The following is a 132,945-nucleotide window of genomic DNA, read 5'->3' on the forward strand; positions in this document are numbered from 1 at the left end:
GTTAAAGAATTACAAGCTGATAGTTTTGTCACACATTCCTGCAGTGGCCCATAATAATCACAGTACCTGAGAAGTCCCTGCTTGTAATTTGAGATCCAGCCGTGTGTTTCCTGTAAATCCCGTTTTTCTGGTCTTATTTGAGTGCAGTTCTCACAGATCACGTGATTTCAACTGCACAGCTGTTACAGACCCTACACCAATTCATCGCTCATTGTACTTCAAGGCAGGCAGTTTCTAGTTGTTATCTGTCTTGTTTGGTCTTTTCACAAATACCCTGAGACTTCCATCAAACACGCTGTATGGTCGTAAAGTCAATATCATTTTTTTTTTCTTTTTTACTTAATTTCACTTGTAAACTTATCATTTTAGTTTAAAGAATTTTTGCCAGTTCATTAGTTTCAAAACCCACTTTAGTTATTCCTTGTGACTGATGTGTAGGGAGCCCCCATTCTGAGAGCGAACACAGACAGATTTCATTAGAAGCCATTAAATAAGATGATGTTGATGTAAAGGCCACAAACAGTGCATGACTCAGGACCAGACAAGCTTTCTGACCGTTCAACGTTCTTTTGTATTAACATCAAACCTGAACCAGTCTTAGTTAAAAATAACTTATATAGGACAGGTAATTGTTCTTAAAATAAAAGATCATTTAAATAATAAAACAAGAGGCTGGTAATGAGAACCTTGGTGGCTCAGAGGCTAAGGGTCCACACTGGCATCTGGAAGGTTGCTGGTTCAAATCCCTCTACTTCCAGAAGGAATCCAACTCTGTTGGGCCCTTGAGCAAGACCCTTAACCTGCAATGGCTGACCCTGCACTCTCATACAAAAAGAAAATTTCCCTTGGGGGATTAATACAAGATACCAAATGGGTCAGCAACTGTGTATATAGACACTCTGGTGTGGTGCTCTGTTCCATCTCGCCCACTCAGGTCTGCCAGTGAACAGCGTTTGGTGATGCCACCTCTACATGGCATCAAGTCTCAATCCAGACTCCTTTCCTACTTTCTACTGTATGTAGTTACCAGTTGGTGGAATGAGGTGCAAATCTTCATCCTCCTGCTGAATCCCTCAATGTATTTAAGAAGCAATTGAAGTCCCATCTGTGCTGCGAATATCTGGTTAATGGATTGGGAAAAAAAAACAACTATGCTCTGTCATCTTTTATTTTCATGATTAACTTGTAGTTTAAGTTTAACTACTTTATTGATTATAATCGATAATTGTAAATTATTAGGCATTACATCTTTGCACTTGTGGCAATCATCTTTTGTTTCCTGCCCTACTACACTTGCTGTTCAAAGAGGCCCGAGGCTGATGTTACTTGATTATGTTTACCTCTGTAGTAAATCACTTTGGATAAAAGTGTCTGCCAAGCAAATAAATGTTAATGTAAATACCAAAATAAATTAATAATAAATATATAAAGAAATAAATAAGCTGTTGAACTGGCAAAGCTTTCCTGTAGTCCTGGCATTGATGTTATGGTCACCTCTATTTGAAGTTGTGGATGCCTCTTGTCTGAACTTTAGTTGACTCTTTAGCGTTATTACTTCAGAAGTCTCCAATAACATAGCAAGCAAAAGTTTTACATCCACTGCACATAACAGAAAAACTGTCCAAAAGTGTGATGTGAAGGAAAGTGGATGTAAGTTTTACTAAATAAGATAACAAGCTAACCATTAAAAATTACAAAAAGGCTGATTGTGGAGGAGATTTACATAAACATATTACTCAAATACTGCAGTTATGCATAGTGTGCTACACCCAACCATTTCCTTCCCAAGTACAAAAAAGAAAATATATTACAAAAGAAAAAAAGGCTTGAAATCAAAGATGATAGCTTGGTCAAAGCTAAATTAATTTTCTAAAGAATTGCAGCATCCATGAGGTCAACAACAAATAGTTGTAATAATTTGGCAGTTCTTAAAATGTGTGTGAAAACGCACCCTTTCAATCTGTAAAACCTCTCAATGTCCCTCCATTACAGCCAGTAGAAAACTGAGAGATGAGCACAATGGGACATCCTCAAACAGCACATATAATCGGTGGTCCAGCTATGCCAGGAAATGCCATCACCAGTGACATCCCTCATGTTTCTGGAGTGGTTGAGGTCATTTCCACAGTTTACGTCTTGCCCTAAACTCTCTCTAGCTGCTTTTAAACTCCACATAATAGGTTTTCTCCACTCTTCTAACTCTGCTCCATTGTGCTCCTCTGTCTGCATTCTGTGGGCTGTAAAGGTGTGTAGGGTTGTTGTTTTCATGTTTGAACTTTAAATACTTTGAAGTGTTCAGATTAAATTTACTTAGTCCTCCATTCAGTACTCTGGTACTGTGAACATGAGGTGTGTGACAGATAGGGGGCGCTGTCATCCCCTTGAACCCTCAGACCAGACGCCAGACACCAGGTAAATTTCCAAATATTAAATTTATTTGAACAATAATGTGTACAAAGCACCCTACACTCCACTATACTTATAAATAATAACACAATCCAATCAATAATCAATACAATCCTCCACTCCCAGATGCATTGTTCCCTTCCTCCCAACTCAGCTCGCCCGTCTGGGATTTCCCAGAGTCCTTTATAGTCCATGACCCGGAAGTGCTTCTGACCCCTCATGTCATGTAATTACCCAGCACTTCCGGGTCAGGTGAAAACTTCTTTTCTTCATCAGCCTGGAAGCACTTTATTTCTTCCGTCCTCATGACATGGAAGTACTTCCAGGCTATATGGAAAATAAATGTCTTGGTGCCTCCCTGCAGCGTTCCCTGGTGGCCCCGACATTATCCAGCAGGGTTGTGTACTAAAACTACAGAGTCCATGATGCCCTACTGTAATTCGGGGCCTCTCCATGTCACAGGAAGGGCTCCCTCTGGTGGCCTGGGGGTATTGGCCGGGATGAATGGCCGGCCATAGTCCATAGGTGATATGCCATGAAGTTCACTGAATGAGTCAGCCTGGCCCAAATTGACAAGCCAGGTTTATTTCAGTCAGTTTCGCACAAAGACACACACCCCCGTTTGGCTTCCACACGTGAGGCTGAACCCCACTTCACAAAGTCCCAGTCCTCTGACTTACCTAGAGACAGACCATGTCCAAAACAAAACAAGCCCCCAGCAGAGGTGTTTGTGAATTAAAATAGAGATATCTATTGCCAATACAGTCTAAATACTATAAGCATAACAAAAAAAAGAGAAAATCTTCGACATTCTTGAAATGTTAAGATAGTAAACCCATGGAATGGTGTTAAACAGTCTCCTTTAGAATAGTAAAAAAAGAGAAAGAAAAGGGTTACTAATTTAATTTCTCCCACACATGCATATATGTGTATAAATGTAATTAAATGTGTATAACTGTAATTAAAATAAAAACAGATCGTGACCGAGAAAGGAAAAGGATGTATAATTACGGTACCAGTGTCATTGCAAGCGGATCAGACAGCCGGTGATATCTTTTTTACGATGCCAAGACAGGTTGCGACTAACGGTATTATTTCAAGAAAATGTTGAGATCAGCTTTCTTAACTCTTTATCTGCTTCCTCTCTACTGGTAAATATGTAATGTTTGCCTTGAATCTCCACTTTCAGTTTGACAGGATACAAGAGGTTGTATCTGATATCGGCTTTTCGTAAGCGCTGTTTAATATTTTAAAAATATGCACGCTTAGCAGCTGTTGAGGGTTAGAAGCCAGGGAAAATATGAATTAGGTTATTTTCAAACATAATATCTTGTTTCTGTCTGAGAAGTGACATTACATTTAACTTAGATTGTAACTTCTCGAAGCACACAATAAAAGTCCTATGCTTAGAGTTGTTCGATCCCCGTATGCAATAAGCTGCAGCTATCTCGATGTCTGATTTAAAGTTCTCTGCAATTATTTTGGAGAATAGTTCAGCTACAAATTTCACTGAGTTTGGACTTTCATGATTCTCAGAGAGACCTTCAATTCTAATATTATTCCTTCTGTGTCCATCTTCCAGAGCTGCAAGTCTGTCTCTGAGTTTTTTGCATTCGGAATTTGCGGCTGTTGCTTTTCCATCAGCGGTGGATGCTAGATTCTCAGCTGTTTCAATTCGAGTCATGAATGTCTGCTTAACATTCTCCAGCTGAGCAGCAAATATGCTCAGTTTAGATGTATTTTCCTGAATGTGCTCCTCAGTTTTTTCCAGCATACATTTAATGACCGCCTCAAAGTGATTATATACGAGTTTCTCTGAGTCTTTATTATCCTGCTGCAACTCTTGCAGCTCCTGCCACAGCTTCTCACTTGTCTTCTCGCTTATCCTCTAGTTTGTCTTGAGCATACTATTTATTTCATTTCTTAATATCATTTTTTATCTCTTGCTTGAGCTCAGCGATCATCATCTTCAGTTCGGACAGATCATTTCTGCTTTCGTGCACCATAGGTGAAGCAGCAGGCTCTATTACAGCCGATGCTCCCGGCTCGCGAGGAGTAGGTGAAAGTGCGGACTGCAAGGCCTTTTCCAGTTTCAAGTGTTTTTCTCCAATTGGCGAGCTATCGTGACCTGCATCACTTGCACAATCGCTCCCATTTTTGCTCTCAACTGGAGACGATGCAACGGACCGAGAAGTCTGGGCTTTCACCTGTCTGTTCCAGGTCAGTCTCTTTTAGGCCGTACCTCGAACTTGAACTTGGACTAATTTGTCTGGGCTTGGATGTAACTTTAGGTTTCTTTTCCATTTCTTTCTGACTCCCTTTCTTGCCAACAATGTTTATACATTATACAGTACTTGCATATACTGTAATAGAACCCTCATGTTGGCTAAATACAGGATACCTCGAGAAAATAAGAAATAATAACACCGCTGCTAACGGAGCTCAGCTTCAGACGTCCATCTCCCGCAACGGACGAGACCGAGTCTACGATTAAATCTTGTACAACGCTATTGCTATTTCCGACTATGCCTCTTTGATCATGGAGCTCAAATCACTATGTCCCACATACTGTATTCCTCTCGCAGATGTTGTCTTAACCCACTTTTATTAGCAGATTAGAACTGTAAAGAATTTATATCCAAACAAATCTATTTTTTAGAGACAAATACATTCTCGGAGGTTTCTGCTGGAATACTCTGTGAATCCCTGAAGGCTTTCTTAAGAGGAGATCAAGGACATGCCAGCTGTCCAAGTAAGGCACTTCATAGGAAAAGACAGTCTCTACACTCAGAACTCAGCCTCTTGACAACAAAAGAAACAGAATAACTCATTTTTAAATCAAGACATCACTACTATGAAAATGGAGAGAAAGCTAATAAAATCTTAGCTCAACAAATCCGCAAGCAGGAAGTTTGCAATGCAATCCAAATCCAAACTACTCTAAGTCCTTATATTCTACTGAGTTTAAAGAAGACAAGACACAACCTAATGGATTTGTGGATGCATTACATATGTCACAACTAGATACTCTCAGTGCAGAGGAATTGGATAAACTTCTGGCGCTATCAGAATTACTAGATGCTATAAAGTCACTTCAGACTGGGAAAACAGCCGGCCCTGAAAGCTACCTTGATGAATTTTATAAAAAAAATTCTTAACTCAGCTAGCTCCCCTTTTATTAGCAACATTTACAGAAGCTAGAGACAATGCAATTGTACCTCAACCTTCTTGCCAAGAATTAATTACCATATTTCCTAAACAAAATAAGGACTTATGACAATGTGCATCATACAGACCAATTTCACTTCTGAATAATGATGTTAAGATACTCTCCAAAGTCCTAGCTAGAAGGATCGAGAAGGTGCTTCCTTCAGTAATATCACAAGACCAAACTGGATTTATTAAAGGCAGAACCTTAGCTTCCAATCTTCAATGCCTGTTTAAAGTAATATTTTCACCCACAAAGTCTAACACCCCAGAGATATTATTATCGTTGGAATAAGAAAAAGCATATGATATGGTTAAATGAAACTACCATTTTCACTACATTGGAGAAATTTCAGTTTGGCCCAAACATTTGTACATGGATCAAACTACTGTATACCAATCCAAAAGCTTCAGTTTGTATTAACAACAGTAATTCAGACTACTTCCAACTAGAACGTGGTACCAGACAAGGATGTCCCTTGTCACCGATGCATTTTGCAATCACCATTGCGCCTCTGGCAGTTCACTGTCAAAATGCTTATGAGATAAAGGGGATTGATTATCAGAGAAGGACTTGAACAGAAAATTTCTCTATATGCAGATGATATGGCACTGTATATATCAGATCCACAAAATACTGTGCCTGTAGTCTTAACAGCACTTACAGAATTTCAAAAGATTTCTGGTCTCAGAATTAATTTGACTAAAAGTGTGCTCTTTCCAGTGAATTCTGAAGCACACAGTATTAGACTGAAGACATTCCCTTTTATCATCATAGATCAGTTTAAATACCTTGGGGTAAACATCACAAGTAAACATTAAGTTCTTTATCAACAAAATTTTTCCATCTATATGGAAAAAATTAAGCAAGACTTGCATAGATGGGTCACCCTTCATCTCACTTTACCTGGAAGGATTAACATTGTTAAGATGAATATCTTTCCTAAGCTTCTTTCTTATTTCAAAACATTCCTATATACATCAATAAATCATTTTTTAAGAAATTTGATTCAACCATAACCACATTTATTTGGAATTCTAAATACCCATGTTTTCTAAGGGTGACACTACAAAAACCTAAGGCAGAAGGTGGCATGGCTCTACCTAACCTTCAATTTTATTCCTGGGCAGCAAATATACAAACTATGAAAACCTGGATATGGACACAAGTAGATGAATATACACAGGCTTGGTCTGCATTAGAAATAAAATCCTGCAGCACTTCTTTATATTCTTTGCTTTGTACCCCAATCAGTACAAGTCATCACCAATATACTAACAACCCAATTGTGCTTCACTCACTCAGAATATGGAACCAATGTAGGAACTAATTTAAGATAAAGAAGCTTTAATCTGCGGAATCTGCGGCACCTCCACACGAGAACCACCTTTTTCCACCCTCTCAAACGTACGCAGTTTTTAATGTCTGGAAAACATTCAGGATTAAATCATTTAGTGACCTGTACATAGACAACATATTTGCATCCTACAAACAATTACACTCCAAATGTATCTTTCCAGCAACACATTTCCCCTCCCTTTCAAAGATCCAAGAGGACAATGGGAAACGGATCTCTCACTCAACATCTCAGAAAAGGAGTGGAAGATAACAATGAAGAGAATTTATTCGAGCTCCATATGCGCAAAGCTTATAATTATTAAACTTAAAATTATATATCGAACGGATCTGTCCAAAATGTTTCCAGAGGCAAGATCCAACCTGCAAACGTTTCAATCAAGTTCCAGCCTCACTGGGTCACATGTTTTTGACCTGCACCAAATTAACATAATTTTGGGTCAAAATCTTTATAAAGAAATTCATTAGAACACTCTAGACGAGAACAGGCCATTCAGCCCAACAAAGCTTGCCAGTCGTTTTCACTTAATTGTTCCAAAAAAACATCAAGTCGAGTTTACAAAATCCCTAACGTCTTACTATCTACCACACTACTTGTTATTTTATTCCAATTGTCTATCATTCTTCGTGCAAAGAAAAACTTCCTAATGTTTGTGTGAAATTTACCCTTAACAAGTTTCCAACCATGTGTCCCCGTGTTCTTGATGAACTCATTTTAAAATACAAGTCTCGATCCACTGTACTAATTCCCTTCATAATTTTAAGCACTTCAATCATGTCACCTCTTAATCTTCTTTTGTTTAAACTGTAAAAGCTCAGCTCTTTTAATCTTTCCTCATAATTCAACCCATGTAGCCCTGGAATCAGCCTAGTCGCTCTTCTCTGGACCTTTTCTAGTGCTGCTATGTCCTTTTTGTTGCCTGATGACCAAAACTGCACACAGGACTCCAGATGAGGCCTCACCAGTGCATTATAAAGGTTGAGCAGAACCTCCTTGGACTTGTACTCCACACATCAAGGCGCTATATAACCTGACATTCTGTTAGCCTTCTTAATGGCTTCTGAACACTGTTGGGAAGTTGATAGCTTAGAGTCCACTATGACTCCTAAATCCTTCTCATAAGGTATACTCTCGATTTTCCGACCGCCTATTGTGTATTTAAACCTAACATTTTTACTTCCTATATGTAATACTTTACATTTAGTGACATTAAATTTCATCTGCCACAAATCTGCCCAAGCCTGTATTCTATCGAAGTCCTTCTGTAATGATATAACAGATTCCAAATTATCTGCTAATCCACCTATCTTGGTATCATCTGCAAACTTAACCAGCTTGTTACTTACATTCCTATCTAAATCATTTATATATATTAAAAATAGCAGCGGCCCTAGCACTGACCCCTGTGGAACACCACTCTTAACATTGACCAGTGCTGATGAGGTTCCTCGCACCATCACCCTCTGCTTCCTGTTTCTGAGCCAATTCTGCACCCATCTAAAATCATCACCCTGAACTCCCACTTCTTTTAACTTGATGCCCAACCTCTCATGTGGCACCTTATCAAATGCTTTCTGAAAGTCCAGATAAATAATATCATAAGCTCCACTTTGATTGTGTTCTTTTGTTGCCTCCTCATAGAATTCCAGCATGTTAGTAAAACACGACCTCCTTCTTCTGAACCCACGCTGACTGGTCAGAATAACTCCTGTTCTTGCCATGTGTTGCTCAATCCTATCCTTAATAATTCCTTCCATTAATTTTCCTGTGATGCCTGTTAAGCTTACTGGCCTATAGTTGCTTGGCTCTGCCCTGTCATCCTTTTTATATAATGGGATGATATTTGCCATTTCCAGTCCTTCAGAATCTCTCCAGTGCGCAGTGAATTCCTAAAACTATGTGTCAAGGGTTTATATCTGTATTCACTAGCTTCCTTAAGAACACGAGGATAAATATGATCTGGGCCTGGTGATTTGTTTGATTTAAATGCCTTTCAGACAGCTTTGGTGTCACAATTTCTCCTATTCCACTAACAGCTGTGTTTGGTGGGCTCACAGATGGGCTTTAAGTGGAGAAGGACAAACAAACTCTAATTGTCTTTACTACACTATTGGCACAAAGACTTGTCTTGCTCAACTGGAAGAATCCTAACTCTCCTCTGTTAAGTCAGTGGGTATCTGATGTTTTATACTATTTGAAGCTGGAAAAAATCAAATTCACACTTAGAGGATCTGTACAAAACTTTTCTAAAACCTAGCAGGATCTAATCAATGACATTTTAAAATAAGTATTTAAATTGAGGAAGCAGATTCTTCCCTGTCTTTTTTTCTCTATTTATTTTTACTCATTTATTAATGTATCTATTTACTTATTTTTATTAGCTTAAAGTTTTACTCTGCTGCCCTGGCTCTCTTTCTCATAGGAGTTTGATTTGTTTTGAACCAAGTCTTGTAAAACTTGACTTATTTGTATGAAATGTTATTTGTTTTAAAATAAAAAAAATCAAAAAAAAACAAAAAAACAAAAAACAAAACCTGACTTTGTGGTGATTTAGTCTTTTGCTCTAACTGCCCTGTCACTGGGTGAGTTTCCTTCTGCCTCTCCATTGCACAGTGAATTATCTGCCCTGTGAACTCGGGTTACCAATGGTTAGTCATCTTCTCTTAATGCTGTTGTTACAGTTACACGTCTATATTTCAGATGACGAGATGAATTCAGTGTTCAAGATGGTTATGTGTTCTGTGGTGCTCATATCATTGCTTCTTTCTGTCAGAATCACACGCTGGTTACATTCACTCCTCTAGGGGTCACCAAAGATATGTGTAAAGTAGACAGTGCATGTGTATCATCTCTATTGGTGTTCAGGTATAGACAACATGGTTGAAGTTCATGTTAAAAACTGTCAATTCCCTTTTCTATATCTGTGCATTTCCATCTGAACCCTGGGAGAAACTGGTAATATATGTGGGGGGTCTATCTGAAATAGCTGTCTGGAATTATAGTTATACACTAACCCTGGCTGATTATCATTGCAAGTGGCCAGAAGTTACCTTCACTGTTTCAATTTCCACTCAGATTGTCATACATTTCCTTATCTCACTCTTACCAGATTTAGAAATCTGCACACCCTTGTGTCAGATAACACCTGTCGATTCACATCTGCAGACTCTGCAGCATTTCTGAAAGCAAGTGATATAATATTCATCACATACACATCTTTGTATATCGTCTGCCTGCAAACAGGGCATTGAAAGTTTGCAATGTGATCTCAAAGGCTTTATTCAGTCTGTTATTTTACAGTCAAATCCCTGGAGACCTGCACTCTCTCAAAATGTCTTCCAATGTACCATTCAACACCACATGCTATTACACCACATGTTTTCCCCTTCATCATAGAAAAATACAAATACATCTCAATGTCTTTCCTCATCCTCTTCACTGCAAGGCTGATGATCTTCCTTCAAGGGAAAACAAAAACTTACACTGATGTTAGATGTGGAATGCATAGCCCTCATTTCCAAAAAGGGGACAAGGTCCATCACAAAGAATGATAAAATGGACTTACCACTCAAACCTTCATTGCCACCTACACCTGAGGTTCCTTACAAGATACAAGAGTACAAGTCTGGATGTGGCAAGAGTCTTCAAGAATAAATGAGGTGAAAAGATTCACCAAGGTACAGTAAGTTCAAGTGCAATGAGCAAATTCAACCATGCAAAGCACTTACTATCCCTCAGGAAGCAAAATCTTAGTACGGCTTGTAAGTCAATGGAGGACCAGGGCCAGGAGGCACACAGCCCACTACCTCTTTGCTGAATCTGCTCAGAGCATAAAAAGAGATACTGAATCTGAAGTCATAGAGAATATCGAGAGGAAGCCATGGCCGAATTTACCACCAGCAGCAGGTCGTAAATGGGCACAATTGGATTAAGACATACATATTATATTGAATAGCAGCCTGAAAGGAGATGATACCAAGAAAATTAATGCCATGGTACAGGCTGTGTGTCAGGCATGTGGTGATGCCTTTGGCTTGAATGAAGGTAAGGAAATCAGGCTATCAGCAAGTCCCAGGAGGAGACAGTGAAAGGCTGAATAAGCTAAGGACACTCAAGAAAAAGTGTCAAAAAGCTGATGATGCAAAAAAGGAAGCCCTGAGCCAGCTGAGCTCTAAGGTAGGGCAGAGGAGGAGGACGTGTGGAACATTCAGTGATACAGAAATGATCCTGAAAAAGCAGAGAGAGGAGTAGCGACAGAGGAAAGCCTTTTACAAGAACCCCTTTCAGTTTATAGACAAACTCCTGGAAAAGCTAAGGAGTGGGAAACTGGTGTGCTGTAAAGAAGATACCATACCATACCATATGTATTTGTTGAGCGCTTAAAAACACAGCATTACAACTGACCGAAGCGCTGTACAGTTACAACAAGCAGGACTAAAAGCAAAATATTAAAAACTAACATTAAGAGAGAATTAAAACAGAGATACTAAAAACAGGTCAGGGGACCAAATAAAATAGAGAAAATAGCAAAAGGCAAGTGGAAAATGAAACAGGTTAAGAATTAAAAGCCAATGTGAAGAAGTGCGTTTTAGGCGAGATTTGAATGTGGCGACTGAAGCGGCTTGCCTAACCTCTAAGGGCAGGGAGTTCCAGAGCCTGGGTGCACAGACGGAGAAAGCCCTTTCACCACGAGCTTTAAAACGTGCCTTGGGAACGGTTAGGAGCAGCTGATCTGCAGATCTAAGAACACGAGGGGGATTGTGATGATGGAGCAAGACACTCAAATAGGCGGGGGCTCGACCGGTTAATGCCTTATAGGTGAGGAGGAGAATCTTAAAATCGATTCTGAATCTAACCGGCAGCCAGTGTAGGGTTTTTAAAATCAATGAAATGTGTTGGATTCTGCTACTTCCAGTTAGAAGTCTTGCAGCTGCATTTTGAGCAAGTTGGAGTCTAGAAAGACTGGCTCTACTGATACCAAAAAGGCAGGAATTAGAGTAGTCAAGCCGGGACGTAATGAATGCATGGATTACTGATTCCAGGAGGTGTTTAGACAGAATAGGCTTGAGTTTGGCGATTCGCCTAAGATGGAAAAAGCAGGATTTTACTGTGCTGTTGACTTGAGCATCCATTTTCAGGAACGTATCCATTTTGATTCCAAGATTGGAGATAGACGAAGTTACTGGAATGGGAAGAGAAACGAGGCCAAGAGGTGGAGCCTGTTTGCAGTCGGGACTAAAAACAATGACCTCGGTTTTTGAATCGTTCAGGTGAAGAAAGTTTACAGCCAGCCAGTCCTTAATGTCAGATAGGCAGTCGAGGAGAGGTTTGGTGGAGTCAGTTGGCTTGAGGGAGAAATAAATTTGGCAGTCGTCAGCATATAGGTGATATGAAATTGCATGTTTTCTAAAAATTGCACCTAAAGGCAGAATGTAGATTGAAAAAAGTAGCGGCCCTAAAATGGAACCCTGGGGGACCCCACATGGGAGTGGGACTGATTCAGATGAAAATCGTCTAGCATGACTCTGAGAGTCCTGTTGCAGAAATATGACCTGAACCAGTCGAGGGCTAAGCCAGATACACCAGCCCAGGATTCGAGTCGGGAGATCATGATGTCGTGGTTGATTGTGTCTAAAGCAGCAGATAAGTCGAGAAGAACCATAACCACGTGGAGTCCTGAGTCCAATGCCAAAAGGACGTCATTTAGGACACGTAAATGCGTGGTTTCTGTGCTGTGTTGGGGCCTAAAGCCTGACTGAAAAAGATCCATTACCTGATGGTCCTGTAGGTGATGAGTTAATTGCTCATAAACTACTTTTTCCAGTATTTTTGTAAAGAAAGGTAGTTTGGAGATTGGACGAAGATTGGAAAGAACAGCAGGGTCAAGATCAGGTTTTTTCACAATTGGATGTACAACTGCGTGTTTGAAAGCACGAGGAACTATAACCGAGGATAGACTACTAGTTATGATCTTTAGGACATCGTATCGAATCACAGGAAACACATCTTTCAGCAGTCTTTCAGATGTAGAAGAGAAGGTAACAGGAGCAGATGGGGAACCCAGCATGGTATGCCCTCTTCGATTACCAATTTTAAACCACACACCCCTTATAGCACAGTAGATTTCACCAATGAAGAAGTAAAGGCAGTAGTGGAATAAGCTCAAGCAGGATCTGCACCAGGACTATCGGGCACCACGTATAAGCGGTACAAAAACTGTCCGCAGGCTCTGAGTACGATATCTAAGCTGTTGTAGGCACTCTGCGAGTGTTTAAGGCTGATGTTCCTACTTTTTCTTCCAGAGGGACACTTTGTTCCTAAAGAACTGAATTTGGCAGGACTGACCACTTCAGAGAAATCTTACTGCTAGATGTCAAAGGGAAAATATTCTGGTTCATTATTGCCAAAAGATGAACAACAGTTGGGTCTTCACAGCACATTGAATTGAACATCTATGAATGTCTCAAGGAAGGGACATTTTGGAGGAAGTGAAAAATGAAACCATATTTCTGTTTATGAAGTGAAATTTTCAATAAGATAATGAAATATCAATTAATGAAAAGTTAGAATCTGATTTTATAATGCAGATTCTAACAGAGGTTGTTATTTGTGTAGTTGCAGCAGCTCGGTTTCCACCAAAGGTGTTAAGACTGTCAAACAATGTGAGGAGAACCTCCTGTGACTTCACCCCTGCAGGCTCCCACATCAACTGGAGAACCATAAGGGGCTCCAGACTGATCAGGAGTGGACACGGTCATCGAGCTGACTGGAGTTCAGCTTCTGAGTCTCTTGTTGTTTCTAAAAGCTCAGATGTTTGTGCCCCTTCACATGGAGATCATGTCCTTTAACTGTTAAAATGAGTGACACACCTAAGTCTGCCATCTCCCTACTCAGCTCTTGTCTTTTGTTTAATTTTAATGTCCTCTCTGTTTTGTTTCCACAGTCCTAGCCTGCCGGGAGCTCAACTGAACTTTGGTGAAAGGAGCCTTTAGAAGAGACAAACAGTTATTTAAACCACAAAACCTAAAGATGAGTGAAGATGGCTTGTGTGAGAAGTTTGTGTCAATGATCTCCAAGAAAGGAAGATCTGAGAAAGACATTGCTGCTCTGTCTGGTGAGAAAAACTTGGTTACTTTCTCCTTGAATTTCAAAATCTTCATCACAAAATGTTTGAAAGACACACACTTTATGCACAAAACCAAATTCCTTGTGTGTGTTATTATTATTATTATTATTATTATTATTATTATTATTATTTGCTTTGTGAATTTTGAGTGTGTGGACTGTTTGCTTCTATCACTCACTGTGTTAGATTCTTGCTGTTTGTGCTTTAATATTTGTGACTTCACATCTGATTACCACTGAGCAGTGCTTTTACAACTCCATAGTTGAATGTTGTTTAAATGTTCCATATGTGGTGTTAACAGTAAGTTTATGTCATGTTAGTGTGCTCTTTTATTATCACTCTTTTACTTTTCTGCTCTTGGTGCTTCTGCAGTGCTCCTTAAAAGATACACATGAAGCACCACAGCTTTCAAATGAGAGCGGCCTTTAAAAACACAGCCCTTCACAAAAGCAGGCCTCAGTGTGAGCACAGCGTGACGCCGCCAAAGAGGGTCCACAGTGAGGGGGGCTTTCTGCTGCCTCTTTCTACAGGTAATCCACATAGGAAGAGCACAGCACATCAGGCAGGATTAGTCAGACATTTTAAAGCACTCTCATTTAGTTTTCTTTTCACCTGCTCTGTTTCTTTTTGCTTTACTTGTCCATCTCTCTTTTCTATAAAATAAGGGGCAACTTTTCTTAGTTTACAAATGAAGCAACTGAACTCACTACAAGAAATGCTGCACTGTCATGACTTTAAAGTATTGTTTACTGATCTTTAGGTTATCACAGTTCATTTTGAAGACGTTTATTCAGAGCATCGTATAAAAAATATATAAAGTGAATTGGTGTGTTTATCATGAAACTTCTAAGAGTATGCTACAGTCACCGCCATAGCTAGATGAGAAATAAAATGAAAAATAAACACAAAAACACACCTGCTATGAGCAGTTTGACATCCCCAGTGACTCAGTCAGACTGCTCTGAGATTCACCCAGTTGTAGGCCCGGAGTCTTCTGTGTATTTGCGAGAGATGACAATCAATGATCCCTCATCTACAAGTAAAAGGCATACGATGAGACTGCAAGTAAAGAAGGAAAGAGATGCTTGTGTTGTGCTGATCATACCAGCAGAGAATGCAGAAAAGAAAAAGAAAGGACTGAGATTACTGTAGAACTAGCCATACAAAACACCAGGCATCACATTATTGGCTTTCAGAATGTGGCACATGTCACTCGCAATACTTTGGAAATGAGAAATTGCACTAAATGTATTTGAGCTGTGTATTTTGCCACCCCCTGCAATATCCTGCTCAAAGAGATGAGATCCAACAACTGTAGTCATTAGGTTTGACTTCCTTCCTGACTACTTGTGCAGTGAGCCCCAGTTTAAGACAAGGACTATTTTGGATATAGTATGGGTTTGTCTATGTATATATATATATATATATATATATATATATATATATATATATATATATATATATATATATATAGTGAGGAACATAAGTATTTGAACACCCTGCGATTTTGCAAGTTCTACTACTTAGAAATCATGGAGGGGTCTGAAATTCACATTGTAGGTGCATTCCCACTGTGAAAGACAGAATGTAAAAAAAGAATTCAGGAAATCACATTATATGATTTGTACAGAATTTATTTGTATTGCACTGCTGCACATAAGTATTTGAACACCTGGCAATCAGCAAGAATTCTGGTTCTCAAAGACCTGTTACTCTGCCTTTAAGAAGTCCACCTCTACTCCACTTAGTAATCTTAATTAGTTACACCTGTCTGAGCTCTTTAAAGACACTTGTCCACCCCACAGTCAGTCAGACTCCAACTACTACCATGGGCAAGAATACAGAGCTGTCAAAAGACACAGGAGACAAAATTGTGGACCTCCACAAGGCTGGAAAGGGCTACGGGGCAATTGCCAAGCAGCTTGGTGAAAATAGATCAACTGTTGGAGCAGGCTAAAGACAACTGTCAGTCTCCCTCGGACTGGGGCTCCATGCAAGATCTCACCTCGTGGGGTATCACAGATGATAAGAAACGTGAGGAAGGAGCTGGTCAATGACATGAAGAGAGCTGGGACCACAGTTTCAAAGGTCACTGTCGGTAGAACACTATGCCGTCATGGTTTCAAATCACGCATTACACAGAAGGTTCCCCTGCTCAAGTCATCACATGTCCAGGCCTGTCTGAAGTTTGCCAATGACCATCTGGATGATCCAGAGGAGGCATGGGAGAAAGTCATGTGGTCAGATGAGACCAAAATAGAACTTTTTGGTCTAAACTTCACTCGCCGTGTTTAAAGGAAAAATAAGGAGGAGTTGCATCCCAAGAACACCATCCCTACTGTGAAGCAAGGGGTGGAAACATCATGCTTTGGGGGTGCTTTTCTGCGAAGGGGACAGGACGACTGCACTGTATTAAGGAGAGGATGAATGGGGCCATGTATTGTGAGATTTTGAGCAACAACCTCCTTCCCTCAGTCAGAGCACTGAAGATGGGTCGTGGCTGGGTCTTCCAACATGACAATGACCCGAAGCACACAGCCAGGATAACCAAGGAGTGGCTCCGTAAGAAGCATATCAAGGTTCTGGAGTGGCCAAGCCAGTCTCCAGACCTAAATCCAATCGAAAATCTTTGGAAGGAACTGAAACACCGTGTTGCTCAGCACCAGCCCCGGAACCTGACAGATCTAGAGGAGATCTGTGTGGAGGAGTGGGACAAAATCCCTGTTGCTGTGTGTGCAAACCTGGTCAAGAACTACAGAAAACATTTGACCTCTGTAATTGCAAACAAAGGCTTCTGTACCAAATATTAACACTGATTTTCTCAGGTGTTCAAATACTTATGTGCAGCAGTGCAATACAAGTAAATTCTGTACAAATCATACAATGTGATTTCCTGAATTTTTTTTTTACATTCTGTCTCTCACAGTGGGAATGCACCTACAATGTGAATTTCAGACCCCTCCATGATTTCTAAGTGGGAGAACTTGCAAAATCGCAGGGTGTTCAAATACTTATGTTCTTCACTGTAAGCTGGAGGGGTGATCGCACCCCCAGATGACACAGATGCCCCTGGGAAAACCCCTAAAAACAGAGACTACCTTCACATTGATCCTTACCCTTCTCACTTGTGCTATAACGCGTGATAAACCCCTTGTGCGGTATTCCGCTAACTTAAAAGCCTTGTGCAGCGCCTGTCAGCTTTGGAATTGATTGTTTTGCTTTTCTCTCTCTCTCTCTCTCTGAAATTCTCTGCTCCTAGCGGAATTGTCATCTCTGACTTGCCATGGAGCACGTTTAAACTTTTGAAAAAGAAACAAGTGTTTCTTTGCAGTGTTTGAATAAAATTCCTGTTTTCTACAACCTCCTATGTTTCTGTGCAAATCTGTGACCCAAGCGTGACAATATATATATATATATCTGTCCAAAATATCTGTGTGTATGTGCGAAAAAGGTTTGTGGATCCCGTATACTTGAAACAGTTGTCAGAAAGCTACATGTATAGTATGGGAATGAGTTATAGAGTTATACCAGTGTTGAAGCAGAGAACTGGAGGGACTCACCTGGATGAACCTTCAGAAAGACACTGTGCACAACTAGAGTGGTGATAGAGGAGACTCCAGTCCAGACAGCTAGTGGGTTATGGTCAGATACAAGCACAAGATGAATGCTCAAAACCATATACCATTGTCAACAGAATTATCAATGTTCAGAGCACCTTGTAAAGCTAGATGTCATCTCTGATACCTGACACCCTCAGCAGGACTGCAGACCCCCAGTGGGTCTCCTCTAACTGAACAACAAGAGGGAAGAGAAGAGTAATAACTGACAGACATACAATAACCTGTTCAGCTCTGTTATCATCCCAACACTGAAGCAGGAGACCACCCTGAGCAGATGGGTAAGCTCCTGGCCAAACTGGGAGTGAGTCCAATTGTCATTGTCACAAAAATGTTCAGTGGGTCTTGCATGTACTTCAAAATAAGCAATAAAAGGTTAACAGCAGGTGAACTGTTTGGTTTGGAGGAAATGTTCAGAGTAGGAATAATTGAAATGATCCACCGGTTCAGCTGTCCTGAATCCCCCCATACACTACACTTTTCCATTTCTGAAGAATGATCGTCACAACACCCCACTATAGCACTTTGGGGGTGCCTTGACAAGATGGGTTACCAGACCCACTGTTGTGGGCTATTCTGTCCTTGTGCAATTGGAATGAAACCTTGGTCTGCATTGCCGACAGTAAATCAGACTCAATCCTGGTGTGTTTGACTCCCCCAGGACTGCCATTTGTCACCGAATTTAGTTCATAATTTTAATGGGCAGAATTTCTAGGTTCAGGCAAGGAGACAATGGTGTCCAGTTTGATGACCTCAAGATCACAGCTCTGTTTTTTGAAGATGATGTGGTCCTGCTGGCTTCATCGTGCTGTGACCTCAGGTGTTCACTGGTGTTGATTGCAGTCAAGTGTGAAGTGGTCAGGATGAGGATCAGCACCTCCAAGTCTGAGGTCATGATTTTCCAGCTGGAACAAGGTGGAGTGCCATCTCCAGTTTGGGGATGAGGTGCTGCCTCAAGTGGAGGAGTTTAAGTATCTCGGGGTCTTGTTCACAAGTGAGGAAAGAAAGAATCAGGAGATTGACAGGTGGATCAGAGTGGTGTCTGCAGCTATGTAGATGTTGTACTGGTGAGTCATATTGAAGAGAGAGCTGATGTGAAAAGCAGAGCTCTCAGGAAACTGGTGGATCTACATTCCTGTCTTTACCTCTGGTCACAAGCTTTACATAGTGAATAAAAGAACTAGACTGTGGATACAAATGGCAGAAATGATTTTCTTTTGCAGAGTCTCTGGGCTTACCTATAGAGAGAGGGTGAAGACATTTAGGAGGATCTGATAGCAGAACTGCTGCTCCTCCACATTCAAAAGAGCAGGTTGTGATGGTTTGGGCATCTGATTAGGACACCTCCTAGACACCTCTTTGGGAAGATGTTTCAGGCATGCCAACCACAAGGACACCTCAAGGCAAACCCAGGACATGCTGGACAGATTATATCTCTCAGCTGGCCCAGGAACCTCACAGTGTCCTCCTGGAAGATTTGAACGGAACAGAAAAGGGATGTCTCAGCATTTTTGCCCAGACTACTGTTCCCTTGACCTAAACCCAGATAAGTGGCAGAAAATGGATGGACGAATGGACAACAAAAGCATACTGGAAATAACATTTTTATTATTAGAGATTACTGGTACTGTTCTGTCAAAGCAGGAATGCATTTCTTACTCAGGTAGCAGCGGTAGCTCACCCTTCTGTGTGGAGAGGGTACCGGTGTTCAGGTTTTGGGCATTGAGCTGCAGGATGACCTGACCTGGAGCGCCAACACCAAGGAGCTGCTGAAGAAGTTGCAGCAGATACTGCATTTTCTGAGAATCCTCAGAAAGAGCCATCTCCCCAAAAATCTGCTCCTTGCCTTTTATCACTGTTCCATTGAGACTGTGCTTACGTATGGACTGTGTGTATGGCTTGGCAGCTGCACTTCCTCAGAAGGAAAGCGCTCCACAGGGTGGTCAGGACAGCGGAGAGAACAACTGGCTGTACCCTCCCCACTCCTGATGCCGCAAAAAAGCAATAGACATTTCACAGGATTCATCCCGGTCATTGCCTCTTCCAGCTTTTGCCATCGGGCAAGAGATACAGAGCAATGAAAACCAGGACAAGCCGCCGTAAAAACAGCTTATATCCAAAAGCTATCATGGCCCTTAACTCAGAATAAAACTGCTCTGTATCATTCTCCCAATGTGCAATATAGACCTTAAGCCAACCAGTGCAATTTGAATATATAACAAGTGAAATTTGTATATATTTGTAATGCACTCATTACTTTTCTTTTTGTTGTTCCTTTGTAAAAGTGACAATGACAATAAAGATTTATTTTATCTTACATAAGACTTTCATCATATTTTATATACATAACAATACATTTGAACTGAAGTTATTGAATTGAATTTTGTTTTAAAAAAAACAATATATTCCTGAAAGAGCGAAGCTCCATGCATATTGCATCACTGTGATCTGTTAAGACGTGTTTTCTTTTTGCCTCTGGTTATTTTTGGTGTTATATATATATATTAAAAAAACATCTATAAGAAAATCTAAACAAGGCACACAGCAGGCTTATTGGTTTCAACTTGCAGTTTGTAAAATCATTGAAATGGCAGTGCACGTGTACCTGATGCTTATGCCTGCCTGCTTGTACAAAGAGCGGCATGACACTCTGAGCAAACCTTCATCACACATCACACATATAACTTGTTAAAATATTTAAATGTGATATCTGTCTCTTTCATGAAGCACTAACAGAAAGCGTTCCAACTTTCAAATCAGTTCATTATCAGTTAATCAAATGCTCAGTTGATTACAGACTGACTGAAGAAGGGCCCTGAGTTGCCTTGCAAGCTTGACTTTTGTAATCTGTTCAGGTAGCCAATTAAAGGGGTCATTTTGCTTGACTTCTCATTGAATGTATAATGTCTAACAGGGTACAACACGCTATACGTACTGAAACAAGCACCAAGATGGACAGACCGAGACAAACACTGAATGGGAGTTAAGGCCAGTAATGTGAGTGTTTATTTTACAACAAATCTTAGTCTTCTAACTTCTTAAAATAAGAAAGAGTTAATTTTACCACAGACTTAAAAACACAATATTTTCTGCCATTTAGATATTTTTAATGGTATACGTTTCGTTTTTGTGTGATGATGACTGACTTAATAGATAATTTAGACATCCTGGAGCCGACATTCCAGAGACCATCAAAGATGAATGGCTCGATCCCAGTTCAGTTATGGGTTTAGAAGAGTCGGGTATAGAAAACGGATGGATGGATGAAGAGACTAATTTTCTGTTCACTTCATTACAATTCCTAAAATACCAACACCACAATAGTCTAAGCGTGTTTTACCGATGGTCAAACGCTTCTCTAACTTTAAACCAACTTTCACATCAAGTTTGTGTTTTATAAATCCCAAATTCTTAATAAGAAATGGCTTACGCACGTTTCCAGGCCCAGCAGTTGGTTGGTTTCCTTCTAGGAGTCACAATGAATCCGAAAACACGAGAGAGAGAGACAGAGACCCCATCTGACTCCTGAACACCTTTACCTTTAAATGCTCTTCTGGTTTATTACTAATATAAATGTATAGCTAAGTAAAATTGTACCAGTAAAAGGCAAGAGGGGCAGGCTTGTTAGTGCCCATTAGTCCCTCATATGCAGGATTCATTAAGCCAACTGTTCAGACAACAACAAGACAACTTTAAAAATCACCTAACATACAAAAGAGGCACTGCAGCCAGTTGTCTAAAGAACAGGGGCTTGTTTTTCAAGAAGCCTGAACTTATTATGAAAATTACCACAAAAGCCAACTCTGGCAATTGTGCCTCATCTTCACCACTGCTGTGTGTGCATTTTGATTGGCTGAGATATGATGTGAAAAACAGGAGGCCAAGCGGATTGGATGCATCAACATCACATGACATTGAATTGCCACTTACCGCACTCTTCAAATGTGGAAACAGCCGACCAGCAGAACCTCAGTAATCAGATTTAAACTGACAGGCAGATCCTGTGGAAGTCGCTATTTCAGTTTATTTTGTCTGTCGCTCTTCACGGACTGCAGGCTCAGAGTGCTGTAACGAGTTCACAGGTTAAACACAATTACAAACTTCACAAAAACAATATGTACACACATATACTGATGAAAGAGATGGGATGTTAAAGTTGGAAAAAAAACATTTACTGCTGGAGCACAAGTTGGTTGTGATGTGCGCCAGTAGCTCCACTCCACTGTAGGACAAGTTGGCATTGTCCAATTTGGCTTGGCATTCTATGGCACACAAGTCCTGAAAATTCATCAGGATAAGAAGAGGAGCAGAAAGCCGACTGCACTATCACCACCTGAACAGTAAAATGAGGGGCAAAACTGCGACTCTACTAACATTGTGGTCATGTGAGTCATCTGAGAATGAAGACATAATTCAAGGATCAGCTGACATGTCTGTGGAGATGCCTTCACACAACAAAGGAACCCAAAAGAACATTCATGTTTGAGTCTTGAAACCCCAAATTGAACTCTGGTTAAATCTGATGAACAAATAAAGCACTGCATCTGTAACTGGAAAGGACCTTTGATTCAATTTGATCACCACAGGCGGCTGTTTCCTTTAAAGTCAGGTATGAACATTTCTTTTGGAGCTGGAGGCTAACCATACTATAGTGACCAAGACAGCTGTGGTTTGTGAGCCTTGGAGATCAGAGCTCATTCAGTGTGTCAAAGATCCACTCCTCTAAACCTGAGCTTTTTGGTCAGTGATTGAGTGTCTTGTTAATCATCTTGTTGATTTGGTGGTCCTCTCTTGAAGTGATATTGCTAACCAAGCACACCACACTGGCCATCACAGAGTTTTAGAACATGTAAAGGACATCACTACTCATATTAAAGGATCAGAGTCTCTTCTGAAGAAAGGGGTCTTCTCTGCCCTTTCTTATACACAGCAGCTCCACTGTGTTATGAGACCAGTCCAGCCTGTTACTGATGTTATTCCATCATATTTACTGTGTGAATAGATGAGGCCACTAGTTAGGACTAAGAGAGGTGGTCATGTCAGACTGAATTCTCATCCCTGAGCCTCCATCACACCGCATCTCTGAAATTTCTTCTTTTTTCTTTCCATTTCAGGTTTAACACAGAAGTTTCCTAAAGTAATCCAAAACTTCTCTCATGAGGATCTCCTCAAGATCACTGAGTTCTACAAGCCCCACCTGGCTTATGTGATTGAATATGACATCAGGAGTATCCTGCAGAACCTGGCCACCAAGAACATCCTCACCAATGATGAGGCCAAGGTAGGCAGGTCTCCCTGTCAGTACGAGGCACAGAGAGCTGAGCAGAGATGGTGAGCTCAGGAGAATCATCTGAGACTGCCTGACCCTCCATAGCAGGTCTTTCTGTTATTGTGAGGTCATCAGACCCTACTGACCACTTTGCTCTGCTCCCCTAATGGTCTTTTCTAAACTAGCCCTCTGGTCACCCACTTGTCTTTCAGAGATTCAAAGCCAAAGAAGAAAGAGAGGGGCGAACAGGTGTGGAGTCCTTCATCAGCGACATAATGAAGATGGACTGTGTGGTACTGGTGAGCCTGTGGGAGGCACTGGCTGAAGAACTTGTGAGATTTCCATCACCAAACATGACAAGAATACTGGAGGAGGTGACAGAGGGCGGTGAGTTAATGGAGTTTTGTGTGACAGGGAAACACTGAATGTGTAAAAATCACAAATAGAAACAGAGTGAGAGACACAAAACACAACATTACTGTCTGACGGCCACTGGACACACAACTGTCAGGTTCGTCACTTACACCGAGACATCTGCTTGATGGTCGTCAATGCCAACACTTCCTCCAGTTCCTCTGATTTTCTCTTTTAGGTTTTTATTAAAGTCTTTAAAGGGGTCAGTTGTTCCCACCATATTATTTAGTAATTGGTGTGCTACTGTCACCCAAGTGCCACCTGTCATGACTGCAAATTTGACTTGCATGCCTCCTCTTCTACACTTTATAAGCCTACACCTACAGCCCACCTGGATGATCAGTAATAAATATTTTCTTTTTCTTTACTTTAACAGGAAGTCACAGATTCTGTTGTTTTCTGACACCACCATGTCAGTGTGTGTAAACATCAGCTTTAGATGCCCACAGATGCCCACACTCATGCTCATCATGTTTGTATTTTCAGAAGTTTCCCCAACAAATGTCCATGAAGCTTGTTGTTTCCCTAAGGCCTCAGCAAAGAGTCCCTGCTCTCCACTTTGCCTCCTGGTCTCCTCTGCATGATAAACTCACAATATGTCTGCTGTTCCTAATACTGTCTGGTGTGTCATTTTCTTGGTTTTCTTTCCTGTAAAGTTAATTTTAGACTCCCAATATGGACACACATTGATGGTTTGTCCTTTACTTTTAGACATTAAGTCTTCATTGTGCACCTTTGTTTTTGATATTTTTCTGGTTGTATACCTCACTGTGTACTTCTGTATACTTTTGTTAATCTTCATCTTTACTGTTAGAACTGACTCTTCTTGTTATCTCACCAGAACCAGACCTCTTGATGAACATTCAGGCCAGTCTTCAGCCCACTCCCATTGATGATGGTATTAAAGGTAAGCCACTGGTCTTGTGTCTCCGGTCATCAGCTCCTCCAGGACTCTGCTCCTCAGTTAGAACATCAGAGCAATTGTGACGAGATCAGGCCATTCATCTCAATAAGCTCACAAATCTTATTCTCTTAATATTTTCCGAAATAACATTGTCAGATTTTGAGGGTCCTAAAGTCCTACTCTCCACCTTACTTTTTCCTTGTGTCTGTTGTTCTCTTTCTGGAGAGGGGACTGGGTGGTCTCATGGTCTTGAATCCCTGCAGATTTTACTTTTTTCTCCAGCTGTCTGGAGTTTTTTTTTTTTTTTTCTGTCCTCCCTGGCCATCGGACCTTACTCTTATTCTATGTTAATTAATGTTAACTTATTTTATTTTCTTACTGTGTCTTTTATTTTTCTTTTCTTCATCATGCAAAGCACTTTGAGCTACATTTTTTGTATGAAAATATGCTATATAAATAAATGTTGTTGTTGTTGTTGTTGTTGTTGGAGAAAAATGTTAACATCTGTGTGATATTTACCCTTATCAAGTTTCCATCTAATATAATAAAATGCATCCACCATGAAAATTACTTTCATAACGTTAAAAACTTAATTTATGACATCTTCATCTGCCTCTGTTTAAGGTGAAAAGGTTTAAGTCCTTCAGTCTCTCCTCATAGTGCAGACCTCTCAGTCCTGAATCAGCCTTGTTGATCTTCTCTGGAATTTCTTTATTGTTATAACAGATTTTATGTGCCTGAAGATCAAAACTGCGCACAACACTCCAGATGAGGCCTCACCAGTGTGTCATAAAGCTTTAGTATAACCTAACGTGACTTGTACTCCACATGGGGGCGCTATATGACCTGGTATCCTGCTAGCCTTATTCATGGCCTCTGTCCACTGTCTTGATGTAAGGGATGAGCATTTCACTACAATTCCCAGGCCTTTCTTCTTTAAAGTTTCAGACCTCTGATTGTGTATTTTAATCTAAAATGTTTACTTCCAGGTGACATGGTGGCGCAGTGGTAGTGCTGCTGCCTCACAGTTAGGAGACCTGGGTTCACTTCCCGTGTCCTCCCTGCGTGGAGTTTGCATGTTCTCCCTTTGTCAGTGTGGGTTTCCTCTGGGCGCTCTGGTTTCTTCCCACAGTCCAAAGACATGCAGGTTAGGTGGATTGGCAATTCTAAATTGGCCCTAGTGTGTGTCCTGCGGTGGGTTGGCTCCTGCCCTGAGGTGGCTAGGATTGGCTCCAGCAGACCCCCGTGTTTGGATTCAGTGGGTTGATGGATGGATTTTTACTTCCTACATGTAATACTAAGGTTCCTCACCCCACATCTCTTTGCTTCTTGTGTTTGAGTCAATTCACTGACAGACTGTGCCTTTTATTCACACTTCTTTTTCATCTCTCATCTCTCTAGTCATCTGCTTTTGTTCCTTCCTCATACAACTTCACCTCACTAGTGAGACACAATCTTTTCATCCAAACCTATGCTGACTGGTCAATGGCACTCCAGTTCCTCACATGTACTGTTGTGATTCAGTGATCCCGAGGACTTCAGTTGCTCTTACTACATACATCATGAAGATCTCTGAGAGGCTGGTCCTCAAACAGCTCTAACCTCTGGTTTCAGAACATCTCGATCTTCTGCAGTTTGCTTAATAGACACATGTAGATGTTGAGGATGCTCTGATCTGAGTTTACTCCCACTTGAACAAAGCTGGAATCACATTTAGCATAATGTTTTTTGATTTTTCCAATGTCTTTAACACCATTCTGCCTCATTGACTGGGTAAAAAGCTCATGACTTTGCATCTTGATGCCCCCACAGTTTCCTGGATCATGAACTACCTAGCCAACAGACAGCAGTTTGTGAGGATGAGGGACTGTGTGTCAGAAATGGTGGTGTGAAATACAGGAACACCTCAGGGAGCTGTCCTGTCTCTCTTCCTGTTTATTCTCAGCACAAAGGACTTCCACTACAATACCAGCGTTCGCCATGTACAGAGATTCTCAGATGACTCCTCCATCAGAGGCTGCATTACTAACAGAAACAAGTCAACGTACAGGAGGCTTATGTCATGCTATGTAGGTCATGCTATGTAGGAAGAAACCTCATGAGGCTCAGATGATTTAAGACACTGAGTTATAAATAGTCACTTGTTACATCTATAAACTCCTGTCCTTATCCTCTGCTATTTGTAAGGTTAGCCCAGTTAACGTTCAGGTAATTAAAGATAGATAGACAGATAGATAGATACTTTATTAATCCCAAGGGGAAATTCACATAATCCAGCAGCCCTCCATGACTGTAAAATCCCCCTTTAAACTGGTGTTTTTCATATTATAAAAGAATGTAAATTGAAACTATTGATGTCATTAGGTGGTCTGTAACACACTCCAAATATGAGGCCTTGATCCCTAATGCTGTCTCGTTGTACCAAACATCCTCACTAAGCTGTGGCTCACCGTCTAATTGAAGACGCCTTACATTTAATAGTGTTTTCTATAGAAGGTGACTCCCACACCTTTGTAATCAACATCCTGCTTGAAGAAGGGTCCTGAGTTGCCTCATAAGCTTACATTTTGTAATCTTTCTAGTTAGCCAATAAAAGGGGTAATTTTGCTTAACTTCTCACTGCTGCTATAACATTATACAGTGCATCCGGAAAGTATTCACAGCGCATCACTTTTTACACATTTTGTTATTTTACAGCCTTATTCCAAAATGGATTAAATTAATTTTTTTCCTCAGAATTCTACACACTACACCCCATAATGACAATGTGAAAAAAGTTTATTTTAAGGTTTTTGCAAATTTATTAAAAATAAAAAAATTGAGAAAGCACATGTACATAAGTATTCACAGCCTTTGCTATGAAGCTCCAAATTGAGCTCCGGTCCATCCTGTTTCCCCTGATCATCCTTGAGATGTTTCTGCAGCTTAATTGGAGTCCACCTGTGGTCAATTCAGTTGATTGGACATGATTAGGAAAGGCACACACCTGTCTATAGAAGGTCCCACAGTTGACAGTTCATGTCAGAGCACAAACCAAACATGAAGTCAAAGGAATTGTACGTAGACCTCCGAGACAGAATTGTCTCGAGGCACAAATCTGGGGAAGGTTACAGAAACATTTCTGCTGCTTTGAAGGTCACAATGAGCACAGTGGCCTCCATCATCCGTAAGTGGAAGAAGTTCGAAACCTCCAGGACTCTTCCTAGAACTGGCCAGCCATCTAAACTGAGTGATCGGGGGAGAAGGGGCCGATGGTCACTCTGTCAGAGCTCCAGAGGTCCTCTGTGGAGAGAGGAGAACCTTCCAGAAGGACAACCATCTCTGCAGCAATCCACCAATCAGGCCTTTATGGTAGAGTGGCCAGATAGAAGCCACTCCTTAGTAAAAGGCACATGGCAGCCTGCCTGGAGTTTGCCATTAGGCACCTGAAGGACTCTCAGACCATGAGAAACAAAATTCGCTGGTCTGATGAGACAAAGATTGAACTCTTTGGTGTGAATGCCAGGCGTCACGTTTGGAGGAAACCAGGCATCGCTCATCACCAGGCCAATACCATCCCTACAGTGAAGCATGGTGGTGGCAGCATCATACTATGGGGATGTTTATTCAGTGGCAGGAACTGGGAGACTAGTCAGGATAAAGGGAAAGATGACTGCAGCAATGTACAGAGACATCCTGGATGAAAACCTGCTCCAGAGTGCTCTTGACCTCCATGAAGCGACGGGGCGACGGTTCATCTTTCACCAGGACAACGACCCTAAGCACACAGCCAAGATATCAAAGGAGTGACTTCAGGACATCTCTGTGAATGTCCTTGAGTGGCCCAGCCAGAGCCCAGACTTGAATCCGATTGAACATCTCTGGAGAGATCTTAAAATGGCTGTGCACCGACGCTTCCCATCCAACCTGATGGAGCTTGAGAGGTGCTGCCAAAAGGAATTGGCGAAATTGGCCAAGGATAGGTGTGCCAAGCTTATGGCATCATATTCAAAAGACTTGATGCTGGAATTGCTGCCAAAGGTGCATCGACAAAGTATTGAGCAAAGGCTGTGAATACTTATGCACATGTGATTTCTCAGTTTTTTTATTTTTAATAAATTTGCAAAAACTCAAGTAAACTTTTTTCACATTGTCATTATGGGGTGTTGTGTGTAGAATTCTGAGGAAAAAAATGAATTTAATCCATTTTGGAATAAGGCTGTAACATAACAAAATGTGAAAAAAGTGATGTGCTGTGAATACTTTCCAGATGCACTGTAAATGCCGTGGATTCAGGATGTATTCAGACCCCTTCACTTTCTGCACACTTTACTGTGCTGTAGATTTAATTTGAAATGGAGAAACTGGCCATTTCTGCCCTTCATTTTACATTCAATAAACCTTAACAACAAAGTGACCTCATGTTTTTAAAAAAGGTTTGCAAAAAATATTCAGAATCAAAAAGTGAAACCTTTCATTCCTGGAAGACTTTAGACCCTCAGCTGTAACACTCCAAGTTGTGCTCAGGTGCCTCTTGTTTGCTTTCATTCTCCTTGAGATGTTTCAATAACTTGAGTAGAGTCCAACTGTGGCCCCTTGAATTGATTGGACATCCTTCAGAAAGGCACACATGTCTCTGTGTATAGAAGATTCAACAATTCACACTGCATATCAGGACAAAAACCAACTCATAAATCCAATGAATTGTCTGTAGACCTCCACAATCATTTTGTGCCGAATCATGGAATGAAGCCAAGGGATAATTTGTAAAGCTTTGAGTGTTCACAGGAGCACAGTGACCGCATTTATTATGTATTTGGAAGAATTGCAGAAACACCTGAACTCTTCATGGAGACTTTTCTATCTAGTCGGACTGAGTAACTGAACAGGAATGGCCTCAGTCAAGGAGGTGACCAACAACCCAATGATCACTCTTAGAGATTCAGAAGTCCTCTGCTGAGATGGAAGAATCTGCCAGAAGGATGTCCATTTCAGCAGCACTCCATCAATCAGGCATCTTTTGGAGATTTGCTAGATGGAAGCCCTTATTAAGTAAAAGGCATCTGACAATAAAAAGAACTCTGAGCGCATGAGGAAGAAAGAATCTCTGGTCTGGGGAGACAAAAACTGAACCTCAAGGACTTTGTCTGTCAAAGACCAGGCGCTGCTCATTATCTGTGTAGCACCATTCCTGTACTGAAGGTTGGTGGTGACAGCATCTTGCTATGGTGGTGGAGGGACAGGGAGACTGGCCAGAATTGAGGGAATGCAGACAAATCCAGAGAGATCAATAAATAAAACCTTCTGTAGAGATAACTCCACCTGAGACTGGGTTGACTATTCAATGACCCAAAGCATAAAGTCCACAACACCAGAGTGGCTTCTGTACAAGTCTCTGAGTGTCCTTGAGTGGGCCAACCAAAGCCCAGTCTTACACCCCATGGAACATGTATGGAGAGACCTGAAGATGGCAGTTTACAGACAGTTACCATCTAATCTAATGGAGCTTGAGAGGATCTACCAGGAATAATGGGATAAACTCAACAAATCCAGGTGTGCAAAGCTTATAGACACATAGTAAGAAGATCTGAAGCTGGAAATGCTGCCAAAGGGTCTTCTTCAAAGTATTTAGTTAAGTGGCTAAACATTTGTATTAATGAGAGATTATGGTTTTTGATATTTAATAAATCCTGTTTCACTTTGTCATTATGGGTTATTCAGTGTTGATGGATAGGTGAAAATGTCAAATGTATCTATTTAAAATTAAATCTATACAATAGTAAAATTTGCAGAAAAGGATGTAGTTAGAATACTTTCTCAGTCCACTGTTTGTTCAGTTACACAGAACTACTCATACAGTTTATTATTTTTTTCATTGCATTTAAGGCCAATGATTTAAATGTATTACTGGATTATCTTTGACTCTTTGAGCAGAAACTTCTGAATTGTTTCTGTATTTGTTTTTACACTGTTGTGGGTATCCATTTATGTGCAGGCCTGTCCTAACCTCCCTACTACCCTCTTTCTCCCAGATCTTTGAGTTATCTACTTATATTTCCTACCTAACACCCCCACATTGGTGTTCCTCCTGATCAAATGTATCTTATCAAGTCATCCCAATGCCCCATAAACCTGTGCCCTTCTATCCTACCCCACTTGTTTAAACCTTCTAATCCCCTCAGTCTTATATGGACTGAGAAGTCAGAGCTTCAGAGATGACCACCATGTCAGTTCCACTCCTCAGTTTGGCACTTAACTCCTGTATTGTCAAAGTGTCACTCTGCCCACACATTTGTCTTCTGTTCCAGTATGGCCAGTGAGAACTAAATACCTGACCTTTGCCAGGAGCCTGTTCACTTTTCCAAGAAGGTGTTTCAACTGTCCATCAGGTAGACAGCACACCATACAAAAGTCTGACCCCACAAGAACACAAACCTAAATCTCAGTCCCTCTGATGACTGACTCCTGTACTCTCACTGCGATTGTCTTTCTGGGCTGACTGGTTTTCAATTGATCTGCTTGGGCTCCTCCACCACAGAATTGTCAGAGTCACCGTCAAGCTCCACAAACACCTGAAAATGGTTGTTTACCTTCCGCCTCTGGACTGGAGCCTTTGGCCAGTGCGCACCTGTAGCTTTGTATGTACTGCATGTCCAACAATGACACACCTGTTTCTACCTGTCTGCTTGAAGTCTCTTCTCAGGTTCATGCTATCCCCATAAAAGACACCTGGGCAAGATCTGTAATCTCCTACTGCACCACAGGTTAGCTATCTCCAAACGTCAAAGTAAGCATCCAAAAGTCTTTTTTTTTCACAAGTTCTCTTTATCACTTTCAGGTCTCCATGAGATACACAGAGGTGGTGTGTCTGAATCTACAAGAACTCTAGAGGATCAGGCTTATCCTGGAGATCCACACACCAGAGTTGTGGGCTTTGAGACTCGATACACAGAGCTGATGGTCTTTAAACAATTTAAAAGAACCTACAGTGAGAGACACCATGAACTTGAGAAGATGGGGAGAACTCATGCAGAGCTAATAGAGGAGCAGACAAAAGAAAAATGTGAGCGAATCTGGACTGAGCAGCTTTTTAGGAGTCCAGGAAGTGAGAAAGACCCTCACATTGTAGTGGTCAGTGGGGTGGCTGGAATTGGGAAAACCATCATGGTCCAGAAGATCACGTTTGACTGGGCCAGAGGCACTCAGTACCAGAGGTTTGCTTTTGTGTTCCTGTTTAAATTCAGGGAGCTCAACCTCCTAGACACAGAGACAGAACCACAGATGCCTCTGACCAGGTTGATTGTAAGGCACTATAAATATCTCAATGACCCGAGACTGAGAGAAATCCTGAAGAAACCTGAATCTCTACTCTTTATATTTGATGGGCTGGATGAGTACAAACACAAATTGGACTTCACACCCAGGAAGCTCCCCTCAAACCCAGAGGAGGACTACTTTCCTGTACACACCCTGGTCACCAGCCTGGTCAGAGGGACATTACTGAAGGGCTGCACAGTCCTGATAACAACCAGACCAACAGCCCTAGAAACCCTGGACATGGAGAGAGTTGATCGATTTGCAGAGATCCTGGGGTTCTTCCCTGAACAAAGGCTAATGTACTTTAAGAAGTTCTTTGGTGATGCTGATCTGGGAACTGAGGCTTTTCAGTATGTGGAGGAGAACGAAATCCTGTACACCATGTGCTTCAACCCCTCGTACTGCTGGATTATCTGCTCTGTGCTGAAGAGTCACTTCATGACACCTGAAGAAGAGCGAGGAGCTGCCCCCAGAACTGTCACTGAGCTCTTTGTGATGTTCCTTCACAACATCCTCACCAATCACAAGAGAGAAGCTGAGGACCAGCAGGAGATTCTGGTCAGACTTGGAAAGATGGCTTATTATGGGGTGATGAACAGGACTCTTGTGTTTTATGACAAGATGGAGATGTCCACCTTTGGTCTCCAGCCCATCTTGTCCTCTCCATTCCTCTCAGGGTTCCTCAAAGAAATCCTTCAGAGAGAAAGCACTCTGGAGCACACGACATACACATTCTACCACCTCACCCTTCAGGAGTTCATGGCCGCCTGTTCCTTCTACCTCGATCCATCAGGGGGCATTGAGGAGCTGCTTGAGAAGTTGGACTCATGTGTAGATGGCCGGTTTGAGATTCTCACTCGATTCCTGGCAGGACTGGCCAGATATTCTGTGTTTAAAACACTGGGGGGAGTCATGGGGGAGTTTGAGAGGAAGACAGCAAAGCGGATACTGGAGTGGGTGAAGAAGAAAGCTGAAAAGGCACTATGGGGAGCAGATAAAAGAAAAGCTCTGCAAGTGTATCAGTGGCTCTATGAGACTCAGAATAAAAAATTAATCAGAGACGCCATTGGGAAGGATTTAAAGATGAGATTTAGTAAGATGGCTTTATCTCCTCTGGACTGTGCTGTGCTGGGCTCTGTCATCAGCTGCTGTGGAGAATTTGAGGAGCTCAACCTGTCAGAGACAACCCTCACCTCAGAGTGCATCAGGAGACTGGCGCCCGGGATCATCTGCTGCAGACGAGTCAAGTGAGTAATAAAACCTTCATGAGTTTAGTTTGACTGTCTGTGGACACTGAGGGTGACATTAGTGTGTCCATGAGAGGGTGTCAGGCCTACAAATAGACGAGGGTCCATGTCAGAACATACACTGCTGTGTGTCACAGTGCCACCTAAAAGCCACCAGAGCAGCTCAATAACAACAGAAATCAAATAATAATTTATACAGAAATTCACTATTAGACCCTCTTTGTTGAGAAATGAGAAAAGTACAACTGATTAGAAAGTTCTAGAAAAGTAATTTTTGTGTTATTGTTAGATATTTCTGTGCATTGAATATCTGTTTTGTAATTTTTGGAGTGTGTTATTTTTTAAACAATTTTTATTAATAGCTGCAGGAATCAATAACTTTAATCACAATAAGTCAGTTACAAATCTGTAGAATGTTCAGTTTTGTCTAAAGAAGCTCACAGGTAATAATGAGACTCTCCTTCATCATGGAGAATGTGAAAGATCAAACACACCTCAGTGTCCACAGAACAGTGACAAGTGACGGGGACACAACCTGTGTGGGGTCTTCATTGATAAATAAACTGTGGTGTGTGCCGTGGCAGGAGATAAGCGAACAAAACACTCCTTAGCCCCCCAGTAGACGTCATCAGGCAGGTGACAGGGTCAGACACTGGTCAGAGATGGCACAATTATTAATTAGGACAAATGTAGCAATAGACGCATTGCATTCAAAAAATAAAGAAAACATCACAGAAAAAAAATCAAAATTAAAAAAATAATAACCAATAGCAAAACTCCAAAGGAAAGAATTCACCTGTTGTACTCATTCAAATCAATAACTTGGTAAAAAAACATTAAATAAATGAATAAATAAATAAATAAATAAATAAATAAATAAATAGATAGATAGATAGATAGATAGATAGATAGATAGATAGATAGATAGATAGATAGATAATTAAATAAATAAAGCTCTAAGAGCCCAGCAGCCATCAGCTGGCTAAAGTGGCCCCCAATGGCGAGACAAACCACAGCCGTCTAACCTGAGCGCTCCGTCCACTAAACCTGAGCCACTTCTCCCAAATCAGCTCCCCTCCTGAAATGAAAATCCCCCCTCAGTCGGCTTGCACAGGGTTTGTAAATGAACCAGCTGTCTGCAACACTAAATTAACATACGGCCATCTTGTTATACATTCTGGGAGTCCCCCATTAATAAGAATAACACAGTTAGCACTAATGAACTCCTCTAAGAACAAAAGGGACAACAAACCAACTTCCTCCGGCCGGTCGTCTCTCCCCGATTGCTGAGTTTGTTTTATTTCACCTCCTCACTCGTCAATCACAAATCACCAGCAGCCTCATATGGGCGTCCAACGGCAGCAGCGGGTGTAGTCAGGAATGTGGAGCCCCCAAGCCGTGTAAAGCCAATCAAATCACAGTGACGCCCCACTTACATCATTGTGACTAATTAGGACAACAAAGTAAATACTTTAAAAAATAAGGAAAAGAAAGAACTCGCTACTAACTCAGGGTGGTCTCGTTATTTATGGTTGATAAAACATTTTAAGTACAAGTGGGGCTGCAGCCTCTCACACCTAAACACTGAAACATCTTTGAATAGAAAAAAAGGTTCAAAATGTAATCTTTTTAATGGAAACACAAGTTCCATAATTATTGTACTTTGTTAACAATTTTCTACAAAATAAATCTTTTTAAAAGTCATTATAAAACACACTATGGCTCATCTAATAATAGAAGTGCCAGTCTGAGGGGGCTGCCATTGTGCCAGTGCCCTCCACAGAAGAGTCGTCGTCTGTCGCTGGCATCACGTGTGCTGTAGAATGTCAAGTAATCATACGTGAGTGCTCAGTTATTTCACGTGTGCTGCGGTCGTATTAATACTTTTTTTTAAGTAATTTATATCCTGTGCCCAGTATGTCATAAAAGTGTAAAGTGATATCTTTATAAATTAAAATGCTGATTATAAAGAGCGTAGAGTTGGCGGATAATAAACAGCCTGTAGCAGAATCTTTGTGGTGAGCAGTCGGTGATGAAGGAGTCCGCGCTGAGCATGAAGAGGCGCCATGAAGAGACAGCACTGACCCTCAAACACTTCAGAGACCCTTCTGTGCTGTAAAGTCCGTCAGTCCAAGTGCTCGGCCGCCCGACCGCCCGCCGGTGAGTGGAGGTGAAGGTCCAGCCTTGGAGTGTCGCCCAGAGCTGAGCTGAGTACAATACAATAGCATAGAGTGTGTGTGTGTATAGCGCCTCTACTGAGCGCAGGGACAGACTCTCAGGTGAGTATTGATGATCATAAATATACAATTAGCACAAGTAAAGAAACAGATTTGTAAAACACACAGAAAACAACGGAGAGAGTGAGCTACAGGAATGGAAAACAACAAAATCTGTCCACTAATTGATTGGTGAACTCTGGTCTGGTTATTCAAAGAAATGAAAAAGCAGATTTGTATTTCATTTCAGTTAGTTTTCTATTTGTAATTTTAATTTCAGTGTAGTTTTTATTTCTCACTCTTTTATTTTCACTTTTATTTCGTTTAACATAACACTTTTTCGCGACTTTAGCTGCAGTTTTCATTAACAATCCCAACCTCTGAACTCCGGCTGTCCGCACTCATACTGTAGAAATATGGAATTCACCTCTGGAACTCGTTTTAGTCAAAGTGATCCTTCACGGGGGGCAGCACAGAGGTGAGCACTGCTACCCCACATCTCCAGGCCGCAGGTCAAATCCCACCCTCTTCACTGACTACTTAAGGTCTTTAGGGTGTAAAGCAGTTCAGAAGTAAACCCCCCGATGATCGTCACGTAGCTGACTGGCCTGTCCATACGACAGCAGGACATTAGCAGCAGATTTGTGATGGAGTCACACCTGAGAGTCAACACCATCAGGACTGGCAGCCCTGACACCATGTGGTGTGCCAGCTTTGTGTGGTCAGCAGTGACATGAGAAGGTCATCAGTCTGACCACTTCATGGGCTCACATGTCACATGTCACTTTATATTTACTAACTGACTGAATGTCTTGTCTGAATTCTTGTAATCGACTGACTGCCACCACTAATCTGACAGCCATATTTAAAATGTTTCTAAATTCACAAACCAAATCCTCAATAGATGACCAGTACTGCTGACTTGTCTTGTCTTTGTGAATGTCCATTCAGGTGGCTTCTCATCAAGGAGTGACATCAAATGACCAACATGAGCTGACTTTTAGAATCAGGATTTGGCTGACAATCAAACACGTCCTTTGTTAATTCAAACATCCCCTCCATCTTTAGGGTCTCCAGCCAAACGAATCACATGGTGACTGACTGGTCCTTTACGTGACTCCCACCAGCACCTTGATTTATGTGAGCACTTGAAGTTGAAAGACCAGTTGAGTTTGTCACAAAGTAGTTGTGACTTGTGTTACCGGGGTCTTTAAATCTTTAACCTCTCCCTTGAGGTCCTTCTTCATATCTTTATAAACTCGTCTTCTCTCACTGATTCACTCATTTAAATGATCCGAGTTTAAATCGGGCCGTCAATAAAAACAGCAGAAAGAAAAGGAACTGAGTGAAAGATGGGAATGGAGAGCCAGAAGAGGAGATCAGAACTGGAAGATCAAAAAGCCGAGTGTCAGAAATGAAAGTGAAATCCAAACTCGCAGTGGAAACACAAAGCACCAGTTGTGACGTCTGACTTTTAAACACACGTCTGCTTATTCTTTATGTCACATCCACAAACTCAGATAACGCAGAAGTCTAATGGACTGAACTTTGTACTCCTTGATCTTTGATAAAACGCTTAGTGTGACCCTGATTGTCACTTTGTAGCAACTCCTTTACAAGAAACACACAGAATAGTGACACACAAGAACTGAAGATGGCATCACAGGAAAACAGAAAATATCATCAACTACCTCAAAGTGTAAAGAATTCAGAAGAAGTCATAACAGAAATAACTGAAAAAACACAATAAAAAGAAAACCAGGATCAAATTTGCAATATTAACATAATAAAAAAATAAACGCAAATCATTACAATAACACACTGTGACCAACATGGGGTACAAGACCACTGAGCAGCTCACCTCGGCCTTGGAGCTTTTGAAGGAGTGAAAAGTCTGAAGCTCCCTGAGTCCTGCGGTCTGCGGCCTGACGAAGGCCTGAAATGCGGCGCTGACTTGTCGGCTGACCTCGTCTTTGGCTCATCTTCTCGTCGGCCATTAAGAAGATTTCAGTTGTCAGTCGAGAACAGAAACTCAGCTCAGTGTGTCCTCCTTGTTGAAGATCTCCGGCACTTCAGAGTTTGTTCAATGACATTTGATTTGTGGCCCTTGTCACTTATATGTCACTCTCATTTGTACACATTTTACTTTAGAAGTTTATTGTCACCACATCCTTGAGTACTTGACTTATAAATGTGAAGTCAGCCAACACCCTAAAGTCTTATCAGCATAAAAATAATAAAGAATCAGCACCGAGAGCCGAGAGTTCAGTTGTGTGTTCAGATTTGCACCCTGGTCCCTGATGTGTGTCTAACCGCTGTGCCACTGTCCTGTTCATGTCACACATTTGAGTGTCTGTGTGTCACTTCAGCCCTCCTTAGCCTTCACACTTTGACCAAATGTTTAACAACACAATAATCAAACACTTCAGTCAGTCGACATTTTTAGGTCATCTAAAGACACCAAAGCGTCCCATTTGATCAAAGGCCTGATAAATCAAATTCACTGAGATGGCCGCCTTCTCTTCACACCTTCTCAGGCTGACTGACAGCTCATGTCCCGCCTCCTCTGTCATTCTGGCCAATCCTGATTCCCAGTTCTGTGGCCCAGTGGCTGAGGTGCCACACTTGACATCCCAGTGACGTGGGTTCAGGTCCTGCCTGTCACATGTTGTGTGACCCTGAGTGAGTCACATCACCTGTCTGTGCTCAGAGTAAAAATACAAGGAAAGAGCTGGACATGTAAAGTGACTTTGGATTGAAAGGCGCTATATAAAATAAAGGAGATGGCTTTGTTTCCCTTTCATATTTTTTATCGGGAATGTCTTCATTTATATTTGCACACAAATTCTAATTTATAAACTGTGTCCATTTGTCCACTTTATCACAGAGACACTCAAACACATTTTTATTCTTCATTTGATTTTGATTTTTCTATGTCTTATTATTTTATCCTCTGACTTATTTAGTATTCAGTTATTTAAATTTGGTCCTTAAGTGGCCATGAAGAGCAGAGGCCTGTCCAGGGTCCAAACTCTTTACTGACCACCAAAGCTCTTCAGTCCACCATGTCTGTGACAGCTGGTGTGTGTGGTGACACTGAGAGAGACCCTCACTATGACACAACAAGCCTGTCACCTTGAACCGGTATCACCAGCCGGCTGAGTGGAGTTTGTCCATTGAGCTCAGGTGGCTGATAGGCCTTAGAGAAGATGACTGGACAGAGTGGAGTGTCACTGTGAGAAGCTGGTGACCCTCTGTGTGTCCCTCCTGGACTGGACTGTTATATCCTCCCATGTCTCATCACCTCTCCTGTCACCTCTAACTTGTCACTTATTTATCTTTGGGGTCTTTGTGTTTACTTGTGAAAGTTTGTGACTAGTGTTCTATAAAATAAAGGCTGACTGATTTACAGCTGCTGTCAGTGAACATCTGGAGAGGCTGGCATTTGTAAATGGCCTCCTGTCTATCATTTCAGTTGTGTCCTCAATAATGGACAGAAATCTGAGTTTGTCACTCGGCTGTCACCAACTCAGAGAAGTGCATCTGAACACTCAAGTGGAGGATAAGGTCAGTCCTGCTGTGTGACACTCCTGTCCAGTGTGACAGCTGACGTCCTCTCATCATCAGGGTAACTTGACAGACAGAAGATGCTTCAGGTATATAGCGCCTTGAAGGGCAGAATTGGTGTGGAGTTCAAATTGTGCGTCAGTTCAAATGCTAGCAGCAGCCTGCTGTTCAGTGACACACCTGAGCATCCAGCTCTGCTTGTAGTCATCATGTCACTTATTGAGACCCCCGATGGTCTGTCTGTCCGTCCACATGTCGTCACTTCTCTCTCTTTATCTCCACAGCCTGCCTCGTTGTGGTCTCAACTTCACATGTTGCTCAGCTCTCTCCTACACTCTTTCTTCTCCACACTCACGACTGACTGAACTGGACCTGAACACCAACAACATGGAGAACTCAGGAGTGAATCAGCTGTGTGAGGGGCTGAGGAGTGAAAACTGCAAATTAGAGAAACTGAGGTAAGTCAACAGCAAGTGTTTGTCTGTGTGTGTGTTTGTGTGTTGGATTTTATTTCTTCTGACTTTATGGCTCTTTATGTTCCACACCCACCATATAAAGATTATTTTTAATCCGGACAGACGTTAGTGTCACACGTGGGCAGACAGATGGATGTGACGAGGACTCAGCTGCAGATTTCTTTTTAATTGTTAAATTCTTAAAGACAACATTGAGACCCTGAGACCCTCGTCCACAGTGGTCTCTTTCATCCTCTCGTTGTCCTTTCTTTTCAGCCTGTTTTTTTTTTCCTTGTCCCACAATCCCATGTTGTCCATTCTTTATTTTGGTCTGGACCTTCTCCTCATCCTCTTGTTATGAACTAGAGAGTCCCAAGCACATAAGTCCCAAATAAAACAAATCAAAATACCCACCAGATGGGGGGTACCATCAAACTCTGGGTAGGCACCAAAAAGGGCAACGAAGAATCTTTATAAATACGAAGGATTATTAAAAAAAAAATGCTCTAAGGCTCAAAATAAACTCCAAAGAGCACAAGAGGAGTTGCTGAAACAACAAAGGGAATCCAAGGCCAACAACGTCACAATACACAAAGTCAAAGTATGGTAATAAAATCAAAACTCTGGTAATGATCAAAGCACAAGAATAGTCACAAAGGTAACTAAACTCAGCACAGCAGGAGGAGAATCAAAAGGATTAGAATTTTAAAGAGTGTGGACAGTAAGGTGAGACAGGAGGTGACCACAGGAGGACAGACAGCTCTGCAGGTGTCCATCATTACTGGCGAGTCTTCTGTGAAGTCAAAGTCAAAGCGAACATTATTGTCATCTCAACCATATACAAGTATACAGATAGACGACATTGCGAAGCTCAGGGTCCACAGTGTAACAACATGAAGTGCAAATAATAAATTAAAAATAAATTAAAAATAGAATTAAAATTTAAAATTAAAACACATACAAGACAATACTTTGTGTAAAGACAAGACAAAGACGTAGCAGCAATATTGACGTGTAGTTAGCAATATGAACATTGATGCAATGTATGGTAATTTGCAATCTGGATACATAAATATAGTTAAGAAATATGTAATATAATAAATAAATAATAGATATAGATATCCATCCATCCATTTTAAAACCCGTTGAATCCGAACACAGGGTCACGGGGGTCTGCTGGAGTCAATCCCTAGATATATACAGAAATTATCAGTTGTGACGAACGGGATGCCAGGATTCACCTGCTACTTATGTTCCGGGGGAGCAACCATGGGCAGCCCAATACCTCCCCTAGGACACTTGGTGGCAGCCTCCCTGGCCAACGGTGGTTCCCCAACCTCCCGCAGGGCTCCACGGGAGATGGAGTCCTCCACAGCCTGGTTGGGGCCCGGGGTGGCCGCTAGGAGGGGCTGTCTGGTTTCAACAGCCTGGCTGGACGAATCTTCAGCCCCACCCGGAAGTGCAATTAGGACCAGGTGGTCAAGCTTCCGGGTGGGCTATAAAGAGGGACAGCCACCACCGCTCTGAAGCCAGGGTCGGGAGGAGGAGTGGTGGTAAAAGGGAGAACGGTGTTGTGGGACTGTTGTAAGAGTGCTTATAGACTGTGTATTGCCTGTGGGTCATGGGGAAGACGTGCGCCCATGAGTGAAGAAAATAAAAGTCTGTATTGGTTTTATACGTGCCTCTGCGTCCATCTGTGTCGGGTCAGGCACCTATATAGCTCCTTTTGTTACACAGTGTATGATAATAGTTGTTTAAGACGTGTAAACAATGACAGGTCAGAAGAATATCAAAGAATGTCAAAGTTCAGTGTGCAAAATTCTTAAAGGTCAGTATGAGATTTTCAGTTCTTTTCTCCATCCACACTCATCTTTGCAGGAAAGTGGTTCGCATGTATAAAACTTCTGGTTTTAGAGGTGGTTGAGGCCGTGTGGAAGATCCCAGGGGGCAGCCTGGTGTTAAGGAGTCTGACAGCTTGGGAGTAAAAACTCTCCTTGAGCTGGGAAGATTTGGCTCTGATGCTGCAGTATCTTCTCTTGGATGGCAGAAGTGTGAAAAATCCATGTGAGGGGTGTAAGGGGTCCTGCACAATGCTGCAGGCTTTGCGGACACTGCGTTTGTAAAATATGTCCTGTAGTGAAGGGCGAGGCACCCCAATAATGTTCTCTGCTGTCTTCACTATCCTTTGCAGGCACTTGCGGTCGGATATGTTGCAGTTGCCATACCAGACAGTGATGCAGCTGGTCAGAACACTCTCAATGGTGCCTCTGTAGAACATGGTGAGGATGGAAGGGGAAAGACATGCTCGTTTCAGCCGCCTCAAGAAGTGTAGTCTCTGCTGGGCTTTCTTGATTAGTGATGAGGTGTTATGTGTCCATGTAAGTTTCTCAGTTATGTGCACACCGAGGAACCTGGTACTCCTAACAGTCTCCACATCTAAACCGTTGATGCAGAGTGGGATGTGGGCAGAATGTGATTTTCTGAATTTCATAATTATCTCTTTTGTCTTGTCGACACTGAGAGATAGATTGTTGTCTTCACACTTTACAGACATCCATTCCACAGCATCTCTGTATGTTGTTTCACCATCCCTGCTTATCAGTCCCAGCACCGTTGTTTCATCTGCAAACGTGATGATGTGGTTGGTATTGTGCGTGGCTGTGCAGTCGTGAGTCAGCAGAGTGAAGAGCAGTGGACTAAGCATGCAGCCCTGTGGTGCTCCATTGCTCAGTGTGATGATGCTGGAAGTGTTGTAGCCCATCCAATCTGACTGGGGTCTCTCTGTCAAGAATTCCAGGATCCAATTGCAGAGGGTGGTGTTCAGGCCCAACCTGCTAAGTTTTACAACCAGCTTTTGAGGGATGATTGTGTTGAAGGCAGAGCTAAAGTCTATGAACAGCATCCTGACATATGTGTCTTTTTTATCCAGATGTGTCAGGGAGAGGTGAAGGGCAGAGCATACGGCATCCTCAGTTGACCTGTTTGAGCGGTATGCAAACTGAAGAGGGTCATGGGAGGCTGGGAGATTAGTCTTTATGTGTGACATGACTAACTTTTTGAAGCATTTCATGATGACTGGCGTGAGTGCAACTGGTGGGTAGTCATTCAAGCACTTTGTATCAAAAATAGTCAGTAAAGCAGGACATAAGCCACAGATCTGTGGAGGAGGCGCACTGAAATAGCCAGAGGGCTTACAGACCAACAGGCTGACACACATTATGTGACATGTCCAGAGCCACTGAGAGGAATTCTGGGAAGGTGACGTGTCACTGAGGTACTGCAGAGTGTGAAGTGGCACCCTCTTGTGTTTGTAACTAACACTTGTGTTTCTTGTGGACAGTTTAAAGAAACATCTCCTTGTAAAATAAGTGCAGGCTATCAAGTGACTTTCTAATCAGTCCAGTATATAGCGCCTTTTATGTTTTTATACACATATTCAGCTGTAGCTTGTTGGTGTGATTAGAGGTCCAAACCCCCAGATTCACAAATCCTTCTTTTGTTATTTCATTCCACACATCTCAGGTCAACAATGGGAGCAGATGATCAAATGGCTGACTAGAGATGTGAATATTCTGAGTGTCACTACACGGCCATTAAGGACTTCTGTCACACTCACCCTGTGCCCCCTGTCACTCTGCTCACTCCATCATAATTCTTAATAAAGTATCGGCTTTTCCATTTTTATAAACTGAGTGACATGTGATGCAGAAATCAAACTTGCTGAAGAATATTGTCCATTTAGCTTTTGTGCTGTTTAATCGTTTAGCATTTTTAAATCCTCTAAGTTTTAATGATCAGTGTTTTGTCTTGGTAGAGTGATATTTTACTCTACTTTCCCCCTTTGTATCTATACTAATAAAAGGCAAAGCCCTCACTGACTCACTGACTGACTGACTGACTGACTGACTGACTGACTGACTCATCACTAATTCTCCAACTTCCTGTGTAGGTAGAAGGCTGAAATTTGGCAGGCTCATTCCTTACAGGTTACTTACAAAAGTTAAGCAGGTTTCATTTTGAAATTCTACACGTAATGGTCATAACTGAATCCTACTTACGTATATGTCCATAGCCTGCAGCTTGGTAGCCGTGTGAGGCAGCGTTGCGTCCCCCATCCCCACGCCTCCCATTTAGTTGGCTGCCTGCCTTATATCGATGAAACTGGTTGTATGCTTAAAACGCTTGACAGATGCCGAATGTCACTTCAACACAACTCAAACCAATTATGACAGCAGCAATCCAAGCTGTGAGAAAACAGTAAAAAGGAGGCATGTCAGACGTTGTGGTACATTTCCTGATGCAGCTCGACGGAAACAACTTCATGATGCTGCCGCCAAATACTCGCAGAAAAATCCACAAGTTAATAGAGACGCTGTTGCTAAATACTCGCAGACAAATCCACAACTTAATAGACATGCTGCCGCTAAATACTTGCAGGCAAATCCACAAGTTAATAGGGACGCTGCCGCTAAATACTCGCAGGCAAATCCACAAGTTAATAGAGCTTCTGTTTCTAGATACGATCCCAATAATGAAAAGCGGCTCATACGAAAACAACAGGTTTGCCTCAAAAAAGTCGATTGTGGATTTGCGTATGACCCAAACGTACATTATGAATCTGACAAAACAGTACAAATTGGATCCATGGATGTTCACTGTGAGTATTGTCAAGCTCATAGGTGGAAATGCGAGTCTCCTGGTTTGTGCTGTAACGGTGGTAAAGTCTCTCTCACTCCTTTACGTAAGCTTCCTGACCTTCTTGAGGGCCTGTTAAATGGCGAACATCCTCAAAGTGAGCATTTCTTGAACAACATTCGAAAGTACAACAGCACATTTCAAATGACGTCATTTGGTGCTAGCCAAATCGTTGAGGGAAATTTTATGCCTTCATTTAAAGTCCAGGGACAAGTGTATCACTTGATTGGCAGTCTTTTACCTATGCTGACTGAGGAACACAAATGTTTGAAAATTTATTTTGTCGGGAATGATGAAAAGGAAGCACAAATGCGGTGCGCTGATGTTTCTGGAGTTAACACGGCCCTGGTGCAGCATTCTAAAAAATGCTGCATGATTGTAACACTTACATCCAAGACTTCCACTCCGCAATTGACAGTATTTCAGATGAAGACAAAGACTTCAATGTTGTCATTCATGCCGACAAAAAACCATTAAATGCACACAAAGGCAGGTTTAATAAACCTACAGTACGTCAAGTTGGTGTTGTTATCGTTGGGCAAACGTTCGAGAATAGGGAAATTGTCTTGAAAAGCAGAGACAATAAACTGCAATGCATTAAGGAAACCCACAGATCCTATGATGCACTTCAATATCCCCTCATGTTCTGCTATGGTGAAGATGGCTATTCTGTGTCTATACCTCAAGTTAATGCTGCCAGTAGGTTACCTATGAAGAAAACCGTCTCTGCAGCAAACTTCTATTCATACCAGCTTATGATCAGAGAACATCATGATAATACTATCATTTTCTTGCAAACTTTATTAAATCAGTTTTTAGTTGATATGTACGCAAAAATTGAATCCGAAAGATTAAATTATATCAGACTAAATCAGAAGAAACTACGAGCTGAAAATGACGTCAACTTGAAAGATGCTATTGACAAAAATGACACTAATTTAAGGGAACTTGGTCAAGCTGTGATATTACCATCGCCGTTCACAGGAGGACCTCGCTTTATGCACGAGCGTACACAAGACGCAATGACATACGTACATCATTATGGCCGCCCTGACTTATTCATCACATTTACTTGCAATCCTAAATGGACTGACATCACTGAAGTTCCCCTTCCACATCAAAAACCTCATGATCGCCACGACCTTATCAGTCGTGTATTTCATCTTAAAATTTTCAAAATGATGGACTTGCTCACGAAGAGTAACATTTTCGGCTGTACAAATTGCTACATGTACACCATAGAGTGGCAAAAGCCAGGTATTTCCCATGCACACATTCTGTTGTGGCTAAAGGATAGGATTAAGTCAGCGATCAAGTGATCCGTGCGGAAATTACTGATCCACAGACTGACCCTGCCCTCCACAAAATAGTAAAATCCACCATGATTCACGCCCATGTGGACCTCATAATATCAACTCACCCTGCATGATCAACGGAATATGCAGTAAGAAGTACCTGCATCCCTTCATCTCAGAAACTCAGACCGGAGAAGATGGTTACCCTCAGTACCACTGGCGTGCACCTGCTGATGGAGGTCATACAATTAACATCAATGGAGTAGATATCGACAACAGATGGGTGGACCCTTATAGTCCTGTGCTGTCCCGCTTCTTCAATGCTCACATCAATGTCGAATTTTGCAATTCAGTAAAATCGATCAAATACATCTGCAAGTATGTTAACAAGAGAAGTGACCAGGCAGTATTTACAATACAAAATCAAAATGACAAAGTATCTCGATACGAAGCTGGGTGTTACATTAGTAGCTCTGAAGCAGCCTGGCACATTTTCTGTTTTCCCATTCATGAACGTTACCCTCCAGTCGTTTATCTTGCTGTGCATTTTGAGAACGGACAAAGAATTTATTTCACAGAAGGCAAAGTGGCCGACAAAGTAAACAATCCACCACAGATGACCCTTTTAGCGTTCTTTGACCTTTGCAACCATGATGATTTTGCAAAACAACTTCATTATAATGAAATTCCATTATGTTTTGTGTGGGCAAACAACATGTTTCGTCGAAGGAAACAGGGCAACCCTGTACCAGGACATTCGGGAGTGAAAAAAGATAATGTGCTGGGACGGGTCTACACTGTGCACCCGAATGCTACCATCTTCGACTGTTGCTCAACGAAATCACAGGTCCCACGTCTTTCAAATCTCTCAGAACAGTTGGTGGTGTCCTACATCCGACCTATAAGTCGGCCTGCAGGGCACTTGGTTTTTTACATGACGAAATCAACTGGGACGAGACTCTACAGGAAGCTGCTCTGACTCGGTCACCTCAAAAGATCCGTGAACTCTTTGCTGTCATGCTGGTGTTCTGCCAAACAGAAAACCCCTTAAACCTATGGGAAAAACATAAAGACAGCATAGCAGAAGATGTTAGGAGACACACTGAAAGAGACCGTATACGAACAAAAGTCCACCAGTGGTTACATTTGATCTATAACAAGTGTCTACAGTTGCTTGAAAACTACGTAATTGATATTGGAGGTCAATCTCTTGATCATTACGGTTTGCCTTCACCTTTCAGAGAACTGGCAGAAGTTACATAAATTCTGAGTACTTGAAAGAGACATCTTACAACACCTCACAATTAGCCAATATAACACAAATAACAAGCTGTTGCTAAATAGTGACCAAAAGACAGTTTATGAGCAAGTCATGAGGAATGTTTTCTCGGCCACTGGCTTGGTGTTTTTCCTTGATGCTCCAGGAGGAACTGGTAAGACATTCCTCATAAACCTTCTCCTTGCGAATATCCGAGTGGAAGGTAACATTTCCATAGCTGTGGCTTCTTCTGGAATTGCTGCAACTCTTCTTGAGGGTGGCAGAACTGCTCATTCAGCTTTCAAGCTGCCTCTTAACCTCAGCCATACTGAATCCCCCATGTGTAACATATCAAAGCAGAGCAACATGGCTGAAGTGCTTCGACATTGTCAGCTTATTGTCTGGGATGAATGCACTATGGCACACAGAGGAGGTGTTGAAGCTTTAGACAGGACCCTCAAAGACATCCGAAACACCAACAAACTTATAGGAGTCTTGACAGTGTTGTTGGCTGGCGACGTCCGACAAACCCTACCAGTAGTGCCCAGAGGAACACGTGCTGATGAAGTTAAAGCATGTCTGAAGTCTTCATACCTATACAAAGAGATCCTTAACAAATAATTATTTGTATTTTTTCCCTCAGTTTAAAAATGTTTACTTTTCTTCTTAATAAAAATTTTAAGGCAGTATTTCGCCGCTGCAAAGCGCGGGTATTTTGCTAGTTATTAATATGTAGCCTTTGTCAGAATGCCTCAAATCTCACAGACTGTTTGTAAAGTATTGTACTCTATAACTTATCCCCACCTTCCCTTCTACATCTATAACCTCAGGCAATTAGGTGTAGTAAACGACAAGCAAGAGTTAAGTTACTCTTTAAATAATGGATTATTGATAATATTCATACTGTAAATAATAACAATATGCAAAGTACATTTGAATACTGGCAACCATACAACCTGATAAATGCTGCTGTGTAGTTTCAGGTGGCACACAGACTTGTTAGTTACTTAAAATGTCTCTAGTTAAGCCCTCATTTATGGTCAGCTTTCTTCAGAACAGGCCGCATGCCTGTGCCGAGCCGTGATCTTCATTGTGTTGATCTTTTCAGTTCATGGTGTGTGAGATGTTCCTTCATCAGTTTGGTAAGAGAGAATGAGGGGTAAATCAAGCAAATTTATTAATAGATTCTCTGTCCCAACCCTACAGCCAATAGGGTGTCATGGTACTTAAAGGCATCTGATACAAGCCAATTGCAAACAGCCACACTTCAGACCAATGGGGCACAGAATACCTTCACACCTGCCACCCCCCAAAACCATCTGTTGAGCTGATGTTTGCCAGATAGGCAGTCTGGCTTTCCTGTGGGGATGACTGAGAGGGTCCTGCAGAGAATCACTGGTCAAAGTGGTTTTAGGCATTTCCCCCAACCCTGTCGTAAAATTCACTATCCTGACTTAGTCTTGGGGGTTAAACATGAATGCTTCTCATTAATGAAATACTAATATTACATTTGCTTTGCCTAAGTTACAAGTAAAGACATACAAAATATTTATCATCTTGTATGCAAAATTCACATCACAACAATCAGTGTGTATAATAAAAGGACACACAGCACCTTCAAAACAATGATGACAACCTTTAAACAGTCAAAGACTTCTTGAGCTTCAGGATTTCACACAAATGTCAAGGAATTTATTAGTGAACTGGTAATTGGAGAGATAACAGCACTGAAGAAGTTCATGAAGTGATGATAAGAATTCACTAAGTCGACAAATTGTGGGATTTTTAAACAAAAAAGTAATAAGCAGGCGTGTCTTCAGAAAACTACCATGAGAAAAAGCCATAATTAAATTAAATAAAAAAAAATTAAATGTGTAGTTTTAGACAGTTATATTGAAAAAAATGTTACATTTCACTACAGTCTTATGTTATTAAAAAGAAAAAAATGCACTTGTTAAAATCTGTACACAGTGAGTTTACTGTATATGTAAAAGTCAAAATGGCAGAGGTTCATGCAAAAAAACTAAAATGTTGAAAATAAGTTTTGGTGATGTGAGCTTCGCTTATTTCAAAAGTGTGAAACTAATCCTGACAGCCAGATTTGACAACAACAATAACTCATAGACAGATATAATGAACGAATAAACTCACTTACTTACTTACCCTACACACACCACCCAAGGGAGGAAATTTAGCTTTGTACAGAAGCTCTTAAATAAATAAATGAATACATAAATAGATAAATGAATATATGTGCACAAACACACTGTGGTCTAAATACACACCACAATGTTAAAAAGCAAGAAAATGAGAAAGAAAGAAAACTTCTGACTTGGCAGCCCCAGTCCCCATGAGGCGCTATACAGATGTGCTGCTGTTGGTATTAAGGACCCCCATCTCGTTTCTTCACACATTTCTGCTCAACGATTCGTTGGTCGTAAGTCCTCAGTGTTGTTGTGTCACAGAGAGGATGTCTGCTAATTTACACAAACAAACTGTTAACACCAACACTGGCTTTCTCACAGATGCGCTGACATTTTAACTGCTATTATTTTACCCAGTGGTGTCCTTATGTACCCACCATGACGTGACCTGAGTGAGTTGTGCCCTCTTCAGTATATAAAACATGTTTCTTGTTCCCTCAAAGACGAGGACATGAAATTGGTTTGTGAATCAAAATGAATTGACGAACTTAACTGATAAAGTAATAATTTAAAAAGATTCTCTTTGTGTCAAATCACACTGTACTACTTTATACAAATGCAGGAAATTGAAATATACGTAGAGCCACCATCCACATTGTCTAAAATTAATGACATATGCCATAAATTATGCAGTGATTTATTATTTAATTTAATTGTACAATCAGTTAAATAATAAATAAAAAACAGCAATACATATTTATATTCTTAATGCCCTCCAATCAACAATTTAAAGTCTACAGAATAGCAACTTCCCACACTTGCATTAATATTACACTCCAATAATTCAACTTCAGTATCACACACTAAAATGACAAATACAAATGTGAGAGTCCGTGTTCTACTGAGGAATTCTCTGGACATTCTGTTACATTTCAATTCTCTCTTCTGAGTCGTGTAAAGAACTAATAATTAGCACAGCTGAGAGATGATACAAGACACACACTGCAGTTCAGTTTAAGACAGAATAACAGATGCGCAGTAATTTTCCAACAACTACAAAGTTAAAATGTATTGTTCCTCAGAGCTGACTCTCGTACACAAAGTTAGAATCTTCACTTCATAAGTCAGCTGTAATTTCATTGGTCTTTGTGGCTCTCAATCAGATTTTAGTGGTCCTGTAGCAACACAAATACTTACCTCTGATTGTAGAAAAGCTGACTCCTCTTTTATTATCACTCATACAAGGTACAGCAGGACCATAGCATCCAGACTCAGAGACACTCATGTGACCATCTCAGCCTACGAGGTCTCACTTGAACCCAAGTCTGTCTTGTCCAGTTAACCAGCAGATTTTATGGCTGAGCTCACGCTAGCTTTTCAGTAGTTGGGCTCATAAGAATCCACCACAATATCTTGTTTGAACAATATATGGATATTATGATGTGCACAATACACAACTTGTTCTCTCCAGATATTACTAGTGTCCATAAAATGTTATTTACACAAAACTGAAAAGACTCAGGGGCTCATATAACACAGCATAAGAAGAGAAAACAACGCTTATCTCAACAGGCTTCTTTAAATGTAAAGGTGAATTCTTGATAGCAGAGATTTCTTTAGATGTCGATAGACACAGAAGGCACTGCATTATATATGAATCACCTTTGAATTTTACATCTTTGAGCGAAGTGTTCAGATACGACTCTGGGGAAAATGCACAACCAGTTTTCATCTCTTAACAGTGATTGGGAAAGCATAGGATCAAAAGAGCACAGGAAGGTGCTACAGTGAATTTATTTGAATGATATACAACACACCTGAATGGTCTCCTTTATGAATTTATGTTAATAACAGTTTTTGTTTTCATTTTATTGATTTTATTGTAATCATTCCATACAAATAGATCAATTTTTACAAAAAAAAAAATAGGATTGAAAACAAATCAACCCCCACCCCTGAGAAAGAGAGCATGGCCAATGGATTAAAACAAAAAATAGTAAAAATAAATAAACTGAAGAGTTTAATAGGTGGATAAATGGAGAAGAAAGAGAAATGGGGAGAGAATCTACTTCCTCAGTACTTTAAGAGCTTATTCTAAAATATTATTGATCAGATCCTGCCAGATTTTGAAAAGTCCTGCATAGATCCTCTAAGTGAAATTTAGATTTTTTCCAATTTCAAATAATATAAAACATCAATTAACCATGGACTGAAAAGAGGAGAGTTAGGATTCTTCCAGTTTAGCAAAATAAGTCTGCATGCCAATAATGTAGAGAAGGCAATCACAGTTTGCTTGACCTTCTCCACTTTAAGCCCATCTGGAAGAACACCAAACACAGCTGTTAGTAGGTTAGGAGGGATTGTTACACCAAGGCTGTCTGAAAGGCACTTACAATTTTTTTTGTCCAGAAGGATGTTAATTTGGTGCTGGCCCAAAACATGTGACCCAGTGAGGCTGGGACTTGATTGTAGCGTTCACAGGTTGGATCTTGCCCTGGAAACATTTTAGACAATTTCAAGCGAGACAGATGTCCTCGATATATAATTTTGAGCTTAATAATTTTATGCTTTGCACATATGGAGGTCAAGTGAATTCTCTGCATTGCTACCTTCCACTTCCTTTCTGATATGTTGAGTGAGAGATTCTTTTCCCATTGTCCTCTTGGATCTTTGAAAGGGAGGGACTGTAAAATATTTTTATGTATTGCAGAAATGCTGTCTGAGTCCTCGAGACTGAGCAATATTTTTTCCAGCAGAGAGGAAGGTGGGAGATGGGGAAATTTGGACAGGTTCTGTTTAACAAAGTTTCTAAATTGAAGATATTGAAAGAAATGTGTTGCTGGAAAGTTAAATTTAGAATGTAATTGTTCATAGGATGCAATGATGTTGTCTATATAAAGATCTCTAAGCAATTTAATCCCAATTTTTTTCCAGATATTAAAAACTGCATATGTTTGACAGGGTTGAAAAAGGTGGTTCTCATGCAGAGGTGGCAGAGATAAAAGGTTCTCCATCTTAAAATGCTTTCTACATTGGTTCCATATTCTGATTCAGTGAAGCATAATTGGTACTGCAGGATTTTATTTCTATTGCGGACCAATCCTGTGTATGTTCTTCTATTTGTATCCAGGTTTTTAGAGCTTGTATGTTTGCTGCCCAGTAATAAAACTGGAAGTTAGGTAGAGCCATACCACCTTCTGCCTTAGGTCTTTGTAGAGTCGCTCTGTGGATATGTGGATGTTTTGAGTTCCAAATAAATGAGGTTATTGTTGAGTCTAATTGCTTAAAAAAGGATTTATTAATGTATATTGGAATGTTTTGAAAAAAAGAAGCTTAGGAAGAATATTCATCTTAACAACATTAATTCTTCCAGCTAGAGTGAGATGAAGGGATGACCATCTTTGCAAGTCTTGCTTAATTTTTTCCATACAGGCAGTGAAATTTTGTTGATATAGAGCTTTATGTTTACTTGTGATATTTACCCCTAGGTATTTAAACTGATCTGCAATAATAAAAGAGAAGGTGTCCAATCTAATATTGTATGCCTGAGAATTCACTGGAAAGAGCACACTTTTATTCAAATTAATTCTGAGACCAGAGATCTTTTGAAATTCTGTAAGTGCTGTTAAGACTGCAGGCACAGTATTTTGTGGGTCTGATATATACAAAACCTTATCATCTGCATATAGAGAAATTTTCTGTTCCAGTCCATCTCTGATAATCCCCTTTATCTGATAAAAATTTTGACAGTGAACTGCCAGTGGTTCAATGGCGATTGCAAACAGCAGTGGTGACAAGGCATCCTTCTCTGGTACCATGTTCTAGTTTAAAGTAGTCTGAACAAATGTTGTTAATACAAACTGAAACTTCTGGATTGGTATAGAGTAGTTTGATCCATGCACAAATATTCTGGCCAAACCCAAATTTCTCTAATGTAGTGAAAAGGTAGTTCCATTCAATCATATCAGATGCTTTTTCTGCATCCAACAATAATAACATCTCTGGGGTGTTTGTCTTTGCAGATGAATATATTACATTAAACAGGCATAGGAGATTGGAAGCTAAGTGTCAGTTTTTAATGAATCCAGTTTGATCTTGTGATATTACTGAAGGCAGCACTTTCTCCATCCTTCTAGCTAGGACTTTGGAGAGTATCTTAACATCATTATTCAGAAGTGAAATTGGTCTGTATGATGCACATTGTAATAAGTCCTTGTTTTGTTTAGGAAAGACAGTGATTAATGCTTGGCGAAAAGTTTGAGGTAGAATTTGATTTTCTCTAGCTTCTGTAAATGTTGCTAATAAGAGGGGAGCTAGCTGAGTGGAGAATTACTTATAAAATTCAACATTAATAATAGTTTAGTCTGAGTAACGAGTAGTGAGGAGTTGCTGGAGAATGTAACAAAGTAAAAATTACACTATTTGAGCTCAAAATGTAGTGACATAAAAATAAAAGTAGCTATGAAAGAAATTTACTAAAGTAAAAGTAAAATACAAATAGCTAAAATTGCTAAAAAATGTACTTAACTAAAGTATCAAAGTAGTCGTACATTTTACACCTCTGATTTAACTGGAAACATTTGGCATTCATGGAACTGACTGAACCTCGAATGGAAAACAAGGCCTCTTCAAGTAAGGCATCATCAGCTAAGTCTCAATTTCACAAACGCGTTTCATGGAATACCACCCTGCAGGTTTGACTAATGGAGTGTTGGCAGATACTCAGGGGTCTAATAAGACGTCCTGGACAAACACAACTGATCTCTCATCTTGGAAAGAACGTCCTCCATAAAACAGCAATACATATTTATATTCTTAATGCCCTCCAATCAACAATTTAAAGTCTACAGAATAGCAACTTCCCACACTTGCATTAATATTACACTCCAATAATTCAACTTCAGTATCACACACTAAAATGACAAATACAAATGTGAGAGTCCGTGTTCTACTGAGGAATTCTCTGGACATTCTGTTACATTTCAATTCTCTTCTGAGTCGTGTAAAGAACTAATAATTAGCACAGCTGAGAGATGATACAAGACACACACTGCAGTTCAGTTTAAGACAGAATAACAGATGCGCAGTAATTTTCCAACAACTACAAAGTTAAAATGTATTGTTCCTCAGAGCTGACTCTCGTACACAAAGTTAGAATCTTCACTTCATAAGTCAGCTGTAATTTCATTGGTCTTTGTGGCTCTCAATCAGATTTTAGTGGTCCTGTAGCAACACAAATACTTACCTCTGATTGTAGAAAAGCTGACTCCTCTTTTATTATCACTCATACAAGGTACAGCAGGACCATAGCATCCAGACTCAGAGACACTCATGTGACCATCTCAGCCTACGAGGTCTCACTTGAACCCAAGTCTGTCTTGTCCAGTTAACCAGCAGATTTTATGGCTGAGCTCACGCTAGCTTTTCAGTAGTTGGGCTCATAAGAATCCACCACAATATCTTGTTTGAACAATATATGGATATTATGATGTGCACAATACACAACTTGTTCTCTCCAGATATTACTAGTGTCCATAAAATGTTATTTACACAAAACTGAAAAGACTCAGGGGCTCATATAACACAGCATAAGAAGAGAAAACAACGCTTATCTCAACAGGCTTCTTTAAATGTAAAGGTGAATTCTTGATAGCAGAGATTTCTTTAGATGTCGATAGACACAGAAGGCACTGCATTATATATGAATCACCTTTGAATTTTACATCTTTGAGCGAAGTGTTCAGATACGACTCTGGGGAAAATGCACAACCAGTTTTCATCTCTTAACAGTGATTGGGAAAGCATAGGATCAAAAGAGCACAGGAAGGTGCTACAGTGAATTTATTTGAATGATATACAACACACCTGAATGGTCTCCTTTATGAATTTATGTTAATAACAGTTTTGTTTTCATTTTATTGATTTTATTGTAATCATTCCATACAAATAGATCAATTTTTACAAAAAAAAAAATAGGATTGAAAACAAATCAACCCCCACCCCTGAGAAAGAGAGCATGGCCAATGGATTAAAACTTAAAAATAGTAAAAATAAATAAACTGAAGAGTTTAATAGGTGGATAAATGGAGAAGAAAGAGAAATGGGGAGAGAATCTACTTCCTCAGTACTTTAAGAGCTTATTCTAAAATATTATTGATCAGATCCTGCCAGATTTTGAAAAGTCCTGCATAGATCCTCTAAGTGAAATTTAGATTTTTTCCAATTTCAAATAATATAAAACATCAATTAACCATGGACTGAAAAGAGGAGAGTTAGGATTCTTCCAGTTTAGCAAAATAAGTCTGCATGCCAATAATGTAGAGAAGGCAATCACAGTTTGCTTGACCTTCTCCACTTTAAGCCCATCTGGAAGAACACCAAACACAGCTGTTAGTAGGTTAGGAGGGATTGTTACACCAAGGCTGTCTGAAAGGCACTTACAATTTTTTGTCCAGAAGGATGTTAATTTGGTGCTGGCCCAAAACATGTGACCCAGTGAGGCTGGGACTTGATTGTAGCGTTCACAGGTTGGATCTTGCCCTGGAAACATTTTAGACAATTTCAAGCGAGACAGATGTCCTCGATATATAATTTTGAGCTTAATAATTTTATGCTTTGCACATATGGAGGTCAAGTGAATTCTCTGCATTGCTACCTTCCACTTCCTTTCTGATATGTTGAGTGAGAGATTCTTTTCCCATTGTCCTCTTGGATCTTTGAAAGGGAGGGACTGTAAAATATTTTTATGTATTGCAGAAATGCTGTCTGAGTCCTCGAGACTGAGCAATATTTTTTCCAGCAGAGAGGAAGGTGGGAGATGGGGAAATTTGGACAGGTTCTGTTTAACAAAGTTTCTAAATTGAAGATATTGAAAGAAATGTGTTGCTGGAAAGTTAAATTTAGAATGTAATTGTTCATAGGATGCAATGATGTTGTCTATATAAAGATCTCTAAGCAATTTAATCCCAATTTTTTTCCAGATATTAAAACTGCATATGTTTGACAGGGTTGAAAAGGTGGTTCTCATGCAGAGGTGGCAGAGATAAAAGGTTCTCCATCTTAAAATGCTTTCTACATTGGTTCCATATTCTGATTCAGTGAAGCATAATTGGTACTGCAGGATTTTATTTCTATTGCGGACCAATCCTGTGTATGTTCTTCTATTTGTATCCAGGTTTTTAGAGCTTGTATGTTTGCTGCCCAGTAATAAAACTGGAAGTTAGGTAGAGCCATACCACCTTCTGCCTTAGGTCTTTGTAGAGTCGCTCTGTGGATATGTGGATGTTTTGAGTTCCAAATAAATGAGGTTATTGTTGAGTCTAATTGCTTAAAAAAGGATTTATTAATGTATATTGGAATGTTTTGAAAAAGAAGCTTAGGAAGAATATTCATCTTAACAACATTAATTCTTCCAGCTAGAGTGAGATGAAGGGATGACCATCTTTGCAAGTCTTGCTTAATTTTTTCCATACAGGCAGTGAAATTTTGTTGATATAGAGCTTTATGTTTACTTGTGATATTTACCCCTAGGTATTTAAACTGATCTGCAATAATAAAAGAGAAGGTGTCCAATCTAATATTGTATGCCTGAGAATTCACTGGAAAGAGCACACTTTTATTCAAATTAATTCTGAGACCAGAGATCTTTTGAAATTCTGTAAGTGCTGTTAAGACTGCAGGCACAGTATTTTGTGGGTCTGATATATACAAAACCTTATCATCTGCATATAGAGAAATTTTCTGTTCCAGTCCATCTCTGATAATCCCCTTTATCTGATAAAAATTTTGACAGTGAACTGCCAGTGGTTCAATGGCGATTGCAAACAGCAGTGGTGACAAGGGGCATCCTTCTCTGGTACCATGTTCTAGTTTAAAGTAGTCTGAACAAATGTTGTTAATACAAACTGAAACTTCTGGATTGGTATAGAGTAGTTTGATCCATGCACAAATATTCTGGCCAAACCCAAATTTCTCTAATGTAGTGAAAAGGTAGTTCCATTCAATCATATCAGATGCTTTTTCTGCATCCAACAATAATAACATCTCTGGGGTGTTTGTCTTTGCAGATGAATATATTACATTAAACAGGCATAGGAGATTGGAAGCTAAGTGTCAGTTTTTAATGAATCCAGTTTGATCTTGTGATATTACTGAAGGCAGCACTTTCTCCATCCTTCTAGCTAGGACTTTGGAGAGTATCTTAACATCATTATTCAGAAGTGAAATTGGTCTGTATGATGCACATTGTAATAAGTCCTTGTTTTGTTTAGGAAAGACAGTGATTAATGCTTGGCGAAAAGTTTGAGGTAGAATTTGATTTTCTCTAGCTTCTGTAAATGTTGCTAATAAGAGGGGAGCTAGCTGAGTGGAGAATTACTTATAAAATTCAACATTAATAATAGTTTAGTCTGAGTAACGAGTAGTGAGGAGTTGCTGGAGAATGTAACAAAGTAAAAATTACACTATTTGAGCTCAAAATGTAGTGACATAAAAATAAAAGTAGCTATGAAAGAAATTTACTAAAGTAAAAGTAAAATACAAATAGCTAAAATTGCTAAAAAATGTACTTAACTAAAGTATCAAAGTAGTCGTACATTTTACACCTCTGATTTAACTGGAAACATTTGGCATTCATGGAACTGACTGAACCTCGAATGGAAAACAAGGCCTCTTCAAGTAAGGCATCATCAGCTAAGTCTCAATTTCACAAACGCGTTTCATGGAATACCACCCTGCAGGTTTGACTAATGGAGTGTTGGCAGATACTCAGGGGTCTAATAAGACGTCCTGGACAAACACAACTGATCTCTCATCTTGGAAAGAACGTCCTCCATCCCAGAGCCAAGAGTAATAATAATAATAATAAGAAGAAGAAGAATAAGAATAATAATATGTAATAATTACTGACATGACAGGCTCCTCACATTATGATTGTGCTCCTCACACTCGGGCCGCTCTTATTCTTCATCTGTCTCCTATCTTTGTCAAACAGGGCAGTGTGGTAGCTCTGAGATTAGAGATCTGTGCTGGCAATCAGAACGTTGCTGCTTCAAATCCCATAAATGCTAAAGGTGATTCCACTTCGTTAAGCCCATGAGCAAGACGCTTAACCTACAATCGCCCCTTCCTGCGTATGACATTATCTTACATCCAGCCATGAAAGGAGGTCCTCCAACCTGCAAGGGAAACTTGGGGGTTGGTGGCAGGATTGGCACTCTAGCCACTGTAAAAAAACCTCTCACTGTTCAATCCCAATTGAACTAGTGTGGTGCCAAGGTGCCCTGCACTCAGTTCCTAATCTGGGGTCCTGAGGTGGTGGGTGTGGAAACTCGCAGTATCAGTTCATGATCCTAAATCCTCTGTTTTTGTCAAATATGTGAATTCTCCATAACTGATGGCCTTTGTTCTGCACTCACAATTTAAACCCCTGTCTATTGATTTAATTTCTTTTAACATTGAATGTGAATATTTATATTATTTGTAAAAGTTCATAAAGCCCCTGTCATCTTTAGTCCACCCTCGTTCTGTCCACTGTCCTGTGCAGCTTGATTGCTTGATTTACTGAAAAAGAGACATCAGAGAAAAGACAAAAGTCAGTCCTGAAGAAATGATCAGCTGTTGTGAGAAATTCAAACAGTGAGGACTCAAAGATGGCAGTCATGCAACCCCCATACATCCTGTCTAGTCATGTGATGAAGTGTTGTGTTTTTCCAGTTTCAACCAGCAGATGGCGATGTCAGAACGTCACCCATTCATTTGATAAAATCTCTTAGACTGAATGTTCAGAGCTGTGAATGGACAGCAGTGGTCAGCAGTCATGGGGTCACTTCACAGTCTACTCGGACAAAGAGACCCTCACACCATCTCTGTGCTGGGCTTTGGGATGCTGACCTTCTGTAGAAAGAGTAAGAAAACTGAGGTCAACTCCACTGAGGCCTTTATTTGAAAGAGATCAGCTGTTCAATGGCACCAGTCAGAATCTAAGGTCTGAATGGCCGAGGACTGAAGTGTCACATTTCACTCATGTCCATTATGTCATTGATACAAAGCGTAGGTTTAGTCTTAACTAGTCTAGTCTAGTCTAATCAAGGTGTCACAATAGACACAATAGAGTGTCCTCATTGTCTACTCTGGATGTCACCTTCAAGTCAGACAAAACGTCCACATGTCCTGATTGGTGAATGACAGACAGAATTCTGAGTTTGTCACTCTGTTGTCACCAACTGTGACAACTCCGTCTGGACACTCATGTGGAGAACAATGTAATTTTAGGAGACCACCTTTCACCAGTCAGGATGACCTGAAGATCAAAAGACATACCCAGGTGTGCTGAGCCTTTATGGGCAAAATTGGTCTTGGGTTCAAATTGAGTTTCAGTTCACCTGCAAGCAGGTCAGTGACACACTTGAGTGTCCAGCTCTGCTTGTAGTTGTCATGTCACTTATTGAGACCCCAGGCTATATGTGTTTGTATTAATAGAGAACCAAAAGACAAACAGACAATTTCAGATGATATCCTGATGAGGCTGACCTGAGATGCAGGTGACAAGTTTCTGAATGGGGATTTTAATGAGGTGACAATGATGAATATAAAGTGAGGGATTGTGGGAGGAGATGACAATGAATATGGACTGAGGTGACAGGTTCAGAGTGTGACATTGACTGTTCTGACTTTATTAAACAGGCCTTTCTGGTCATTTAACGTCCTCACATGGTGACAGTTGCTCCTCATGCTGTCCTGTCACCAGTCCAGTCAAACTGTTACTGATATGTCTGACCAACAGGCCACATGTGGACATGAGAAACAGGAATAGACTGAAATAGAGAACTGCACTTAATGGGGTAGAAAACACAAATGTGCTGAGCTGATGTCCTTGTCACTTCTGTTAGTTCATCAGATAAAACTGCATGGAGCAAAAATAAGAAAAACTGAAGAAGAGTTAAAGAAAGAAAGAAAGAAAGAAAGAAAGAAAGAAAGAAAGAAAGAAAGAAAGAAAGAAAGAAAGAAAGAAAGAAAGCCATGAAATCCCTGTATGCGTCTTGTCTTCACACCACATGATGTCTGTCCCTCTGCGCTTTTCTTATCTTCTTCTCCATTCAATCCCAGTGTTGTCTTATTACATTTCTTCTCTAAATGTGTCTCACTACAGAGGAGACTCCAGCAGCTCACATGCATTTTGTTTTTCTGCTCATCTTGCTTCTCTTTGACTTTTTTATTTCATTCCCAAGATGCTCTTTCATCTTGTTACTGGTCTTCCTACTCACTGTTTTCAGTTTCTTGTTCTCTTTGTCATCATTGTGATGAGCCTCTCCTCTCCCATCCTGTATGTGTGACCTGAGACCCAGCATGTGTTCCTTACACGTCTCTCTCTTCTTCTCCACAGCCTGTCTTCATGTTGTCTCACCTCCAGATGTTGCTCAGCTCTCTCCTCAGCTCTTTCTGCTCCACACTCACGACTGACTGAACTGAACCTGAGTGGCAACAACAACATGAAGGATTCAGGAGTGGATCAGCTGTGTGACGGGCTGAGGAGTGAAAACTGCAAATTAGAGAAACTGAAGTAAGTGAACACCAAGTGTGAGTGTGTCTGTGTGTGTGTGTGTGTGTTTGTGTGTCATGAATTTTATTTCTTATCACATTATGGCTCTGACCTTGTGTTTAATCAGGACAGACTGCAGTGTCCCTTATGGACAGACAGATGGACGTGAGGTGACACAACTGCAGATTTCCTTTAATAATTCAATTCATGAAGACAGCATTGTGACCCTGAGTCCTTCCACCACACTGGTCACTCTCCTCATCCGCTCTGTCCAGACTGTTGTTTTATCTCATGTCCCACAAGCCCACGCTGTCCATTCTTTATATTAATCTTGTACTTGTTCCTGTCCTCCATTGTCACTTTCCCCCTTACACTCCTCTGATGTCCTCACTAAAGTTTGTTAAAAATCACTAAAATAGAATAAGGACGAGAAACACAGTCAGTGTGAGGAGAAGAGACGACTAAAGTGACTAAAGACAAAGAGTAGTGGACAGCTAGAGCTGGACTGGAGTGACAGATAAGGACAAAGAGAATAGAATATCAAAGATAAGGAGAGACAAGAGGAGGAGATGAATAGAATGAAGAAAAGGACGAATAAAAGAGGAGGACAAGGCAGAGGATAAGGAGAAGGAGAGAGAGGAGGACGGACAGAGGAACAGGAGGAAAGGTGAGAAGCAACAGTAGAAATGACCAGCCAGCCATACACAGAAAGAGAAGGTGACAGGGAGGAGAGGATTAGGACTGAAGGCAGTGTGGACAGTAAGGTGGGAGACACAAGAAGTGACCGCCATTATAGCCAAGTGGACTGAACAGGCCGACATCATTCTACAAGACATGACACCAGGTCTACACAGAACATCGACATATATCTGTCAGTGGGCTTAGTGACCGACAGGTGGACACACACATCATGTGCAGTAGACGTCAGAGACACTGAGAGGATTCTGGGAAGGTGACCTCAGTGGGCGTGTCAGTGAGATACTCCAGTGTGAGGAGTGGCGCCCTCTTGTGTTTGTAACTCACACTTGTGTCTCTTGTGGGACATTAAAACAAGAATCTCACTACATGATCAGTGTAGGCTGTCACATGACTTCCTCAATAATCCAGTATATAGCGCCTTTCTGATATTTTTATACTTACATGGTCTTCACTGATGTCATCACTGGTCCAGACCCTCTGCCTCACAAATCCTTCTTTATCATTTCAGTCAGTCAGGGTCTTCCTCAATGCCAGCTGACAATCAAATTGGCGACAGGAGATGTGAATAATTTGACGTCACTAAGGACACCAGTCACACTAGTCCTGTGCCCCACTGGTCACTCTGGTCACTGCGTGATTCTCTTTACAACTAAATACAAAGCTGTGTGGTGACACATGTCAGGGGTCAGTGGTCGTGTGCAGGTTCTTAAATTAAAATGGTGGACTCAGAGGGGCGAAGGTGGATGTGGTAGTGTGGGGGAGCAGAGCAGCCCTGGAGTGTTGGTGGTGAATTGGCGGAGCGCACTTTACACCTGCAGACACGTGTGCTTCAGCCAGTGTCCTCATTAGTGTTCTGGGGTCTGGAATTAGACACCTGCACCCCAGTGAGTTAAAATGAGCTGAGCAGGATAGTCAAGAACAAAACTGAACAGGAAAGAAAAATGTAAAGATGGAGACAAAGGATAAATGAGAAATAAAGTAAATGCAGAATTGTGGCTGAGCTGATGCAGTGGAGTGGAGGTCAAGAAGTGGCTGTGAGAGGAGTGAGGACTCGGCACTCAAGGGGTAAGGACAAAACCTACTTCATTTTTATCTATGGATTATTATTGACTGTGTACTGTGATTTTAACCTCCACCAATCAACACTCTTTTAATTGGGGAATATTAAATTATTTATTTATTAACTTATTTATTGAAGAAGCACTTCACTTTATTTAGGTTTTGAACACTTCATTTTGTTTTATTGTCAAACCATTAAGCACTTACCATCTCCTTTTGCTCGTTTGTGTTCTTATTGCTCGGCTCATCCTCAGACTTGACTATTGACGTCTCAGTTTCAAGGGAGTGTGACAGCTGCGGCCACCAAGGCCATCATTAGCCGGTTTAGAGCACGTGGATCAGAGAGGCCACAGAGGAGTCACAGGGCGGCTTTGAGTCAACATATTTCAGTGTCATTAAAACGGACATGTGGGCTTTCGCACAAAATAACTGCTAAGTACAAAAGGACAAACTCAGGTTCAAGCCTGACCTCAGATGACTGGGCCAAGACAAAGAACTGGGAGGACTAGAAAAAGGCTGAGCACAGCTTGGAGAAAAGCAGGAGAGAGGACAAGATGAAGAGCTGAGACAAGCTTGGGGACAATTCTGTGCACATGGCTATGTGACAAGTGACAACTAGTAACCCACAACAAGAAGAAAATGTAAAGTTGCTCAACCCGCCTGACAGACCAGCTGGACCAGTCCAATGGCAGATAAAAAAGACCACCGGACATTCACAAAGCTGCTGCTCACTTCTACAACAACATATTAGAGGTGACTCAGGACAAAGGGACACCATGTGACTGCACTTTCATGACATTTCCTATCCATTAAGTCATGAAGAAAAGGATATTGTAATTGTAATGTGATGACAAGATTTCAAGATATCTCAAAATCACTTTCTGTAAAATTGCCTATTCTTTCAAAGTGACATCCTGTCTATTATAAGATATCTTGAAATATATTTCACATATCTTAATTTGTATTGTAGATGGGTGAAAATGCTATCCCAATACTTTGAAATAAGTTAATGTATTGTTAAATCTCAAGTTGTTTTTGATTTATCTTGAAATACATTCTAAGATATCTCAAGTGAACTAGAGACCCACTTAAAGATATCATGAAATTAATTTGAAATCTCTAAAAATGTATTTTAGGTCTTTTAAATAAAAGAGAATTTCAAGATATCTTAAAATAATTTCCCATATGGTGGGCCAAATGAACATTTAGAGATACCTGGAAGTGAATTTTAGATATCAGTCAGTCAGTCATCATCCATCCATCCATTATCCAACCCGCTATATCCTAACAGGGTCACGGGGGTCTGCTGGAGCCAATCCCAGCCAACACAGGACACAAGGCAGGAACAATCCCAGGCAGGGCGCCAGCCCACACACACACACACAACATGCACACAGTAGGGAAAATTTAGGATCGCCAATGCACCTAACCTGCCTGTCTTTGGACTGTGGGAGGAAACCAGAGCACCCTGAGGAAACCCATGCAGACACGGGGAGAACATGCAAACTCCACGCAGGGAGGACCTGGGAAGCAAACCCTGGTCTCCTAACTGCAAGGTAGCAGCGCTACCACTGTGCGACTGTGCCGCCCATTTTAGATATCTCACAGTGAATTAAAGAAATATGGAAATGCATCTGTTTTGTCTTAGTAGAGTGATATTTTACTCTACTTTCCCTTTTTGTATTATTAATATGTAGCCTTTGTCAGAATTCCTCAAATCTCACAGACTTACCAGTGTTTATCAGGTATTGTACCATATAATTTCTCCCCACCTTCCCTTCCACATCTATAAACTCAGACAATTAGGTGTAGTAAAAGACACGCAGGAGTTAAGCTGCACTTTAAATAATGGATTATTGATAATATTCATAAATAATAACAATAAGCAAAGTACATTTGAATATTGGCAACCATACAACCTGATAATTGCTGCTGTGTGTTTCAGGTGGCGCACAGACTTGTTAGTTACTTTAAGTGTCTCTAGTTAAATCCTCATTCGTGGTCAGCCATCTTCAGAACAGGCCGCATGCCTGTCTCAATATGGCTGCCAAGCTGTGCTCTTCATTGTGTTGTCCTTTTCAGTTCATGGTGTGTGAGATGTTCCTTCATCAGTTTGGTAAGAGAGAGAATGAGGGGTAAAGCAAGCAAATTTATAGATTCTCTGTCCACATCCTACAGTCAATTGGGCGTTGTGGTACTTAAAGGCTTCTGATACAATCCAGTTCCAAACAGCCATAATTCAGACCAATGGGGCAGAGAACACTTTCACACCTACCACCGTGAAACTTGGCATTTAGGCAGCCTGGACATCCTTTGGGGATTGACTGAAAGACTTCAGCAGAGAAACATTTACTAAACTTGTTTGAGGCACTTAACCCGAATCCTGTCATAAAACTCCTAAAAGGGGGGGAATGGGTTCTTAAGCCATCAAACTATTGCTGTTATTATCAATAATGTAACGCTAATATTACATTGCTTTGTCTTAGTTACAAATAAAGACATACAAAATATTTATCAGCTTGTGTGCAAAATGTCGCATCACAACAGCATCTATTTCAAGATATCTGAGATGCATTTAAAGATCTCGAAATCACCTCCTATTGTTCTTTCACTAGGACTTCCTGTTTATGTTAAGATATCTCAAATTGTATTTGAGAATATCGCAGATTGCACAGGAACTTATTTTAAAATATCTGAAAATATAATTAAGATATCTTAAAAAGCATTTGAGAAATCTTGAAATTCATAGTTGTTTGAGTTATGTAAAATACATTTTTGGATATCTCAAATTCATTTCAAGATGTCTTACATTGGGTATCTGCTCCACCTGAGAAATCTTAGAATGCATTTCAAGATATCTCCAATTGAGATTATTTGAGATATTTTTAAAAAAAACATTAAATTGTTTCCAGATATCTCAATAGCATTTTCAGATATCTACTGTACAACTTAAGATACCCAAAATAAATTTACGGATACCTTGAAACAGCTTCCTGTCCACTTTCAGATATGTGAAATACATTTCAAGATATCTCAAAATGACATCCTGCACATTCCAAAATATCTTAAACACATTTTCAGATATCTCAAATAACTTCCTGTGCATTTCAAGATATCTCAGATGCATTTTGAAATATCTTAAAATAGACTGAATGTCCCACTGAAAGAATAAGACATTTTGAAGGAAGCAATTTTGAGATTTTGAAAGGGTTTTGAGATGTCATGAAATGCCCAGGAAATTATTTTAAGATTTCTGAAAATGTATTTGAGATATCTTGAAATTCATTTCAGATATCCCACACTTTATTACAGATATCTAAAAATGTTAAGAAACTTATTTTAAGATATCTCGAGATGAGCTTTAGACATCTTAAAAAGTAAATTGCATTTTAAGATATCTGAAATGTATTTTGAGATATCTCTAAATGTTATTTTGGCTTGCCATATTAAAATAGACAGGTAGTCCCATTGAAAGAATAAGAAATTTTACAAGAAGGGAGTTTGAGATATCTTGAAATGCACAAGAAGTTATTTTAAGATATTTGAAAATTTATTTTGGATATCTTGAAAGGCTTGTGAGATATATTAAATTTTATTACAGATATCTTATAATGTTAAAGAATTTATTTTAAGATATCTCAGAATGACTTTTAGATATCTTATAAAGTAAATTACATTTTAAGATATCTGAAATTAATTTTCAAATATCTGTAAATATTAATTTGGCTGCCATCTGTAAATGTATATTAAGATATCCTGAATTACATTTCAGAAACTTCAGAAAATCAGTTACTCATTTGCCAGCTCACTTAGTCCTGAATAGGGTTGAAGGAGGTGCTGGAGCCTATGCCAGCTTGCACAGGCCACAAAGCAGGAATAAACCATGAACAGGATGCCAGTCCATTGCAGGGTTAACAGCACCAACCCCAACCACACACACAAGCCAATTTAGTGTCACCAATGCACCTAATATGAACATTTTTGGATTGGGGGTGGTAATCAGAGCAACCAAAGGAAACCTACACAGACACAGGAAGAGCATACAAACTGTGTGCAGTGAGGACCCTCGACATGAACCCTGGTCTCCATACTGAGAGGCAACAGTGCTAGCGCTGTGTCACCATGCTACCTACATCTTAATATCTCAAATTACACAGCATATTAGTTCAAGATACGTTGAAATCTATTTAAGATATCATAAAATGAATTTCAGATTTCTTAAAAAGCATTTAGAGTTATTTCTAAATGTTAACTTGGCTTGCCATAATAGTTGCATACATTACCCAGGTTGGTGAATCTCCAATTCTTTGACACAAAGATACTTGTCTCTCAACACCCACCACAATAACACCCCATTGTGCACATCACTGGGTATTCTCAGTAAACTCAGAACATGGAAAGTCATTGATTAAACAACAACCCTCTCAACCACCAGCAACCACCTAGCTGAGGATATGCAGTCTTTTTCATTTTTTGTAGAGACTTTTAATTAAAAAAGTAAATAACAGGCAGAAACATTCAGAATTAATGCAAAAAAAGGTCACTAGTTGGACTAAACATATTTCTTCTTTTGTGAATGAAGTGAGTTTAGCTGAGAGCAAAACACTTTTTTTTTTCTTACAAGTGAAACATTGAAATTTTTTGAAATTCAATTGTTCAAATCATTTCACTTTTCACTATTTGACACTAATGTCAAAATGTGTCTGAAATTTACCAAAAGTAATCCTCGTGAATGAAGAGTGGTTTGGGAACTCAAAGAGCCAACTGCTGATTGTGAGCTCAATGGCTTGTTGGACTCTCAAGATCTGGAGGGCTCGTTGGTGTCACTTATGCCCTGTTGTCCCGCCAGTGGAAAGAACATTGAATTTCACAATGTAATCTGCTCTGTGCCACAGATGTGTGTTGTTACATGACATTACATGACAATTGGACTGGACGTAATGCTGAGACCGAGACATACTGACATCATCCTTGAAAATGGAAGAGAAGCAGCTGAGAAATTTGTGCTCTGAGGTGTGAGAGTTAATTAAAAATACATTTTGATCCTAAAAACTTTGTGTTTTGGTTTCCACTAAGGAGCCATGCAGGAATTTTTAAAGATTTTTTTTCATGTAAAAAGGTTTATTTATGCCTTTCATTCACCTGCACAGGAGTAGGAAGTGCTGAGAGTTTGGGGGAGCATTTGGAAAAGTTACTTGTACTTGTTCTTGTTATTTGTATTCCAGCTTCTGTCACCAAGGCAGGGCAGTAAGCAGCAGTAGCTGACACTGACATCTCTGTAAGTAAATAACCGGCATCTTATAAATAACAGAAAAAAACAATTCATTAGTGGGGGAAAAAAGGCAGTGACTGACTTGAAAGCAATAAAGAGAAGAGCTCAGCTGACAGGCGAGTAGCAGTAAGACGTCTATCAGACACAAGTTGTTGTAGGAGTAGACAAGACAATAAGAAATGAACCAGCAGTGGATATTCAGTAAGTGTGTTTTTCTAGATTGAACAGTTCTTAGCAGTCAAGAAAGTAGAGCAGTTAAGAGGGCAACAGTTTAAGGACAATTTATTACAACGAAAACGAAGGAATACAAATAGTGCGAGTGGGGAGCTTGTAAGTAAGTAATAAGAGGAGCGCAAAGTTAAGAGAAGAGACAGGGAAAAGTAAAAAAAATAAAATAAAATTTTAGTAATCCACAGTCAAATTTTAATATTGAGGCCAGTGCAGTGTAACCCCTGCTGGATGTTGGACTTTTTAGAGGATGTGTTGGAAGATCCTGTAGTCTTCTATGATGGCTACATCTGCAGGATATGCCAACTGATCCAGCACCTCAAGCTCAGAGTCGCTGAACTGGAGGAGGAGATGGCTGGCCTGCGTTGTAGTAGAGAATTGGTGGACCTGGCCCAGGTGTCCTTTAGAAAGATAGTGTCCACTAGGTGACGCTGGACGAGACTCCAGACCAGAGAAATAGTGAAAGGTGGATCACGGTCACAAGGTGAAAGGTAAAAAGTACACACTGTCTGGAGGCATCAACCACAGAACTGGAAGTGTGAAATTGTTTTCAGGGCCATGCAGAGCTAGACAGTGCCTCTGAAGATTCTAAGGAGGTAGACAGGCATGAGGATCCCCACCGGGCCACCTCAATAACAGTTCCTGGAAAGAGAGAGGTCATGATAGTTGGAGACTCAGTCATTAGGGGGAATGAAGCGCCTTGCATACAACGTGATTCCTGATTTTAAGAAAGCTCTCCCCTTCCTTTTGATTGCTTTGGTAAAGTGCATTATGGGGTACTTGATGTTAAGAGTTTTTAGTTTAAAATGGTGTGTCAGTCTGGTGGGCATGGGAGCTCCTATGTGAAGTGATGAGATGAGCTGATTGTTTGTTACATGCAGGCAGAGTTAGCGCAGCTCTTCTAACATTATGCAGGTTGTTTGACAGGGAACCTGTGCCCACTGGGATAAAGGAGCCTGAGTAGGTTAGATTGGGAGGAAGAGTGAAAAAGAGAATGGAGGGAGGTGATATCAGAGGTAAGAAAAAAGAAATGTCAGGTTCAAGGCAGAGCTGGTGCAGTGGAGAGGAAGCGTGGTGGTGAGGGAAGTTGGCCCGTTGCTGAGCCACAAAGGGAGCAGGCATGACCAACCAATTGGAGAAGTCCTTTGGACGCTGAGTGACAAAAATAAAACACCATTGATGTTAGAAACACACTTTTATTACTCACTTATCAGCACACCGACATGTGTTACCAAAAAGCCCACTTACTTTCGCAAGGGCCTTAATACTCCCAATATGGACACAACACCACAATGCTACAAATAGAAGTGCAAGATAAAGAACTTAACAACATTATCTCTTTTGGATAAGAAAAAACAATTAAACTGCCTAACGCACCAAATACTCATTTATATGCACAGAACTAATGATTACTCTTCTTCATATCAAAAAAAATGTGGCTATGCTAATCACTTACTGTGCTATATTCTGCCTTTAATGCTTTTAAATGTACAAAAGGAGACGTCTCTTTTTTCTTATGACAGTCAGCAAGCTGGTCCTTTGTAGGCGACCACAAAACTCATTGGACTTTTTGATCTTGAAGATGTTCTTTTATCCCACTTAACTCTTGATGAAGTCTTTTCTCTGTCACAGACTTGATGGATTGAATCACCCCAAGTAAGCAGTAGGTGTCTGTAACACAAATGACCTGAAGACCATTGTGTCTTGAGGCACTGACTGTGAGCTCTGAAAAATGTTTACAAAGACAGATTGCACTTGCGATGTATTCAGACATTGCTTGGGTTTCTCCTCCCCAAGTACTTTATTCTGTTTTTTTTTATTCTTTCCTACTGCCAACAAAGGGGTGAGAATCAACATCCACCTCCTGCCAAAATAATCAGGCATCCTCCTTGTGTGCCACCATCAGGAAGATTCCCTAGTGAGACATCACCAAAAACAACAAATCTCAATGACTCGTCTCTTCCCAGGTTTTGAGATTTCAAGGCCACTTTTGCCTAAAGACCTTGTTGGCTTTGTGTATTGTTTGAACAGTAACATGTTTTGTGCTGGGTAGTAAAAAGTGTCCATCAAATGAGACATCAGGTCTGCTTTGGTTGGCAACCCAGAGAGCCTGCCCTGTTTTTGATTTTAGCTGTTCCAATTAGGTGCACTGAGGGGAGCGTCCCCTTTTAAGGATTTAGAAGAGACTACAGCGGTGGGCTGAAGATTCTCTGTATGGCTTTCTTGAGTATCTATATATATAATTCACTAAGGCAAGACAACCATGGAAAGCATGCCGGAAGGGGCGTGGATTCACTAAGCCGCCGACAAGTGAGACACCTATGGCGCACGAAGGAAGGAGTCACGCCCACCAACTCCAAGACCATTGGATACGACGACAACTCGCAGGGCTACGCCCACCAACTTGGACGCGACGACACAGAAAAAATGGCGTCATTTATGTTCGTCTGTCGTAGAGGCCACATGCAGTGCAGGTCAGGTTAATGTCATGTACCTCCAAGCTACGTTGACTGTTCATGGAGGCATGTTTCTCGTGGAGGTGAGTCGCCATATGCAGCGTGTGAAACGGTTTGCGAGGGGTATCCCATGGGATCCTTAAAACAATCCTTTAAAACTGAGGTTAAAGCACAATGAAGGAATCAGTCTTTAAAAACCAATAAGCCCTGTGCCTCTGTTTCATTACCGTCTCACCTGCTTCACCAATGCAGGCCCTACAACAGTCGAGACGCTCTGTCAGCAGCTTACCTTCTCTGTGCCTGACCGGTTCACACAGAGGCAGCGCCAAAGAAAGCCGTGCCACAGACAGACAGAGGCACACACACAGGCAGCTGGTGGGCGGCTCTCCGTGAGTTTCTCTTTCCAGCGGGCACATGACCAGGCGGTGAGTATGCTTCGAGAACGAGAGTGGACGCGGCGTGCGACTGGGCACATGAACAGGCAGTGTGTATGCTTCGAGTGCGAGGGTGGACGCGACAGGACCATCTAGGAAAAATCATGTGGCGGATGTGATTCGCTGTATGCAGTGTGTAAAACAGTTTGTTTGTCGCAGATGTGAATCACAGTATGCGGCGTGTAGAACAGTTTGCGAGGGGTGTCCCTGTGTCTTTCCAGCAGCGTGTGAAACGGTTTGCGAGGGGTATCCCATGGAATCCTTAAAACAATCCTTTACAACTGAGGTTAAAACACAATGAAGTAAGCAGTCTTTAAAAACGATTTTTCGGTTACGACGCACGACCTCGTGCACCATAACAAACTGTTTTACACGCTACATACAGCAATTCATATTCGCGACAAACATGCGTCTTCTTCACTCATGAACAATTATATGTTGCTCTCTCCAGAGTTCGATCTTTTCATTCACTTTCTGTTGTATCCTCAAACCCTCCCTTTTTAGACAACTGTGTCTTTTCCGAAGTGTTCAACCATCAATAAACACTTATGCGGCGTTTGTTATGCCGCTGGTTTCACTATTGTGTTGCATTTTGCTATCTCCAGAGTTCCATCTTTTCATTCACATACTGTTGTATTCTCACACCAACCCGTTTTAGACAACCGTGTCTTTCCAGAAGTGTTTACCATTCAATAAATAATTATGCATGAGATTGAGCCTGTGTCTAGGCGTGGGTAAGCCGTTGAACCCCATTCGGGCTGCAAACCGTGGATTTCTCACTAAGTGCGAATCATATGCTCCCACTGTTTTCGTCCCTACCCTTTGTACACACCCCCCTCCCACACGTTGACTGTTAATAGAGGCATGTTTCTCGCGGAGGTGAATCGCCATATGCAGAGTTTGAAACTGTTTGCGATGGGTATCCCATGGGATCTTTAAAACATTCCTTTACAGCTGAGATTAAAACACAATGAAGTGAGCAGTCTTTAAAAAACGAGTTTTCGGTTACAACGCACAACCACGTGCAACATAGCAAAGTGGTTTACACGCTACATACAGCAATTCGCATCCGCGACAAATATGCGTCTTCTTAGATACTCCTGCACTTTGTACACACCCCCCTCCCACCTCGCTACGCCGCATGGATGATTGTGTGTTGGTTAGTTCCGTGCATTGTTACAATGTTGCTTTTCTTGCTGATTTATTACATTACCGATTTTTCAAATGTTAATTTTCTCCCTGTGCTTAAAAATGATTAAAAAACCGGCCTGATTATGCGACGTATGGTACGCCGCGGGTTGGCTAGTACATATTGTTCCATTGATACTTAGAACTTCCAGTCCTACATAGCCGAAGTTCTCATACCCTTCATCACCATCCTGGAAAGTTGATCTGAGGTATGGAATAACTGAGATAGAAAAGTTATGTGTGCCCGCCCATATAAAATCATCAACATGACATACAGTATAAGAATTCCATTCACAGCACCTTCTTCATCTAACCAGTAAAAAAACTAAGCTAAAGTCCCATCTGAGCCCTAAAGCTTAAACTTCATTATTTTCGTAGTAGTTCCACCTGTATATATAATAGAAATTAATTGGTAAAGTGAAATACATAGAAATATAAAGAAATAAACAAAAAGAAAGAAAACACTTTTAACCTGATAATGAAGAAAACTAAAAATAGGTAAAAATTTAAGTTTTATTACACTTTCAATAAAGTAATAGATAAATGTAATGGTAAAGATATATAATGGATGTAATTAAGGACAATACACATAATCCAAACAGACAATATTGGTCTGCTGATATGGTGACTGGAGGACAGACCTGCACAAGTTGCTTTGTAATGTCGGGGCACCAACTGGGTGTCCCCCTTTAATGAAGTCAAATGAAACAAAACAAAAGTGGACGCGATGGCCCAACAAAACACACCTTTTCAGCCCAATAGACAAATTGACTTTGCAGTTGTGTCAATCCATGTTGAGTTTACGGGTCAGGCAGCAGACTCCATCCTCTGGTGGGCCGGCAGCTTTTCAAGAGTCCCACCCAGGAGGACAGGGGCAGCTCTGGGCACTTGGGCTGAGTCAGTTCCCCTCATTTGGTTTCTTCTCAGAGCTGCAGGTGGATAAGGAGAGACAGTCAGTGTGAGCGCCCCCTCTCGTCTCAGAGTGGTATCACTTACCTCACAGAGACAGGAAGGTCATCTCCAGGTGGGCACACATGCAGGACAACTTAAATAACTGTTTGCATGTACTCTTCAGAATTTTTTTTGTATTATATATGTTTTTATTTATTGTTGCATTTATCTGGAAGTTGTGATGTAACTGTGTTCTTCATTATTTAAAAATATTCATAATTGTTTATGTTGTATTCTTTTTGGTTTATTATTTCTTTACATGTATATGCATTCTCCTTAATAATTAATATCTATTTTATGTTTTTTGCTATTTTATTTAATTATTACTCTTTACAATTTTGTTATGATACCACTGCTTTTTATGAGTTATTCTAATTTCCTTTGTGTTCATTTCACTTATTCTGTCTGTCGTTGGGTGTCACAGTACCAGTGCTGGTGCCTTGCAGCGTGGAGATGACAGCTCAAGTCCCAAGTGCTCTCTGTGTGGAGCTCACGTGTTCTCTGCTTGGTTTTCTTCCACAGTCAAAGAACATGCAGGTTATTGGACTTGGTGTTGTTGAAGTAGCCCTGTGAGTGTGTGTGTGTGTGTGTGTGTTCACCCTGTGATGGACTGGCGGCCTGTCCAGGTGCTGATCCTACTTTGTACCCAATTACTGATATGACAGACCTTGTCCGTTACAGGAGATGGACGTCTGAGGCGGAATCCGTTAGCAGTGGTGTTATTTTTTCGATTTTTTTTTTCATAATTCCTAGGTACCCTTTATTTACTCAACTCGGGGGTTGTTCAATTATAGTATATACAAGCATATATAAACATGAGTGGCAGGAGTAAGACTCCGAAAGAAATGGAAAAGACGGCTAAAGCTGCATCCATATCTGATCAGACATCAAATTCAAGCTCAAGGTACGTCCTGTCAGAGACTGACCTGGAATGGATAGGTGAAAGCACAGATTTACCAGGACTTGACGCTGCTGCATCATCCCCAGCCAAGAGCGAAAGCAGGAGTGAATGTGCAAGTGAATCGGGCTGGGAGAACTCGTTGATTCCAGAAGGTTCAGTAAAAATGAAAATGGCCTTACTTTCCGTGTTGACATCTATCCCTTGTTAGCCAATAACATCAACTGGGCTTGCTATTTCACCTGCAGAATTCAGGGAAGACCAAAATGATCTGTCCAAGCTGAAGGCAATGATCACAGCAATGACCACCGCTCAAGACATAAAGGAGCTCAAGGATAATATAAAGAAGGATATAAATGGTATAAGGAAAGAAATAAAGGACATACACAAGACTAATGAGAAGCTGCTTCAGGATATTAAAAGCCAGAAAACTCATTTAAATAAACATTTTGAAGCAGCCTTTAAAGGTATGCTAGAAAAAAATGAGGAAAACATACTGCAAAATGCATCTAAATTTGAGAATAACTTAGAGCAGACCCCCCGTGACCCTGTGTTAGGATATAGCAGGTTGGACAATGACTGACTGACTGACTGATTGACTTGGAAGATGTTAAGCAAGCACTCATGACTTGAAATAGCGGAACAACTGGCATCTAACCTGACAAAAAAGCAGCAGCTGCAAATTCCAAATGCAAAGTGTTTGGAGACAAACTCGCTGCACTGGAAGATGAATACAGAAGTAATAATATCAGAATCAAAGGTCTCCCTGAGAATCATGAAAGTCAAACCCAGTGAAATTTACAGCTGAACTATTCTCTAAAATAATTGGAGAGGACTTCAAATCAGACACCGAGATAGCAGCAGCTTACCACATATGGGGATCGAATACCTCAAAGCCTAGGACTTTCATCGTGCGCTTTGAAAAATTACAGTTTAAACTACATACAATATTACTTCTCAGACAGAGACAAGAGATTATATATGAAAATAGCCACATTTGTATTTTGCCTGTTTTCACCCTCAACAGCTGCTAAAAGTGTCACATTTACAGCATTAAACAGAAAACCGAGATCAGATAGAGCCTCTTGTATCCTGACAAACTGAAAGTGGACATTCAAGGCAAGTTCTAAGACCTAAGAAAACTGATCCTGACACTTTTTGAAAGACAATCGTGAGTTGCATCGTGTCCTGGGATGGCAAAGAAGATTTTAGCAGCTATAGGACTCATTCACAATGAAACTCATTCCCCAGTTATACATTCTATTTCATTATCTGCCATCTTTTATGTTTTAATTACAGTTATATGAGTTTATGTGGAATTTTTTTCCTTCAAAGTGGACTGTTTAACATCAAACCCTTGGCTTATTGTATTAGGGCTTACTATCAAACGTTGTCTGCTTATCCAGGTCTGCTGTTTAACGTCATTCCCTGGGTTTACTCTCTCAAACTGTTTAAGATTACATTTTATGTTTATGATATTTGGACTGAACTGTCAATAGATATCATTATTTTAATCCTCATGTGCCGCTTCTGGGGGGCTTGTTTTGTTTTGGATGTGCTCTGTCTCTGGGTATGTCAGAGGACTGGGACTTTGGGACATGTGGTTTAGCTTCACTTGGGGAGGCAAAATGGGGGAATTAGGGGGGTAAAAAAGAGAGCAAGCTGTTTCTTATCTATTCTTTTAATCCTTATAGTGATAAGTGCCAATTTAACAATAGGCTTCATGTCAATAACTCCTGGAAAATTGGAAATTAAGGTCAAAGGTGTCTTATGTAATAATGTACCTGACATCTTGCCTGAAGAAGGGGCCTGAGTTGCCTCAAGCTTGCATATTGTAATCTTTTAGTTAGCTAATAAAAGGTGTCATTTTGCTTGGCTTTCCTCTACATTCATAATGGCTAACACGGTACAACACCCTAGTACTACTGACATACAAGACACCTGTCTGCTTGGAAAACCCTAAGCAAGACTTACATTGACAGTCCACCTTCATCTCACATCTGGAAGAATTAACATTGTCAAGATGAATATTCTTCCTAAGCTCTCTTTTATTTCAAAACATCCCAATATACATCAATAGATAGTTTTTAAGAATTAGATTCAACCGTAATCTAATTTTTTTGGAATTCAAAACATCCACGTATCCAAAGAGCAACCCTACAAAGACCTAAAGCAGAAGGTGGCATGGCTCTACCTAACTTTCAATTTTATTACTGAGCAGCAAACATACAAACTATAAAAACCTGGACATGGACACAAATAGATGAACATACACAGGCTTGGTCCGAGTAGAAATAAAATCCTGCAATACTTCTTTATTTTCCTTGCTTTGTACCCCACTAAGTACAAGTCATCGCCAATATACTAACAACCCAATTGTGCTTCACTCACTCAGAATATGGAACCAATGTAGGAAGTACTTTAAGATAAAGAAGCTTTTATTTGTCGCACCTCTGCACGATGACCACCTTTTCCCATCCTCTCAAACGCATACACAGTTTTTTATGTCTTGAAAACATCCAGGATTAAATCGCTTAGAGATCTGCCCATAAACAATGTCTTTACATCCTATGAACAATTACACTCCAAATGTAACCTTTGCAGCAACACATTTCTTTCACTACCTTCAAATGAGAAACTTTGTTAAACAGAACCTGCCCAATTTTCTTCACCTTCCACTTACTTCTAATCCAGAAAAAATATTGTTCAGTCTTGAGGACTCAGAGAGCATTTCTTTAATATATAAAACCATTTTACAGTCCCTCCCTTTCAAAGATCCCAGAGTACAGTGGGAAAAGGATCTCTCATTGAACATCTCAGAAAAGGATTGGAAGGCAGCAATGAAGAGAATTTACTCAAGCTCCATATGTGCAAAGTATACAATTATTCAACCCAAATTATATATCGAGCACATCTGTCTTGTTTAACATTGTCCAAAAGATCCAACCTGCGAACGTTACAATCAAGTTCAGGCCTCAATGGTAACATGTTTTGGGCCTGCACCAAATTAACATCATTCTGGACCAAAATCTTGAAATGCCTCTCAGACAGCCTTGGAGTCACAATCCTCTTAACCACCTAAACAGCTGTGTTTGGTGGGCTCACGGAGGGCTTCAAGTGGAGAAGGACACACAAACTGTAATGGCCTTTACTACACTTTTGTCACAACAACAACAACATTTATTTATATAGCACATTTTCATACAAACAGTAGCTCAAAGTGCTTTACATATTAAAGAATAGAAAAATGAAAGACATAATTATAAAAAATAAATCAACATTAACATCGAGTAAGAGTAAGGTTCAATGGCCAGGGGGGACAGAAAAAAAAAAACTCCAGACGGCTGGAGAAAAATAAAATCTGTAGGGATTCCAGACCATGATACCGCCCAGTCCCCTCTGGGCATTCTACCTAACATAAATGAAACAGTCCTCTTTGGATATAGCAGGTTGGACAATGACTGACTGACTGACTGATTGACTTGGAAGATGTTAAGCAAGCACTCTAAGGAAAGAAATAAAGGACATACACAAGACTAATGAGAAGCTGCTTCAGAATATTAAAGGCCAGGGAACTCATTTAAATAAACACTTTGAGGCAGCCTTTAAAGGTATGCTAGAAAAAATGAGGAAAACATACTGCAAAATGCATCTAAATTTGAGAATAACTTAGAGCAGACCCCGTGACCCTGTGTTAGGATATAGCAGGTTGGACAATGACTGACTGACTGACTGATTGACTTGGAAGATGTTAAGCAAGCACTCATGACTTGAAATAGCGGAACAACTGGCATCTAACCTGACAAAAAAGCAGCAGCTGCAAATTCCAAATGCAAAGTGTTTGGAGACAAACTCGCTGCACTGGAAGATGAATACAGAAGTAATAATATCAGAATCAAAGGTCTCCCTGAGAATCATGAAAGTCCAAACCCAGTGAAATTTACAGCTGAACTATTCTCTAAAATAATTGGAGAGGACTTCAAATCAGACACCGAGATAGCAGCAGCTTACCACATATGGGGATCGAATACCTCAAAGCCTAGGACTTTCATCGTGCGCTTTGAAAAATTACAGTTTAAACTACATACAATATTACTTCTCAGACAGAGACAAGAGATTATATATGAAAATAGCCACATTTGTATTTTGCCTGTTTTCTCACCCTCAACAGCTGCTAAAAGTGTCACATTTTACAGCATTAAACAGAAAGCCGAGATCAGATAGAGCCTCTTGTATCCTGACAAACTGAAAGTGGACATTCAAGGCAAGTTCTAAGAGCTAAGAAAACTGATCCCGCCACTTTTTGAAAGACAATCGTGAGTTGCATCGTGTCCTGGGATGGCAAAGAAGATTTTAGCAGCTATAGGACTCATTCACAATGAAACTCATTCCCCAGTTATACATTCTATTTCATTATCTGCCATCTTTTATGTTTTAATTACAGTTATATGAGTTTATGTGGAATTTTTTTCCTTCAAAGTGGACTGTTTAACATCAAACCCTTGGCTTATTGTATTAGGGCTTACTATCAAACGTTGTCTGCTTATCCAGGTCTGCTGTTTAACGTCATTCCCTGGGTTTACTCTCTCAAACTGTTTAAGATTACATTTTATGTTTATGATATTTGGACTGAACTGTCAATAGATATCATTATTTTAATCCTCATGTGCCGCTTCTGGGGGGCTTGTTTTGTTTTGGATGTGCTCTGTCTCTGGGTATGTCAGAGGACTGGGACTTTGGGACATGTGGTTTAGCTTCACTTGGGGAGGCAAAATGGGGGAATTAGGGGGGTAAAAAAGAGAGCAAGCTGTTTCTTATCTATTCTTTTAATCCTTATAGTGATAAGTGCCAATTTAACAATAGGCTTCATGTCAATAACTCCTGGAAAAATTGGAAATTAAGGTCAAAGGTGTCTTATGTAATAATGTACCTGACATCTTGCCTGAAGAAGGGGCCTGAGTTGCCTCGAAAGCTTGCATATTGTAATCTTTTTAGTTAGCTAATAAAAGGTGTCATTTTGCTTGGCTTTCCTCTACATTCATAATGGCTAACACGGTACAACACCCTAGTACTACTGACATACAAGACACCTGTCTGCTTGGAAAACCCTAAGCAAGACTTACATTGACAGTCCACCCTTCATCTCACATCTGGAAGAATTAACATTGTCAAGATGAATATTCTTCCTAAGCTTCTCTTTTTATTTCAAAACATCCCAATATACATCAATAGATAGTTTTTTAAGAAATTAGATTCAACCGTAATCTAATTTTTTTGGAATTCAAAACATCCACGTATCCAAAGAGCAACCCTACAAAGACCTAAAGCAGAAGGTGGCATGGCTCTACCTAACTTTCAATTTTATTACTGAGCAGCAAACATACAAACTATAAAAACCTGGACATGGACACAAATAGATGAACATACACAGGCTTGGTCCGCAGTAGAAATAAAATCCTGCAATACTTCTTTATTTTCCTTGCTTTGTACCCCACTAAGTACAAGTCATCGCCAATATACTAACAACCCAATTGTGCTTCACTCACTCAGAATATGGAACCAATGTAGGAAGTACTTTAAGATAAAGAAGCTTTTATTTGTCGCACCTCTGCACGATGACCACCTTTTCCCATCCTCTCAAACGTACACAGTTTTTTATGTCTTGAAAACATCCAGGATTAAATCGCTTAGAGATCTGCCCATAAACAATGTCTTTACATCCTATGAACAATTACACTCCAAATGTAACCTTTGCAGCAACACATTTCTTTCACTACCTTCAAATGAGAAACTTTGTTAAACAGAACCTGCCCAATTTTCTTCACCTTCCACTTACTTCTAATCCAGAAAAAATATTGTTCAGTCTTGAGGACTCAGAGAGCATTTCTTTAATATATAAAACCATTTTACAGTCCCTCCCTTTCAAAGATCCCAGAGTACAGTGGGAAAAGGATCTCTCATTGAACATCTCAGAAAAGGATTGGAAGGCAGCAATGAAGAGAATTTACTCAAGCTCCATATGTGCAAAGTATACAATTATTCAACCCAAATTATATATCGAGCACATCTGTCTTGTTTAACATTGTCCAAAAAGATCCAACCTGCGAACGTTACAATCAAGTTCAGGCCTCAATGGTAACATGTTTTGGGCCTGCACCAAATTAACATCATTCTGGACCAAAATCTTGAAATGCCTCTCAGACAGCCTTGGAGTCACAATCCCTCTTAACCACCTAAACAGCTGTGTTTGGTGGGCTCACGGAGGGGCTTCAAGTGGAGAAGGACACACAAACTGTAATGGCCTTTACTACACTTTTGTCACAACAACAACAACAACATTTATTTATATAGCACATTTTCATACAAACAGTAGCTCAAAGTGCTTTACATATTAAAGAATAGAAAAATGAAAGACATAATTATAAAAAAATAAATCAACATTAACATCGAGTAAGAGTAAGGTTCAATGGCCAGGGGGGACAGAAAAAACAAAAAAACTCCAGACGGCTGGAGAAAAAATAAAATCTGTAGGGATTCCAGACCATGATACCGCCCAGTCCCCTCTGGGCATTCTACCTAACATAAATGAAACAGTCCTCTTTGGATTTAGGGTTCTCACGGAAGGGCTTGATGATGATGATGGTCACGTAGACTTCTTCCTTTTAATCCGTCCATCATTGTTGGAGCATCATGAAGCTTTGAGTAGGTGGAGGTGGCGCAGGCCACCACCACAAAGAAACCGGAAAAAGAAACAGAAAAGAGAGTAGGGGTCAGTACCGATTTTAGAGCCACCATGAATAGTTGTTATGATGAATTGAACAAACAGAGTATCAGGATTAAGTTAAATTACGATTAAAATGAAGTCACGTAGACTTATCTCACTCAACTGGAAGAATCCTAACTATCCTCTCTTAAATCAGCAGGTAACTGAAGTTATATACTATTTGAAACTGGAACAAATCTAATTCTCACTTAGAGGATCTGTGCAGAACTCTTAAAACCTGGCAGATCTGATCAATAACATTCTAGAATAAGCATTTTATTTGAGGAAGCAGATTATCTTCCCCTTTTAATTCTATTTATTTACTTACTTATCTTTTCTACTTTTAAAGTTTCTCTCTGTTGTCCCAGCTGTCTTTCTCATGGGTGAGGGTTGACTTGACTTGAACATAGTTTTGTAAACTTTAACTTACTTGTATGGAATGTTGTTTGATTTTAATAAATTAAATAAAATTATAAAAAATAAAATCCTCAGCCACCTTGCCCAGGATAAGCAGGTTGAGAGAACAGACAGACAGATGGACAGATCTCTGGTCTCGTACTCATATGATTTGTGCTGTGTATGTCAGACTTATTACACTTATATTTATGTTAATACACTTATAGATTTTTTCTTCTTTTTTTCTTTTTTTTAGGTCTGTGTTTCTATTTGAGTGTGTTGGTGTTCTCGTTATATTCATAGTTTTTGAACAGAAATCTATTTAATTTCATGTGAAGTAGACAGGCCTGCTAATTTGTTTGCTCTGCTTGTATTGTGACACACAGCGGCACTTTGAGAATTGTTTCTCATTACATACGTATTTGCACTTCATTTTTCTTCATCCTTGTAATAACATGGAGTTGATAGTTTGGAAGTGTAATTATAAATGTAACAACTATTTAAAAACTAGGATTCCTGTAAATTTAAGGAATAGCATTAAATTTTGTGTAGAACACATTATGACTTGTTTGAGACCTGACATTTAAGACTTGACTCGTAACTTGCCGTTCTTGACTTGAGACTTACTTGTTACTTGACAAACAGTGACTTGTCCCAAAATCCACAAAGAGTCATTTAGATGTCCTGCTGGATCCACACCTTCAGAGAATTCCAGCTGGCACAGAGCTAAAGGGTGAGGGTATCACATTGGCGAGTCTAATAAAGTGTCCTCTGAGGGTCTACTCGCACGTACGTCTTTGAGGACTTTGCACTGATGTTACTCACCTGCTGAGCAGATCTGCACTCCTTTGTCCAGTTCACAGTGGCCATGTCCCTTTGTATTTGCACTAACGCTCACTCCTGCACTCCCACAGGCCTCTCACCCGCTGTACACACAGGGGTCCCTGTTACAATAACGCTTTGTCTATGATGTGGTCATCAGACGTGTAATATTTAAATAGGTGTGGTGTGTAAATGCTGGATATTATAGCTCATAAGAAGCTTTTTAAGTGAATAAAATATGTAAATAAGAATGTGGAGCTCATAAGGAAAGCCTGACATGGTGTGTGACGGGCACTCATTGCTGCCCTGAGAATCATTTCAGAATAAGAAGGTGTGGACAATGAATGTTTATTTTAATATTCATTTGAGTTAAACAAACATCAGAAACTTGACTCAAACTAATAAACAAATGATTGACTGGTCAGCAGAGACACACAGCATGATGGGAGGTCCTTAAGATTGGACTGTTCAGTCCTTGTTATTTTACTTCTCCATTTTCCAATTTGGTTTAATGTGTTTTTGTTTTTGACATTAAGATTTCCAAACCAGGCTAGCAGTTTATAAATACAAACAGACTCAATACAAGATTTATAAAAGAGTGTCATCATGGAAGGACTCGCATTACAAAGACTCGGCTTCCTTAAACAGTTGAGCGGCTGCTGTCCCTTTTTACTGATGGCTTCTGTGTTTCCCTTTAAAGTCACCTTTGAGTCTTTGATTGTCTTCAGATATTTATAACTGTCAATGATCTCTGCTGCCTGCTCTTTGGTGATTGTTTCTTTTGGTGACTGGTGCTGCTTCTGAGTTTGATTATTAGTAGAAAAAACTCATCACACCAGTTCACAAAGTCGTCTCCCACTGGACCAGGACTGGTTTCATTCACACTCAGTAGGCTAACAATCACTGAGTCATTAGCACATATTAAGATGAACCTGTCCTCAAACTTACTGAGACCACCATTAGTGTAGAGGAGTACAAAAGAGGTGAAAGAACAGACATGAGGGGACCTGTGAATGAGGACAACATGTCAGACAGACAGCCATTGACATTCACTCTTCAGTTCTTGTCTCTTAATTAGTAAATCAGCCATCATGTGAAACTGAAGTCTAAATTAAATTCTTAATTAAGTTTATGAGTAAGAAGGTGAAGCTGAATGGCGTTAAAGGCTGAAGAGAACTCAACAAACAGGAGCCTCACATGAGCCTTGGTGATCTACAAGGGGTCATACAAGAAATTAAGCAAAGTGACATAAGAACATAAGACATTTGACAAGCGAGAGGAGACCATTGAGTCCATCAAGTCTGTTTGTTTAGCTAAGCTCATGCAGATTCTTCTTAAAGGTCATGAAGGTTTCTGCTTCAACTCCATGTCTTGGTAGTTTTTTTCAGAGTCCCACAACTCTTTCTTCTTTTTGCTTCAATTTTAAATGCACTTTCTGTTAATTGCCACTAATGTCTTTGAGTATGTGATTACACTTAACTTGACAGAATTTAGGTGGATCTCCTTTATTAATGCCTTTGAGAATTTTAAATTCCTGGATGAGGTCCCCACAAAGTCTCCTCTGCTCAGAGTAAGCGGGTTTAATTCTCTGAGTCTGTCATAGTAGGACATGTCCTTACCACAATAACAACATTTATTTATAAGGCATATTGTCATACAAATAATGGAGCTCAAAGTGCTTTACATGATGAAGAAAGAGAAAAAATGCAAAATAAATAAGAATTAACATTAAGGAACACTAATTAACATCAATAAAAGTAAAGTCTGATGGCCAGGGAGGACAGAAAAAAAAAAAAACTCCAGATAGCTGGAGAAAAAAATAAACTATGCAGGTGGTCCGAGGCCACGAGCTCACCCAGCCCCCTCTAGGCATTCTACCTTACATCAATGACCTCAGTCAGTCCTCGTGGTGTTCAGGGTTCACTTGATGATGACGTCCCATAATGCACTTGGTTGCTCTCCTCTTCATTTCTTCAAGTGCTGTTATGTCTTTCTTGTACTGAGGAGACCAGAACTGCACTTAGTACTCCAGATGTGCTCTCACTAGTGTATCATAAAGTAAGAGTATAATGTCACTTGATTTAAATTCAACAGTTTTTATGATATAACCTCACATTTTATATTATCTTTTTAATTACTTCTGTACATTTCTTAGTCAATGAAAATGTTGTGTCAACATAAACCCCTAAATGCTCTTCAGAGGTCTCCTCCTGTAGCTCAGTGTCTCCCATTTTGTATTTATATTTGGCTGAACTGAATCACTCAGGTGAATAGAAGACGCATCAGGACGACAGTAAGTGAAGTGAAAAAGTATCACCAAAATAATACAAACAAATAAAAGAGGAGACTCCATAACACTTCAGAGACACAAACTGTATATTCCTTTATTCCTGTTCAGAAAATGAACTCATAATAAAAAATTATCAAAAAATTAAAAAAAAAAATAAATAAAGATGGAGACAAACAGACCTGCTGCTGGTCACCACTAGAGCCACCAGTGCTGAGTGGTAAATGACAGACAAGAATTCCAGTTTGTCATCCTCACCCCGTGGTCACCTGTGACAAGTCCATCTGGTCACCTGAGTGCAGGATGCCGTCGGTCTCATGTCTGTGACGTTCTTATCCAGTGTTGATGTCCACATGTCAGTCTGAATGACTTGGCACCAGTCAGTCCAGCGTGAAGGCAGGAGACCCTGTCAGGTATATAGTGCCTTACTTTATAAGAATGGCAGTGGTCTCGTGTTCACACTGCACTTCAGTGAAAAGTCAGAATACAAGTGGCCATTGAACCTTTGTGTTGTTTGTCCTTCTGTCTGTCTGTCTGTCTGTCCTCATGTCCTCACTTCTCTCTCTTCATTTCCACAGCCTGAGGTATTGTGGTTTCACCTCCAGATGTTGCTCAGCTCTCTCCTCAGCTCTTTCTTCTCCACACTCACGACTGACTGAACTGGACCTGAGCAAAAACAACAACATGGAGGATTCAGGAGTGGATCAGCTGTGTGAGGGGCTGAGGAGTGAAAACTGCAAATTAGAGAAACTGAAGTAAGTGAACAACAAGTGTGAGTGTGTGTGTGTGAGTGTGTGTGTGTCTGTGTCTCATGGATTTTATCTCTTGTCACATTATGACTCTGACTTTTCCACTTCCACAAAACAAACGCTGTGTTTAATCAGGACAGACTGCAGTTTCCCTTATGGACACACAGATGGACGTGAGGTGACACAACTGCAGATTTCCTTTAATAATTCAATTCATAAAGACAGCATTGTGACCCTCAGCCCCTCCACCACACTGGTCACTCTCCTCATCCTCTCTGTCCAGACTGTTGTTTTATTTCTTGTCCCACAAGCCCACGCTGTCCATTCTTTATTTTAATCTCGTACTTGTTCCTGTCCTCCATTGTCACTTTCCTCCTTACACTCCTCTGATGTCCTCACTAAAGTTTGTTAAAATCACTAAAATAGAATAAGGAGGAGAAACACAGTCAGGGTGAGGAGAAGAGACGGCTAAAGTGACAGAAGACAAAGAGGAGTGGACAGCTAGAGCTGGACAGGAGTGACAGATAAGGACAAAGAGAATAGAATAGCAAAGATAAGAAGAGACAAGAGAAGGAGATGAACAGAATGAAGAAAAAGGATGAATAAAAGAGGAGGACAAGGCAGAGGATAAGGCAAGAGATTAGGACGGACATAGGAACAGAAGGATAGGTGGACAGCAGCAGTAGAAATGACCAGCCAGCCATACACAGAAAGAGAAGGTCACAGGGAGGAGAGGATTAGGACTGAAGGCAGTGTGGACAGTAAGGTGGGAGACACAGGAAGTGACCGCCATTATAGCCAAGTGGACTGAACAGGCCAACATCATTCTACAAGACATGACCCCCAGGTCTACACAGGACATCGACATATATCTGTCAGTGGGCTTAGTGACCGACAGGTGGACACACACATCATGTGCAGTAGACATCAGAGACACTGAGAGGATTCTGGGAAGGAGATCTCAGTGGGCATGTCAATGAGATACTCCAGTGTGAGGAGTGGCGCCTTCTTGTGTTTGTAACTCACACTTGTGTCTCTTGTGGGACATTTAAAACAAGAATCTCACCACATGATCAGTGTAGGCTGTCACATGACTTTCTCAATAATCCAGTATATAGCGCCTTTCTGATATTTTTATACACACATGGTCTTCACTGATGTCATCACAGGTCCAGACCCTCTGCCTCACAAATCCTTCTTCTGCCATTTTAGTCAGTCAGGGTCTTCCTCAATACCAGCAGACAATCAAACATTCGACTGGAGATGTGAATAATTTGACGTCACTAAGGACACCTGTCATACAAGTCCTGTGCCCCACTGGTCACTCTGGTCACTGCGTGATTCTCTTTACTACTAAATACAAAGCTGTGTGGTGACACATGTCAGGGGTCAGTGGTTGTATGCAGGTTTTTAAATTAAAATGGTGGACTCAGAGGTGCGTAGGTGGATGTGGTAGTGTGGGGGAGCAGAGCAGCCCTGGAGTGCTGGTGGTGAATTGGCGGAGCGCACTTTACACCTGCAGACACGTGTGGTTCAGCCAGTGTCCTCATTAGTGTTCTGGGGTGTTGAATTAGACACCTGCACCCCAGTGAGTTTAAAATGAGCCTGAGCAGGATAGTCAAGAACAAAACTGAACAGGAAAGAAAAATGAAAAGATGGAGACGGAGGTTAAATGAGAAATAAAGCAAATTTAGAATTGTGGCTGAGCTGATGCAGTGGAGTGAAGGTCAAGAAGTGGCCCTGAGAGGAGTGAGGACTCGGCACTCAAGGGGTAAGGTCAAAACCTACTTTGTGCCCAAGGAGCAAGAGTGACCAGCTGCACCGAGTGGGCTTCTGCTGAAGGTTAAGGGATGGCGTTAGGAGAAAGGTCTCATGAGGCACCCTGCTGAAGGCCATGTGATTGTGGTGGGAACACAAGCTGAGTTTGGGGTCCTCAGTGGTGACCAGCTAAAGTGGCTGGGGCAGAAGCCAATGTGAAAGATGACTGCCCTTGCCGATGGTCTCTGGGCTTGCTGAGGAGAACTTAAATGGTAAGCAGAGGAGATGTCAGTTTTAGGTGGCACAGAAACTCTTGTTGTTTTTACATACAATAATGCCAGTGCAGTGAGAATTGTGTAAATAATACTATCAAAGTGACAGGTGGCACATGATATTAAACATAATATTAATGTGACAAATACTAAAGTGACATATCATTAAAGTAAAATAAAATAAAGTGACATGACTTATGCTGATAGGATAACATGTTTGAAATGACCCATAACAAAACAAAAACAAAATAAAACTTCTACAGCAGTGAGCTAATAGTGAGATATCAGATGTGGTGCCCAGCTAATACAGTCAATACAGCTTAGGAGGAGAGAAGGAGCGTCAGGCCCAGAACTCAACCACCACCCCCTGTTATGAAGAGTTAAAGAGTCTAATGGCTCTGAGGACTAAAGATCTCTGGTATCTGTCCATATTGCAGTTCTGTGATAGCAGCCTACCACTAAACAAACTCCTCTGATTAATTATGGTGGTGTATAGTGGGTGATGTTCATTGTCCATAACAGAGAGCAGCTTGCACAGTGTCCTTCTCTCTGCCACTGTCACCAGAGAGTCCATTTCCATGCCAGCCACAGATCCTGCTCACCTGATCAGCTTGTCAATACACTCACCATCTCTCTTCTTCAAGCTACCCCACTTGCTCACTAAATATACAGTGATAGATAATTACAACGGTGAACAGATATAATGGACGTAATTAAGGACAACACATGTAATCCAAACAGACAATTTTGGTCAGCTGATATGGTGACTGGAGGACAGACCTGCACAAGTTGCTTTGTAATGTCGGGGCACCAACTGGGTGTCCCCCTTTAATGAAGTCAAATGAAACAAAACAAAAGTGGACACGATGGCCCCAACAAAACACACCTTTTCAGCCCAATAGACAAATTTACTTTGCAGTTGTTTCAACATGATGGCACTTGCTTCATGTTGAGTTTCCAGGTCCAACAGCAGACTCCATCCTCTGGGGGGTCGGCAGCTTTTCAAGAGTCCCACCCAAAAGGACAGGGGCAGCTCTGGGCACTGCGGCTGAGTCAGTTCCCCTCATTTGGTTTCTTTTCAGAGCTGCAGGTGGATAAGGAGAGACAGTCAGTGTGAGCGCCCCCTCTCGTCTCAGAGTGGCATCACTTACCTCACAGAGACAAGAAGGTCATCTCCAGGTGGGCACACATGTGTGACAATACATAGAACTGGCCTGCTCATTTGTTTGCACTGCTTGTATTGTTGTATTCAGTAGCACTTTGAGAATTGATTCTCATTTCATGTTCATTTGTACTTCATTTTTGTTCATCTTTGTATTAACATGGAGTTGATAGTTTGAAAATATAACAATAAATGTAATAAATGATCCCTGTAAATTTAAGAAATGGCTAATGTAAATTTGGTATAAAACACATTATGACTTCTTTGGGACTTGAAATTTAAGACTTGAATCAAAACCTGCCCGACTTGACTCGGGACTTGGAAGTGAAGAGGAGAAGAAAAAGGAGAAGAAGTGAGAGCTGGAAATAAATAGAAGGAGAGCAGTGACAGGGCGTCACCACCAGAGGGCAGAGCTGAGCAGAGCAGAGGACTTGGGGACCTGCAGGTTTGGTGACGTCTGTGTGACTGATGGCCTTTGATGTGCACTCATAATTTGAACCCAAGTCCATTGACTTTAACATTTTTAACATTTTGTTTGAATATTTCTGATACTATTAATAAAAGCTTGTAAAGACCCCACCATCTTTAGTTCCCCCCTTACTGTCCACTGGCCTGTCCTGACTTTTATAAACAGACGTCACTGAAAAGGCAGGACATAAAGAAATGAGCTGCTGTTGTGACAAATTCAAACTGTGATGACACAAACATGTCACTCTTGTGACCCCCACACGTCCTGTGAAGTCAGCTGATAAAGTGCTGTGGATTTCCTTTGTCGTCATTTTGATCAAATCACTTATGGGCAGAGCTGGGAATGGACAGCAGTGGTCAGCAGTCATGGGGGTCTCTTAACAGTCCACTCAGACCACCTTTGTGCCCACTGGACTGGACTTTGTGATGCTGACAGTCCATTTGAAGCTCGTCCTCCTGGTTTATTACAAATTAGTAGAAGGAATAAGAAAACTGAGCTCAGAACCACTGAGGTGTTTAGTGGACAAAGGTCAGCTGGTCAGTGTCACCGGTCAGTATGTGAGGTCTGAATGTTCGAGGATAGAAGTGTCACATGTCAGTCTTGTCCTCCATGTCCATCATGTCATCACTCCTAAAGTCAGGCCCAGTGTTTGTCCTTTTAAAACCCACAGAGTCTCATCGTCATCATCTAATTACTGTGACACGAGGAGAGTCCATCGTGACAAACAGCTGAGTGTTAAACTCTGCAGTGAGCAGAATGTCTAACAGTTGTCTTTTCACGATGTCCTATAAATCAGACAAAATGTCTACACATCCTGAGTCCTGAATGACACAAAGAAATCCCACTTTGTCACCTTCTACAAGTCCATGTGGCCTCTCAAGTGCAGGACGTTGTCAGTCTCATTTCTTTGAGGCTCATCTCCAATATTAATGATGTCCGTGTGTCCATTTCAATGACTTCTCACCTGTCAGTACAGCATGAAGGCAAGAGGCCCTCTCAGGTGTTTAGTGTCTTACTTATAAGAACATCGGTGGTCTTGGGTTCAAACAGGCTCAGTAAAAAGTAAAAATGCCAGCAGTCATTGAGCCTTTGAGCTCTGAGGCCTTTTTTCTGTCTGTCTGTCCCTCCTCATGTCCTCACTTCTCTTTTTTTCTTTCTTTCACAGCCTGGCTGATTGTGGTCTGACATCCAGGTCTTCCTCATCTCTTTCCTCAGTCCTCTCTTCTCCACACTCACAGCTGACTGAACTGAACCTGAACGGAAACAAGCTGGGAGATTCAGGAGCTCATCAGCTGTGTGAGGATCTGCAGACCTTAAACTGTAATTTAAAGACACTTTGGTGAGTAAACAGGGTGAGGTGTGTGGAGTTATGAAGTCACAGCTGACCACCTGATGGACAGACTGATCACAGGACACCACATGGACTGACTAAAGGAAGGAGAAGGACAGGCAGTGGGACGAGAAGGACAAAGAGCAGTGGACAAGTGGAGCTGGATGGAGGTGACAGACAGAGAGGACAACAAAGATAATGAGAGACGACAGAAGGAGAACAACAAGAGGAGCAGTGTGAGATGAGCTGAGAAAAGGAAGAGCAGAATAGGTGGACAAACAGAGGGACAAGGACACAGGGAGGATAGGTGACAGGATCAGGACAGCAGGCAGAGTGGACAGGGTTATGGGGGTCACTTGGAACTAACAAGACAGTGAAGAGCCAATGTCAGTGGACAGGGTGGTGAGGGGACAACAAGAAAAAAGAAGAGGACAGAAAATGAGAGAAGAGAGGAGAGTGAGGAGGAGTGGGAAACAAAATAATAAAGAGAGAGACTGAACATTAATTAAGAGAGCAGGACTCAGGAAGTGACCACAGAGGGGTCAACACCATGTCACCTGGACAGACCACCTTCTGTTGTGATTGCTCTAATAGCTCAATATAACAAAGGGCTGAGGCCTCTAGAATAGCCCACCAAACAAATGTCAACCCCAGGCAGGCCCACCTCAGGCAAACAGGAGGCTTCAGGCCTGACTAGGCCTCAGAAAGGAGCTCAGGCTTTTAAATTGAAAATAAAATCAAAAAGAGTCTCAGAGGCGTGAAGTGAGTCTGACCAGAGGGAGAACCGTGAAAACTTCATCTGGAGCAGAGACAAGTTCACAAGTGGTCTTCATAAAAGACGAGGTTTATTAACAAACGAGCCAAAGGGGCTGCCAAAGGAAATCCAAAGCTAACAATATTCAAAAAGCACAAACTGTAAGAGAATCTGAACTCAAGAGCCAAAGGTTCAAAGACAATAATCAGAATTAAAAACAAAAGAGCAAAATACTCACAAAGACCACCAATCACCAGAGTGCAGTCAAATGAGCCGCAGCCTTTAGAGAGTTGGGGGGCAGGTGGTCCTGCGTCTTGTGATCAAACAACAAATTACAAGGAACGTGAGAGAACTGCAAGACACTCACAGAGATACTAAATAATAACAAAATTAGATAAAAATAACAGATAATACAGAATTATACAAATAAATGAATGGAACAATGTTATAAATCAATGGAAAACAATGAAGGATATAAAAAATGAAACTGTCAGCAGGCGACATGGAGGACCCCCAGCCTGACTAGAACACCTTCACTGAGATGCGATGAAACCAAAAGGCCTTCAGAGGATGGTGACCTGACTGGACAATGAACTGAGTGACTGGCAGGGTGACACACATGTCATTAGACTTAGGGACACTGAGGAGAATTCTGGGAAGTTGACCTGAGTGGGCGTGTCACTGTGATAGTACAGTGTGTGAGGTGGGGTCCTCTTATGTTTGTGACTCACACTTGTGTCCTTCACAGGCTGGGTGGTAATGAGATCAACGAGAGTGAGAAGAAGAACCTGAGGTCACTACAGGAGGAGCTGAACAGGACTGGACGGCAGGTGAATGTCAACCTATGAGAAGACTGAACATGCTGATCAGCTGACCCCAGTGACGGTGCCCCCTGTCCACTCTCTCTGAATTCTCCTCTTTATTCTTTGATAATCCCCTCAACTCTCCTACACATTTAAAGGACTGCTGGAGACCCAGCAAGCGAGCCGGAGTCGGGAGGAGTGTGACAGAGCTTGCTGGGAGGTGTGGATGAGAGATTTGTATTAATAATTATTGATTTATTGTTATTGATGCTTCATGCCTGTTTATTGGTTGCTGTAGTGAGTGAAGGGCTTCAATTAAAAGAAAATATTAAACAACATCTTGGTCTTTTAACCTGTCCTGCGTCTGTCTGATGGGAAAAGGTGGGCAGCAGTGCCACCTAGCGTCCACTCATTGATAATATATACTTATTTCTTAAATCATGAATCAGTTTTAACGGCACAAATTAATGTAAATGTTGTTGTAGTAAATGTCCTCTTTTTCATTTAGAAGTTACAGCTTTGCATAAGCTATGCAGATAAGTAGCTAACTTCGCTCTCGTTATTTTCATGACATAAACAGAATGACCTGACCAGCCCAGTGGGGTTTACACTAACAGAGCAATAAAAGGAGTAATAATTCATTGGGTTAGGAGGACTCCACACAGTGCTGCATTGGGCCACAATACGATGTCCCCTTGCACTTTTTTCAAAATTGTAATGTTTCTTTGTGACATAGTAGAAGAAACCGTGGAAAATAAATTAATTTAAAACCCTGATTTAAAATGAAATCATATTTCCACAATCACTGCAAAGCATCATATTTATCTGCTTAATTTGGAGAGAAAAAGAAAGCAAACCATTCCTTCCGATCCTCGTTTTATGTTTTTAAATGCTGTTCTGCTTTATTCGGAATATCAAGTGAATCGTGAACAAAACAAAGCCACTTTCTAGTGTAGGGATTCATTATTAAGGTGCCCTCTCTGAAGTACTCCACTTTCAGTTGTATTTCTTTTGCTTTTATTTTCCTTTTTATATACTTTTTATGCGTTTGACATTTTTTGATTGTTTACAGAGTTAGGTAGTAAAAGTAATTATACAATTTATAGAAATCTAAATGAATTATGGCATAGGGCGGGGGGTTAAGCAATTGCAGTATTAAAGACGAACATCTTAGTACCCTTCGCTGTTAAATGTATTGACTTACCTGACCGCCCAGTGCCGAGGTTTATTATTTAAAGCTGGTCGCTCCATTCCCGTCGGGCGCTTTAAACAGTAAGTTTAATGGTGTAACGAGGGTCCGGACCTCAGTGGGACTTGTTGCTCAGGCGGCGACGTTCTTTCTTATGGTGGTAAAATAACCCGTGACCACTGGGTCGAGGTGGTGGTTGGTTGGAGGAAGGTTAGTGTTTAGCAGACACAGCATTTAAAGATCACTTCGATCGGTCACGTCTCCTGGATGCTGAAGTCTGTCGCCGAGCCTCGGATTGGACCCTTGGGTTTAGATCGTCCAGCAGAGAGTCGGAGAAACAGTGTGACATACCGGTTACCTCTGACCCCAGGTGAGGCGGCGCTGGGCGGGGCGCATGAAGGGACAAGGCGACAAGCAGTTGGGAGCGCGTCATTGGCGCCGCTGAAGATTTGACAGGCTGAAGGGAGATGACTGAAGATTCCAACGGCCCTCTTTAGGGCCACTCAGCAGCAAACGGCATTAAGAGGCTGACTCCATCTCTCTGTCTTTCGCACCTCCGGGTCGTTGCAATAACATGGCGCTTATCAGTGCAGATTTACAGTACTGCGCATCTTACAGGAGTACGGGACAGAGAAATGAAAGTGAATAGCAGCTTTAAAACGAGAGACAGGATGGCAGATCCAGTAGCCTCTCAGCTTAAAATCAGCGAGTTTATGTGCTGGACTGGCGCGGCGTTGAGAAGACACCGGAGAGCCTGAGCTGCGTGACGCCTCCGCCCAAACCAAAGCAGTTAAGTTTGAGGCGCGCTGGGATTTGCGGTTTACGAGACCACCGGAATGAAGAAGCAAAGGAGCGCGTGCGAATGTGTGGGGTGGAAAGAGGAAAGGAGAGGAGGACCGAGGAAGTGGGAGGAACTGGAGATGCGGGCGGCGATAGGGAAACGTGGAAACTGCAGAAAGAGAGAGAGGAGGAGGAGGAGGAGGAATAGGAGCCGCATTTACTTTTTATGTTTGTATGTTTGTATTTATATTACTTTTCCTCTCGTGCGAGTTGAAATCATCTCCAAGAAAGTCTCGTCCCAGGATTTCCTTTTATAATAGAGAGATATAGAATTGACAGTTAAAAATGTGTTTTGTGAAAAATGTTACATGATGGGAAATAATGGTTTTAATTTTTAATTCAGCTCCCAAAATCAAGAATCACATGAACAAGCGCACCTGAGGTTATTTATTATCTGAGCTTACCAACTCGACTTCTGAATGACAGGACAACAAAGTGCAATTAAACAGGCAGGCTGTTGTCAAGTTGATCCCGCAGGTCGCAGAAAAAGAAAAGAAAGGACGAGTTACAACACATCCTTAAAACGTGTCATCTCCTTATTCGTATGTTCAGAACAACAGGATTAAAAGTTAACAATCCTGGGCTGAAACTTTCTTGGAGATAATTTCAACTTCCACGAGAGATAATAATCTCCTCTTATTCGTTTGAATGCTATTGTCTGACACCGTTCCTGCGCTCTCAACTCCAAGCCGGGTCGGAAATAAAAGTCAAAGAGTAGAAGACAAAGTGGAACGTCGTAAAGAGGTTCAAAAACGTTGGCACAATACACATGCAGATCAGGTTAGAGATAATCAAAGTACTAAAATTCGAAAGTCTCAAAAAAATGATAGGAAAGATCGCATTAGCACTAACAAAAGGAAATTAATACTTGGTGAAATAACAGAACAGCGAGAAGAGATCGAATATATGGACACAGGTGATATAGCAGAAGTATATTGTTTGGCTCTAAACTTGAAGTCAGAGACTTGTACATCGTCTAATTCGTGTTGCCATCGGGAAAAGTAGTGTTTCCTCCCAATGAAGAGGCATATCCACGAGAAATAAAAGATTTGTTGTTTGGTGAAAGAGAAATCCACATATGCAAGTGGCATATATACGTGATGTGGTTGGCACATAGCACAAGCCAGGGGGTTGGCAAGCAAAGCGAGCAGGTGGCATATATATATGTATATCCGTTCCAGACTCTACCGTGATAAATGAATTTTCGCGAAGTAGGATTCTTTATTTATAAATCAAATATTTTTGCAGTTAGAGTATAGAAAACCTGTTTACGACCTTCTAAATACGTTTTTTAACATTATTAGAGCCCTCTAGACATGAAATAACACCCTTTATTCACCATTACACTCGTATTACCCAATATATTAGACAAAATAAGAGAAAATAAGACATAGACGTTACAAATATCATATTACTAGGTGCACTCGCCTTTTAAGGCGACCGACTTTTATCCTCAATTTTTGTGCGCTCCATGTGTACATCAGGCATGTAAGTGTATGGAATGAGAACATCAAAGTGTCCATTCATAACATCTCCTGAAAACCTAAGGTTTTTTTTTTATCCCCTCAAGTGCCTGTCCAAAGTCGTACAATGGCAGCCCGAATCTGTACCGCTAAAGACAGAGTTTCATGCACTAAATAAGCTATAGATGAGAATAAGCAAGCACCATCTCCCCTGATATTTACTACGAGGTGAGGCATTTGTACTCCATCAACATTAATTATTTCCAGAGACATAATTTTATCTATTTTTCCAGCGCTTCGCGCACAAAACCAAGGGAACGATGGGAGCACCAGAACTCTGCTCACATCGCGTCGCTTCGTACCTCAAGCCGCAAGTAGTAAGTCTGTGATAAGCAGAACACCACTATGCTTTGCACTCACGGGACAGAAGGAAAATCCCGACCGCTTTTATATAGTAGATTATTGTACTGTACATTTAATTGCACACAACCACTAACCTATGAAGGCACGACCTCAGTAGGAGAGTCTTCAGGTGGTGCAGTATCTTCAGCAGGTGCGTTGTTGTCTTCTTCCGCTGAAGGAGTACTAGGAGTAGGCAGTGGGTGTCTGGGTGCGCGGCTGAAGAACATCTTGATAGGCAGTTGCTGGCGCTGTCTTTTCATATGCGTGAGGAGGCTTTTAAAGGGTATTGCCATCTTTAATCATATCCAAGAGTTTCACCTTCTCCTGGATAGTAAGCATCTTCCTTCAGCGCTTAGTTTTATTGTCAGAAGGCTTAGAAAAAGCAGCACGTTTAGGAGCCATCGTAGGGCTCAAATAAAAGTTCTCAGAAAGCGCATGCGTAGTGACGTAAGCGTGTATGAGAAAAAAATCGCGATAGAGTGAAGCCGCGAAAGTCAAAGCGTGATATAGCGAGGGATCACTGTATATATATATATATATATATATATATATATATATATATATATATATATATATATATATATATATATATATATATATATATATATATATATATGTTATACTGATTATGTTTTTAAAAATCATAGAGCAAGCGACGATGTCAATTGAAAAAAGATTTCAGCAATTAAACATACATAGGAATTACTTCAGATTCCTGTACAATATTCCAAAATTAAAATTTACGGCAGATGAAGAACTTAAAAATATTTCTTGGATTTAGATATTTTATTAACGGAAGGAGAGAGTCGTGTTATCAATGGGTTGCAATTATTTGAAAAAATAAAATTATTCTATCGTATTATGAATACACCGACGAATTGTAAACCCCTCGGCTGCCTAAACATATTACGAGATGCAAGCGAGTCTTATCACAATTTAGCTACTTGCTTGTGAATATTATTAACGATTCCTGTAACGACAGCTACAGCTGAGAGAAGTTTTTCGAAGCTGAAAATAATTAAAAATTATCTGCAAACCACCCTGGGACAGAAGAGATTGTCAAATTTAGCACAACTCTCAATAGAAAACGAATTATGTGAATCAATTGGATTTGAAGATATAATAAATGATTTCGTGGAACAGAAAGCTCGAAAAATAAATTAATCTTTAAAAACTCAATTTGTTGTACTGTAGTTTTGTATCTCATCCTGCATTGTATTTCTCGTATTGTAATTTTTCGTAATTATAAAATAAACAAAGTTTTAATGAATTTTTAAGTGTGTCGCTTTCTTAATTCTTAGCTAATATAGCATAAACAATTATTTTTTATTATTAATAATTTTTGTAATATCCAGAGCCGTAGTGTGGGTGGTGCTAACTGCATGTGCACACTTTACCAGGCCAGTTTTGAAGGGCACCGATGGACATCGTGGTGGTTTCGGTTTAAAAAAGAAGAAAAACAAAACAAAACAAAAAAACAAAACATTAATATCACTGAAAATGAGTAAAACTTTTACCTACATTTCCCATTACTTTTTATGATTGTGTAAACAACTTGCATATTGAAATGTGTTTATATTGTATTTTACAATCAGACCCTAATTATTGGAAATAAAAGTTGAATTCTAAGTAAAATAACAATGAGAATTAAAAACTGAGCGGTGCGCGCCTTTTGTGCCCAAAGCGAGATGTCTAGCTAGTCAGTAGGCTGATCTTCTATCGACTTGCATCTCTACACTCTCGGTGTGTTTCTGCCGTTATTTAAGGTAAGTTAATTCTGTGTAGTGTATTCCTTTTTATCGTCTTAAAGATTTGAATTTTGTTCTCTCCCGAATCTTTATTTTTTTATATATTGTGTTAACTTTATCAAAAGTATTGTATTTTGTTTATGTATATAAATAAAATTCAAAACTAATAATTGTTTTGTTTTCATTGTAGATACAATACATTTGCTTTATCCATTTTGATTGAAGAAGGACGCTCATTCTCCCTATTGGCACCAGGCGTCGTTTTGCCACGCTACGGCTCTGGTAATATCTCCTTCAAGTCAGATGTCAATTCTATTTAAATTAAATTAAGGACCCCATATTAGGTCTTGCACTGGGCAAAAAAATTGACTTACATTACATATACAATAAATTACTGGCTACTAGTTGCATTACCTATACAGTATTTTACTGTATCATATTACAGTACATTACAATAAAATTACCATACCACACAGTAAACTGGGCAACAAAATTACTGTGATTCAGCAGTATGCTGCTGTTGAATTACAGTAATTAACCATTTCCAATTTACATGAATCTATTTTATTTTTACATGCCAACTGTAAAACTAATGCAACTCAGTAGCCAATAATTTACTGTAAATTTACAGTTGCAATAACAATATTAAATACTACAAAGGACATTAAAACAACCTTGATCGCCCATCCAATTCACCTAATTTCACCAAATTTACATCAAGTTGAGTCCTGATGGTCCAATTAGTCACCTTCCATCTCCTTCATCCATAAGTGTTGTCTGCTGCCTCTCAACTCTGACTCAAAGGTGCAGATGAGGTGGCATCTTTTATGCCAGACCCAGGAATGCTACTGGGGTCAAAGCAATGCACACCAAAGAATCTTCTGGGCCAAGTTGAAGTTCCCCAGAGTACTATAGTGTTCACCTGCAGTTCCCCCTGGCAGTGCCCAAGTACCCCAACAGAGCTGTCAATCAGGACTACTGCTCCCAATATGCAAATAGGAGTTCCATTAGAGGAGTGCTGCCACCCTGTGTACAGGGAGAATACATGGGAAGCAGCCTCCCTTTGTCCTTCCATTGTTGCCTATCTACCAGGAAAGGTACCAGCAACCAACCTGGCCAGGATGCCTGCCCATTCACTCCAACACTTAGAGTGAATATACCATTTTACAACATTTGTGCAATTTCAATATGTATATTGTGGTGGATGGCCAGGGCACTTATCTGGACAGGATACCTCCACAATAGAAGGACTGGGGGAGAGAACATTCACTGGGCACTACCACCTCTGGAGCAATAGATGGCAGTAACCGTGAGTTGTAGAGGTGCCTCAGATTCTCACAGGACTTCTTGGAAGTTGGAATGGAGTTCCATGGGTGTGCAGGGACTGTGGAGCCCTATTTCACTGGGCTTCTGCCTCACCCAGAAGTGCTTCCTGACCGTGCTGACATGCCACCAGAAGTGTTCCTAGGTGCAGGATAAAAGAAGTCATCTGCCACTTCTCCTGCAGCCAAAGTAGAAGGAGAGAGAGAGATATTATTAATAATAGTATTAATATACAGTAACATTCTTCTCTTAAAAAATATTATGTACAGTATTTGGTAAGTTTAAGCATTCAGATTACCTTTAAGCCCCTTTGTAAGCTGCATGAACAGGTAAAATACTTTTAAAATTTATGAGAAAAGTTTCATGTTAGAGCACAGTTCTATGTGGCACATTAATACATACCATGATTGTGAAAAAATAAGTTTAACTAGGAAAATACCAAACTGATCAATTAATACCAGCAAACCAGCAAAACCAAGAGGTTGTGTAGAATCTTAAGGAAGCAGAAGACAGACCACAATGTCATCTGCATCAGAAGGGATGCTACTGAGATGGTAAGCAGCTCCTCATTTCTGACAAAGTGACACGTGCAAAACACATTTCAGTTCTTGTCAAGAAGGCTCATCAGCAAGTTTACTTCCTCAGATGTCCCAGGGGAGCTCTCGTGAACTTCTGCAGATATGCAGTGGAGTCCATGCTGACCTGTCACGTACTGTAACATCCCAGTATGGCACCTACTCAGAATATGACTGACACCCATCTGCCTTCAGGTTTTGACTTGTAATACATTTGCAAACCTTTCTGGAATTTTTTTTTTTCACTTTGTCATTATGGGTTATTGAGTGTAGATTGATGGGGAAAAAATGTCAAATTTATCAAATTAAAGTTAAAAGTATGACTCAGTACAATAGACAGAAAGTCAACGAGTGTGAATGCTGTCTAAATCCACTGTACTGTATATGTTTTTGGGCAAAGTATACTTTTTATGCATTTTGTTTTTTTTTCATTATTGTCAACTGTTCTAAAGAAACAAGGAAATATACATTTCATTGTACTTTGTATACATGACAATAAACCTGACTTGATGCCTCCAATCTGCACATGCTGAGGTCTTTTGGTTAGGTCGTCCAGAATCCAATCATATGGGGTGGACACTGAGTTCTAAATTAAGGAGATTGTTGTTATGTTTTGATTTGTTAAATGCTGAGCAGTAGTCTATTTGGATAGGTTAATATCAGTAACAAGCTGGATAAGTTTGAGATGACACCAAGTTAGGTGGATTTGCAGATAATCTGGAATCCATTGAATCATCACAAAGGGATGTGGACAGCATACAGGATTGGGCAGGTTTGTGGCAGATAAAATTTAATGTCAGTAAACGTAAAGTATTACATATTATATTATTATTACATATTATTTGGAAGTGTGTGAAAACTGCTCTACCATGGTGTGGACAGGAAAAGAAATGGGATAGGGGTAATTGTGAAGAAAGAATATGTTAGGAATGTTTTGGAGGTGAAGAGAATGTCTGACAGAGTGAGCAGCATAAAGTTGGAAATTGAAGGGGTAATGTTAAATGTCATCAGTGCATATGCCCTGCAAGTGGGATGTGAAAGAGAGGAGAAAAGGGATTTCTGGAGTAAGTTAGATGAAATAGTGGAAATTATACCCAAAGAAGAAAGAGAGGTAAGAGGAGTGGGCCTTAATGGGCATGTATCCTGTGAAGCATCATCCTATCAGTTCTGCAGCATTTGTCTGAATCTGAGCAGAAAATATAGCGCTGTAGATTTCAGAATTCATCCTGCGAGAGACATTCATGATCCACTTCCATTGGCAATCATTCATTCTCATGCCATAAAACTGCCTCTGCCATGTTTCACAGATGATGTGGCATGCATTGGATCATGAGCCGTTTCTTTTCATCTCGGTACTCTTTCCATCATTCTAGTATATATTGGTCTTAGTTTGGTTGGTCCAAAGAAAATTGTTCCAGAACTGGATAGACTTTAAAAAATGTTTTCTGGCAATGTCTAATCTGTCCTGCCTATGCATGAGGCTTACTAGCAGTTTGCTCCTTGTGGTAAACCCTCTGTCTTTACTCTCATGATGTATCTCTTCTCTTGACTGTATACTGTGCCAATGATAGGTTCTTGGTTTGGCTGAATGTTGTTTATTGGTGGTTCTTCAGCACAGGTGTCTTCTGTATTTGTCCTGATCTTCTGGTGCTACTGAGCTCACCAGTGTGTTCCTTCTGTTTATGAATGTACCAAATGGTGGATTTGACCACTCCTGGTGTTTCTGCAATCTCTCTGGTGAGTTTGTTTTGCTTTCTAGGCCTAATGATGGCCTATTTTTTTACTTACTTTTACTCTTTGGACCTCATATTGAGAGTCCACAGCGACAGCTTTCAAATGCAAATTCCACACTTGGAATCAACTGCAGACCTTCTACCTGCTCAATAGTTAATGAAATAATGAGGGATCTGATCCCACCTTGTTATGGAACATCTTGTCACTCAAATATCCAAATACTTTTGAGCCTCTGGAAATGGTGGGGGGGCTGTCCATTAAAATGGATGTCGCTCCTAAATATTATTTCCTTTTTGATTATGTTAAGAGTGATAAGTTGAGAAATTTGGAGGACGAAGGCATGTCACACCTACTTCACCTCCAGGATACAATTTCACAACTCCTAACCAGAAAGGATTTCAACCCTGCTAGGAGTATGGATTTTACAGGTGTTACCACTGCAGGGCTGGATGAAGATATTCATTCAAGCCAAGCTAAACATTTTGGCAGAAACTTTGAAAATAGGAGGAACTCTGTGGACTCGGAGAAAGGATGTCTTCCTTACAGGACTTCAGATCAAGTGGTAAGACTCACTGATGTTGCTACTTTATTGCCTCGTAGGGAGTTCAAAGTCCATGGTGGGCAAATCTATGATGGGGGCTCTGAAATGTCATAAAGTAACCTTTGCAAACAAATAGATGTAGGGTTACATGAGGGATTTACTGAGTTTGAAGTTGTTAAGTCTGTACTAAAAGTAGTTAAACCAGGTATCTTAAAAAAATGTTTCTCATGAGTAAAGATGATCTCACATTAGATGAGCTCAAACGATTTCTTAGGTTACACATTAGGGATTAAAGCAGCACAGAACTGTTTCAAGAACTGAGCAATACAAAGCAACAAGATAGGGAAACACCCGAACATTTTGTATATAGGATAATAGGTCTTCGACAACGCGTGCTGCAGGCATCAGAACAGCATGGAGCTGAATTCAGTTATGACAGAAAATTAGTTCAGGGCATATTTCTTCATACCCTTTATCAAAGGTTCAATGAAAAAAATAACAACATCAGACAAGACATAAAACCATTTCTTACTGACTTGAAGGTGACTGATGATATAATTCTAGAGAAGATAACTAAATCTACCAGGGAGGAAGCAGAGAGAATAAAGCGTCTTCATACTCCGAGTGAACAGCAACAAAACTGAACTCCTGCAAATTGGGACTAAAATGCAGCTTAATAAAATGAGCTCCTTCCCAGTCCATCTTGGTGGTGATCTCATCAGACCTGCCTCTACTGCAAAGAATCTTGGTGTCATTTTTGATTCCTCCCTTTCTTACTCCACCCACATAAATCACATTAAGAAACTTTCCTACTTTCACCTCCGTAACATATCCCATGTTCGCTCCTTCCTCTCCTTTTCTAATGCTGAGAAACTTGTCCATGCTTTTATCACATCCTGCATAGATTATTGTAACTTGCTGCTGGCAGGTGCCCCTTCTAATCTTATATCACAGCTCCAGCTTATTCAAAACTAAGCTGCAAGAGTCCTTACTCGAACCAGCAGCAGCGAGCACATCACAGCCATCCTGCTCCGTCTTCACTGGCTCCCTGTGTCTTACAGAATCGAATATAAAATCCTACTAATAATCTACAAAGCCTTAAATAACCTCGCGCCAAACTACATCAGTGACCTTCTCCATCACTGTGTGCCTGCCCGCTGATCCACTAAGGTCCTCTGATTCTGTGCCCCACACTAATCTACACTCCATGGGTGACAGCAGGGCCTTCAGCTGTATAGCGAGTGCCCAGACTCTAGAATGACCTACGAAATTAATCAGGTCAGCTGACTCCATGAATTCTTTTAAAAAACAACTTAAAACTCATCTGTTCAGGAAGGCTTTTAGCTCTACTTGACTTTATTACCCTTCTCTCAGTTTACCTTTCTGTCAAGATGCTCATGTAACCTGTGTGTGTGTGCGAGTGTGCGAGACCATCAATTCTGTTGTCTGTTAGGCTTTCTCTGAATTTACTGTCTTAATCTTCTTATTTATTTATATGCTTTGTACTATGCTATATACTGTATACCCTGCCGTTCTTTCTTATATTCTGTAAGTGCCTTGAGCATAGGAAAGGCGCTATGTAAAAAAAATGTATTATTATTATTATTATTGTCTCTGTAAATTCAGTACAACAAAAGGATAGTTCACAGGCTGATCAGACTGAAATGAGTCAAGCAAACAATAGAATGCAAGTTGACAGTGCAGCTATAAAGCAGTTAACTGCTTGAGTGTCCGAACTAGCAAAACAATTTGACAAAATTGTGAACTATAACGAAAATGATAATTTGTAAGTTCTTTGTGCACATCAAGCTCATAATACTACCATTGAGCAGCTGACAGCTCAAGTGTCTATGCTAAAAAAAATTTGAAAAGATCACAAAGCATTCTGGTAACAGTACTCGGGCAGATGTCCGTGCACTGCCACAATTGAACACTCAGGTCTCAAGAGATAGTCCTAAAAGATGTCAAGAATGTGCCCAGCAGAGAAAAGAATGGTGTACTCACTGCTTTCGCTGTGGTTTGATGGGACACAGAGCTGTTGGCTGTACTAAGAGATGGGAATCGGGAAACTGGGGAAGGTCACTTGAGAGGGAACAACCAGTGACCAACAGGAGTAACAGGTCCCCCCAGACTGAGGATCCCACAATGCAAAACACGTATCTACTGCCCCCTAAAGCAAAACGTGCTGCCCAACTAATTGGGAGTCGCTGCATGGTCACGTGTGTAATCAATGGAATTCAAACACAAATGCTGTTAGACACAGGAGCACAGGTTAGCATAGTGGGGAGAGAGTGGGTAAGGAAGACATTGCCTGATGTTAAGATTCAGTCACTTGAGAGTTTATTAACAGGAAGTGCACTCTGTATTACTGCAGCAAATGGCACTGAGATTCCATTTGAAGGGTGGATTGAGGTGACACTTCAGATACTGAGCTCCAGGCATGGGCAGGTAGCCATTGATGTTCCTTTGTTAGTAAGTCAAAGTCATGTTAACTGTCCGCTGTTAGGCTTCAATGTTATAGAGGAACTGATCAGAGAGAACTGTGACCAGACCAATACCACCATTCTTAGCACGCTGCTGAGTGAGGCATTAAACCTGAAAGGTGACACAGCAGATAATATCATCTCTGCAGTAGGAATAAAACCTGGGGAAGCAATATCACCAGGTATTACAGTAAGGATGGGGAAAAAGGGGCTTGTTATCCCAGCATGTCAGATATGTCAAGTGAAATGTAAAATTAGGGCTTTGCCTAGAGGAGGCACAATGACTTTTGAGCCACTAGCAGAGAATCATTGCCTAGAGGGCATTGAACTACTCCCTGCCATTGTTGACAGCCCAACTATTACTTCAAAACTAATAAACATACCTCTTCAAAATTACACCTTACATGATATCTACCTTCCTAGTGGAACAATATTAGGCACTCTAGAAGAAATTGTTGATATCTGGCCAGTCCTTCCCCCACCATCTGTCCCTGTAATATTCAGCCAGCCAATTGATGGCCAAGTTAATGCTGCACACACAGAGTACAGTTGAGTTAAACAGGAAAGCAACAAATACAAGGTTACTGCTAGAGAAAAATGGAACCCACCAGTAGATTTGTCCCACTTAAAAGAGGAAGAACAAGAGGTAGTTAAGCGCATGTTATAAAAAGAATCAGATGTATTTTCATGGGAAGATGGTGAAAGTGGTTGCATTCCAGATTTGAAGCTAAAAATCCACTTGAAGGATGATACTCCTGTGCAGAAAAGGTACAATGCTATTCCAAAGCCCTTATACCAAGAGGTGAAGGAATACATCCAGAACCTTTTGGACCATGGTTGGATAAAGAAGTCTTCAGCTTACTCTTCTCCAGTTGTCTGTGTCAGGAAAAAGGACTTAAGTTTGCGTCTTTGTGTGGACTTTAGGGAGCTAAACCGTAAAACCATCCCTGACAGACACCCCCTGCCACACATTCAAGACCTACTGGATAATCTTGGGGGCTACTCATGGTTTTCAATCCTGGATCAAGGAAGTGCATATCATCAAGGTTTCATGGATGAGGACACAAGATCTGTCACTGCTTTCAGTACCCCTTGGGGACTATATGAGTGGGTACGCATTCCTTTTGGAAGGGGTACTGGAACAATTGAGAGATGAATGTTGCACCCCATATTTGGATGATGTACTTTGCTTTTCAAAAACATTTCATCACCATGTGGAAGACTTGAGACGGGTACTGTCTCGAATGAGAGAACACAGAATAAAGTTACGACCGGAGAAATGTGAGTTATTCAGACAACAAATCCGGTACATAGGTCGTCTAGTGTCTGAAGAGGTGGTGCAGATTGACCCTAAGGATTTGGAAGCAGTCCGACAGTTAATGGAAAAGGAACCCACAACAGTTGGAGAAGTCAGATCCTTGCTGGGCTTCCTTAGTTATTACCGCTCCTTCATATAGAACTTTTCCAGGTTGGCAAAACCTTTGTTTGAACTTTTAAATGGTACTATTGGAAATACTGGAAAATCCAGCTTGGCGACTACAGCAAGAGGGAGGATAAAATCCAATGTACCTTCAAGAACACCAGTTCAACGGACTAATGAACATCGTACAGTCATTTCTAAATTTGTGGATATATTCACCAATGCACCCATACTTGCTTTTCCAAATTTTGAATTGCCCTTTGTTTTGCACACTAATGCATCAAACGAAGGACTAGGAGCAGTACTTTACCAACAACAGGAGGGTAAACTACGTGTAATTGGCTATGGATCGAGAACACTCACCCCAGCTGAGAGAAATTACCATCTCCACTCTGGCAAGTTAGAATTCTTGGCCCTGAAGTGGGCAATCTGTGAAAAATTTAGAGACTATCTATATTATGTACCCCCCTTCACTGTATATACTGACAATAACCCTCTGACATATGTTCTGAGTACAGCAAAACTGAATGCAGTGGGTCATCGCTGGGTTGGAGAATTAGCAGACTTTAACTTTGACATCAAATACCGCCCTAGGAAAGCAAATACAGATGCAGATACGCTGTCCCGCTTCCCTGTGGATATACAGGCCACTATCACTGAGTATAATGAAACAATATCTCCAGAAGTCATCTCAGCTGTCTGGCAGGGGGACAAAGCAGCTAAAGATAAAGAAGTGCCATGGGTGGCTACTCTACAGTTCACCTCAGTGGATGACGGTGTGTTGCCAGAAAGTGCTAATACAGTCACACTAAATGATATTAGGGTTCGCACAGCAAGAAGATGCTACCATCAGTGAAATCATTAACCTCAAAAGCAGAGGATGGGGTCCAAATAAGAAAGACAAGGAACAAATGGGAATTGAAACAAAGAGACTGATACATGAATGGAACAAACTCACCATTTACAAGGGAGTACTGTACAGGCAAGTAGGAAAAAGAAAGCAACTTGTTTTGCCACATAAGCTGAAACCAGTTGTCCTTAAAAGCCTCCATGATGATATGGGACATATCGGATCTGACAAGGTGATTCATCTAGCCAGAGAAAGATTTTATTGGCCTTACATGCAGCGAGAGATTGAAGATTATGTAATTCGACAATGCGCCTGCATCAAGCAGAAGCACCCTAGTAACCCAGACAGAGCACCTATGGGCTCTATTACTACAAGCGAACCTTTTGAACTGCTCTCTGTAGATTTTCTCCATCTTGAGCCAAGTAAAGGAGGTTATGACTATGTTCTGGTTCTGATGGATCACTTCACTCGCTTTGCACAAGCATATGCCACCAAAAACAAATCTGGAAAAACCGCAGCTGAGAAGATTTTCCAAGACTTTATCCCCCGTTTTGGCTACCCTGCAAAGCTGCACCATGACCAGGGGCGTGAGTTTGAAAATAACTTATTTCAGAAGCTCCAACAACTACTGTATCTGGAATAGTTCACTCCCGCACCACCCCCTATCATCCACAGGGGAATCCAGTAGAACGATTCAATCGAACTCTGCTTCAGATGCTCCGAACCTTGGAAGAAGAGAAAAAGTCAAAGTGGAAAGATTACCTACCACAAATTATGCATGCATATAATTGTACAAGACACGAATCAACTGGCTATTGACCATTTTTCCTCTTGTATGGCAGAGCTCCAAGATTACCTATCGATTTGTTGTTTAATCTTACAACTGACAATGAGGAAACAGACAGCCAGGACTTTGTGCAAAAATGGGCAACCAAGATGAAGGAAGCTTACCAGATTGCTGCAGATAACAGTCGGAAAGCATCAGCCAAGGGTAAGCAGTATTATGACCGTACAGTGAGGGGCGCTATTCTTCAACCAGGTGACAGAGTCTTAGTCAGAAACCTATCTGAGAGAGGAGGCTCAGGAAAACTCCGTGACTACTGGGAAAAAGAGGTATGTCGTATTGTGGAGAGAATTAAAGACAACCCAGTGTATAAGGTACAGCCAGAAGTTGGTAGCAGAGCACCCCGGATACTACACCGCAACCTCCTGCTGCCTGTCAATGACTTACATTTTGAAAAAGACACTAAATCGAACACAGTGAAAAGGAAAATGCAAAGACCGGCAAGAACAAAGAGTGAGACACCAGACTCAGCGTCTGATCACTCCGATGAGGAAGTAGAAACCTCATATGGTCCCGTTGCTTGCCATGTTTTCCAGCACATGTCAGATCTGAGGTAATAGAATCTGAGTCACGCTCCAGGCTCAGAGCCAAGGCCCGAGAGTTCTACCCTGAACCACGAGAACCACGACAACCTGACAGAAATCCTTTACAAGGAACATCAAGGGAACAAGGACTGGAAATGGAGAGCATTGTTGCTGAACCCCAGGTGGAGATCATTGATGAAGTAGTGGAACCCACAAATGGTCAAGAAGACCTAGCAACAGAACACCAGAGTGACAGAGAAGGGGACACTTTAAGAAGATTGGCTCGCGCTGTCAGACCCAGAGAAGTATTCACATACCACAGACTGGGGCAGCCATCATACCAGCCTTGGAATCCTGGTGTCCATGCAGTTATACAGAATCCTATGTATCTGTTGCCAGCATACCCAGGATTTGATTATTATCTAAGACCACTAGTTGAGACACAATAGACACTAAACCAAAGGCTGAGCCTTTGGTGCAAGATGTCAGGAGACATCTCAAAAAAAGTAGTGGAGAGTGTAATGTAATATACACAGGAGTTCAATATGGTGTCCCGCAGGGCTCAGTACTGGGACCTTTACTGTTTTCACTTTACATGCTTCCACTGGAATCTCTCATTAGGAAACATAATGTTAATTTTCACTCGTATGCAGATGACACCCAGTTATACCTTTCATTTAAATCAAATGAAGTTTCTCCGATGTCTTTAATTAGTTGTGTTAGTGAATTAAAGGAATGGATGAATGAGAACTACTTGTCTTTAAATACAGATAAAACAGAGATGTTAATTGTTGGAGGGAATGACGCTGATCACAGCAATATTTCGTCGTCATTTAACTCAGTTGGAATCCCAATTAATTTTACTGAATCAGCCCGCAATCTAGGTGTTATCTTTGACTCTAGCGTGTCATTTAAAGCGCATATTACAAAGTCGTCCAAAACATGTTTTTTCCATCTTAAAAATATTAGGAAATTAAGGCGCTTTCTAAACAAACAGGATTGTGAGAAATTAATTCATGCATTTATCTCTAGTAGGATTGACTACTGCAATGCGGTTTTCACTGGGTGTTCATACTGTTCTCTATACAGCCTCCAGTTAATCCAAAATGCCGCTGCAAGAATTATTACAAGAACAAGAAAATATGAACACATAACCCCAGTTCTTAAATCTTTACACTGGCTCCCAGTTAAGTTCAGGGCAGATTTCAAAATCCTCCTTTTAACATATAAAGCATTAAATGGCCAAGGTCCGGCTTACTTGTCTGAACTTATCATGACTTACAAACCTGAGCACATTAAGATCTCAAGATGCCGGTTTGCTTAGGATTCCAAGGATTAATAAAATAACAGTGGGAGGTCGAGCTTTTAGTTAGAGGGCCCCTAAACTGTGGAATGGTCTTCCTGCTACTATAAGAGATGCCCCTTCAGTCTCAGCTTTTAAATCCTGGCTGAAGACTCACTACTTCACTTTAGCATATCCTGACTAGAGCTGCTGATTAACTGTACAGACTGCATCTCTGTTGTTAGTCATTAGCACTATAACATAAGTAACATGATAATTATATTTGAATACTAACCCTCACCTATTCTGTTTCTTTTCTCGGTACCCAAATGTGGCCATTGGTGCCACGGCCCACCTGCCAAGTTGTTTGCCTGCCTATGGTAAAGTCATCCCTGATGGAGGATCACAGGAATCATGGGAAAGAGGGTCCTTTCATCGGAGCAACGTTTCAGCCGTGGCATGGCCAAATGGGGAGGCAGCTAGATGGATGAGGTCTCCAGGACTCTAAAAATATCCAAACCTAATTATGTCATATCATCTACTGTTAAACCGTACTTCTAAAAAAATTTTTATTATTATGCTGTCTTAAGGAATTGTTCTGTTGTGTATATTGTATTGTATTGACCCCCTACTTTTGACACCCACTGCACGCCCAACCTACCTGGAAAGGGGTCTCTCTTTGAACTGCCTTTCCCGAGGTTTCTTCCATTTTCCTACAAGGTTTTATTGGGAGTTTTTCCTTGTCTTCTCAGAGAGTCAAGGCTGGGGGGCTGTCAAAAGGCAGGGCCTGTTAAAGCCCATTGCGGCACTTCCTGTGTGATTTTGGGCTATACAAAAATAAACTGTATTGTATTGTATTGTATTGTAATGGGCTAGAACTCAGTACTACAAAGAAAATAACATTTTGGTGTGTTACTTAGTGTAATGGGCTATAAACCAGGGTTTTAAAGAAAAGGCAGAATTTCTGGAAAATTCTGCTACAGGTTATTGATGATGGCTATCTACAGGACAGAAATATTTACCTGTCTTGCTAAAGAGTCACCTGCTTTGAATAGTCAGACTGCTTTGATTTAGTATCTCATCTACATACAATGTGGGGATACAGAACTGTGTGCTTCCTTGGAAAATTGGTTTCTAATCAAGGACTCAAAGTAAATGTGTTTACACTATTTGTTATGCAGAGGAAATTGGCTTGCACCATTGTTTTCACTGATTGCCGTGTTGATCTATGCAGAAATTGAAGTATATATATATTTCTAGAAAAAGGAGAATAGAGAGAACAGAGAAGTATGGGTCTGAGACTCGGGACTGCTGTCTGTTTCTTTTATGCTTTACACCATATCGCTGTGGCTACACCCTGTAGCAACAGTGGCTTGTACCTGGCCAGGTTCCCCTAGGCCTGAGGTCGGCAACACAAGCATTCTGCGCACCTGTACGTGCTTCAACAATTGCCGCAATGCTTTTTAAAAGCGCTCCATACACACAGCACTTGCGTGCTTCCCTAACTTATCAAAAGAGAAATCATAAAATAAAATAAAGTTCTAATTCCCTTTTCTGTCCCTTGTACTAGCGCACTCACTCCACCTGTTACCACACGGATCCCTTTCACCAGCTCTCTATATGAACTTGAAAGCGTTTATCCGAACAGGAATTTCTGCCTACACGTTAGCCAATCCCCTTCTCTAATTCAGGGCGGCAACGATAGGTCTCCAAGCACAACTGAACCAACTCTCCTGCTGGGGCACAATAAGAAGGAACTGCTGTTAGCTTTTCCCAAAGATTGGCTCCCTTTCGAGACAAGCGGGAAATTTATGACATCTCACCCGTCTCACTGGAGAACATACAGCCACAGCAAGAGATGCTAGCTCAGGAATTCCACACCTATCTATACTCGGAAAGCCGTTGTCACGGCAACTTTAGTAAACTCTCGGTTCGCCGTTACTAGGGCAACCCTAGTATTTGATAGGATTTCAACACTACCCGTTACAATGTAGCCCCCCGTCCTCCGTCTAACGGATCGGAGCGTCTTCTTTACTGCACCCTGCAGTCCACCGTCCCCTCTGGATCAGAGCGTTTTCTATTAATAACCAAAAACTCAAACTCCCATTATTTTACTGCAAAGAACTCAAATTCCCATTATTTTACTGCACTCTCATTCATACACACGCATTCATATAAGCTGTACAATCTCCACACATTCTATTTAAGTCTGTCTGTTTATCCTTTATTCCTACCTGTTCGTTTTAGAAAGGCCAAATGCTGCTTGTCTCCATTGGAGGGGCGGATGCTCTCTGAAACTTTACACAAATTAGTTTAGCGAAAATATCACTTACCTTATAGGTGGCCACCAACTATGCCCGTTTCGTAGAGCATCGCCTCTGCCTCTGGATTCACACAGGTGACCTGTTGTTTCCTCACGTCGGGGTCACCAATCTGTCGTGGCGAAAAATTCATCACCAGAAGGCTTTTTACCTAAAAATAAAGGCTATTAGGACTCGGGATAGACAGACAGAGTTTTAAGGCTTTATTGCAATAAATCAACACAAAAAATAACAAGGACTCAACCCAATATGGTCAAATTGAGCTGAGCCCTGAACATTGCAGCAATCTAAGTTTTTATAAATTTCTTATCAATTTGACCTTGTTCAATTAACTCATTCTGCACCTGGCTATACTGTCTATTGTTCAGTCCAGTTTCTGTTTTTCTTATTCTTGATTGGTTCTACAACTGGGCAGATGTTCTTTATTCCATATTTGGTCTTTCATGGTGTCACTTCCTCCTCTAGCCTTTCAAGCTATACTATAATTAAAAAGAAATATGGTGTATACTGTTATTTAATCATTTGCTTGGCATACTTGATTTTGCCTCTACACTAAAGTTAATTTCTAATATATTCTTCTATATTTATTGCTAATGCCTGCATATACTAGTGTTTCGTTCATGCATTACATCAGTGTGGCCTTGCTTACAGCAAGAGCCTTTTGTTGCCTTTCTGCTGATTCATCAACCCAGCTGGTTTCTTTACATGCCTACCATAGCCATTTTGTATCTGTGGTATCACTTCCTTAGCTTCTTAGCCTTAGACACAGGTGTTCTCAAACTCTTATCCTGTTCTAAGCTGGTTTCTGTGTGTTAATTTTCTGTTCTTTTCTTACTCTGGAAATTTTGCTGTAAGCTTAAAAAATAATGCAATATAACTGATTTTTAGTTAACTATTTGCTTGACATATCTTATTTGCTTAACATTCTAATTTATGCTTAATCTAATGTTTTAGAAGCTTTTAATTACTTTTTATGGCTCTTTATGTTAATTTGCTATTCTCTATGCTAATATAAAAAAAATTCCTTCTACATAAGCTTGTTTGTTTAGCAAGCAACTGAACTCTCTGTTTGCAACTGAACAGCTCCACTCTCCTTTCTTCTTAATCCACTCTACAACAACAGTCTCCTGTTTCCCTGTGCAAAAACTCTTCCAAATTCATCCATATCCAAGTTATTTGTTATGGACTTCTCATGGGCTAAGATCACCAAATTCCTCTTTCTTTTATGTAACATGGTGCGACAATAGGGGGTTAGGACCCGTGACAAAGTGGAGAAGGAACTCTCATATGATGCTGAAGACACACCAATTACCAGGGCTGGTACGTACAATTTATGCAACTCAGGAAAGGCTTCCTTGTACTCCTGCAGGAGTTTACACACAGTGGACAGGTCTGTTTCCTTTGAACATTTTTTGAGCAGCATCTGTTTTACCACAAGAACTTCATTTTTCAGACCTACAACATCTGCTACAGTGCCAGTCATCATAGCCAGAGGGTGCAAACGGGGTGAGATCTAGAAATGCACTTGATTTGGGTGCAAGACTAGATATGGCTCTCATCAGGTCAATATTCTTGTGTGAAAATCTAGTTTCCATTTCTGAAATGGCCCTGTCAAGGATGTTGAGCAGGGATCTTTTCAGAGACTGATGGGGGGAAATGGTAGAGTCACCAGAGTCTGTATGGCCCAAAGTTGAGAGCACAACACTTTTACCCCGGTGTTTGCTCATTGTTCTCCTTCTCTTTGTTCATCTCAGCAGGAGATGACACTCCCCAAAAGTCATCCTCACGGATGTTTTTTAAGGAGTCCAGTGCTGCACTAACAACCTCAGAAGCACTGCACAGATCAACTGACTGAGACTGTAGAATAGCATTTGCTGGTTTCAAGACAACAAGCACCCGCACTGGGAACTTTCCAATCTCAAAGAAGTGATGCATCTTAATTTGGCATAGCAGGCCTGATGCCTCGGTGCACAGGTCAACTGCAGCATCATCATCCTCTGTCATCTCAGATAGGATACTAAGGATTTGTTCTTGATTGTCCACAGTGCACCTTGTCACCTCATAGTGGCTTGTCCATCTGATCTCAAGCAGCCTTTTTAGACAAGGTGCATTGTGTTTATTGAGCACACAGTGGTGGTGAAAAAAGTTGTAGAGTGAACTAAATAGGCTAAAAAATCTTTTTGCACACGGCTCACTCTGCATGCCATGCACAACCACTAAGTGCAGTTGGTGGTTGTAGAAGTAGATGTATGAGATATATCTGTCAAGCTTCTTTTGGAGAAGAGCTTGTACACCACCTCTAACCCCACTCATCACAGAAGCCCCATCATAACACTGGCTAAGTATACTGTCAGCACTGTAGCCAGCATCAGAAAGGTGTAACAGGATCTCAGAGGTGATGGACTCTGCATCAAGTTGTTACAAGTCAAGTAACCCAATAAGATGCTCCTCACAGACAAATTTCCCACATTGCACCTATCGCTGGTCCCATCACTTTTGAGGCAAAACCCTGCAGAATCAGCACTTTCATATTTTTTCCTGACCTCTCCAAGCACCATGTCAGCCAGTGTTTGGATAATTTCATTTTGGATATCCTTAGATGTGTATTTTGCATTTTATGGGACACCCTTAGCAATACTTGCTAGCTTCTCATCCTTCTCTAAAGTATATTCCATCAGTTTTAGAAAAATACATGAAGCAATGTCATCATCATTACCCGCTGCATCATGTCTCAAGGTTTCTGCAGTCCCACGGAGCCCCAACTCATTTACACAGAGAAACCTTATAGCACTACCGATACTCTTGACATAGTAATGTCTTTTTTTCAAGTTGTGTTTTACCAACCAACATTGAATCCACAGTCCCCCCCTGTGGCCTCTCTGCTTTTATGCTCAGTCCAGATGGTTGAAGCATGCACATGGTTGTGGTTGGACACATGCCTCTGTAACCCCTTGTCCACACTCAGTTTGTGGGTAATCTATTATTTTCTTTCTCAACTTCTAAAAGTTTGATATAAGGGGGCAGGATGTTTGTTTAAAGGGGTGTTGCCCCCTCTTGCCCCAGCGTAGAGCCAGTCCCACCTACTACCGTGGTATCGTCAGCGAACTTAACAATGGTGTTACTGTGGTGGGCAGGAATGCAATCATGGGTATAGAGGGTATAGAGGAGGGGGCTCAGCACACAGCCCTGTGGGGAGCCAGTGCGGAGGCTGATAGAATGTGGAGAAGTAGGGACCCACTTTAACCCTCTGAGTGCGATCACGGCCACGGTGTCCTCCATTTGTTCTGTAGGCAAACTGGTGTGGATCAAGTATGGGAGGCATGAATGACATGATGTGGTTCCTGATGAGCTTCTCAAAGCACTTCATGACCACAGGGGTCAGTGCAACTGGCCTGTAGTCATTAAGACTGGTAATGGTCTGTTTCTTTGCCACAGGCACTATGACAGAGGATTTCAGGCAGGATGGCACAGTGGACTGAGACAGGAACTGGTTGAATATCCTGGTGAAGACCCCAGCCAGTTGGTCTACACAGTCTTTCAGCACGCATCCTGAGATGCCGTCAGGTCCAGCTGCTTTTCATGGGTTGACAGCCCACAGTGTGCGTCTCACCTCGTGCTCCCCCACTGTGAATATGGTGCTGTTGTTGATATCTGGATGGGGTCTGGCTGTCTCTGGTGAATCCACTTCAAACCAGGCAAAGTAGTGGTTCAGTTCCTCAGCCAGTGATAAATCACCTCCCACAGCTCCGGGACTGGTCCTGTAGTTGGTCATATGCTGGACACCCATCCACACTTGCCTGCCATTGTTGCTATCCAGGTGTTCCTTGATCTTCGTTTTATAGTCTGATTTGGCCTCTCGGATGCTCCTATTTAGGTTGGCATGGGTTGTGCTGTTGTCACCAGACCTGAAGGCAGTGTTCCTCTCTTTCAACAGCCTCTGAACTTCCCTGGCCATTCATGGCTTCTGATTGGGGTAGACCTGGATACGTTTATCCACTGTGACAATGTCTGTGCAGTTCTTAATACAGCACAATACGATGTCACTAAACACTTCAAGGTCTGGGTGTTTAAAGATGTCCCAGTTGGTCCTACTGAAACAGTCCTTCAGCTTTTGAGAAGCTCCATCTGGCCAAGTGTTAACTGTCCTTGTGCTGAAAGGAGCAGTTTTCCTAAGTGGAATGTATGCTGTGATTAAAAACAGTCACATGTGGTCAGAGTGGCCCTGGCCATCAGGGTACTTGGTCAGCTGACTGCTAATACTGCGGTGCAAAAGTTCAATAGCCGAGTTTGCATTAGCATCTGGTGCTATGTAAACAGCGGTAATCAAGACCATAGTAAAATCTCTAGGGAGATATATAGGTCTGCATCTAACAGTCACATACTCCAGGTTCAGGGAGCAGTGACTGTCTACAGTCACTGTATTTGTATGCCAGTTATTATTTACATACACACAAAGCCCCCCTCCTCTGCTCTTACCAGAGTCACTGGCCCTGTCATGGCACTGTAGACTGCAGTGCAGTGTAGACTGTTAGCTGGATAGCAGAGTGAAGCCAGGATTCCGTGACCAACAGAATGCAACTGTTCTTTATGATGTTATTTGTTGCCACCTGTAGCCTCAGTTCATTGATTTTGTTGACGAGAGATCTGGCATTGGTGAGCAAAACACTGGGGAGCAGTGGTTTAACAGGCTGCCTACGTAACCTCGCTAACACGCCAGCCCTGCAGCCTCACTTTTGTTTTCTCTCTCTGCACCACCTCCGTCACCTGCCCGTGGGGATGATAATCCATGGAGAGCCGGGACTCCTGCCAGAATGTCACGGGAGTGGAGAAACTCTGATGAAACACTCTTCTCGCTGCACGCTCTGATCTTGAGAAGTTCTTGTCGGCTGTAGATGTTGTCAGCTTGACAAGATGCAGGTAAAACAAGTAGTAATACTAGCACACACATGCACACTAAACACTGAAATGAAGAGCACGAGCCGCTGTGTCCGTGTGCGCCTCCATAGTCATGTTTTTTTAAAATACACACATACAAAATCAAGATTAAGCTGCTAGTTTTGAGCCTTTGTTTCTTACTAATCAATAATCTGTGATATTTTAGGTTAAATTGCTCATTATAAGAGTTTTCCTACTAATTTCAAGATTTGTGTTATTTTCATACTTTTTGTAAGAAGTCTTACCAAGTGTAGTTTCTCTTCTTCCACTGACAATTTTTTTCATTTACTTTGATTACAATAAGTTCAAGGTAGGTTTGTAACTTCATTGCTAATTTTTTGAGGATCATTTCTTATTGTGCATGGAGTCCACCATTTCATGCCACTTTGGACCACATAACACAGCACATCTACTGACATTTCTCATTGACCTTAGAGATGCGCTGATGGTGTTGGAACAACAGCAGCAGGACCAGCATGGCAGTCCTGTGTGATTATCTGGGATACGTCAGTTTTCATCAGAGTATTTAAGTCTGTGGATTGTTAAACACTAATGTCAGATTAATACTTGTGTGCTTTCCTCCTTATCCTCCATTCTTTAACTCTGTTGAGAGACTTTGCTTGGCATGGAAGGATTATGACAGACATCCCATGAACAGGAAAATCTTCTTCTGACAAAGGCGATGATTTAAAATGCACATCCTTAGAGTCCTTCGAGGGGGGGATTCACCACAGCAGGGGGGATTTTGCATGCTGTTTTAAGTCACACACGCGCAATTAGGGGACAACTAAAGTGCACTGATTCTTTCAATTCCTTGCAGACCATTCTCGGGAAGTCCCACCTGGTTCTGAGGCAACCAACGATGTCACTTCCGGTTCTGGCCCTTATGACATCACTTCCTCTACTTGCATTTAAAAGCTGCCATCTTGAAGCAGCAGTCAGTTCTGCTTTGGACTCAGTCGTGTGAACATGTCTGTTCTATTTAATAATTTTTGTAGCCGGGAAATATTATATGGAGGCTGCCCCAAACCTTTCCTATGACTCTTTGTCATTCTTGTAACAGTGGCGTAGTCAGTTGGATGAAAGAAACCCAGAAGGGAATGGGTCCAGACCTGAATTATGACCAGGTGGAATATTACCAGGGCAGAGTTTCTGGGTGGGGGGGTTCATCCTGGATTTCAGAAAGAACCGGTACAGACTCCGCTCTATTTGTCTAGTTCCTTGCCACGTAAAATACTTATGGAGAGTGTCGATGGGACCCACAGAAATGGGCTGGTTTCTGTGGGGGAAGCGACAGGGACTTATTATGCTCTCTTGGAGGAGAGGGCTGCCCTCCCCGCTGGGGCCAGGGCCCCAGAGAAAGGTAGGGTTTCCCCAGACCAGCAGGTGAGTTGTCTGCAAGCGTGGAAGCTGGATCCCAAGAGATCTACCCAAGAGCTGGTTGATGCTCTTTGGGAAATGGTGGTGGAGTGGTTAAAACCCTCTGAGTGCTCCACCTTTCAGATAGTGAAAAAAGTAGACTGCTTTACCTTTATGAGTAACCTTCCCGACCATTTCATCCAGCTGGTCTGGGGGAAGTTTTCTAGTAGTCTTTATGCCACTTGCCACCAAAATCATGCTAAATACTTCTATTCCCCCTCCTGATGTTGGTAATGCCACCCTGTCACCTGAAGTGCCTTTTGCCAATGTAGACCTACCTAAATCAGTTGCTTAAAGTAAATAATGATTGATTTTTGTTCTTCTGGAAGAACAAAATTGTGGATTGTGAGAGTTGAGTTTTACTGATAAATATGATTATACAGTATATTGATTATATTGAATGACTTCTGTCTTTAGCTTTTACCTTTAACACTCTTAGAAAGCATTTTAATTAAACCCTGATGATCTGTGACCTCAGACCCACTGGTACTCCTTGCAAGGTTAAATATTGATAAGAAAACTAATGTGAGCAGAACCCTGACTCCAAGGGTCCATTTATCAGTAATTCGTAAGGACATGACAAATTAAACTAATCATGAATTTCCATAATTAAAAGTGTTAAGAAGTGTAACCAGCATCTGTTAGTCTTTTTTTTCCATGAGCTGAGAAGCTCCTTGTACGTGTCAATAAAGGTATTCTTCATCCTGAAATGGCTTCATGATTTAACTTTGATACTAGCAACATCCTTTACATGTCATGTGATGGTGTGCTGGTCTGGAAACATCACTTCAGGAGATGCCCACCAAATTATCAGGTTAATTAAAAGGCCAAGTTCAGTTATGGGATGCATTCTGGACTCCGTGGAGTAAGAAGAGGAGGAGAGAATGAAGACAAAACTGAGTGGACAATGCTGCATGTCCTCTTTCTGACACACTGAGAACTTTCAGATGACAAATTATTCAGACAAGTCTGAAATTTTTCTTTCTTTTTAGTTGTACTGGTATGTATGTGAAAAAAGTGTGGTTGTTTGATTGGTTGTCATAACATAACAATATTTATTTATTTATTTAGTCTTTCTAACATCAAACTTCTGTTAAAAAGTACAAAGAAAGTGCTATCTATCTATCAATCTATCTATTTACTTTGACCATGAACTGATAACAAAAAAATATGTTTTTGTTGAGATTGACTATAAATGCCCACTCCACCAGCTCCTAAACTGAACAGCCTGCATAGTTGATCTTCTCTTTAAGCTTTCACCAGGTTGCTCTATTGAGACCAGAATCACCACAATGAAAACACAGACCTACCAGGGTTTAGTGTTGGTTTTCATTATGGCTTGGTTTATTTTCAACTTGTTTTAAGGCTATTTTTGCACCTTCTATTTTGGGTTTGGGTTATATTTATAATTTCTAATTTTGGAGAACCCAAAAATAAACATTTCTTTTTTCCATCACAGTGTTTTTGTATGGATTAGAAATAGTTAGCTTCGTACCATTGTTGTTTCATTATGGACATCTCTATTTTTTGGGATTTTCATTGATGGTTGCTATGCTGTTGTTAAACTGAGAAACTAGGAGTGTGTGACATGATCTACACAACTGTATACAGATCAGTGCTGTGAACTTTGTGGCCATCTGTGGTTCTGGACAGAGCTTGACCTGCACTCACTGAAGAGTGCTACAGTATATATATATATATACACTCACCTAAAGGATTATTAGGAACACCTGTTCAGTTTCTCATTAATGCAATTATCTAATCAACCAATCACATGGCAGTTGCTTCAATGCATTTAGGGGTGTGGTCCTGGTCAAGACAATCTCCTGAACTCCAAACTGAATGTCCGAATGATAAAGAAAGGTGATTTAAGCAATTTTGAGCGTGACATGGTTGTTGGTGCCTGACGGGCCGGTCTGAGTATTTCACAATCTGCTCAGTTACTGGGATTTTCACGCACAACCATTTCTAGGGTTTACAAAGAATGGTGTGAAAAGGGAAAAACATCCAGTATGTGGCAGTCCTGTGGGAGAAAATGCCTTGTTGATGGTAGAGGTCAGAGGAGAATGTGCCGACTCATTCAAGCTGATAGAAGAGCAACTTTGATTGAAATAACCACTCGTTACAACCGAGGTATGCAGCAAAGCATTTGTGAAGCCACAACACGCACAACCTTGAGGCGGATGGGCTACAACAGCAGAAGACCCCACCGGGTACCACTCATCTCCACTACAAATAGGAAAAAGAGGCTACAATTTACACGAGCTCACCAAAATTGGACAGTTGAAGACTGGAAAAATGTTGCCTGGTCTGATGAGTCTCGATTTCTGTTGAGACATTCAAATGGTAGAGTCAGAATTTGGCATAAACAGAATGAGAACATGGATCCATCATGCCTTGTTACCACTGCGCAGGCTGGTGGTGGTGGTGTAATGGTGTGGGGAATGTTTTCTTGGCACACTTTAGGCCCCTTAGTGCCAATTGGGCATCGTTTAAATGCCACGGGCTACCTGATCATTGTTTTTGACCATGTCATTCCCTTCATGACCACCATGTACCCATCCTCTGATGGCTACTTCCAGCAGGATAATGCACCATGTCACAAAGCTCAAATCATTTCAAATTGGTTTCTTGAACATGACAATGAGTTCACTGTACTAAAATGGCCCCCACAGTCACCAGATCTCAACCCAATAGAGCATCTTTGGGATGTGGTGGAACGGGAGCTTCGTGCCCTGGATGTGCATCCCACAAATCTCCATCAACTGCAAGATGCTATCCTATCAATATGGGCCAACATTTCTAAAGAATGCTTTCCACACCTTGTTGAATCAATGCCACGTAGAATTAAGGCAGTTCTGAAGGCGAAAGGGGGTCAAACACCGTATTAGTATGGTGGTCCTAATAATCCTTTAGGTAAGTGTATACAGTATATATATATATATATATATATATATAAAATTGCATTCTCATGGACCTTCAAATGTTAGTGAATGTGTTTAGTAAAATGATTGTAGGAAGCAACTTAGCACTCCGGAGTTTTCAATTATGAGTTTTGGTTTCTAACTAGGATTAGGACTGAAGACAAAAATGATCAGTCAAATGATATTATTATCATTGGATGCAGAAAAACCATTTGAAATGGTTGAATGGAACTACCTTTTCACTACATTGGAGAAATTTGGGTTTGGCCAGAATATTTGTACATGGATCAAACTACTGTATACCAATCCAGAAGCTTCAGTTTGTATTAACAACATTAATTCAGACTACTTTAAACTAGAACATGGTACTAGACAAGGATGCCCCTTTTTACCATTGCATTTTGCAATCGCCATTGAGCCAATCGTAATTCACTGTTGAAATGCTATTGAGATAAAAGGGACTATCAGAAAAGGACTTGAACAGAAAGTTTCTCTATATGCAGATGATATGGTACTGCAGTCTTAACAGCACTTAACAGAATTTCAAAAGATCTCTGGTCTCAGAATTAATTTGACTTAAAGTCTACTCTTTCCAGTGAACTCTCCAGCACACTATATTAGATTAGACACCTTTCCTTTTATCATCGCAGATCAGTTTAAATACAGAGGGGTAAACATCACAAGTAAACATAAAGCTCTTTATCAACAAAATTTTGCCATGTGTATGGAAAAAATTAAGCAAGACTTGCATAGATGGTCAACCCTTCATCTCACTCTACCTGGAAGAATTAACATTGTCAAGATGAGTATCCTTCATAAGCTTCTCTTTTTATTTCAAAACATTCCAATATATATATCATGTAATAAAAAAGCACACACAAGTATAAAAGTTTGGGGTTTTTAGGCCCAATATATACTGTAAAGCAAATAAGAGCACATCAGTGTTTTCTTCCCAGTACAACAGACAAAAAAAAAATAAGGCAGGTCGGACAATTTATAACGGAGGACAGGAAGTGATGAAATGATGGGGAAAGTTGTGATGGTTGATGAGAAAGTGATGTCATCATTGAGGGACCAGAGGTTAGAAAGGACCTGGAAATGGATGGTACAAAAAGACTTCCAGGACTGTTTATGGCAGCTGTGCTTCGGTCTTTCTGAAGGAACAAGAAAAGAGAGGTTAGTATCCCACCATTGCCGTCGGATTCTTAAGCTGCTCCCCATGCACTTGTGCGTGACAATTAATAGATCATTTTTTAAGAAATTAGACTCAACAATAACCTCATTTATTTGGAATTCAAAACATCCACGTATCCAAAGACCTGTCCAATTTTCCTTACCTCCCACCTACCTCTATGCTGGAAAAAATATTGATCAGTCTTGAGGGCTCAGACAGCATTTCTGTAATATACAAAACCATTTTACAGTGCCTCCTTTTCAAAGATTGAAGAGTACAGTGGGAAAAGGATCTCTCACTCAACATTTCAGAAAAGGAGTGGAAAGTAGCAATGTAAAGAATCCACTCGAGCTCCATATGCGCAAAGCATACAATTTGTTAACTTAAAATTGTATATTGAGCACGTCTCTCTCATTTAAAATTGTCCAAAATGTTTCCAGGGCAAGATCCAACCTGCGAACGTTGCAATCAAGCTCCAGCTTCACTGGTCACATGTTTTGGGCCTGCACCAAATTAACTTCATTCTGGACCAAAATCTGTAAATGTCTATGAGACAGCCCTGGTGTCACAATCCCTCCTAACCCATTTGGTGTTTGGTGGGCTCACAGGGGGGTTTAAAGTGGAGAAGGACAAACAAACTGTGATTGCCTTCACTACACTATTGGCACGCAGACTTATTTTGCTAAAATGGAAGAATCCTAACTCTCTTCATTTAAGTCAGTGGGTAACTGATGTGATATACTATTTGAAAGTGGAAAAAATAAATTCTTACTTAAAGGATTGCAGAACTTTTTCAAAACCAGGCAGGATCTGATCAATAACATTTTAGAATAAGCATTTAAATTGAGGAAGCAGGTTCTCCCCCCTCTTTTACTCCATTTATCTTTATTTATTTATTATTTTATCTATTCATTTGTTTTTACTAACATAAAGTTTGACTCTGCTGGCCTGGCTCTCTTTCTCAGGGGTGAGGGTCGATTTGTTTCGAATCCTTTCTTTTTTTTTTTTTTCCTTTTTGTAAAACTTGAGTTATGTGTATGAACTTTTATTTGATTTTAATAAATTCAATTAAAGTTTAAAAAAAGAATCTATAGATACAAGACAACAATAATTTAAACAATATGAACAATTGCTATATTAAACAAATAACAAAAATCATCCAGTTACTTTATTAAATAATTTAAAAAATAAAATGCATGAATCTAAAATCCAATAACACTGAATTCAAAGTGCAAACTTAAAAAACAATTGTTAACATTACAAAAAAAAATTCTCTTTCATCTGCTGTGGTTCGTTCTGGAGGATTTTGATGTTGACCTCACTTTCCTTGGATTGACTTTTTAGGTAAGTCCTTTTTATTTATTGTTTGCTGCTGTTTTCTTTGTGTTAAATGTTTTACTACCCTTTTAAAGTCTTGATCCCAGAGTGCTTTGGGGGCTTTAATGTGACCCTGAACTGACAGACAGATATGAGAAAAAGGTGGCGCTTTGAAGCAGGTGCAGGGAGCGACATGTTTGGTTTGGAGTACAGAGGAGTCTGCTGGAATTGGCCAGTGATGACGAGCTGTGCTTTAAAGTAGTGGTCCAAATGAAAAGAGGAAACCCACCTTTACATCGTTCATCATAATGAGTTCAGATCAGAAGATCGGCCTGCCATTCTGACACACCAGGATGCTCACTTGTTCACAGGACAGTTAATTTCACAATCCCCTTATTTTAAACTTTAACATCAATGTTGACAACTTATCACAGCTTTGTAACTGCACTTGATCCCTGGAATGTAAACTCATTATTGTGTTCAGTTTTGTTTGTCGGTTTTTATTTATCTGTATGTGGGTGTGTGTAGTAGAGGGGGATACAACCTGGAAGGAAGGGAACTTTGAATGTAGGTCAGAATATGACAAGGGAATGGGAGGTTTGTAAAGGTGTGTATGTTTAAAAAACTTTTTTTTGTCTATTCTTCACTGTACTTTTATAGTTATATGCATTATCTAACATGACTAAGAGTGGGATTTCTGGGTGAATGGGATACGATGGAACAGGAGGGCTCACATTGTCTTTCTGAACATCATTTATATAAAATGAAACACAGTGGGCCTTAGTGAAGGAGGCTACTTAAATCTGAGCTCACCTGGAATTAAAGTTCAGATTTGGGCTACAAGCTTAGTTCTATCAACTCAAATAATGTGTTAGTTTTTTATTAATTCAAATATAATAAAGCAGAAAATAATGCTTATCCTAAATATTTTTGTTCTAATACCATTCATTTTTTTTGGTGCTATTATTTCAAACAACCCTTGTAAACACTGCAGAAGCATGGCCTCTGTCTCAAAAGGCATTTTTTATTTTATTTTTTAAATTATTTAATTATTTTCTGTACCAACACAGCAAAATATAAAACACTCATCATGGCAGCAGAGAGCGGTGATTAAACATGCAAGTGAGAGTTTCACTGAACTCTGTAGATGTGACAATAAAACTTAAAACTAAACTAACTGGGGATTCTTCCATTTGACTGTTTTCCTAACTTTAATTTTATTTTACTGTTTGTAAAGTACTTTGAGTTCTACATATGTATGAATGTGTCCTGCACATATAAATGTTGAAGTTGTTGTTGTTTAAGATTCCTAAAGCCATCCTGCATGTCAGCTCTTCATAACTGAGCTTCTTTATCAATAAAAGATTCTGAAAGTTCACCTCCAGCCTCTCCATTCTGAGAAGACCACCACACGTGTCCTCGTCACAGAACTCACTTTACAGCAGTGAGGACTCGCCACTTTGACATGATCTCAGTAAGAATACAGTTTATTTATAGAGCACCTTTCCTGTGCTCAAAGCAGTTCACTAATAATCATAATAGGAATGAAAACTAAAGAAAAAGATCCCATTAATAACACTGAATAGAAACCGATGCCAAACATTAAACACCAACTAACAGATACATAAATACATGAAAGACAAAGTTCTGAATTAGAATCAGAAACATTTAAAGGGTAGAAAAAGTTCACAATAAAAAAATGAAGAGTTGAAGAAATAACAGAATTAATAGAACTTATATTAGAGATGTAAATGTGGACATTAAGGATACCAGCGATGATAAAGACTGGTGAGTAGGACAGGACTGTGTTTTGTTGTCAGTCTCAGAGCCCACCACTCATCACTGGCTCTTCATTTGAGGCTCAGTTCAGATCTAACAATCCCAGCCTGACTACCACCCTGACCTGACCTGCTGTGAAGTTAACAAACCAGATGGAGTCGCCTCATTTAGAGAAGCAGACTCATTAAGTTTGACAAGATTGCAATTCAGATCTAATCAGATGGTGTTAGTGCTTTACCTCTGGTGAACTTTGTGCTAAGTAACGTCAGCAGCAGTTTGTTAATAAAGCAGTGAGCGGCATCACTTGTCACATTGTATCTAACAGAGCTGTCACAACATGGCATATTCAGTTCAAAATCTCTGACATTTTCTTACATTCCTCTGCAGCACAGATCTCATCTCCAATCCTACCAGCACATCTCTGCCATCATCAATGCCACTAAGGAACCTCCAGCAACTCAAAGAAATTCCAGAAAAGGAATTGAAAGACTAACAGCAATGAAGCAGCAGTAGCAGCAGCAGACCCCTCGACTTTGGCAGGCGTTGTCAGCTGTGATGCCGCACCTCACACCACAGCAGGACTCGGCTTGTCTGTCAGCTGTCAAGGCTGCTCTTCTGCATTCTGACAAACTGAAATGAGGACATGCAGTCTTATAATAAATAAGATTAAATGGGAATGTTGTCTAGTGAGTCCTCATCAGCCCCCAGGGTGCCACTTTCCCATCCAGTGCTCCTCTTTCACATTTCTGTCGTAGATGCAGTTATGATGGTGACTTCTGTAAGTTTCTTTGGATCCACAGTGCTAACAAAATGAATTGTCAGACCAAATGTCATCCTCCACACAAACAGATGCTCATCCGGCAGTCATTGTGAGGCCTACAGATGGACATGATCCCTGCAGCTCTCACCTGAATGTGACCAGTGACTCTTATAAAGACACCTCAACACAAAGCATCCTGCACATGAACATCAAGACTGACCCCATCAGCCAGCTGCCATTTTGACACACTGCTAGTTTTCATTTAGTCTTGGGAGAAATGGCAGAACCAAGCTTCTTTAACTTCAAGGTCAATTTTAAGTTTATTGTTATGTATCAGTACATGATTCAAAGAAATTCTTACATGCTCGTCTCCCACCAACTACTAACAAGAGTGTAAAACAAACAAGAGACAATGCATGAAGTGAAACAGCGGAGAATAAATATACTGTAAGTGATGCTGATGCCATTGTCATTATGGGTAAATTTGAGTGACCTTATGTCACATGGTCTATAATGGCCAATGAGCAGGTCTAAATACAGTTAGAGATCACAGCTAGAGAAGGGGGCCTAAAGTCCTCAACACCTGACTTCAACTTCTGAGGCTCTGACTAATTTTAGGTTTCATAAGGGTCCTGGACCTTTGGGGTCCATCTGTGGTGTAATAGCTACTGTTCAGTGAGGTGTGCCATTTTCTAAATCTTTCTAATCACTGGTTTGTGTAGGTCTATTAGTTTGTATGGCAGTGCCAGTCCTCATTAACTGCCATTGGATTGTGTCTGTCATGTCGCCTGTCTGTGTCTGTAGTTGACAGTCTGATCCTTGTGGCCTTATCTGCATGTCCTGTCTGTCATGTTTAACATCCTTAAGACATTTTCTTCTGTAGTTCCTTGAGTTTATAAAACACTTGTATGTTTTATATGGCTAGCATGAACCCTTCTATGCCACCAAACAGATCACCACAGCGTAGCCAGCTGTTTGATGCCATCCTATCCATACAAAGCTAATCAAATTCATGAGGATGTCTGTCATTTAATGTTTTCTGGGTCCATACTTGTGTTTAAACTTGTGTGGTTGTTGTGTCCTCTGAGATGTTGTCAGTGGTATGAACGTTAAGTGTTATATTGCAGCCAAGATTCTTCATTTGGCTGGAGTCAAATCTTTGTTTTTTGTCTTCTTTGTTCATGTTTGAGACTTTTGATAAGTTAATATTGCAAATTACGTAATTTGATATTACTTATGTATTTTATTACTTTGGGTATTGTGTGGTTTCTTTGTGTATTAGCTGCCTTTGATATGTTTTTGATATGTGTATTTTGTGGGTGGTGGGACCCTCTGCTCATCACTACCAGGGATGCCCCCAGATTTGGAAAGGTGAGGATTTCCTGCAGTTCCTGGCAGTTCATTCAAATGCACTTGGGAATGAAAAGTTGTGTGTCCTTATTGTGATTTCCTGTTCTTTTGATGTTGCCATTAGTTTGTGATTTGGGACTTTGTTCACTTTGGGTTGCCTTTGCTGACAGCTCTTTTATGCCATTTTGGGGTCTTAAGAGATTCACAGTGTAACAGAGCATATTGTGAGTTTATACTTTTGGTGACAGTTTAGTTTAGGTTCTGCAGAAATAAACCAAGTACTCATTTACTGTCATGTAACAAGACCTTAACAAACACTACTTAGGGTCTCCATAATACTTACAAAGCATCAGTAATGTGTTTCTTCATCTCTGCTATGTGACCTACTAAGACAGTTTTACTTTGGAGTGGTTTGAGTTGGTTTAACTGAGACACATTTCTCTGAACATTACATATTTAGTACAAGACCTGTGAAACTTTCATATTAACAAGTCATTTTAACAACAAGACAATATGTCACACAGCACAGACATGAATAGCCGACCTACTGTTCTTATGTTTTAAGAAGTGTCATGAAGACCAAAAACAGCTTTTGTTAAAGTCTTGTTACATAAGTGTAAAGGAGTAATAGATGCATTTTTGAAGTGCTTAAACTAAAACATTTTTATTTTATAAAGACCCTGCATTTACCATTAAATCCAGCTGGAGTTTGACAGGAAATCTCCACCTGTACAGCATTTTTGGAAGAGTTTTTGTGACTTACATGCTTTGGGACTCCTAGTCATAACATTAGGTGATGTGGAGTTTGTGTGTGCATGAACTGTTACTTTGTGTAGTGTATTATTTACGCTGTCCTTAAATTATTAATCTGTGTGTTGTGTAAATTAGTTCAATCTATAAGACCACTTACTCTCTCAGCTTGTGGAAGATTGAGTTGTTCAAGGGCTACTCTGCGGTGATGTCATCCATGTTTTCCTTTGGAGCTGTGGTTGGCCTGTTTGTGTATAACTCCAAAAAAGTATGTGAGTATCGGTGTGACGTATGTACTGATGACTTTCATTGTGTGCCGTGAGTGTACGTGTGTTTGGAGAATTTGTGAAAGATGTGATTTCTATCTCTGTGTAAAAGTATGTTTAATTTGTTTGTGTTGTATTAGTATGTCCTGTTGGAGCCCACAATATCTGTATAGTTCACCATCTGCCATGATCTCGATTTGGTTGCCATTTCAGAGGGTACACTCACTCTCTCTAAGGATTTCCTCCACTACATGAATTGTTTTTTCAGTCCAAACTTCACTGTAACTTTGTAATTGTTTGTTTGTTCCTGCATATATACTGATTAGATTAGATTAGATTAGATTAGATACACTTTATTATTCTGATGGGGAAATTCAAATGTATATAGCAGCAGAAATATACTGTAAAAACAAGGATACAGACTTACAGGACAAATAATAATAAATGAATGAACAAATAAACAAACAAATAAATAAATGTATATTGTGCATATATTTCAAGATGATATTTCAAAATGATTACAATGAGTACCGCAGGATAAAGTATTCAACTGCCTGATAGCAGTGGCCAGAAAAGACTTCCAGAGGTGCTCCTTAGCAGAGCCCGTGTACTAAAAGTGCTCCTAGAGAGCATCTCCTGGGAAGATGGAGGGAATTTTTGATGATGGCATCCAGTTTTGCCACCATCCTTTGTCCCACAGCACTTTCCTCTGTTTCCAGAGTTCACCCTGTAATGGTAAGTTTTTCAAGCATTGTGTTTCTTCTGTGCTCAGCAGACTTCCCTAGCAGACTGCTGCAGATTGATAGAACATTTCCAGTAGTTTGTTACACATATCAAAAGTCCTGGTTCTCCTTAGCAAGTCCAGTCTACTCTGGCCCTTCTTGTCCAGCACCACTGTGTTGTCACACCAATCTAATTTTTTGTTTATTTGGACCCCAAGGTATTTGTAGCTCTGCACCACTTCCATCTGTAATAAATTCACAAACTCTGATCAAGGTTTGGGGTTTCTGGCCCCGTATACTGTACAAATTGCAAATCAAATCAAAGATTACGGTCAGACATATGACATTCTCTCATAACAGCAGACATTTCTAATCTGGTGAAGGGAGCATTTATGGGGTGGGACCGGAAACAGATGAATGGAATTCTGGGAAGGAACTAAGGTGCTGTATGACAGCCATGATGTCATCAAGATGGGACCAGAGGAAGGATTGGAATGTGGAAGTGGTGAGGCATGGTTTGGGGCAGGGGTCCCCAATCCCCAATCTGCGGCCCACTACCGGACCGCAGCCGTCTGACAGCCAGGCCGCAAGAGAACTGCCGGCAACAGAGACTCACTCAGACTTTTCAGAATGCTTGGTGGGCGGGGCTTTGCAACGGCACAGAGAGAGGAGAGAGACCGAGGTGAAAGAGTATTACAACAAAGTATTTTTATGGTCACGACAGTTTCCCCATATGACACGAGGCTATAGAAATCTCGTTACTACGAAGTCCATTCAGCAGATACTTTCATGACAACAAAGTGACCTTGAAATGCCTGAATGAATAATCCTCAGAGAAGTTAGTTCTGTGGTCGCAGCTCTGTTATTCACATTTGCACAACAATCCCCAAACAGAAACATTGTAAAAAAAAATTTCTTTCTTCAAACTTTCCTCATACTGTTTTTTTATTTATTTTTTATTTTTTTGCTGTTTTTGTTTCCTGCGGTTTTCAGTGTTACCTTTTGATTATTGCTTCTCAACATTTGAAAAACATCCATTGGAATTCAAATTATTGTCACTCTCCTATAGAAACGGTAGACACAAAAAAACGATGACAGTGTTAATGTTTGTGATGTGCAATCTGTTGGAATGACAAGTGCAATGCATATGTCTTTGTTATATGTAAAAAAAGAAGAAAAATCTCGGGCTGCAAACATATGCAAACTGCTTAATAATTTAATAATAATAGAAATGTAATGTAAATTGTGTATAAAACTGCCCCCTCCCCCCAGTCCCTGGAAAAATTTGTTTCTAGTAAAGTGGTCTTTACTGTCAAAAAGGTTAGGGACCACTGGTTTAGGGAACCTAGTCAAAGTTGCGGCGGCGTTGTTTCCGTCTTTCTGTAGGAATAAAAGAGAGAAAGGTTAGTACTTTGTCTTTGTCCTCTGGCACGATATGTCACGCTGCTCGTCAGGTCTTTACGCGGCTCCCTATGCATGCGTGCGTGCGTAACACATGTCTTTCCCATGAATGGTGACTGATCTCAGAGGATCATTGCCATGCTGGAGGTCCACCACCAGCTCTTTTGTCTTGCTGATGTTGAGTTGCAAGTTGTTGCCCCTGTACCATAAGACAAAGTCCTCCACAACCTTCCTGTACTCTGATTCATCTCCATTGTAAATGCAGCCTATGATGGTCGAGTCATCTGGTATTGTGCTGGAAGTCTGCTACATGGAGGGAAAACAGGAACGGAGACAGGACAGTTCCCTGAGGTGCTCCAGTATTACACACCAGTATTACACACTGTCCCTCAACCTCACAAATAGAGTGAACAGACAGTCTATTTCTTTCTTCTGTCACTGTGCGTTCATCAAGGAAAATGCTCATTCGACATAAGTATTGTGCCCAGGAATACAAAATTTGCAGATTTTAAGCAGTTCTGAGTAACTGGCTTCATCTGCACAACTTTGAAAGTATGAACACCACTGTGCATGAAGGAGGCTTGTCATCTTTCTGTCCTGCGGATGATTTCAGGTTGCAGTACTGGTCAAACAACTGAAAATCGTCTACAGCAATACCCTTTTAGTTCATTTACTGTATGCATGGCCACAGATCATTGAACGTACTGTCTTTCACTTTGTTTAAAAACATCCAATGAAAGCACTGAAAATCATTGAAAGGTGTCATCCACTTTTCCAAATGATCAATGCACCCTTGGTACACGGACTAAATCTCTGTCATGAATGTCTTGTTTTCTTCATCTTGGCCATCTTCACACAGTTTTTTCAGAAGTTCTCTCACGTTCAGGGAAATAAAAGTTTCACTCTGTCTGCTAAGCCGAGTTTGCTTTGTCAACTGTAGGATTCTACAAACCTCCAACTCCGATGTTTCTTCCCTTTCAATACCTGCAATGTTTGCCTGAAAGACTAACATCAGTGAATACAAAAACACAAATATACTTCTGAAAAACTACTCTTGAAAAAATTCTCTATCAGCACCAGTGGCTGATTTATGTTTTAAAAGTAAGCTTTTAGCATAGGGAATAACTGCAACAGCCTCTTAACTGCTGGAAACTGGCTGAGCCAGCTGGTTTTGCTCTGGTATAGCAACTGCTGATAGTTAACATCAACGTATTCACAGAAATATGTTAGAGCCTCCATGTCAACAGTAAAACCCCAAAAAACAGTTGAACAACTTCAGCACAATTGCTTCAACATCAACTGCCGTTAAATCTGCACCGTGTCTAATACAATTACAAAGAACATGGACTGGACATCCAAAGCCCACCAATGGCTTCTTAAGACTCATTTTCAACTCTGAAAACAACATTCCTCTTGCCTTGTTTCCTGTTGATGCCCCCCCAAGTTCACATTTGCATTGTCTCATGCAAACACAACACATTTTGATGACAGACTGTATTTCTCAAGGGTTTTCAGCAGATGAGTAGCTATCGTTTCAGACATTTCATTTGGCATGCTGTCCAGTGCAAGTAATCTAGTCGAGTTCCACTAGCTTTCTCAATTAAAATACTGAATGATTATTGGGAATAATTTCTCTACACCTTGGTTACTGACATTAGTTTCAATTCCAAAGCAGCTGATGTCATTTAATGAGTTTCCTACTTACGCAACAGTGCGAGGATCAATGACATTGTTAATTATTGCCTCCATATTTCTCACCTGACACTTGTAATATTTTTATCGGTTTCGAAGCCACCAAACATCCTATGCCTTAGAGCTGCAGTACAATCCATAGATTTATATGACTGATGATGTGTGAAATGCTAATGATGCTTCGGCATCACGTGTCTTCAAAGATTCTGACGAATGTCTCAGGTGAAAAAATGATATGACTTTTGCAGACAAAGCAGACATGTTTACCATGTTTGTGTTTTCCTCTGGTAGCAAGTCATTCTAAATCAGTGGTACCCTTGTTTGCAACGGACACTTAAGAATTACAAACCAAACACTTTGCTTCTTTTTCGGTGCATCCTTCACTAAAGCATGGATACTTCGTTTTCATGTGGTCAGAGAATTTGCATTTCATCTTTACTGTTACTGCTGGTCGACATTTTTAGATAAGAGACTACTGCATATTCACATAACAAGTATGGATAACACAAAAAGGTGAAATAGGAGTAGGCATGTATCTGTGTTTTGTTTTTGGTAAGACATAGATGATTTATGTAAAACTTAGAGATGATAGTGTGTGATTTCAGCCAATAACACGGTCAAGTCAGTAATTGATGAAAGATTGACATTTTCAACTTTTTAGGAAATGCCTACTGGACGGAGTATACTATGCCGAAAAGGGGAACATGTTCTCCTTTTGCTAGACATCTGGTAAGCTTTTTCATACCTATATGGGCTTTATAGGCAAAGAGCAGAGGATCCAGATGTTCTGAAATAAGAGACAGAGCTGTTTCAGAACGAGCCTCTCAAAGGACTACATTATGTATGAAGTAAGATCGACTGGTCTGAAGTCTGGAATCACTGGAATGTCCTATCTTTGGCACTGGAACCTCAAAGGATGTTTTCCATAGTTGGGCTTTCCCCTCACAGAGCTGCTTTTTCTGTTCTGACTGCGTCTGCTTGATTTCATCCTTATCTCCAGACCTGAAGTCTCTCTTTTTCTTATTCAGAATTGCTTCCAAATCTTTTGTGATCCATGACTTGCTGTTGGGAAAACAGTGCATTGTCTTTGTGGGGAGTGTGTTATCCACATACAGCTTGATGTAGTCTATAATTCAGTGGTTGAGTCCCTCAGTGTCCTGGCTGTGTGACTCACAATGCATGTTTCAGTTGTTCTCAAAGGTATCTGTCAGAGCATCCTAATTATCCATTCCTGTATGGTCCTGGTGGTGTCTGGCAATTGAATAATTGATTTATATTCGAATATGAGCTGTGCCAAATTATGGTCAGATCTGCCTAAAAGTGGTAAAGCAATAGAGTTGTATGCTTCTTTAACATTGGAATTGTGGAAGAATAATTTAGAGGTAACAATAGCTAAGTATTTGGGTTTGCAGTGTATTTTAAATATATAATAATTGGTTGTGGAAAACTACTAAGGTGGTCGAATGTAATACACAAAATGAAATGAAAGACGACTAAGAAGTCAGCAGATATCCTGTGAACAACCAGAATGGGCACTTGTTACATGCACAGAAATGTCAAGGGTGGTGGCTCAACTCAAAGTGTTTAAAGAGAACCAGAATACAATACAGTAGGCTTCTGTTTTATATAAAACAAACAAACCAGAGTAAAATGTATGCATTGATTGATGCTGTATATAAATTAAATAGTTTATAAAATGATCTTATATCCAACCTGCTGAGAGAGATGCTACCCCCTCAGCTTGGTGCTGCAGGCGTAAGAAATGACAAAGATGGACAAACTTTTCTCCTGCCTGATTACTGATTCAAAGCTTTTATCAGACTAGTCTTGTTAGAAGTTAAGTTTCTTTAATTAAAATGTTGATTTCTACCACAATAATGACTGAAAAAGTTTATTGTCTGCTCCACTTTCTTGCATTTAATAGAAAGAGGAGACATCTTGTAAGGTGAAGTGTAGCACAGTAACAATCAGTTCTGCATATAGAGAGATCCATAGTCCCAGTTTCAAATGTATTGTGACCAGCTGGCCAAGTGAGTGCAATGGTCTGAAAGTAACACCAGAGGTGGAGGACATATGTATGAGTCTACATAAGAAAAAATCTGGGCTGGGAAATAAAAGTATCTAATGTTTTCAGATAGAGTTACGTCAAAATCT

The 132,945-nt window shown here is 40.6% G+C and overlaps 1 protein-coding gene and 2 long non-coding RNA genes across 5 annotated transcripts; 2 read left to right on the forward strand and 1 right to left on the reverse strand.

The window, feature by feature from the left end:
* Positions 1-13,916: 13,916 nt before the first annotated feature.
* Positions 13,917-84,132, forward strand: LOC120534524 (NACHT, LRR and PYD domains-containing protein 3-like). Its single transcript, XM_039762125.1, has 9 exons — positions 13,917-14,085; positions 22,829-22,995; positions 23,196-23,370; positions 24,239-24,304; positions 31,119-32,844; positions 38,912-39,085; positions 59,858-60,034; positions 66,997-67,049; positions 84,045-84,132. The coding sequence occupies exons 1-8, from the start codon at positions 14,001-14,003 to the stop codon at positions 67,034-67,036; spliced, it is 2,610 nt and encodes an 869-aa protein (XP_039618059.1). The 5' UTR covers positions 13,917-14,000; the 3' UTR covers positions 67,037-67,049; positions 84,045-84,132.
* A 61-nt stretch (positions 84,133-84,193) lies between these two features.
* On the forward strand, positions 84,194-91,101 carry LOC120534525. Of its 3 annotated transcripts, none has more exons than XR_005634779.1 (3): positions 84,194-84,221; positions 87,328-89,215; positions 90,709-91,101. It is a non-coding gene; the product is annotated as an uncharacterized LOC120534525 (long non-coding RNA). The 3 variants fall into 3 exon arrangements; XR_005634780.1 differs by lacking the exon at positions 84,194-84,221 and having other exon boundaries at positions 86,643-87,424; positions 87,691-89,215; XR_005634778.1 differs by lacking the exon at positions 84,194-84,221 and having other exon boundaries at positions 86,643-89,215.
* A 29,365-nt stretch (positions 91,102-120,466) lies between these two features.
* On the reverse strand, positions 120,467-124,288 carry LOC120533655. Its single transcript, XR_005634592.1, has 2 exons — positions 124,226-124,288; positions 120,467-120,734 (listed from the first exon to the last, which is right to left on the reverse strand). It is a non-coding gene; the product is annotated as an uncharacterized LOC120533655 (long non-coding RNA).
* Positions 124,289-132,945: the final 8,657 nt, after the last annotated feature.

Source organism: Polypterus senegalus, chromosome 8 (assembly GCF_016835505.1).
Source record: "Polypterus senegalus isolate Bchr_013 chromosome 8, ASM1683550v1, whole genome shotgun sequence".
NCBI classification, from domain to species: domain Eukaryota; kingdom Metazoa; phylum Chordata; class Cladistia; order Polypteriformes; family Polypteridae; genus Polypterus; species Polypterus senegalus.

Excerpts from the sequence above, each read along its gene's own strand:
- LOC120534524 (XM_039762125.1), top strand. The coding sequence starts at position 14,001 with ATGAGTGAAGATGGCTTGTGTGAGAAGTTTGTGTCAATGATCTCCAAG. Across the intron at positions 32,845-38,911 it reads ATCTGCTGCAGACGAGTCAA|CCTGCCTCGTTGTGGTCTCA; the intron begins GTGAGTAATAAA and ends TTATCTCCACAG. Across the intron at positions 60,035-66,996 it reads TGCAAATTAGAGAAACTGAA|CTTCTGTCACCAAGGCAGGG; the intron begins GTAAGTGAACAC and ends TTTGTATTCCAG.